This window comes from Seriola dumerili, unplaced genomic scaffold, assembly GCF_002260705.1.
Source record: "Seriola dumerili isolate Sdu_G_001 unplaced genomic scaffold, Sdu_1.0 BDQW01001222.1, whole genome shotgun sequence".
NCBI classification, from domain to species: Eukaryota; Metazoa; Chordata; class Actinopteri; order Carangiformes; family Carangidae; genus Seriola; species Seriola dumerili.
Window position 1 is genome coordinate 561882 of NW_019175477.1, and position 115010 is coordinate 676891.

Sequence of the window (115010 nt, forward strand, 5' to 3'; positions counted from 1 at the left end):
TTGTCCTTCTATAATGCACATGCTTTTAACCCCCGTCCACATCTGCTTCTTGTCTCGAACGGCTCGGACCGCCACACAAGATGTTTATTGCAAAGCGTTTTTTCAACAGAGTTTTTTAAAGACTCCAAATCTTTGAGTTTAGGAGTAAAGTTTATGAGTCAGCAGCAGATATTGCAAAGAGATCATGGATCACTCTGGCCTGATATTATGGTATTTTCTCTCTCTCTCTCTCTCTCTCTCTCTCTCTCTCTCTCTCTCTCTGATAAACACTTTCAGTCATCCACCTCTCATGTGCCACGTTTATCAGCTGCTGGCAGTGAATTATCTGTTTGTTCAGAGCAGAAACGGATCTGGATGGAGGTCTGGATAGATAGAAATTTTTATAGTGGCGACTCAGTTCACCCAGAGTATGCAGCGTATGACATTTACATCAGCACAAGGAAGCAGTAGACACATAAACTACACCCACCAGTGTAGTGCTAATTAACTATAGGCCCGTCTTTGAGGGAATATGAACTCTGAAAACACATATCTGAGTCAAATACAGCTAGAGAAAAAATATATACAACTTCTGTGAATGTAGCACAACATCCAGACCTCGTGGTGAAATGAAAACAAATTCACTTTGTGATCACAACGGGCAACTTGGCAGCCATGTGGGCTGGACTGGCCATAGCAAAAACCTGCCAGGACAGTCTGCTATCAGTTTGTTGTCAGAGGTCAGCCGTCCACCCGTCACACAGGAGATACTTAGCTTCCGATGTCATGATGTCATCTTTATACTGCAGGCATTTGTGTGGCAGCCGCCTATTCTAAAAGATTAACCGGGCTCACCGGGGAGGTTTGACCTGTGTGAACCCTGTCAGTGCAGTGATGGGGTGAAATATATCTCACTTCTGCATGCACTTTCTCCCTCTGGGACTTCGGGCCTCTGAACACGCTGTGATAATTCACTTGGAAGTTTTGCTTTTCCTTTCTGTTGTATCAAAATGGAAAACATTTCACCGCCAAGCCTCTGTTTGGTCTTATCAAACAAATAAATCTGGATCTATCCGCGAGAGAACATTTTTTAGACAGTGTTGTTCCCATGCTGTAATGCTGAGTGATGACGCTAACATGGCTTATTCTTTGTTTTTCAGCATGAAAGACTGTCAAGGTAAGGATTAGGCTTTGCTTTTTTCTCCTGTATCATACAGCTGCATTTCCTGAAATAAAGAAATAAATGCCCTAAATAACTAGAGCTGTGTACTGATCTGATCTGATCTGTGTTGCCTCTAGATATGACTCCAGTGGAGAGAGTGCAACGGACAAACCACTGGGCCGCACCAGCTCGTACACAAGGAGAGAGACGAGACTGGCTGCTCTGAATAGACAAGAACAAGACTCCACTACCAAAGACTATAAGAAGGTAGAAACTATTACCTCAGTTTAAACAAGCACATTCCCTTGTGATTAAAAGCTGCAGTCCTGGATACAGTATGACTATTGGATCACCATGCAGATTTATGGATCTATTTTTGTAATGTTCCAATAAGGGCAGCAGATGGATATTTAATTGGACTTTCAGATAATTAACAGTATCAGCATCTAGCTTTGTAATCTGTTAATAAAATCAGTATTAAAACATATTTTATGTAATATGAGGCTGCTGGACCACTAAATGAACAATATGACAGTTTGACAATATTTCTTCACAGACAGATTAGCTTTCTACTGCTACAGTATGTCTATAAATGCTAACATGAAATAACAGTTATTTTTACTAAACTAATATAAATAAACACCATGTCAAATGGCCATTTGGTAACATATTGTGTTTTAACATTATAAATGTATTTTATTGATAGTTCATTTTAATATGTCAAGTCATTTTAATGATGCTGAATAGTCATATCAAGTTATTGTGCACAAAATTAGACATTGGTCTGTTGTTGATATACTTGGATCATCATAAACATAACTAGGCGGGGACATTCTCAGCAGATTTTTCTTAATGTTCAAGATTTTGATGCATGAATGCATTGATTTCCTAATTATTTTTTATGTACACCCATAGGTTGGCTTCTATAATATATCACTCCTAGGCCTGGTGTCTCCATAATTGTATACATAATGTTACAAATCAAGACCATATGTCATCCATTCTCACAGTAGTACAGATGACTCATTGTTAGGGTGAAATTAGAAAAAAAAACTACAAAAAAACATGCTAGACTATTGCCCAAGCTGAGGGGGTCTTCAGACTGTGAGGTGAGCCTCCTCATGAGGACACAGAGGGAAAGACGATGCTGAGGTGAGAGGCATTTAAGGTACTTTAAAACCCTTCACGCCCGGTTGCTGCAACATGCTTTGAAAATGATTCTCGTCCTTGGAGTCATAACTCAGTCAAATTTGAACAAGCAGGCATGATACACATATTTATGGTTTAACAACGTCTCACAATTTATCTGTTCATTTACTTTTCCCATAACGTATTTATAATTATTTGTGGTATAACATATTTTTTTGCTGATGCTGATACTGAAAAATTTAGGGTTTCAAATATTTACCTGTTAACTTTTTATTAATCCTATTCCTTAATCCTCATTTTCTTCTTCCTTCAGATGTATGCAGAAGCTTTGCACGAGAATGAAAGGCTCAAGTCCAGGTTGCAGGACAGCAAACAAGAACTGGTCAAGATACGTTCCCAGCTGGAGAAAGTCACTCAGGTACAGAAACTGTCAGTTCATCTTTTCACTGCTACACCATCATCCGTCTCCCATGGGTGTGGTGATGAAAGGTCATGACTGATTACTGTATGAAATTATGTTTAACAATACATCCAACCCTTCCAAGATTTCCTCAAATGCTTCACCCTAACGGCACCATTCTAACTTCTAGAGGCACGACAGGATATCAGAGAGGTCTACAGTACTTGAATCGGAGAAAAGGGTAAGTGTCTTGTCAACATTTTGGCATTTATCAAGATGGATGAACATCCACATCTTTCTTGGTATTTTTCTTTCTAATTCTCCTGTCTACTTGAAATTATAGTCTAATGGCCTTTCACTCCTCAGGTTTCCAAGGTACCACAGGAGTATATTTATTTCAGTCCTTTCTTCTTTATTTACAGGAAAAACAAGCTCTTGAGAAAAGAGTGTCAGACATGGAGGAGGAGTTAAAGGTCAGTCCATGGAAAACTAAATTGTGCAGACTCAGCCTGGGTTTAAATGGCATCTACTTTGTCTCATATACAAGTTATGCTTCATTGATCTTTATAATATTTTTTATCCCAAAAACAATAACACTAACAGTCCTTGAATGCACACACCTCCAGCTAAGCCCCTCTCACTCATGCTAAATGTAGCACGCCTAAAGTGTTTTTACAAAGTAAAACATGCACATATAACACACTCCAGGGTTGTGTTTAGGCAGGTGGGTTGGGAGTCAAGGAGAGGGAAGGTTAATGCTTTAGGCTCATTACCCACAGTGTTCTGCTGGGCCACTTCCTGCCAGGCTAAGGAGGAGCCTGTGCTGCTGCTCCCCTGCTCCACTTATCCCACTGTTGGGGTGAACATTGTGACCTAGTTCCAGCTGAATACCAAACCCTATCCAAGAGCAAAAAGACCTGCTTTTGTGAGACATTCCTGCACTGCACTGTGTGTATTCTGCTTCACAAAGAAACACAGGACATAGCAGCAGAGAGATTTCAGGCCTGAGTAGACGCGGTCTGCGTTGGATTCTGTGTAGAAGCAGTCCCAAATTTCACCATAAAGGTTATGATTTGATTGTTACGGCAACATTGTTATATTCCTCAGGAGAAATGAAATCATTGCTCCGGTCTGAGAAAATATAATATGCAGACACTGACGAGAACATTACAAATAGGACACATGCAGCAGTGTGGTACGCCAGCAGCAGATGTTTGACCCCCCCGTGTTGTCGTGGTTCCCTCAGCAGGACGCCCCACTGCGCTTCCGCTGTGGGTACCAGCCCTGAGGGCAGGCTGTCTCAGGGGAGGGGGGATGGTGAGTGGTCGCTATGACACAGCGGAGTGATTGACACCTGCCTGTCACCTCACGTGATTCTGTTCTGTCAGAGACAGGGGCATGTTTACACGCGTGGACACACACACATCACACTGTAAGCTCAAATATACAAGTGTTTTATACTGTGAATGCCAGATAGGCACAGGCACATAATCATCCTCAGGGAGCTGGCTTGTCACTCACTCACAAAGTCACTCGTTCCTTTTTAGCAAGGTTGAGATTCTCCACAAGGGGAACCTCTTCAGTTGCTTAGTCCTACACGTGCCAACCCGCGCCACCTAGTGGAAGGGAAAAATAGCAGCAACACCTTAGACCTACTGATATAGATGTGATTTTGTCTTCTACAGGCAAAGTAACAGCTGCTGTCGTTTGAGCACATTTTTTACACCATTATGAGTGTTACAACTGCTGCTGCTTTTTTGTTTGTGTAGCTATTTAAAAAACTTCAGTGGTGACACTCATTTCTCACAGGTGACAAAAGTGTTAAAAATTGCAGAGGCTGTTACTCTACTTGGCTGTAGACGGCGCACATCGGCACCTGTTTGCTGCTGTTACTTTTCTTGCCCACAGGGGGTGCAGCTTGGGTTGGGGGTTACCTCCTCAGGTCTGAAACTACTGGCACTGCGGCTCTGTACTTGACTGGGCCTGGTTTTGGATGTTTCACATCAATTGCACTGTGTCCTTGTTTTCCTTTTTAAATTAGTGTCCATGTGTCCAAAGTGTCTTACTTTATCCCTTCTTACATTTCTTACAGAAAAGCTGAATTATTCCTAACAGCTTCTGAAACCTAATTAATAGCAGCTGTGTTGAATTATCGCCAGCACTCGAGAGTGTAGTCAGATCTGATTTGATATCAAAGAGCTCAATATTACAAGAGTGTAATAAAAGATACTGGTCATTATGTATTCTCACCTCACTCTATCCTTTTCTTTCCTCTCGCCAAGGGCACCTCTCCAGAAACTGTGCTGTTTTATTCTAATACCAAGAGAACATTATATGCATGAATTGTTCGGTCTCAAACACAGACTAGCTCCAAATTGCTTTTACAAATGTGTTTTGGTGTTGTAAGAAGAAGCTGGATGTCTGCCTTAATGTTATCCTCGGCCATATCCGTGTCTTCAAATTTGTTTTTGGACAGCCTGAAACTCTACAAGTGTGTGTATGTGCGTGTGTGTGCGTGCGCGTGCGCGTGTGTGTGTGTGTGTATTCTGTGGTTTCCCCTCAGGAATGGTGTCAAACCACATTGAGGTTTACCCTTAAAAAGTCGGGCCAGGACGAGGGGGAAATGAATCATTTCCATTCCTTTGACTAATAACTGACTAGGCTGTTGTGCAAAGTCTGAAATTGTAGAGTTTTACGTTATGTGAATTTCTATGAATTTTAATTCCCTCTCCTTCGCAAATCTACGCATATAATGTAACACTTCAGCACCTCACCACTTTCCCAAGGAGAACTATCATCATAATTTGCTTTGCTTGTGGCAGCTTTTTGCTATTTCTCCTCGAATCTCCCTGTTGAGTAAATATTTGTTTATGTAAGTCTTCTGATATGTCCATCAGATCTAGTGTTCTTTTCCCCTGTGTGTGTGTAGGTGTATGGGTGCATGCCTGTATGAGTGTACCACACACACATATATATATATATATATATACTATATTATATATATATATAAATATATATATATATATTTATAGAGTTTCTGTCTTCTTCTTTGCACATGGCCTGCCTCCCCGCATGCTTTCTCTGTCTGCCCCTCTCTGTATCTCTCTCCTCCTCTGTGCAGGCCTTCCCTGCTTTGGCTCAGGTCCAGACCTTACGGAGGGTGAACGAGTGTCTCCTGGCTGAGAATAGAGCCATGCTGCGCGCCCTCGCCCGCCTCTCTGAGACGGCCTCCATGCCGGAGACGGAGGACCTCTGATCCTCTGACATCACCTGTCCTCCTTTCCCCCTTGCTCTCCCCTTCCTTACAGCCACATACCTTCTACACTCCTACTCTCCTTCTGGTGCCTCTACAGCCCCCTCGTCCTCTGCTGTGTTCCTCTCAGGCAGGTCCTCTACCCTCCCAATGCTCACCCCTCCCCCACACTGCAATGCATCCTCCTCTGCACTCTTTTTTTTTTAACCCATTCTCCTTTACTGCCATCAGAGGGCAACCCTGTTGACCCTTTCTCCAGAAACATCTCTCATAATCCTCCTTTGAAGTGTATTTTTAGCTACATTCATGTAGCTTCACATGAAATAAGCACTACATTAGGAGTCGTTTTTTTCTGATTATTATGTAAATTACATCGATAGTAGATCTGCACCATAAAGAATAAATGCATTTTATAGGTATTGATCTTGAAACAGTGAAAAATATGCAGGTCCTGTGTAATGTAGTGTGTAATCAATACTAAGTTGTTTGCCAAGAAAATAGCCATTCTAGTCAATCTTCCAAAGAAAATGAAACGTGTGAGATCATTAGACTTCAAAATGAGCAAGTTCTGTGCCACTGGGTGAGAGACACACACATACTGTGACTGATGTTGTTTCTGTGTGTGCTTTTGTTCATGGACCCTCTCAGGGTAAGAACAGACAAGCACGTTGCTTTAAAGGGATAGTTCAACATTTGAGGAATACTAGTGCTCACTTTTTAGCCAAGAGTGAAATGACAAGATCAATACCAATCTGTGCACTAAATATGAAGCTAAAGCCAGCAGGTAGTAACCTTAGCTTAGTATAAAGCCTGGGGGAAACAAGTAGTCTGGCTCTGGTCATAGGTTAAAAAAAATAGACCTACCTCTAATTTAATTTAAATCTAGCAACCTCACAGTGATGACATGACTCTGGAAAGTACCCACACCCGACCAAGAAATAATTCCAGTATGTAACCTCCCATAAAACCATGATTTGTCACTTTTGCATTTTGGTTTTTGTACAGATCTACATATAACATGTTATTTAGTGGGCTTCAGAGGTACTAGAAGGCAGATTTTGTTAGCGCTGGACACAGCCAGGCTAGCTGTTTCTCCATTGTGTTCAGTCTTTATGCTAAGCTAAGCCAATCAGCTGCTGGCTGTTGCCTCATATTTAACATACAGACACAAGCATGGTACTAATCTTCTTATCTAACTCAGGGCAAGAAAGCGAATGAGCATATTTCCCGTAATGTCAAACTATTCCTTTAACTGCATTTAGAGCATAGCGTTAAAATTCTTTTGTACTGCCTTTGTGGATTATTGTAACAAAGAAAATAAGATGGTCTCCGAAAGGTTATGAACATGTTGACGCCAGGTGCCTTTGCTCATTCACCAGTTTTGGTAATGTGTCACAGCTAGAGCAGAGGGTTACTGTTTGTCTCTAGTAGAGGGGAAATACTTTGACAAAGAGGGTGGTTATTTTTAGCCGTTGCTCCTCATGAGAGACATGACCTAGATTTGGGAAACTGACCCTCTCTCAGTTTCTCTCTCTTTGACTTCATTCTCTTTCACTGTTCACATGCAGAACATACCGTCAAAGTCACTCATCACTGCATGATCAAGTACTGTAAAGCATGTCCTCATTGCCTGGCCTCAAACTTTACTGAGAAACAACTTTTAGCCCACTTGTTGTTAGTGGTGATTCAACATATTTGATCATTAATGGCCCTGGTAATTAGCGTCATTGTACCTGAAGCTATAAATTACAAATTGTCTATCCACAATCCACTTCAACTATACTCCAAAGAGTGTATAGTGTAACTATGATGCTGTGATGATTTTCTAATAGAATTTCTTTCCCTCTGCTGTCCCAGATCTTAACAGAGCTCAAGTCAGACAACCAGAGGCTAAAGGATGAGAACGGGGCGCTCATTCGAGTCATCAGCAAACTGTCCAAATGAAAAGATATCTGAACGGTCCTGTTCTGTGTCCATGGATGCTCCAACCCTGAAATGGCAGTTTATTTATCCATGATACCCCAAGTTGTGACTCCTCTCTGAGTAATGGTGATGGGCCGTTTGAGCTGCATTGCAAAAATAAATTCCCATTGGGACTGGTGAAGATCTAAAGAGAAGTGTTCCGAAGTTTGAGGCAAATTTTCACGGTGTATGACGGAGTTACAGTAATTGTTTCTACTTGATTAGTTATTCTTACTTTGTAATATAGAGTATTTCACATTAACCAAATAGGGACCAGTTGTACTGTTTGACTGGCATTTCAAGACCCAGTTCAAACAAACCCAGGGGTTTGCATGAAGATACTGATATAATACCCACACATCACATTGAGACATCACGTTTGTTGCTACATTGTGCACTGCATAAAAGTATTTTAATGTTGTCTTATTTATGAAAGATGAGAGAAGCCAATTATGGTATTGATTTTTTTAAACTACTGAAATAATCATGCCATATCTGGGTTAAACATGGGGAAAGTGGCTGGAGTCTCAAGGCCCCAAAAGCCAGTTTGGCATGGCTATACATTTGGAAAATCAATATGTTAATTTGAATATATGATCAAAGGGGTAAAATGAAGCCTTGCAAATTACAAACTAACAAAGGAGCTTCGGTTCCAGAGAAAATTATGTGAGCCTCCCATGAAGTGACAACAACCAGCAGAGAAGCGTTGCAAGATGCAATATTTGCGCAAAACTCAGGCGGCATTGAAATGAAGTATAAAATCTGTTCTATCATCTCTGAGAGAAGGTGTTTGAAATACGGTAGCTGCAAACTTTTCATTTCCTCCATAAAAACGATATTAAAGGTTCTGTAAACGACCGTCACTGCCACTAGATAAGGTACTACACCAGCAGCATCTCAGACCAAAACAAAACAAATGCTTCGTCGCCCACAACCCCCCCCCCCCCCTCCCTCACGTTCTCAGTCAGCAAGGTGTTACAGGTGAAAGCGGCACAACAACAACAACAACAAGCACAAGTGAATAAAGTTAACCTGCGTACATGACAGCCAAAAAAAAAAAATGGAGCTACAACCATTACCCTAGCCATTAGCCGTGATGCTACACAGGCTAGCCATAGCAATCGCCAAACACATTCATAATATCTGTAACAGATAAATTAGCTCACGTTGTCATGGCTACTGTAGCCGGTCACTAACGAAAACAGACATTTAACATTACGGAGTCATCAAATTACTTACATGTGGAGGAGAAGAAAACACAGGTCTGAGTCAAGCTGGATCCCTGAAGCTTGTAGGGCTCTCCATCTTGGTAAAGCCAGACCAGCAGTAGCTAGCCTAGGGGATAAATAAAGTATCTATCTATCATTAAAATCACTCATTAGAAAGCTGATAGGGCTTACTGGCACTGGAAACATTTGGAAACACATTTTATATAACACAGATTTAGCTACTGGAGGGAGTAGAGGCTGGTAAGTGATTGTAAAAGCCGGAGGGGGGGGGGGTCTTCTTATCAAGGTCCCTAATCGTGGGACCATAACAATAGAAATGTCACTGTTTTCTGTGTTTCTCATTTAAATTAACATTTTGGTGTAAATACAATGTACGTTTCCTCATATTCAATATCAGGTCTAAACATCTTGTTTTAAACATCTTTAATCTCTAATCTTAATATTTAATCTTATATCGCTAACACAAATTTTATCACCAGTTAACATTTTTTTAAATGCTCAAATTTTGTTATTAAAGTAAAGTATTGTTCAGAAATGACCAGTCTGTGGGTTACTATTGGCAGACTTACCAAAATAAGAGCAAAACAGTAAAAACACTTGCACAAAACACCTTAAAGTTTCCTTAAAATGCTCATTATTTAAGCTTTTCTCCTTATTTTGGTCTTATATTTAAGAAATCACTTAAAGTTAATTAAACCATTAAGTTAAGATTTCCCTCACAGGCTACATTTTGTGCTTTACTTCATTTTTCAGAGGAAAATATTGAACTTTTTCGCCACTATATTTTATTGATTTAAATGAGTTAAAATTTTCTTTGCAGATTAAGATTTAAAATAAGTTGCACTCATACTGTTTGATCAATATTCAACATGGAAAAATATATGTCATGTCATATTATTATATTTAACAAGAAGTTCATTCAGGATTCAAAAGTATAACTAATTGAATGTTTATTGTCCAAATTAGAGTTTGAATTAGAGTGTGGGAGGAAACTGGAGCACCCAGAGGAAACCCACACCAGGACAGGGAGGAACTGGGTCCAGTGGTGGTCTCGGCCTCAGTGACAAGGCTAGAACCATCACTGAGCCCAGTTCCCCCCTGTGTGGCCCAGTATAAACTTGTGATAGGAGACAGGCCTGTTTACGAGCATTAGCCCAACAGTGAGGCAACAGTGCTAGCTGCTGCCTACCGTGCCACCTTCAGAAGTTTATAATAAGATAATGGCCAAGATGGACCACAAGCCACAAATAGCGATGACACTCATGACGGGCCAGAAGTGTGTCTTTTTATTGTTTGCAGACATAGTCGAGTGCTCTGAGAGGTGGGCTTGTAAAGACTTGACGATGACCGCTCTCACACATGGTTGTTCTGACAGGATTACAAACCTAAGTGATCTCTTCCCGCCGAGCTTCTTGGTGAGATCTTTGATGACGGCCCTGCAGATCTGTTTGATGTCTTTGTCATTGGGGCAGTAACTGTCACTCACAGTGAGTCCCTGCAGTGTTTGGTCCACCAGTTGTTTGGCGTAGGCTGCCAATTGCTCCTCCGTGCAGATGTCCAGAACACGGGACTTAGTGAGCAGTCACACGGTGAGCAGGGTGACAAACAGCAGGGTCTTGTTGATGGTCTCTGCGATGGCTTCAAAGCCAGAGGAAGGAGAGTCAGCAGAGTCGGTGTTCTTCTCTGGTGTCTTCATGGAGATCTCGTTGTCCTCCTAGGTGAGCTCTATGGTCTCTATATCCTCTTCTGGGAGTCTTGGCTCTGCTGTCGCTTCACAGCTGGAGGCAAGGGAATCAAACTCTCTGCTTGGTGGCTCCACAATGATGGTAGAGGTGTTTGACTGGACAAGGATCCGTCTTACACCACGGGGAAAAGAAGTGAATCCACTGAAACGAGCAGTTGACATGCTGGGAATGGCGTCCCCCATTCCAGCTCCAATGCTGTTGTCCAAGAACTATGGTCGAGTCTGTGCTGCGTCGTGCAAGCCAGAGGATTGGAAAATTGCAGACACATTGGGACTCAGGGACCTGGTTTCAGGGTGAAAGTCAACAGCTCCAAGAACAGGAGCAGCTGAGACTTGAGGTGACTTGTTCTCCATCACAGAATAATTTGTGTCTTGAAACTCGATGCTCAGATAGGCGTGTGTATCTCTGGTGAGGTCTTCAGTACAATGATCAACAACCAGGGGAACTGTAAGTTTACTTCACATACATGTGTCTTTGATACACAGCTGATCAAGGCAAAATGAATGAGTAATCTAGAATCTGATGTAGCTACTTCACAGGATCTAAAAGCTGCTGCAACTTGCTCACGCACACGTGCATGCATATGCATATTGCAGCAATCCTACACTGGCGCATAGGCACGTACGCGTGCGACTCCCAGCGCTGTTTTCTCCGTTTTCATCATTTATGTAATTTAGTTTGAATGTTAATGTTGGATATATATGTATGATTTTCCATCAGACAGTTACTATAATAATAATGATGTGATTATATCGGGCCGACACTATTTTAGCATCATATACACTGAAATGATGCACTAGCAACAAGTGGCAGCACGTCCGCTTAGCGCTTAGTTTTTTGCAATATATTTTTATATATTGGTATATTTTTTGTTGAGTGAAGTTTTTTATTCTACGTCGTTGTTTCGTCTGACGATGGAGAAAATAATGTACACGAAGGAAAAACTTCTAGCTTTAAAGTGAACCAGATATGGCGTTAAGTATCCCATACTGGCTGAGCTGAAGAAGTACCGTGGATGCAGGGCTGGGGCTAAGCTAAAGGCTAGGAGATGGACATATAAGAAGTATGATGAACTGGAGGCACTTGTGAAGAACCAGCGAGTGTAGCGTGAGTGTAGTGTATGTGTTTCACGGAGACATGGTTGAACGACAACACTCCCGACCGTTGTGTAGATTTACCCAGCTTCAGTGCAGTATGAGCGGACAGAGACGCCAGAACAAGCGGGAAGAATAAAGGTGGAGGACTGGTTCTGCTTGTGAACAATAGATGGTTCAACCCCGGTCACATCACAGTTAAGGAGAAGATCTGCTGTCGGGATATTGGACTGTTGGTAGTCAGTCTTAGACCATACTATGTACCGAGGGAGTTCTATCACATCGTCGCCATTGTTGTTTACATTGAACCACGAGCGGAACCTGTAGTCGCGTGTGACGTCATTCACGAGACTGTGCGAGAGTACAACAATGAACTAATGGACACATAAATTTCCCCTAGGGCAGGGGTCTGCAACCTTTACTATTAAAAGAGCCATTTCTGGCCCCTCTCCCACAAATAAATATCATCTGAAGCCGCAAAACCTATACGACATACAAAGTTTTAATATAGTCATACTATATATACTACATATAAAAGAACTATAGTTTATTGCATTTATGAAATTATAGAACTACAAAAAAACTGTTGACATTTTATTGCTGTTTTTACCCGTTATAAAAAAAGAAAACACCAAACTCTCATGAATAGGAGAAAAAAACACTGGCATGTGTATGCCTTCTTTTAAATAAAACACAGAAATATGCAGGCCTATTTGAGTCCTTCTCTTATTTGTGAATGATTAAAAAAATAAAAAGTAACCCACTTTGAAATAAATAAAACATAAAAACACACACATAAAACACTTTTTTTGGATTTATCCATGGTTAGCTTATCGGGGATCCGAAACTCAAAATTAGCTACCTATTGGCGGCAGGAAGAGGCGATAGGCTGTAAACGTTGCTATGGAGACATTGTAAGATGTGATGTATATTTTAATCGATGAAATATTATCAGTATCAAAAGAAAAGAAAAGAAATTCATCCTTGGATTCATCTGCTGGCCATGAAAATGACACTGACAGAGCTGTAAAATCACTGATGAAGCTGGTAAAAACTTTAAAAGCTTTATGGATATTTTATAGGGTCAGCGGCCAACCAGATTTGACAACGGTTCTCCACATGGCCAGTTTGCCTGTGCTCTGGTGTCTTATCTCTTTCTTCCTCACAGGCCATTTTAGACAAAACCATAGTTTCTTCCATGGAGGAGATTCTGGAAGGTCACCAGAAGGCTGCACACTGCACCATGCCATCTCACTTGTGGGCAGTGCCTGTGTTTATAAATGTGGGAAGGACCAACAGTTTAACAAAGAGGGACATATGCACTTACATGTACATATACATATGCATACACTAACATAAGCGCTGTCAGACCAGATACCAAAACAAAGAAAACAAAGACGAGTGAAACTCCAATTACAACACACACAGAGGAGGTGTGACTTCATTCTCTGCTCAGGACGCTTTACTCCATTATATCTTTATAGGAGATAGAAATAGTTCTTTGCTGCTATATTATTGTTTAAAATCTCGTTTACAGAACCTTAAAGGTGTATGTTCTAGGGTGGACTTGCTTAGACTGAGTGGTGAACCCAAGACTTTGCTGTAGAAATCTGTCACTAACATCAGACAAACAACATCTGCATTTTTCTACAGTTTTCTAATGCAGCTTATGGTCCAGTGCATCATGTTGCATTACAACATCAAACCTGCAAACCATTTCCAATTGCTTCGATCATTTTTATGACATTTCAGTCAAATCTGTATCATTTTAAAAATGAAGTTATGCTTGTTTTGAATAAATTTTCATTTTTGTGATGATAAGGTCCCCACTGTACTTGGTAATTGGAGGGGACTGTACATTAGCCTGAAAGGCACAATACTTGGTATATGCACTTTGTACAGAAAGGACGGTGTTGGTCTTTACTTACTTGGGCATCACTAGCAGCACTGTATTGTCTTCAGAATGGTACAGTTTCCATAATGTAATTGAATGTTTTCCAGATTCTGTTGTGCAGTTTTTCATGTGCTCGCATTTTTTGTTTTGCACGTCCTTCATATCACATCCTTAAAACAGTAGAATGGCTACACAGAAGAGACAGACTGAGTGTGTGGGAAAGACAAAGTACTATATAATGTTTTGTAATAGAGATATATTTATTTATTTATGTGTTTCTTAGTTTTAATCTTTATACATTGTTTACTTGGTTTTCTTTCAAAGGATTGTAGCAGTTATTTTGCTTGTCCTGTTGGGCATCTTTGTTTTAGGTGATGAAAACACAAATGCCAAAATCATCCAATGGTAGATGTGCTGTAAATCATTGCTGACCTCTTAGCATCCACAATATTGTCTAATCTTAAACATCAAGCACAATCCAAAGTTTTAGGAATAAACCTTTCATTTGTGTGGTGTACTTACATTTTAACATTCTGTTAAATCATTGGCTGATTGAACGATACACTGAGTTGCCAGTTTATTAGGTAAACCTTGGTACTGATGCAATCCAATACAACAGCCCTGCTTTAATCAACAGTTATGAAGCTTAACAGCTTCTGTTTGGTCATTACAGAGGCCAGATTTACAGGAGCTACTGCATTGTAATGCATTATATCGAAGTGTTCTTCAATATCTGGGGTCCACAACACATCTGAAACATTAAAATGCTCATCAATGAGCATATTTTTAATCTGAAATTAAGATAAAACCAAGAAAGAGAAAGCCACTGTTTTGGAGTTGCACTATCACTTTCACTTCATTGTAAGGGTTTAGAGGAAAGGCAGATAAAGTCATAGGTCGAAACAGTGTGTCATCTATGTATCATATAACATATCCAATGCATAAAACTGCCAGACTAAGCTTCACATTTAAAAGTCCTTTAGCTGTAGAATCGCTATAAGTGGTGCGCTGGAGACGTGAATGATTTTGGTCTATGTCTTTTCTTCACTTAGTGGGTGAGTTGACCAAGTCCCCAGTGTTTGATGTATTCTTTTAACAATGTGATGATTTTTGAATCCAACCAGGGCAGCATGCTGTAACACCATTATTATCTTTGGTCACATCTAGTAAAATGATTTACTCAAAATGATAAATAAGGAACAGTATGTGTCAGCTTTTTCTACATGTGCTGCAGATATATTGAACTATGCAGAGTATTGTATTGAAAAGTTTGAAATGTGTTGATGATAGCTTAATATGCTCACATTGGTTTACTCACTTGCCTTAATAAACTGTACAGGGATGGAAATGTTCCTCTGTGTGACATTATTACAGTGCACATCAGAAGCAGAGAGTTTAATATTATTAGCAGCCAGCTGAGCTGAACACACTTTATATTAAACACAAACAAGTCATGGTAATTAAAAGGCCTTTATTTCCTATTTGTTTTTTACAGAACTGGTAACACATATGATAAATTTGTAATAAGTTATTTGGTTCCCTTGATAACTTTATAAGGATCCCCAACGTTTGTCCACATAAGGGTCAAGAGGAGTTTGTGAGCAACGTTTGTGTCCAGTCAAGGGCTAAAGCATGCGATCCACAGTAGGCACAAGTACTGACATGAACACGCGCACCACGACACTAGACACGAAGAAACACAGCTAGAGGACACAACCTGGCTGTCCTCCGATGCTTTAAAAGATGATGAAGAAGAGAAAGAGGTGGAAAAATAAAAAGAGTCTTCAGAATACAGTTGCACCAAGGATGAGGTGGAGGACTAAGCGCTCAAGAGGGGAGTTTGGTACGGTCCTGCATGTTTGGCAGTATACAGTATGTCCATGTTGTAAACATGAAGGCCGGCATTCTTTATGCTCAGCAAAAGCAGATTCAGTGGAGAACTCAATGAGCCTGCTTCCTATTCAGCATAATGATACTGATGGTACATATCTGGTAACATATAAACAGGACAAGGACACAAACAAAAAGCAAGAGAGAGTATGGCAACATGTTTCTGGCATTGATTCAAATACAGTCCTACATTGTACAATAGAAGTATACATCACGAAAACAAAAAAGACAGAAGGAGTGATTGCACATATGTACAAGAATACAAAGAAGAAATACAGCGAGTAATAGAGGAGACAAGACAACATGTTTCAAAGTGGTGTATTTACCTGCTGAGAGGCTTCTCAACACATTTTGACAAGGTGGTAAATGATCTTACTGAACTTTGGATGCTTTCCCTTTTTAAATCCCAGCGTTTGTTTTTTTAAAACAAACAAACAAGAAAGAAAAAAATAAAACACAACAAGCTGTGTGAACGGTGCTCTAAAACTGTCTCTGCACAGCTGGAGCAGCACAGTTTTAGATGCAATTGTGCATAAGGTATTGGACATCTACACAGCTATCAACAGAACAGATTAACCCCCCCATATTTAAAACATAACTAAGATTGTTTGAATATTACAGTCATACACACAAAGATGTACATTTAAGAATGAGTCATGTGTCCGGTGCATGCAGACCTATACTGTATATTGTAATTCTATATCCCGGTGCTTTGTTTTTGCACCATCTCTGCTAAAGGGCCTACACTTCATTGATTTAAGCTCCCCCATAGAACTTAGATGTCCGGTGGTCACATGACTGTGGTGAGTCAAGCAGTGAAAAGAAATAAAAACAAAAAATAAATCTCTTAAGTGTGCTATAAATTTACCTGTAACCACATTTGCCTCATCATTTGATGTGTTCTGTTTGCATGGAGTCAAACAGTGGTGAGGAATGCAGGCAACTGTAATCAGGTACTGGCAGTATTTTTGAAACGCACTGAAATCTTGTATTACTTGAATTACTCTCAGTGCATCATTTGGTCACAGTCAGTAGCATTAATGGGACGCTGAATAAATATAATATTGCATTAGATAATGTGCGGCATCACACAACACATTGGTTGTTGCCAGGACAGGTAGATGGCAGTTTCATGTTTATTTCAGAGAAAATTCAGAGACTGAGGTGAACTCAAATATATAGTTTGAAAAGTTGGGAAATTGCTAATTGACTTTCTTGCTGAGTTAGAAGACTGACATCACTTATTAGTCATTTAAGTATGAAGCTAGGGCCAGGACACAGTAAGTTTAGCTTTGCACATAGATTAGAAAGAGGATGAAACAGCTAGTCTGGCTCTGTAGAAGTGAAAAAATCTGCCTACCAGCACCTCTAAAGCTCATTAATTAACATGTTAAATCTCATTTGGTTAATCGGTAAACAATCTAAAATGTAAAAATGACAAGCTGCAGTTGTAAAGGGGATTATTTCCATCAGAAAGCAATGACTTCCTGGAGTCTTTTTGTCACTGTGAGGTTACAAGGCAACCATCGGAGACTGGTTTGAGCTCTATAGATGCTGATAGTCGGATTTTGGACAGAGGCAAGCTAGCTGTTTCCCCTTGTTTCCCCCTTGTTCCAGTGTTCCAGTCCAATGCTAAGCTAAGCCAATCGTCTCCTGGCTCCAGCTACATATTTAGCGTACGAGAGTGGTATTGATCTTCTCATGTAACTCTTTGCAAGGGAGCAAATTTCTCAAAATTTTGAACTATTCCTTATAATTTCATATCATGTGCATACCATAATATGTATTACTATATTTTTAAATATTTTTTTGTCATGTCCTTATGAAAATCATAACTTTATGCATAGTTCTATGGGAGGGATTCAGACCTAAAACTTGGCTGCCACTGTTTTAAGTCTCTCTCTGGTCGCTTTAATATTGTTGGAGCTCTAACTATACTGTTTTGCTGCTTCAGAAGTTTTCCAAAGGAACCAACAAAGACCATCAATTTGAGCTTTAGGTTGCCAGCAGTGTGTTATTGATTGTACATGTACCGGTAGTTACTAGTACATGCTCCTGCTAAAACTGGAAGAAGAGAAACTTGAAGAGAGACCCAGTTTGGTTCATAAATTGCACTCAGCCCAAGAATAGAACACACTCTCATATATATATATCTATATATAATTTTAGCAGTATTAGTGAGAACTTATTGTGATATTATATCTATTATTTATACTATCAAAACAAGGCATATACGTTACTAATCACAATACTGTAAAATCAACAACCTCTATTAAACAAGGACATCAACAGCTCTGAAAGTAGAAAAAGACACACGCACTCTACTAAACTCACAACTGTTCTCAATGCTCACATATACAGTTAAATGGATTTTGCCCTCTTGATGAACAAAGACCTCTGAACGGAATGTAAAAGAGAAACACTGGCCAAGGAAAATGAAGACGTCAGATTTTTTTTTTCTTCATAAATAAACTCTAGCTACTCAGCTGAGCTCTAAAGAGTTAGTGCTTGAGTTTTATGGCTTTAGTTTTATCTTATTCATTTATCTTCTTTACATGTACACGTAATTGTATAATAAACACAGTAAAAGAGACACAGCCGTGAAGGGTTTCAGGTCATTTAAATAGAAGTGAAAAATAAAAACTTCCAAGTGAAGAAAGAGAGAAGGGATTCCAAGTCATTTGTGTTCACTGGAATAGGATTATTCTTCTTTTGGCCCCTGGAAATGGATTTTATGTAAAGATATGATCCAACAGACTTTATTCTGGGTCAGTACTGGCACTAATAATGACTCCCACTCCCACCTACAGATTGCAGAATTATTCAATCTTCAAAGTTATTTCAGAAAAACACTGTGCCAAAATCTGCTGTTAGAAAATAGTCATCTTATAGACTTGGAGACCCCATCCCCATTCCAAACATTAAAATCAAAATCATATATCTATATATCTATCTATATATATCTATATATCTATATATATAGATATATATATAAAAAGAAACAAATGGCAATAAAATTCTGAAATAAGTCAAACATTGGCCTTCAGATAAGTGCTGAAACAAATGTATGGCAGATAAATGGCAACAAATAAAAATTTTGACCACAAGGAGTTAGATAGCAAGCATGCGGCTACATTTTCATCCTACATGAACTCACACACAGTACTGGACGACACACTTGCTTAAGAATTTTTCAGGCGTGGAAAGGTTCTTATTAGTAATAGTACTGTAATATTTGTATGACATTCTCTCCAATGACCCTCATGGAAAATAAATACGCATTTGTTTCATTTAGAAAATATACAGTGCATCTTTTTTTTTTTTCTCCCTTCATTGTGTTATTAAAATGACAAATGACACCCATTTACGTACACGAGATATTTTTGCTTCGTCTCTAAAACATGCTCTTATGTACAGTATTTTGTATAAACATGCAGTATCAACATGTATGAACTATGTATATAGGCAAAACTACACACCAATGGGTTGCTTGATTGCTTCCATGTTGCCTTTTCTTTAGTGTTGCTTCATCAAAAAAAGAAAAATGGTGATGTGAGGTGAAAAACAATGTGAGCATGGTCTATGTTGGTTATAAAAACATAAAGAGTTACAATTTCCAACAGAGAGAAAAATACAAGAGCCAGCATTCATTAAATTCCAAAATAAAGAAATAAATTGTCATCCTGTTTAAAATGTTGACTGCATTTCTTTCTTTCTTTTTTTTTGCACACAGTCAACGGGTAGTTTTTGCTGCTGGTGCTCACACACAGCACTGATTTGAATTAACTAGACTTACAACCAGGTATTCTGGAGTCGAGGCACCTGGCTAATATCAACATATTAATCAACAATTAATATTTCACCAATTTATTCAAGGCCTGATGAGTTTGGATTTTGTCAAAAGATAAAAGTTCATCCTGAAATTTTCTCTCCAACAGAATATTAATTTACAAATACACTGAAGTGTGAACTGATTACATTCTGTGAAGGAGCCAGGGAGCAACATTAAGTTGAACTGTGTCTCTTTTCCTATCAGAGGAGTTCATTTATATGAGGAGACCTGTCTGGTGTGCCACATGTGCCACAGAAAAATTCAATCTCACAACATTTTATCACAAAAAAATAAAAAATAAAAAATAAAAAATACACAGACCACAGAACAGAATAATACCCAGTAGTGCAATTAAATTCAACAGTTTGGTAAGCTGTGTATAAAATACACATGGATCAGTGCCTTCTTCCAGACCATATCCTTGCAATCAAGTGAGAAACGTAATGTCCAAACAATCTAAAGACTTACACAAAAAGGCAAAACAACAACAAAAAAAAAACCTAATATAATGCACTCCCTTGCTCTTTTTTTTTTTTTTTTAAACCAGCTATTCTTAACATAAATAATTAAAGCTCTGGTTTCTGAGGGTACTTAAACATAACATTTGGATTTAAAGTGCTTGAGGAATAAAAGTGTTTTAAGTTAAGTAAAATATAACTGGATAAATAAAAGGAGAAGGAAGAGAAGAAGAAAAGAGAAGAAAGAAAGAAATGAAGAGAACAACACCGCTAACTGGAAGGCGTCCCTGGTAGTTGAAAATTGCTTATTTTGTTACTTGGAAGGCTTGTCTCCTTTATGACTGTAAGACGGTTATAGGGATTCCTTTGAAGTAAAACCCTTGTGTCAAGTCCATGACTAATGGCAGTAGCACTGAACAAGTGAGATACAGAATCAGAGGCGTTAGGAGGGGAGGTGGTAGACTGCAGGCAGTAATCGACACTTTGTAAATATCATGTCATTGGTGGTTGGAATCAGTCTCTGTTGTACCCCACTCTGATATTTCCTCGCATTTTCGTTGTTCGGATGACAGACGCAGCCTTTTTGCACAGTCAAAAATACACAAATACCCCCCCCCCCCCCTTTTTTTTTTTTTTTACTTAAAATCCATCACTTCCTCCCTCTCCCCTGACGTACCATTTCATGGATAAACTAGCACTAGTCGCGAGCCTTACATCACCAAAAAAAACAAACAAGTGGTCAAGCTTTTGAATCCAACATTTCTTTCTCATCAAGTGGAGTATTAGAATAATAACAACCCGTTTAGAAAAAAAGGCATGGAGTTTCAGTTTCCTCTCAGTTTTCCTGAGACGAAGGGTGGAAGGTCAACTAATCAAAACGGCAGTGTGTTTGTGGGTAACCGGATATGTGCCTATCCCTACTCGCTACCCAACTCTAGGAATGTACTTCAAACTAACAGAATCTTCTAGTATGATAACTGGCAGGTGTGGAACATGGTGCACAATACACCTAAGGAATGAACCTGCTTGTGTTATTTCTCTATCTTATGGCAGTATAAAGCATTTTTATTATTAAGCACTATTCTAAGCAAACTGTGTCACTAAAGGGAAGGGGTGAGAAGTACAACATGAGTGAATGTATGTTTTATCCCCTCTATCACCAGATTCCCATATAGCACGCTTACTGTTCTTCATAGTCTACTCTGTATTCTTATTAATGGAACCACAACCCCAATACAAAAATAGATCTAAAGGAAATCAACGGAGTCTCTGTCCATCCTGTAACTTGTCTTATTTTCTCAATGACATGATTTAATATAACATGATGATTTTTAAACTATATTTCCCATCATGTTGAATGGTATTTGTGGATCTTTTGAAAGGTGGCAGTGGGAGAGGTAAGGGGGTGGAGTGGATGCACAGTCGGGGTGTTCTTCTGGAATATACACTGATATGCGGGCCTGATGGGAAATACATGGGTAGACAGGTGCAGGTGGGGGGCGATGTGGTCTGGTGGGAGTTTACTTCTTGGCATTCAGGGCTGCGAGGGAGGCATCCACCTCCTCCTCTGGCTGCAGTGGATGCCACTGGGCGATGGGACGACGGGGGTTGGCCAGCATGTCGGACCAGTGTTTCAGCCCGGCCCCTGTGGACTTGCTTCCCACCCAGATCTTCCCAATGGCATCGTTTTTTCCAATCTTGTCATAATCCAGCACTGTGATCACAGCTTGGATTTTCTGGGGAAAATGGGGGGAAAACATTACAACAAGGCTAATTCTAATTCTAAGTACTGTTGGTTTTGGTCACTTTTTAAAAACAGTCCAAAACCAATAATTCTGCTTTTATTTCAAAGTGAATTATCACTGAACTCTCATGCTCTAGGGAGCTTTAAAGCATCTTTCAGTGTACTGTCTTAGCTTTCTGGTCGCAACTTTACTGTGTTGGTTCATCATTGCGTCGTTTCCAGCCACAGCATGGAGCTTGTTTTCAGTGAAAAATTGACCAAAACCCACTGTACACTATCTTTCCAGGTCCAAAGAGCAGACAGACACTGTTAGCAACTAGTTGGTGAACATAGTGGAGCACTTGGCAGCTAAAGAGCCAGACAGAGCCCTCTGGATTTGGTGGTGGAGACCAAAACAGTGCTAAAAATGAGAGATAATTGGCCATGTGGTCAGAAATATGTCTAACAACTTCTGATATGTCAATGATGTGTTCACACCTTGTTTCTGCTGACCCCCAAGTGGCCGAAAAGGTCAGTTATTGAAGGCTTAAAGGACAGGATAGGATTTTAAAACAATTCAGATGTTCATTTAAAAACTTCTTTTTTTTTCTCTGTGATAATTCCTCATGTTCATACTGGCCTTCTGGATTTCTTCTTCATGTGATTTCAATGTAAGTGAGGGGGACAAAATTCACAGTCCTCATTTTGTCCAAAAATAAATTCAAATGTTAATGTTAATATGAGGCCTTAACTGTTTCCATCCAACATCTTTCCCATACTCTACATACTGCACTCATGCACACATCCACCCTCACCACCGACTTAACTGATGAACACATCCCATGATATCCTTAGTTCATTTTGTGTAAACTGCTCTATCTTAATTTAAGTAAACCACCATTTGCCTTCATTCTGCGTCTCCCTCACTTTTGTCATGGCATTAGATTCGGGTCGTGACAATGATCTGACACTTTGTGACAAATTGTCCACATATACAGGTCTGTTCACATCCTCATCTTTAACCTAAATAAGCCCATCTTTATTTGTCATATGCACATAGAAGAAAAAATGTCAACAATGTCAATATTTCTTTTGTCTTTCATGCCCATATATCAGTTTATGGATGTGTGTCTGCCTGATTATAGATTGCTTGGTAGGACAACTATTTACTATTTACATATTTGAGTTCTCACAGTAATTAGTAATGGGTACTTCTAAATCTGTAGGACAGTATGGTGCTCTCTCTAGCTCTGACAGATGTTTTAACAGATTAATGCATGTCCTTACCTGCATTTGCTCAAGAGGAATCTCAAAGCTGAAGGACTCATTGTAGTACGGATTCAAAGTGTTCTTCTTCACTGTCGTTTTCTTCTTCTTCAGCCTCTTTCCATTCTGCAGCAGGTTAATTTTCACGTAGGGAAATACCAACAGAAAAAAAAAAAAAAAAAAAAAAAAAAAAAGGCAAAATCATGATAAGCTGATATAAAAATGCTTTGGGCATGCATGTTTGGGTTGCAGTGCTGTAATGCACCAACAGATGGGGCCAATGCTGAAGCCAGAGGGAGTGAGAGCTGCTGCATGGTGTGTACTGCAGCGTCAGCACGTGAGCAGAGCAGGAACGACCTAATGGCTGTGCTCACAGGCACGTTCTTATATGCACTGCAGCTGACTAAAGCAGCTCATTTTGTCAGACTGTGAACACTGAAATAGTGTTATTTGTGATGATGTCATAATGAAATGCAATATCTGATGCTCGGGTCCGTGTATATACAGTACCTGACAGTCCACCCACGTCCATCTTCTTCAGGTTCTTAGCCTCCAGAATGCAGATGGTGAGTTTTCCAGCAGTGGGGACGTAACGCAGGGAGATGCAAATGTCACCCAGCTTCTCCGGCTGTGAGGATCAGGGAATGAGAGAGAAAGTTAAAGGAGATCCCTGATGTACAATACACAGATACACAAGCTGTTACATTTTAAATATACCCTGTCAATATCAATCTTTCCCTGCAGCCATTACTGCTGTAACAGCAGCAGGAATTATTTCTTAAGTACCTCGAGATGGTCTTTGTCAAAATGAATAAAATATCTGCACTGCAAAAAATGTAGAGTGTATGTCTTTTTAAGGTGGCTCTGGGGAGGCAGCCGAAGTGTCGACTGAAGTGTGTTATTCATATCCTCGTGTAGCATGATGGTAAAGGCATGAAATTACAGGCTGCATGGCTCCAGAGGAAGCAGTGCAGTTGGTCAGGAACCAAAAAGCATGTCCTTTATTCTCATTGGTACACACACAAAGTTGGTAACTTGTGCTCATGGTTATTTTTGGACTATGTCATCCGCTGTTTATGTTGATGAGATATTGATTCAATGAATTTCCGTATGTTAAAAATCTCTTCATCTGTTAAAGTGTCCCAACCAATAGTCTTAATAAGTCGTTCTAAACTGGCCTTACCTCTTCTTGGTCTGCGCTGTCCAGGTCTCTCCACTCCTCAATTGGCTTAGCCAGGTCAAGGGTGTTCATGGGTATTTTAATCTCTCCAATGATATCATGTTTAGAGAAGCGATCAAAGTCATAGACGGACATTACCAGAGTCTTCCCTCCCATCTCTGCGAATGGAATCTGTAAGACAGTAACCAGAACCCAGTTCACTCACTGGTATCATTCCTAGGAGGTGGATATCAGCACAATTCACACATTTCACAGTTTCTAAAAAAAAAAAAATGTTTAAAAATTCTGCCAGATCAGAAATACAAAGTAATATGGGTTGTGACTTTGGCCTATGGCTCAAAATTGCCTGACTTAATAAGATGCTGCTTCAGCAGCACTGCCCTGACTTTGACAAGGTAAAGCTGTTTGAATTGTTTTTTATAGAGCTTTGTCAGCAGGCAAGGTGCACCAGAGGTGGCCCTCTCCTTTAATGTGATTCTCTACCACACTCTCCTTGTCAGACACCTTCAATATGTTTGCTGCTTTTTATCACCGCTGGCTCGTAGTGTTAGTAAAAAAAAAGAAAATCAGAATCGAAGCAGCTGCTAAGCTCTAAAAGAAAGTGATAAAGAAAGGAGGAGCTGTTCACCTTTTACAAGACCTATCTACCCATCAAACAGACGGACGTACATGTTGTTTTAATAAGTAATAAGTGAGGGGTGAGCAGGAGGTGTTTCAGCTTACCTTGAAGGTGAAGGTCTCGTTGAAGACAGGATTGAGTGTTTTCTTGTGAACCTTTGTGTCGAACTTCTTCTTCTTGTCAGGGAGGACAAAGACCTTGACGTAGGGGTCAGAGGTGCCACCGCTGTCCATGGAGAGGAGATCAGCGGCTTGCAGGATTCCCACAGTCAGCTGGGGAGGGATGAGGGAGGACTTAGGTGATTCAAAGGGAGTATACTGTAGATCCTTCGCAAGCCCACACCAAAACTAAATCCTTCACAATGTCCCTGATCCCAAGTTTATTTTTGAGTAATCAACACAGCAGTACTAGGACAGAGGAAATGTCACACAAAGGAAACAGGTAGTGACTGTCCCTTCGTTTTGACATGAAAATGTAGAATGAACGATTCAAGTTCTTGCCTTGTTCTCCTGGAAGTCGTAATCAATGGAGTACTGCAGCTTCCCAAGCTTTTCTTTCTCCTTCACTTCCTCCTCTTTCTCGTCCCCAGTCAGTCCAGGTTCGACATCATCTTCTTCATCATCGTCATCCTGTTGTTTCTGCAAAGACAGAAAGGGGGGCAGGTGGCAAAAGAAGGAGTGAGAGGACGGTCCTGAGGCGGCGGCCGTGCTGAACACCAAACCTCCAGCATCAGCAGTCGGGTTAGTCACAGCACCTACCTGCCACTTACCCCCGCTCACCCCGGTGTTACAAGTGCAATCTGTTCATCGATGACCACGGTTGCAACCTGACTTGATTTCACTATTTCTTGGGTGACACCATTTGCTGTTTTCCTTTCTTTCTTTTTTTTTTTTCATGAGAATTACAGGTGTGTTAAAATCTGACAAAATCAGAGGCAGGGGATTTTCTCCTGGACTACATATTGTTGTAGAAATGCCATTTATATAGATGTATAGATATAGATTAAATAGAACTCTGTGTTATTGTGCGAAGAGTGGAGAGAGAGAAAGAGTGAGAAAAAGAGAGAAGACAGAAAAAACAGTCAATATACAGGAGGTGGACAGAAAAAAACAGGACCCCCCCCTTACATTAAAATGCAATCTAATACAACAGCCGTACAAAAAACCTCTGGAAGTTTTTTTTTTTTTTCCCCAGTTATAACAATGCTGATTATCCTTTATTAATGAGAATTGTTTTTTATTCTATTTACAAATTAATATGACTCACTTGTGTAGCTGCCATTAATTGTGACATTACGGGATGTGGACAAAATAACGGGAACATGACAACCAAGGGAAAGTTTGAGGGAATTCAAGGTTATAAAGGCAGCTACACAAATCCTATGTATGACTCATTCCAAATGAGTCATATTAAGTTTTCCACAAAGTCTCAAAAATCGTGACGACGTATCCCACACAGATGAACGCTGCATTGGCAGAGATGAGACAAAATCCTGAGTAAACAAACTGAAGGATATTACGGGATACTTTTTTTCAAAAGAACCACAAAGCTAAACCTTTTTGACACGTAAAGCTTTTTTTTGTTTGTTTGTTTTTTACAAATGTAGCATTTGTTGCAGAGCTGTAGCATTGCATTGCACTATAGTGACAGGTGTTGCTGTTATTTTGTCCACCCCGTGTACAGTATATTTCCAGTACAAGATGTCACAAGAAGCAGTGCGTCCTTACTGAAAGGAAGTGAAGGACAGATGTGATTTTTATCAAACCACTGACGCAGTGATTCCTGACACTTTTCTTGAAAAGCTCTTAAACTTGCTAAAACCGCAGGCAAATATCCTCGGATAACGCATGCTGTGCCAACTGACAGTGTAAGCTGTTTGACAAACAGGTTTACTTCAAGCCAAACAATATTACTGTTTGCCGTTTATCTCCTCCTGACATACCAAAGACTCATTAATGTGTTTACACTAGTGTTGTTGATAGCACTTTGCTGCTATTATTGTACTCTGGCCCGATTATTGCAACTACCTGAATTACTGAAAGATTTCACAATTTATTCCAAACAGTAATCTCCAGATTTTCCAGTTGATACGCTAATGTGAATTATTGTGACTCGTGATCATACGCTATAACAAAATTCAGCAGTTTACTGACAGTTAACTGCTCCTGAGATAATCTGGGTGTGATGAAGGAGATAAATCAAGTCCTCTTTTGTCGTCCATTTGCCTTAACATCACACCCAGCGACTCTTCAGTCTTTCATCTCCTTAGAGGCGGCCGCGGCTAATCGAGTGAGGGCAATTTGCTCTGATATCAATATTAAAGTAAACTTTCATTTTCGGACGCTGAATGAAGCTGGATAATATCTCAGTATGGCCTACTTTCCTATGGCTGTCTTCTTGACAAAACACTGATGTCTTCGTAAGACTGGAGGGTCCAGCTACTCACTGATGAGCTGGAAGAGGAACAGGGCAACACACACAGAAAATACACACACCATCACACACACTGCACACCACACTGTAGTGTCCACACCCCATGTACATACCCACACACACACACACACACACACACACACACACACACACACACACACACAACACATTTGCTTACATGCAGGCACTCATGCATGCTCAAAAACCCTCTCTCTCTCTTTCACACACACATTCTTACACAATATTCCTTATATGTGGCATTCTCTATCTTTATTGTGGTAAATGCTTTTCATTCAAGCATGCCAGGCCACACAATGCAGGATCCAAGTTTCTTTCCGATGGCAAATGTAAATGAATTACCTTATCATTTCTGAAAGTAAAACTTACGCTTTGATGTTTTTTTTAAAAACCCTCTGTGGCAAATTTTTGTCAGGCCCAAAAATTTCTGTACATATGTTCTGAGTGAAATGTACACATCCATGGAGGGATCATGCTACATTGAGAATTTCCAGTTGTTCTCAAACTTCCAGTGGGGGTTCAAAGACAAAGACATGGTATGTCTGAATGAATGCCCTTTGGTCAACTCCACGGGGTGAATTGCAAACTCAGCACGGAGGTTTTTACTGAATGAAATATGCGTTAACACAGTCAGTTGACTGTAGCGTGGACTTTCAATCGACTGAAATCAGGCCTCTGCAGTTGACTGCAAATGTGGGCAAACATTCTGGCCCACCATTTCTCCTCAGTGAGACCCGAGTGCTTCAGGGAGAGAGAGGAGGGGGGGGCATCAATGACTGTCACCTAGTATGTCAGCAGCATGGGTCATCCAGGAAAGTTACTCTCAAGTCAAGTTGTGGCCATTCAATGGTACCTACTGCAAGGGCATATGCTGGTCTTTGTCAAGCGATACCAACAGCTTTAACTGTTGCGGAGCTCGGAGCGTGTTTGCACAGTTGGGGCGCAGCCTGTGAATTTCAGACCCAGGTCAATGTATATCTGGAGGGTAGATCGTTTGAAAGGTTTCAGCTTTTGGTTGTGTTGCACAATCGAGGCCTGTCATGGTGGAAACATGCTCAGAGCTCTCAGTTAGGTAAAGTCTCAGCTATTATTTGACAAATATCCAGCTTACCCCTTGCACATGCATGTTAGTGATCTCTAGTGAGTTGCTGAGTGCACTCGTCATTCAAAGGCTCAACCATAGGATGAGTTTCATGTTCATTTCAAACCATAGACACTTAAACAGGTCTTTGTTCTGTTGTTTTTTGCCAAAAAATTGCAATCTCTGTTTAATCAAGACATAGCAGTTGGTGCGGCATATCAGTTCAGTGGATTTTGCGAAGCAGCTTAATCGCTCCCATAGATTCCTCAAGCACCCGCAGCACCTAAGCTTGCAAAAAACTAAGGAAGCCATAGCACTCATCGTCATCATCATTGCAATCCAAATCCCTCCAAGCCCAGCCCAGCCCACCCCCACCACAGCTCCCCCCCCTTGCCATGGTCTGTGCTTACACAGAGCGGCCAGAGAGGGGTGCCGCGTGCCATCAGACCTACCGTAGGCAGAGAAGTCCACCACAGTCAAGATACACGGAGCACACATAAGACACAAAGCAGGAAGGAGGAGAGCAGAGACAAAGGAAGAGATTGAACTCACAGCAGACACCAAAGAAGGGTAATCACAGCAAATGCAGTCAGCTACACTGTAGGGAGCGAGGAAAATGACAGATAGAGGAGCCTCCTCATTAGCACAATCGTATCTTTGCGCGGCAGGGCCGTTGGGTTTTAAAATAACTCCAGTTTTAGATGTATTCTTATTGTGCTTCGTGAAATCATCAATCATACGTGTGAAAAAATAATAATCACAGGCCCAAAACAACACCATTGTGGTAACTGCTAATTTTCATAATTACTCTCTAATGACTGAAGGAAAAAACAATGGTTGGGCTCAATAGATAAGGGTGCTGTCATTTTCCACTCAAATCCCAAAAGCACAAGTGAGAGAAAGAGCAACAATAACATTTACGACAAATACATTAAATAACGAAAAAAAGAAAGAGAGAAATAAAAAATAATCATGGTGCGTAAAGAATGTAATTAACACCTGCGGAGAATACACTGACTGGGTTAAAAAGCCATCAAAAAGTTACAGTCTGTGCCAGTGGTATTAATCTAATACATTTCGACCAGGAAAATATTTTTATTTTAATGTTAATTGGCTAAAATGTGAAACGTGATGGCTACTGGTCCAAATTGTTATAACTGAGTCAGACTTATCACTACATGCATGTTTTCTCTCTAGTCTGTTACAAAGCTAAACTCCAAGTTCCACAGCTGTTACATAATAGTCTCATATACAGGTTAGAGCTGGCTGTGGTTTGCCCTGCTTCGTACACAGTGTGGGTGTAAATTCCACCAAGCCGTGACACGACCTCCTGCGGTGAAACATACCTCTCCGCCTTTCAGGTTCTTCATGCCCATGTCACCCTTCCCCTTCTTGCCCTTCTTGTTCTTCTTCTTCTTGCAACAGCATTTCTTGATGATGCAGAAGCAGCACGTTAGAATGAGTAAAGCAGCGACCACGGCAATGGCAATGATGGCCCAGGGTGGCACTGAGGAGAATATACAGACCAATGTATAGATGGCACATCCACAACCAGAAAGAGGAGAAGCAAATACTTTGACATTTGACCAACCAATCACTTAGCCTACTCCCATGTCATGTCCTGGGCCAAATATATTTAGTAAGAGGTGCTAGGTTAGCAATTAGATTGGATGGAAATTAGATTTCTCAGCCATTAGGAGGGGCTGCCAGTGATCAATACTGAATGAAGACATTATGAGGCTGCCGATGCCTGCAGCAAAATAGAAAATCTAATTCCAAAATCATTGCTTAGAGTCACATCAATATGAGTTGGTTGATCGGGACAGGTCTGGGTTTTGTCTGGCACTCACGTGGGATCTTGTCGATTTCATTCAGGAACTTGTTCTTTATCTCGTCAAAGGCATCGTTCTTGTTGACTGGTTCGGTGGCGTTGTCATTAGAGACTAATGCGACAGGGGCTGGAGTCACAGTCAAGGCACTGGCCCCTGTTGGCTTAGCAGCGACCATGGGTGTTGTCTGATGCCTGAACAAGTTAAACTTCGTCATTTAGGCTGCACACACAGTCCCTGAAAAACAGCAAGAAAACATTTGTTCATTGTCTGATAAAGTTATCCAGCCACCAGTGACTTCTATTTAACCTGCACATTATAATCCCCTTGTGTGCCATCACACAGTCACAGGCAGATACTGACAGAAACTCATTAAAGGGTTGAGTCACTCATCCAATTTTAAGGTTTTAGGCGACGTCTGAAAAAGCAAAGTGGGGCCAAAACACGCCATGGATATACTTGGTGACACACAAGTCAGACATTTATAATAATGCATAAAGTTAGCAGAAAACAATCAAAAGAGGGAATGATTCAATCAACTCTGAGTTATCGAAAGATTCTGGCTGCAGCTCAGGTGGTAAAGAGGGACAGCTGTGAGAAGAATGGTGGTTTGATCCCAGGCTCCTTCTGCTCACATGTCCGACTGTCATTTAGCAAAACACTGAACCCCAAATTGCTCTTTGTAAGTGTGTGTGCATGGGAAAAAAATTGAGGTCACTTTGGACAAAAAACATCTGCTGCATAAATGTAATGTAATGAAGCACCACTATTAAATATGGGTCATATTGTACGGGAAACAAATCAGTCAATATATTTCCTGTTGAGAGAGTATGTATCTACAAAAGGCCCAGGACTGAGCCACTTGTCTTTTTCTTCTACATCTGCCACAAGAGCAAACACAGTCAGACAAACAAACAAACCGAAACAGGTTTTCCAAGATTTGCCGCAGATGTGAGTCCCATTAATTCAAATGCTGGCGAGTGTCATGGAGGTTTGTTTGCATCTGTAATCTGTATTAGTTAGTCAAGCTTTATCATTCAGGAAGTCTCAAAATCAAAATTAAGATTTCTTTTGCAAGAGAGATTTATAAAAGAGATCTTGATCAATTTGTTTTTAAGAGAGACTTGGGAGACTAATGAAAACATTCAATTAAATACTAATGAAATTAAAAACAACACTTTATAGTCCCCTAGAGGGATGAGTGTTTCTAACTTCAGTACAGTTTGTTCTGCAGTTCAATGCAGTTGTGAGGTGCATGGCACTGGAAACAAGTACTTCCCTGGTGTTAAACCACAGAGAAGAAAATGACACTATCTGTCAAACCAGTTTTTTTTATCCACAAGGTTTCCTGTTACTCCCAAAGGCTTCATTCAAATATTTTACATTGAAATTTTCATTTAAATTCAAAGTGTTTTCTTGACTGTGTAAACGTGCTTCATGAATATTTTACCTCGTCTGTTTGTTGAATAGTTACAGTATGACCAAACCAGTATATTGTGTAATACACCCACATCAATACCATGATCAGTTTCAAACAGTTGCTTTCTTTCTCCACCAACTTACATGTGTCCATGTAAAAAAAAAAAAGAAGAGAGAAACAACAAAGACAGCTGGAGGCACCTTGTTTGCAAAAAAACTGAAATATCTGTTGAAGCTTCTGAAAGGCAGGAGTCACTGTAAAGGCCACACACTGTGGCAAAAGATGAGCAGAAGTGATTGTAACATAACAAGCTGAAAAGTGATCACTTCAAAAGAAAAACTCCAGATGGCGTCTTAAAAACACTTCAGTGATGCTCAGCTAATTCTCTAACATCTTACCCTATAATTGTGCAGCAATATGACAGTATAATCATTTTAAAATCAAAAGATATTGATTCATATATATGTAGAGCTTCAATGATTAGTCGATGCTTCTCAACTGCGATCAGTGGGGGCTTTTCTTTGTCTGATGTGATAGTAAACAGAATATCTATAGGGTTTGAAGTGTTGGTCGAATGACACAAGAAACCTCAACTGTGGGGAATTATAACAGGCATTTTTGTCATTTTATAGACAAAACCTTAGTTGCAGGCCCTATATGGATGTGATGATTCACGAAGAAAGGATTATTATTAAAAGTTAATGCAGGTGACTAATAGTGCTACACTGAGTAAATTGAGTAAATTGATCCATTAGAGATATTGTCCACAGTATGTTTAAAAGTTTAACCTGCTTGGCCAATTCTTAAACATGACGCCACAGGAAGTGCAAAATAACTTTGACAAAGTGTCTGAAAACTTATGATTAAGCTGTTTTTTATAACTCAGCCAAGGCCTGAGCCCTTTGTCTGTGTGCCATTCAATCAATTTCCACTGAGGAGGTGCATAAGAATTTATTTCATAAAATGACTGATTGCGGCAGTCTACACCACAGTCTGCCATTTTATAGTGTTTCTAACATATTTCACAGGGTTGTGAGGTCAGTGGATAATGATTTGAGATCAGTTACCAACAATATTTATGAGAAATAACCATCAATCCTCAATTTATCACACCTTTGTTCTGTCTGGACGTTGCTCTGTACCTGAGCCAACACTGCCTGTCCAGGAAAAGGTGCTTAAGCGCCGCAAAAAAACAAAATGAACAACTGCAAGCCATTCTCCAGTGGTGTTTCCACAGGCCAAACAAATGTTCAATCAGAGCTCTTATCGGTTCCAGAAATCACACTGTGACAAGTGCAGCTGAAAGCAGCCTGCCAGCAGAGTGATGAGTGATTGGGTGAGACCTCAATTCAGAAAGCAGAGAAAGATGACAAGCATAACAAGAGGAGACTTCTGCTGTTGATTTTATTAAAGTCATGGCGATATGGGCAAAAATAGAGGAATTTCCTATTTCTGAAATGCCAGTTCTCCAAGTTGGTGCCAGAGATTCTGTTTCTATTTATTGCCACATATTAATTATTTACATTGAGACTGACAGCAGGAGGGATAAGCTTATATTATTCAGGGGCCAGAACCAGCTTGTACATCTTAAAATATATGTGTCTAAAATAACTTTATGCCGTTATGTAGGATGATGTTACCAAAATCCTGTGACAATATACTGAGATGGGAACTGAAATACTATCCATGCATTGTTTAGGTTTATTGATGAAATGACTCAGAAAGGTTGTTTTGTCCGTGTCTTGTTTTTATGTTCTTTGTGGACCCCAGGAAGCATCGCTAACGCTCTACATCAGCTAATGGCGATCCTAATAAAATCATAAAATCCTAGTATCGTTTTCCTCCATCTCACACATTTGAGAATGAATGTGTTGCTCAATAAAACACCAATCACAGGCCTCACTGTCTCTGCTCTGTATTATACATTACTGTACATATTGTTACAATGTTAAAAGCATCCACTTACATCTGAGGTTTATGTGCATTTCATCCTGTTTGTCCCTCACACCAGGCCAAGCCAGACCAATTAAATTAACATTCATGGATATGTGCTCAAGCATTTTATCTCCTCCACTCTGAGTGCGACAGTGAGGACGGCCAGAGAGGACACAGACTTACGGCATTGTTTTATTACAGCCATTAGTCCTGCTTCACAGCCAGTGTTTGCTTCAGACGAACCAACTATAACCTGCTTTTTCTTTGAAAAATGCAGTCTTACACCTTTCAAGCCATACCTTTAAATGAGGTATTTAGCAATGACAATTTGTGAGGAATTAGCTGTGAACTGACAATGACTGTCACTAGAAAGTCAAAGAAATCCTCAACAAGAAACCTAGCTGCTGAAAAAAGACTGGTCTACAGCCACGCAAGCAGCTCTGTGAGGCTGTACATGGGCACAGTGATGCTTTGACCTAAATGCTAACATCAACATGCTAACAGGTTCAGAATGAGAATGCTAACTTGCTGATGTTTAGCAGGTGTGATGTTTTTACCATCTGACTTTACCACATTAGCATGCTAACAAATTCTAATTAGCACTAAACACGAAGTGCAGCTGAGGCTAATGGGAATCTCATTGGTTGTGCTAGTATTTGCTCACAAAACAAAGTACTGGGTAAATTAAACTTCTGATGACTGTACTAGCTTAAATGCAAAGGGAACACCAGAATGATTACAATTCATCCCAAGGATGACATGAATGTCTGTGACAAAGCTGGAAATCTATCCAGTAGTTGTTGAGACATTTCACCCAAATCACAAAAGTCAACCTCGTGGTGGTGCTAGAGGAAAAGTCAGCAGATACGATACGTCATTTGGGAACCATGAACATTTGTACAAGCTTTTGTGCTTGTTGATGTTGAGCTATTTCACTGGATAAGTGAAAACCTTCACCTAATGGTGACGCTAGAGAAAAAAAATCAAGAAATCACGATCAAGTCATCAGTATTCATCCTCTTAGGACAATGAATGTCTGTACAGAATTTCATGGCAATCCATAGTTGTCGAGATATTTCAGTCTGGACCAAAGCTGTGGCCTGATCCGCCTGACTGAAAAGCCAACATCTACATCGCTTGAGTCATGCTTCTAACGTGGCTAAAGATCAAAGGGAACTTAACTATGCATACTCAGAAATAACTATATAGACACCACAGTTTCCGAAAACTGTGATTTTTACTGGGAGGTTAATGGTTCAGTCCCTTAACCAACAGATTAAATCTTGGAAAAATAGTAATAGAGCTGAGATGCCCTTGAGCAAGGCTCCAGACCTCCATCTACTCCAGTGGAGGTGCACAGTGGCTAATCGATCAGACTGTGGTCGTGCTGAGCAGCTTTCAGGTGTGAATGTGTGTAATTCTGTGGGTGTAAAGCAGGGCGTTGCTGAAACATGAGCATTCATGCTCAGGAAAACCTTCCCTGGACAAATTAAAGCTAAAAATAGACTTCTTATCCAATATTCATTTCATATAATACTCGATTACTGCGATCTGTGGGAGTTTTGAGCTCCATCTCCCAATGTGAGTCTCATTTCGATAACGTTTGAGTCATCACAATTCGTTAAAACAAAATGGCTTGGCTCCATGGCCCAGAGCAGCTCAGCTATGGGCATGATCGGCCCCTTATCACTAAACACACTGCTCCGAGTTGGATGGGGATCAAGCACTTTTATCTTTGCACAAACAGAATGCATATAGAAATCTCACGTACTAACAAGGCAGTTTTACTGAAAATTAACTGCAGTACATAAAGGTTAAACATGTCTACAACAGCCGAGAAGCATGAAGGTGAAGGAAGGCATCTTCAGTAGTAGTAAAAAAAAAAATCACTACTCTGGAGAAGAAATCATTTGAAAGTGAGAGAGGCTGTTTTGTATGTTTGTTGTTGTTTTTTTTACGAACACATCCAGTGTGTTCAAATGAATTAAACAAGTACTTCAAATTGTGTGATAGAAATAAACACACATCAAATTTTAATTGAATTTATATAAGCAGAATCAGAAAAAACTTCATTGCAAAACAATGGAAATGAAAAAATATCTTCTTCCCTAAGATAGCTACTTCTTATAATCTGCACCTTCTCCTTCACGCTTTCTGTTTAAGATTTTATAAATAAGACTAATAAGAGATGATGACTTTTATATTGATTCTATGTATATAACACATTTTCTTTTGTATTTTAGGGTAATTTTTGTGTTTTTATTACAGACCGTGGAGAATCATGGGGGAGGGAGATGCAACACAGGTCCCCAGCGAGGCTCGACCTGGGGATGCTGTTTGATGTTTTTGCCCCTTTAGCTCTGGGTGTGCTCTTTGCAGTATATTTAAGGGGCTGAACTGCATATGTTTTATGGAATATGTAAGTGTATTTGTAAAATATAAGTACACACACACACACACACACACTAATAGATTATCACATCATATGTTGTCTTTATCATCATTAGAGAGAAATATGAGTCATTTAGAAACACAAATATGCCTTGAGGCTAAGTGCTCTTACTTAATTATCCTACACCTGTCAAACTCTAATGATAGTTTCTACATCTCCTTGCTGTATCATGCCATACATGACTGAGAAATGCCACTTCCTTATCTGACGTCATGTGTGTTCTGACCCACTGACCACATGCGTGTGACACCCTCCCCAGTGATGGGAAACCCCAGCTTACAGAAAAGCTGTCTCCATGTGTGAGATTTTGTGTTTAATAAGGGCTTATTAGCACCCAGGTCAGATCCAACAGAAAACAACCTAAGGAGAGTGAGCTAAAGTCATGCAGCTGTTTCATTACACAACAACAAGTACCCTGAACAGCAATTAATTAACAATCTACATCCAGACGGCCAAGTCCTTTGTTTTTCCCCAGCCCTGACAACTTGCCTCTTTACTAGTTTGCACAGCTGTCTGCCAATGGCTGATCTATATATATATATATATATATATATATATATATATATGTGTGTGTGTGTGTGTGTGTGTGTGTGTGTGTGTGTGTGTGTGTGTTTGTGTGTGTGTGTGTGTGTGCGTGTGCGTATTCATGAACATGTGTGTGTGTTTAAATCTGAACATAAATTTTTGTCCATTTTGTCCTTAATTAAATGAAGCACATGGTTCAAAATCATGTAAAAGTCTTGTCACACACTTTCAAAATGGCTCCTGTAAAGGGAGAGAAAAACGAATATAAGGTCATGTGACGACAGCTCAGGGCAACAGTCAGGAGCAGTGGGGCGGCAAATTAAGTATTGAATATTAGGCATTGTGAAAGGTTGTTGTATTCAAAAAGAAACAACAGCCACGGCTGCTTGGTTGTCACAGGCCACCAGACCACCAGGGCCCTCAAAGATACAAAGCAATCTGAATAATGTGACCCCAGTGAAATCATTCAGCCCCCACTGAGGCCCCTACCATCTGTGACATTATGGGTTATGTGTGGGTGGGTGGAGTGCTTGGCCTCCAGCTGAACTAGCCGTGCAGCTTCATTTCCTCCAAGTCTCACTAATGTGATTGCTACAGTAAAATGGGTTGGGTTATTTAAAAAAATGAACAACAAGAACTAAAGGCACTCTTAATTTGATAATTTCAGATTTAGGCCCAAAAGCAAACTTTATGCAAAGTGATATTCCTTTCACCGGGGGACAGATTATCTCTTTTTGAGAGGTTGCATGTGCATGTGTGCTCTAATTTTGTATTTATACTTTTCATGGTGAGTGAGTCTTTCATTTCATCCAAATCTCATTGAGCTATTTTAGGTATGCGCCAAGTTGCGTAAGATATCGAGGGTATGATTTAAAGGATAATTGTTCAAAGGCATGACATGCATCTTGAATTTATGAAAAACACACTTGATCAGACGGGAAGAGAATACTGGCTCGGCTACCTCTGAGTCACAGCTGACCTCTGATCTGTCTGGACTCGATTTCAGCTGAAAATATGTACTGGAACATTTAGAGAACAAGGGGCATAGTATTTTATTAGATCCATCAGACAGAGCATTACTGTAGTCAGAAAGCTGAGCTGAGATGGTGGAGTTGTTTCAATTAGAGATAATGTGCAGCTTTGTTCCTGAACTCTTGCTACTCTATGGTAATTCACCCCTGCTGAAATGGACTTGGGGCTCCCACAGTCATAATGGTCTCATTTTGGCCAAGGTTTAATAGGATTACAGGGGGGATACTGATGGCTGCATTGCGTCTTATTTACCACAGAAGGATGAGATACTGTGTGGGACTTGGTCTGAGCTGAACCTAAGAGTATATTCAGCTGTATAAGCAGAATAATTCATTATCATTATTATTATAGAATGGCGGCAATTGTCATTCCTGCTATTATTCATTAAATGAGCTCATAACTGATAAAACTTTCACAAAACGCTGTGAGGTCTTTGTCTGAATGTAAATCAAAATATTGAACTAAGAGGTGCCAGTGACTATACAGCATCACTTCATTCACATTGTAGTCTTTACAGCTGCCTCTAGTTGCATCTTTCATTGCCGTTTTCTGAGCTACGTTGCATAAAGATATCCTGTGTGCAAGTAGCCCTGTATCTCTCCGTCATCATTTGCGCACATAGAGTCAGTGTACAGTCCTGCAGCTGAACAGATTTCAGCTGTCATGCACAGTCAGATAAATGCTAAGTACGTGGAAGAGACGGATTTCTGCAAGGTAGGCTACTGTAGTTGCAAAACACACCCTCCTTTTGTCATTTCATGGTAGAGAGCCAAGAGACTGACAAAAGCTCTGGCAAACCTGAAAATGAAGCGCACGCTGTGAAACATGTGCCAGAGCCAGATTCTGAAACTCTTGACCACGGACCTTTGAGTCTCCTGCCACAAGGCATCAGTGGGAGTGTGCCAAGCCACTGTCAGGTGGTGCAATTTTACTTGACAGTGATTAAAACAAGAAAGTCGACTTACAACGCACTGACTGCATGATGAAGATGTGTGCAGTACGCCCTCTTGTTTGGGTGTTGCACATACAGTCTAATGCAATAAGAGCCTACAGTTAATGTTGGCTTTGGACGAAGCTTACAACAACAAACAAAGTTTACTTCATGAACCACTATTTCTTTCTTCCTGAGGTGAACTGATAAAATCTTTTTCCAGGTCATCACTGCGTCGATAACCTTTACTCTGTACCAACAAACAACAGAGTGAATGACATTTACACATTCACTCAGATCTGACTCAGAACTGATCTGCAACGCAGTCAGCACAACTGCTTATGCAACTGTCCCAGACAGGACCTTTACAGAGGCATCAGAGCCCTGCGTTTAGCGTCGGGGCAGCAAATGCTCTGAATGCAAAGATAAATAATACAAGCATCCACAAGAAAAGACACTGACAATCAATCACAGACGTCAACATGTCAATTACACTTTTATGTCAACAAAATGCATCAGGAAATCCTGCTGGTGTCACTGCTGATCTGGGGGCAGCGACTGAGATAAGGATGTCAAAATCATCTCGCTGAGGAGAATTAGAGAAAAGCCTCTCCCTCATATATGTCATTGTGTGCTGACCCAAAGGGCGGTCCAGAGAGGCTCATTTACAAAACCTGCTTGTGTAGATAAAACAATGCTTATTCTCACCTGCAGCTGAATGTGACTCAGCTATTATCAGGAGGGGTCCTTGAAAAGGAGGTGGGAGGCGCTGGGGTTTGAATGCTGAGTGAGGAGCTGCAGGGATCATTTACAGCCAGTTGCCATACATCCTCCCTCTCCACCTCAGCACAACCCCTCTCCCTGTCCCCTGATAGGTCGATTAATCATTCTGTCACAGAGATAGTGACCCAATCTGCATGTAAGGCTGTGAGGAGAAAGAGGAGGGGGCTTCTGCAGAACTGCAGATAGGCCACAGACATTCTTGTTCTAAAAAGAAAATATGTAGCGAGTGAGAGACTATGAAATCACTTTTCAAGTTAGAAAATCACCCAGACCCATTCATCATGATTGTAATAAAGCAATAGTTTGACATTGGTGTAGCATAGATGAGAAAATCAATACTAATCTAATGTCTGTCTATTTAATTTAAGATAAACCAGCAGCCAGTTAGCTCAGCTTTAAAGCCGCAATGATAAGTCAATTAATCGATTAGTCGATCAAAAGAAAAATATTCAATGTTTCAGTTATTGAAATGAAAAAATGCCAAATATTTGCTGGTTCCAGCTTCTCATAAAATGAAGATTTGCTTCTTGTCTTCATCACACATAACAGTAAATGTAATTTGCTTCTGTTTTGGTTTTCAGCGAGTGGAACAAAACAAGCAATGTAAGATGGTCACTTTGGGCTCTGGGAAGTTGTCAAGTGCTTTTTTTCACTACTCTTTTTTTTTCTTTTAATTCCATTGACTAACCAATTAATGAAGAAAAATAATTAGTAGCTTAGCACAAAGAGTGGAAACAGTGGAAACAGCTAGCCTGGCTCTGACCGATGGAAACAAAGTCCACCTTACAGCACCTCTAAAGCTAACTAATTAACATGGTTCATCTCATTTGTATAATCCATACAAAAGCCAAAGTGTAAAAACAACAATTCATGGTTTTACAGGGACATAAGCCCACAGAAAATGGTGAATTGTTTTTACACTTTTTGTATGGATTAAAAAAAAAAGAGTTGTAATGTGTTAATTAGTGAGCTTTAGAGGTTCTGGTGAGCAGATTTTGTTACAACTGGACAGAGAAAGGCTAACTGCTTCCCCTTGTTGGCAGTCTTTATGCTAAGCTAACTGGCTGCTGGTTGTAGCTTCGTATTTACTGTACAGACATGAGGGTGGTGTCAATCTTCTCATCCAACCCCGTGTCAGAGGCTCTTTCCCAAAATGTCAAACTTTCCCTTTAAGCCAACTACTGACCTTATGTGTAACTTCCTATAAAGAAAATCACAGCGTAAACTCAAAGGTTTTTCTCCAGTATGATGAAACACACTGAAAATCATTTCACATTCTCCACAGCAAAGTGTTACCCTGCTCTATGTTATGCTCTCTGACCATCACAAATCCTCTCCTCCACAATAAAAACTGGCACGTTTTCCTCCTTCTAAAGATTAAAAAGTGAAGAACATGCCCCGTCAGCACAGCAAGGTGCTGAGTCTGGTGATAGCGTCTGACCGTTTAACACTGAAGCTCTCTGCTATCGTCTGCCAGCAACACACCATTGCATGGGCTGGGGCCAGGACTGGGAAAGCTCAGCTCTCACCTGGAGTGAGAAGCTGGCAGCAGCTGAGATAGTTAGTGCTAATGTGTCAGAGGGAAAATCACTGACTCATTCTCAGGGTCCAGTATGGGTTGGCTTTGTCATTTTGAACATACTTCTGCTTGTGGAATACATTGAAATATAAGCTGAAAGCAAATATTTCAACCTAATGAAGCAGCAGAAAGCAGGAAAACAAGGGTGATGTGGGTGCAAGAGGGCGCACCCACTCAGGAAATGCAATCTAGAAGACCACACACTGAGAATAAGCCCCTTTTTGTCTTCTTCTTCTTTGAGCAGTTCCAGCATTTGGGCACCAGCTGGCCTCTTGGAAGGAGGAAACAGGAAAAAGAAATAAGATTGGTGAACTTCAAAGCATCCTCTCATTTTTCTGGTTATGTATGAGAAACTCGGAGAGTATTTCTCAGTGTGAGAGCCACTGGGAGCGGCAGCCTGAGGTACAGACTTAATGAGCCTGTCTGAATGTTTTAGAGCCTGACAAAAAAAGAACCTTCAGAGCATGCTCAGTATCAAACAGTCCCCTGCTTCCCGGATATTGGAGAAGTAAACATGTACGCAGGTACAGTATATACCCAGCTGAACATACAGTACATATCATATGATCCCCTCACATCCTCAACACTGTGTTTGTTTACTATACTTCTGAAACCTGAGTGAACACATGACCTCTCCAAATAAAAGCCATTGACTGTCCCTGATAATTATCACACCAGAGACTCTGGGGAAAGAATAACCCTGGTTTGTATTTGAAGAAGTGACTTCAGGACACGTAGCTGAGTGAACTGATGATTTCTCTTTGTGTATAATTTTAAAATTGGGTTATATTTGGATTTGTTTTGAAACCACAGAGGTTCAGACGAGGCTAAAAATCTTCAGGCTCTCAATAACACTTAAAAAATAATACCCTAGTTTTATATAGTTAGTCTGTTATCATGATTTTGAATTAAATTTGATCTAATAAAAACTCTGCTGTACTAATGATGGGTCTGATTCAGAAGTGCAAGAGTCAGCATTAGGCGGTAAGAGGTAGCCAAAGATAGGTTTTGTCCTTGGTACTGTTACCTCAGTGCTGCCTGTGATATATGTCCCATGAGAGATAGCAGGGAAAAAAAGAGCATCCTGCAGCACTTTATAAAATCCCCACCCCTCTACTCTCCATACTCCTCAGCACAACTGTCAGCCTCTCTTTATGTCTGACCACTCTGTCTCAAAAGATAAAGAGCTTTGTGTCTTGTGTCTGTTTTGTTACATTGTGGATACAATACAGCAGACCTGAGGTATTTTAGTGTAGTGTGCTGTTTTTTTGGCTCCACTTGGCTGTTTCCTGGTGCTCAGGGAGGTTGTGAGAGATGCCGGTGTAGCTACAGGGGTAAGAAGAGCATCTGTCAGCAGGGCAGCCTCCTGGACATTCTCCAGGACAGAAGTGCTACACCCACCAGGCAAGCTAAATGAGGCATGATCAATGAGAATAATCTAGATACAGAGCTACACCACCACCAACCCCTCTTCTAAAAATCCATGCAACAGTCCCTGATGTGAAATCATAACAGATTGCATACAAACTGCGTGAAGACAAGGTCCATAGCTGAATCCGGGGGGAACATCAGGACCCGGAGGATGTGCAGTATTTCCTATCACGAAGCCTATGAATTAGCTTTGAGTAAAGTTTGGACCACATGCACCAGGAAGTAACATGCACACAGCACCTACACTGCATTGGGGTAAAAACCAACAAAAAAGGAAAGTCAGATGCAGTCTCTAAGAATCCTTAACTACAGCAACAACCACCACTGTACATGCCTACAACTGTATTCTTAATTCCTTAAAGGAAGTGTTCAAGCAATGCTGAGAGGAGAGTTGAAATACAACCTTACCAGCGCTACCGTAATTCCGTAATCCTGTTCTCCACAACAGGCTAACCCATTCACCAAAGAGGCACTTAGGGTTAATGTTACAGTGCCTTAATACCGTCCCTCGACCGCTCTCCCATCAGCAACAGAAACTGCAGTCCTCCTCGCACTGTTTCCACTGCAGCACTACTTGTTCTCCCATACACACACTCGCATACATACACACACGCTCACTCGTTCTCTCTGTGACTACCCCCACCTCTGTTTCTCTCAATCCCCTCCTCCTCTCCCTCTCTCCACTATTTCTGTCTCTTTCACTAGAAGGATCCCCCTCCCCTCCTTTCCCCTCTCCCTTCCCCTCGCTTTCTCTCCATCTTCCATCTCCATCCCCTCCGCTCCGGCACCCACTGCTCGGCCGGCTGATTTGCGACGCTGCTCACAAGGTGCTGCATGCAGCAATCTGTGCCCTAGTCCAACACATAAGGGCAAATCCAAAAGCATCCATATGCTCTAGTGTCCGACTGGCACCCGTGCCCTCGATCAAACATCACTGCTGCTTCCACAGGGCTCTGATATGTTCCTGAGCTTACAAGGCTGCAACTGCATGGAAAAAAGAGTGGATGTAAATAAGTAAAACGAAAATGACACACTGTAGATGAGACCTCTAGATAATAGGACAAAGAGAAGAAGAAGCATGTCATTTGCTGTGTGCTTACCGCAGCAGTAGTCTGCTGCTGAGTCTCCCTCTCTCTCTTGCCATCTCTATCCATTTATCTGAATTATGTCTTTGGACTTGCACCACTCCCACTGTCATCAAGGAAGATTTTAATCCTGTGACAACGGCACATATATCTGCAGGGTATATATCACTGTATCTATGTATAAATATATGAAGGTTTTTAGTGTGATTTAAGACCAACAAAGTTTCTCTTTTTCATGCTGCTTTATATAAGCTTCTGAGTGGGATACGGTCCTGTCACTAAAATCTCAAAATGGCTTAAAAAAAGAAAAAAAATTCATAGTATAAATACTTCAACTGCTAAATCATCAGCGATGCCACCCAGACCCCTTAGCTCATACTGCTTTTTTCCCCTCAAAGCAGGCACATTACTGTGTAAATCTGCTTGTTTAATGACATGACGTGACGCACTCTTTTGCTTAACACCAACGCTGAACCAGACAGTTTGGAGCCCTTCGGGTATTAGTGTGTGTCACCGAGAATTCTCATCGTCCCCTAAGTGAATCACCCTCCTTATTGGCTAGCAATGAGCACTTGAACCAGAAATCAATAAGGTCTCAATCAGTAAAAATGGAAGGGAGAAGAGAGAGAAGAGAGAGATGGCTTTTTGCAATTTCAAAACACACAACTGAAGAGAGAGGATTGCAATTTGTTCCCTGTCTGTAGCACTACCATTTCTCAGCATTGGGTCCAGGCAGTAATGTGTGGTTGCTGGTTCTGAATTAGAGGTGATCTGATAATTATGGGAGATGAAGTTGCCCTCGCAATACACACACATGAAGAAAAATGACACAAGCACAGCACTGTATATCTTGTTATACACTTTATATCTTCACATAAGGTTTGCTGTGTGGTTAAAGTGTACAAGGTCACAGAAAAGGTTAGGTGTTATTCTGTATTTTTCTTATTGTCAAAGAATCCCATGTAAAGACCAATATTGTGTTAGTCCACCTCTCAGCACCTTCTCAACTCCCTCACACGTCTGTGGCTCCCAGCCCCAAGCCTGTGACATAAAGCTTTAATAACTAGTCACAAATACATAGTTTCATATTCAAAAATGATTAAGTAAGATCCTAAAAAACAGGGCATTGAAGATTTTAACAAATGTTATTCAGACAGGAGTAAGTTATGTGTTTGTTGGGGACTACTTTAACCCGTGGATGGATACACATTTGATCCGTGTCAGTATTTACAGCAGCGGGAGAATGCAGTGCACAGGACAGTGGATTGATTCAAAATAGAGCAGAATACAGTTTGTCATAATGAGGGACCATGTCACCCGGTGAAACGGTGTGGCTCACTGATGTGTTTTTGTTTTTGGATAAAAACTGCACTCTAAGGCACAGAGGAATAAACTAAGCCAGGCTTTGGCTACACAGACAACACTTGTTTGCAGGATCAATTCATTGTTAGTTTTGGTCTTTTCACAGGATTTGTTAACAATAAGAAAAAAAAATACAGAACATCAGTTTAGGATCACAGAAGCAAATCCAAACCCAGAGGGTGGCTGTTTAATCTCTTCCTGTAGCTCTCTGCCTCCATATTGTTTTGTGTATAGGGTGAAAGTAAAATGGCAGCCCTCCACTGCAATTCGGACTAAATGAAGCACAATTTTTTCTATTTCCTCCTCATCGACATATAATGACATTTAGGCCTTGCTATTGAATCTATGAGAGCTAGTGAACCCTGTATTCCTTTGAGCACCCTTTTCCACGTTGTAAGAGATATCTTACAGCCCGGTGCCCTGAGACCCAGGCAGGACTGATTCACTGTCTGAGTGGGAACAGTATATTGATCCAGGATTCATAGCATGCTGGGGTAAACCATGGTGAGCAACACTGGCAACTGTCCCATGAGACATGAGACACAGTATGAATGCTCTCATCATGGTTTTGTACTGCTGACTATTGCTGCTACACCAGACACCACACACACACACACTAATAATCTCGTAATAATGAGCATAATAGTAAAAAGTAAGAAAAAAAAAAAAGCCCACTCCATCAGACCTTACTTTGAACTAAACAGGCCAAGGCTCCAGAGAGATTCAGTGCAACTTAGAATACATATTTAATAAGGCGTGCGTGTTGTGGAGACTAACTGCACGGAGCTCACAGACATGTGTTAAAGCCGTTCAGTCAATGACTATGGGAAGCCATTAAAATGCGTTGCCCTACCCAGCTTTTTCCACAAAAATCACATGTAATGCCACGTGTTTTTTCTGTGCAATGATTAAAGTCACACAGCTGTCTCAAACAGGGGTAACTGTGTTTCTGAGACAGCTGCGATTTTCAACAGAAGCTCAACAGGAAAAGAGGAAAATATGAAAATAGGAAGGATGACTAAGAAAAAAGACTGATGCTTTTTTTTCACTGCACAAGAACCAAAAAAAAAAAAACAACCTACATTTGCATAAAAAAGATACAGCACACACGCACAAACATATGACAGCATCTGGCGTTTCTCTGTATCAAGTGAAGTCTCAAGATTTATGTCTGCGATGGCTTTAAACATGAAGCAGTGAAGTGTTGTTGCTGCTCCCCCCCAATCTCAAATTCTCTTTGGTGACTGCTGCCTTCATGTATGTGGGGTAAATATACAATGCTGTGGCTGGCAGTCACGGATTAGATCTGGTTTTGTGTCTGTCTTGGGATGCAGTGTTGCAGATGTGAGGAGATGCAACAATGCACTACTTTGTGTTTTATTGTGTTGGCCCATTTTTAGATCTGGCAGAGCGAGAGGGGAACTTCTCTGCTAGGGCAATGTTTCCATAATGTTTCTTCATACTGCTGCTAAGAAAAGGCCAAAATCATGTTGTTGCAACTGATACTGCAATTTAATTTAATTTAATTTAAACCAACTGGCAAATTTTGAACCAATATCAATTTCAATAAAAAGTGTAGTTTCATTGTACAAATCAATACACTCAACTATTCATATTCTACATCATTATATCACCAGATGCAAACATGAAATAGATTCTTTCTGCACCAAGGAAGGTGATTTTCTTAAAATGATGTATAAGCATTGTGAAATATTTAGTCATGTAATCGACAGAAAAGTAATTTGATTATGGATTCATCGTTTCAGTCATCTCTGAAACAAACATGTCAAACATTTGATGGTTCCTGCTTTACAAATGTTAGAATGTGCTAATGATAGTAAACTGAATATCTTTGGTCGCTTGGTCTGTGGAGATATCCTAAATTACACTGTTTTCATGATTGATGAATTGATCATGAAAACAATGCTACCAGTTGTGTGTAAAGCCATCTCTCTCTCTCTCTCTCTCTCTCTCTCTGTGTTTTAAACAAAGCAGTTGATTTCTGTGATATTATTTTAAAATATTTCACATAAAATGTAAAGATTTTGAGATGTTTAAATATATGGAATATGCTGCTGTGTAGATCACAAATTAAAAAATCTTTCTCTCATTGCCATTATCTATTTAGTCTAGCGACTAGCAGGTGAACACAGCATGGCACACTAAAGCATGTAGAGACCAAAACAGAGCTAAAAGGAGAGTGAATATTGGGCTTACATTTGCCAGGTGAACAGAATCAGCACTAGTGTTACTTCATATCTGCTAGGTGTCTAAATAAGCAATCATTTACAACTAAGCAATCAATATGTTTGCCATATCAACTTGTGATAAAATGTCAGTTTATAACTGGTTTCCTTTGTTTCACAAGTTGCCTAAAATCTGTTAATGCTGGTTTCAAAATTTCTATAAATATATTAAGGTGTTTCAGTTCTTATTCATCATGTAAAGTTTTATCTTGATGGAATAGAAGGACTATTTTTTGTCTTATTCATCTGTGGTGCCTCACTCACCCAGAGATAAGGCTGAATTTATGTGGGTCTCTCCAGTTGCTCTGGAAAAAAAAAACATATTTCTACAATATATTATAGTAACATGTTACATTTAGTAAAAGCTACATTCTCTAATAGTGCTGCATATTCATACAACTAATTGTGCACCACTGGTCCCCGGGGTATGAATTCTCATTCAGTGATATTGAGCTGATCAATGTTAATAACGATAAGGCTGACACAGGGCAGCGAGGGCTGAATAATGGCAGATGGTTGTACTAACAGAGCCGGTATAAAAGCAGCAGCCAGAAACCGTCCTTCCAGGCGTGGCTGTTGTCCGCTGGGGTTTATTAGCTTTCGGTAGCCCCTGAAGCACTGGAGCTTCCATCACTCATGGAAATGACTCTGATTAATCAGCTGAGTGCTGGAGTGTACAGGGTATTCTGGAGACTGGCACACAAAGAGCCGATCCTACAGTAAATCATGCTCGCTCACAGTGGGCTGCACCTTCATCTTCACCACGCCTTTCCTGTTCACTACACACTGCAGTGGGCCCCCTCCTCCCCCCGGCACATGCAAGGCTTTTTTAAAAACAGATGGGGGAGCGGGGAAAACCCAACACACAATGTTTCATGCTGACATCTAGTGGAGTCTAAACATGTGATTACGCAAGGCTCAGATGTATTTACATAGACTGTAGGGTTAGACTACTGATTTATTTATTTGGAATCATGTGTAGTCTAAAAATATGAAATAATTTGGTATAAACAATAAATAACCCAATTCTAACCACACAATTAATGATAATCAACACTTTTCTTTTCAGGTCAAATAGTGCTTTACCCCACAGCTCATCAGAGTGCTATATTATGGGACAGTTTCAGAAAGCATCCAGCTATGGGCAGCCTGCCATCTGGGCCATGCCTTCAGTGGACAGCAAGGGCGCAGAGGAAGGCTCGATTTCTGAAATGACGAAGAATGGATGATATTTCTGAGAGGGGAGCTGCAGAGGATGGAGGCATGTAACAATGTGCAGTGATCTGTCTCCTTTTAAAAAGGACGGTCAGAGCAATGACACTGGACTGCTCTGATGAAGAATCTCCTGCTCCTCCTCCCCCCTTTTTTTCTCTCTCTCTATCTCAGAGTCTTTAAGTTCACAATAGCAGCCTCAGAGCCTCCATACACATACATACTTACAGCCAGAATCTTGAATCTTGAAAAGTGGCAGGAGGTAATCACAGTGGGAATGTTGTCAGTCAGAAACCCTGAAAGAGAAAGACATTACGTGAACTCAGAGACGGCTTAGTTCACTCTGCGAGTCAAAGAAACACCTGTATTGTATCTTCATCACTGATTTCACTGAAAACCCAGCGAGAAATTTGGTAAATTTAATGTTGATTTCAAACTTTTGCTGAACCTCAATCCCCTTAAATTATGTAAATGTACATAGTTTGACTGATTTGAAAGTAGTGAGCCTGGTGTGTGCATCATTTCAAGATAATCTATTGCACTCCTGAATTAAAAGTATTAATTATGGGTAAAAACAAATGAAAACTTTCGATTTGCACAATAAAGCAAAAATCATTTAGAGCCAGGGGAAGAATATTGATAGCTGTCTCCCTCTCACATAAACAAGCTGATATATGCCTGGAGCCAACTGTTTTGATCCACAAAGCTGCAGGACGAATGAATTATCACTGGCAGCTATCCGTTGCACATGATGGCTCACCAGTTATTGAATTAATTCATTGTCATTACCGTGTCCTAATGACTCTCTTTGAAAAATAGCTGTGAATCAACATGCAATACCTGAGACAGCTTTCTACACCGCCACGTAAAGTTCACACCTGGGTCAACCACTAAACAACAGTTGTTTCCAGGGTTAACCTCTAAAGATGAATTCATGAGTCATTTATAAATATTTTAGCAAAGAGGTGTTTTATTGATAAAAACAAGCAGGTTTTGACAAATCAACAACACCAAATAGATACCGTTGCACAAATATTAGACAGCGAACCAAGCAACACAGAATTTTAGGAAAACAAAATCAGCCAAATAAAGATTTGTGAAAGTCCTCTCATAGCAAGATATTAGGTGCAGTGCTCAACTGACCTTGACCTTGACCCTGACTTAACTGATCTTAGTCAGCCTGACATGTACTCCAACACAAATACCAACTAATGTTAATGGTATGGTTAATGGCATGGTTTGACATTTTGGGATATATGCTTAGTCACTTTCTTGCCAGGAATTTCAAGAGCAGATTGATACACTATTATGTCTGTACGCTAAATATGAAGCTATAGCCAGATGCCGCTTATCTTAGCTTAGCACACAGACTGTAGAAAGGGGGAAACAGCTAGCCTTGCTAGCCTGGCCCTTCCTGTACTTCTAAAGCTCATCATTCATTCATTCATTAGCCGTACCACTTATCCTGGGCGAGGGCGAGGTATACCCTGGACAGGTCGCCAGTCTATTACAAGGCTGACATATAGAAATAAACAACCTTTCACATTCACATTCATAGCTTTGGGCAATTTAGAGTTGCTAATTAACCTAACCTGCATGTCTGGAAGCTGGAGGAAACCCACGCAGGCACGAGGAGAACATGCAAACTTCGAACCCTGAACCATCTTGCTGTGAGGCGACAGTGCTAAAACATTTTTATCTTGGCTGTAGCTTCATATTTATAGGACAAACTTCAGAGACTTCAATTCTAACTCTCAACAAGAGAGCAAAGAAGAGTGTTTCCCCATATGTCTACCTTTTCCTTTAAGCTACAACAACCAGATCTGAGTCACTTTCGTAGCACCACGCTTGCGGATCACAATTTGCCGATGAGAGACTTGAAGAACTTTTATGATCAGTCAAATTCCATCTGGGCTCTTCTACAGACCTTTGAGGATATTCTATTTGTGGCCCAATTTCCTTCGACTATTTTGGCAAAACAATCAATTTCATGACTCACTGGACTTAATTGCTTTATTGTAATTGTATCATGAATGACATCCACAGGGAGAGATAACTATCTTCAATTTGTGCACTTCAGTGAAGGAAAACTGTTTAAATCTGCCATCACCAGAACAGCTTTTCTTCTGTGAATTATGTGTATTATACATAGATTTTACTTTTCTAAACATGGTCAAAGACTTCAATTTCTCACTGAAATAGCTTTTTAAGTAACACCCAAGAGATCAATCCATCATTTTGACCCGCGGGTACCATAAAATCTATGCTGAAAACAAACATTGTTATTACTAAGATACTAAGAGAAATCATTTTCTATACCTTGTGCTGGTGACCTTTTAATGTGAACACACCCAACTCAAAAGATTTCTAGACAACAAGACGGCTGATGAAAAATATCAGCACTACACCAAGGAATAATTTCATGGTACACAGAGGAGACTAGACCGGGGAACTCTTTAGGTTATTACACAATGAAGTACCTGCAGTCCTCATAGAAACACTATGAAACTGTCAAAGTGAGTTGTTTGCAGCTAGCTGAAGGCCTGCAGTGACAGGGAGGAGAAAAGCTTCAACACTGCTTCACATTGTAGCACTCCAAAAATACACGTGGCATTTTCTTTGTTTCACATAGAAAGGTCAAATGACAAGGGCTGATTTCAAAATCTGAAAACAAAAACACTCAATCAAGCCTGATTTGAATCTCAAACCCTAATGTAAAGGAGAATTGTCTATTACATGCTTTTATAACGCCATAATCTTAAAGTGGAAATAAACGTTATCCCATGAGGACAAATATAAGGTCATATCTCAATCAAAAAAAAAAAGAGAAAATCTTGAAAGATCACAAATTGGCTGGCTGACAGTAGCGACGGGCCCTGATGTGCAGATTCTTAGATACAATCACGTTAAAGGGAATTGCCTCTTGGTGAACATAATTGGATCTTTCCCACACCTATTTATGTCCCCGAGGGACCAGACTATGCAGAGGTAAAAAGAATCTAATGAAGACTCTGTCCTTTGGTTTCCATTACAAGTCAGCATCAGTGAACCATGCTGGCAGTGGAGTCATATCAAATTGAACTTTGATAAGCCAGATCACTAAAGGTCAGGTTGAAGGTGTTACTGGAGGGGAAAGAATTCAGACTTTTAGGATGATTTTCACATTTACTGCAGGTCTAACAGGTTGAAATAAGTAATTGTTTTTAATTACGCTCCAACATGCCTCTGAAAACACTGCAACAGCTCATCAGCATCACAAGCTTGAACCTTGTTTGACATATTGCTAGAGATATATTGAAATTATGTCTTGTTGTGATATAAGATTATATCTTGCACAGTTTTCAGCAGACCAACAAAATCTTTTTGGCTGTCCGCTAGTAGTTATCTTAGCCTGATCTTTAAAAGCCCTTAAAACGTATTTTCTCAATCAACTTTATTATAAGTAATGGGATCCTATATGAAAACACTTTTCTGGTGAAGTTTGAGCTATTTTGGTGATTTCACATGACAGATTTCTGTCTTTCATACTGTTTCTAAGCTCTTCTTACATTGGTTTGATGTGGGTGCGACTCAGTTGGAAAAGGATGATGCATGCGCACTTTCTATGCACCATTCAGGCTTCAGCTACATTTGATGGCAGATAGTGTCATTGTTGCCAAATTGGTAATTTTCTTGTAGATCTGGCGACTTTTATGAGCCTTTAGCAAAAATTTTTTTCCAAAAAAGCAGCTAGTGACAAATCTAGTGGCTAATATTTTTCAGGGAATGTGCTCTTGTGTGGCTGTGGCTCCTGGGCTGACTGTGTTCAGTGAGTGGGTGGGAGCAGCAGCACATTCAGTCCTAAATGTGCTTAAACAACCAAAGATCAACCCCCACTGTTTGTCCAGCTTTCACTGACATCTAGTGACTTTTCAAGCAGGCTTTAGCTACCTTTCTTTGAAAATACATAGTTGGCAGCGCTGTATGATAGTTTATCAAATCTGGTCAAAACACACCAACACGAGTTGGAAAAAAAAACCCACAAATTTGAACCATTAAAATATCTATTTTTGCGGATTATGTCCATAAGAGGGCAAACTAATACAACTACTACTTGCATAGGCGCTCATTTGGGTGCATATTTTTCAGATGTGCCCCCAGGCTGCTAGTGCTGGAATGGCGGGGTAGGATAACTACAGCTTACACAGCTCGCATACACCTTTTATGTTGAAGTTCCACAATTTTGCTATCTACTGACCAAAATCCAAATTATGTCCAAATGGGGCTTTTTAGTCTGCTAGGAGTGAAACTCACTCTCTCTGCGGCCGAGTTGGGTTGTGAACTCTCTGCCATCATTACCACACGGTTGTTGTTGAATTATTCACCCATTTCAGCTTGATCCGCAGTTCATTTTCAATCAGTGAACGTGACGTTGTGTGCCTCCTGTCCATCATGCAGTGCAATTCAGTGCAGCAGCCCAGGCCCATGCGAGAAGCAATGAGGCACACAGCCGTCAGATATAAATTTTCACAATCGAATGCCTGGATTTTTTTCACAATATGATTATATAATCGATTGCTGACATTCCTAACCCACACAGTGCTGACAAAGAAGATTTCTGAGTGTTAAACTGTGCTAAATAAAGCTACAGTAGAAGGTGTTTTTTGACACTGATCGCTGTTTCTTTAATCATAAATACATAATGTTATAAAGATTTGAAGCTTTCAGGGTCTTTCAAGCTGCATTACAATCAAGTTATACAATTTTCTGACCTGACTGGCCATGACATAGGCTACACACCAAGAATAATAGCTGCGCAATATTCCCTTGTGAGTTAATATCTTCTGAAATCAATAATAGTCATGTCAAAAATATGATCACAATCACTGTCACAAATGGAACAAATTCCTCATCTTTTTCATTTGTCAGTGTTCCAAGACGTTGAAATGTTTCCCAGCATTTGAAGTGACAAAAAAAATTCCTGGAGCACTGCTCTAGCTGTGCAGGCTGTTGGTTTTTAATGATTCTTTTCACGACTGTGAGCTTGTCTCATTGATTAAATGAGTCCGCGGCGAGAGACCTGAAATAAAGCTTTCTTCTAATATTCCAAACTGCTAAAAATCACACTGCTGTCCAAAAGAAAGAGCATTCTCTGATTTATGCTGCCTCTTATTCCCCAATTGATCTCTGTTTGATGAAGAGGACCATGTACTCCAAACAACTGGAAAAGTCACTCAGCACCAAACTACAGAGCCCTTCCATTCTTTAACAAGATTACCGTGCAGCTTCTCAGACAGCACTGAGCCCCCAAGGATCCCATGTTTTCTTTTGCTCTCTCTCTCTCTCTCTGTCTCCTTCTCTGTCTGTGTCTGTCTCTAAGACACGTGGCTCTCCATGATTGTTGCTCCCACTCAGACAGGGGAGGGTGGTGGATTCATGTGGGGCAAAAGGAGCCTACAGGAGACTTTTGGAGGCTCTCAGCTGCCCTGCGCTCTCTGGAGCGTAGCGTATGAACACTGGAAGATGTGCATGTGTGAGCGAGGAGCTTTCCACGCAGGAGGGATCTGGCCCAAATTTAATCTCTCTATTGTGAGGATGGAGGGTTACAGAAAAAAAAAAAAAAAAAAGGGCAGTGCCTGCTGAAATCCCACTGGCAGTGCTGCAATGCAGGGGTTTAACATGGAGCCAGAAGGCAGGCAAACACATTAAAGAAGTGGCCTTCAGATGACAACACAACACACACAAGTTTTCACACAAACACAAGACACAGATGGATGAATGTACGCATGCAAACCCACAAAGGACTGTTTGATGTGAGATAGCTGCGTGAAGAATGTTTGACAGGCAGGAAAGAGTGACTTCAACATCACAAAATGCTGTGAGTGCTTGCGAATTAATAGCTTTGTTTTGCTGCTCATACCTGGTTTTATGTTGCTTCCCTTTCCCAAACGAGCTGTTACAAGTATCATAGAAATGTATAAAGCAGCTTCTTCAAGCTAGGGAACATGTAATATCTTGGTGCTCAGGTATTTTTGTGTAGCACTGTGAAGGACAGTCAAGCCAAATACCTAATGACAAAAGACTGAAAAGATAAATTAAATATAGAACCTATAAAAAATTCAATTGAGAACATCCAAATTGTAAATTGAAACAACGTGAGGTGGCAAATTGCAACCAACTGAATACCCCTCCCCTCCCCCTTCCCTTTCCAAGCGTGTAGGAGAACCTACAGCAGCCTTCAGGAAACGTACAAATGCAAAAGCCCTCTCTAGAGCCAGCGTTTGGTTTGAGTGTTCTGGGGCTACTGGAGAAACATGGAGGTGCAACATGGTGGGCTCTGTGGAAGACGACCAGCTCCCTATGTAGATATGAAGGGCTCATTCAGGTGATTATACACTAATGAAAACCTAATTATGAATGTTATATTCCTTTTCCCCCTAAATCCCCCGAAGTCCTTCATGCTGGTCCTTTAAAGCCCCTATTATTTTTTTATCATCAGAAATATCAATGGCTAAATAGGGAACAATTAACATCAATTTAAGTTAAAAAACATATTTAGGTATTATTTATTGTGTTTAACCCCTTAGAAAACTGTGTTGAAAGAGGTACCAACAGCTTGAAGTGGGTGATGTTGACAAAATGAGAAAGATAAGAAATTCCTGTGACAGAGATTTTTATATCAATGTGATGGTATTTTGGATATCACTATGACATCATGGGACATCACCTTTGAGCCCTGTCTAGTTCAATCCAGTGAGAAATGCACACAGAAAAAAAAACTGAAATCTAGTGAAAAAAAAAGAAAGAAATACATGTGCCAGAAAACAGTGATTAACACACTGTTTCTGTACAGCCCAATTACTTGTAGCAAGTAAAGAAAATATGTTTTTAGGGCCATTAAAGGTTATTGAAATGGATTTTTGTGTTGAAAGTTTTCATCTCTGAGCATATCGCACCTGAATATGAATGAAGGTAGAGGCTACTGTGGGCTTTACTGTTGGTCCATACAGTTTCCAGAGTGTGAGATGAAGAGCGGGATGGGTGGTTGCTTACATGACAGATTGCTGACTGTGGGAGTCTTTTACAGTCAGCAGAAACAAGCAATTGATGACACTCTGGCCTCTTCACGCTCTAATACAGCCAGTAGAGAAAGAAGAGAGAGAAACCGTGTTGTCCATCAAGCTGTTTCTACATTTAACTGTTTCACTTGAATTTGGATCAAACTGGTGTGTATGGTGTACTAGTGTATGGTGATTTGAGGAGTACTTTACATTAAATAATATTCTGTGAAGATGTAACAAACTACTAGAATAGGTGAATTTGTCATGGCTGACACTGTTGTCTCTTATCTATTTTAAAATGTTAATGATTGAAAATGGCTCCAGCATTGCTCTCAGTTGAACATCTTTTTGCTAGCAGCAACTACTGCTGGTACAACTGCAAAGCAGTTTGACTGACATTGTTACATCCGCCATTTTGACAGATCTGTGATCAAGCAAATACTGACAGGCATCTTTTACGGGCGCTCCGTTACCACTGCAGGCATGTTTTCAATATGTTTTGTTTATTTCATTAAAGAATAAAAAAGATTTCTTGTTTTAAGAAGCGTGAATTTATTTGTGAGGCAGGACTAGAGTTACAGCAGCTTATGTTAATAATGATTTGACAAAAAATGACTCATATGTTTTATGTTGATCTACGAGACAGGAGATGTAATAAACTGGTATGCACACAATAAACAGTGGTTCGGTATGGTCAGATAGGACAAGGTGTTGAGTTATTTCATTTCAATGACGTGGATGATATTATTTATCGATTTCATTCTTCTTATTAGAGTTCATTCCAGCTACATGTGTTTTTATAACAGCTCAATGCAGAACAAGGTACCGTGCATCACTTTCTCTGCATGTGGGGGCAGTGCAAGATGTTACAAGGTGATATTCCATATATGCCACTTTATTCTGACACAGCCTACATACAACCTAATTTTCATTTTCTAGATCAAAATACTGATAAACTGCACTGGTTTTGTGAGATATCACCTCTCCCATTTTCCAGCTTGCTTGTTTGAAACATTTAGGCATCAGCATTGGGAGAAGGGGGCTATTAGCATCAGTTCACTGGCATTATACATTAATAAGATATTAAAAATGTGTTTAACTGACAAGTATTACTGGTGCCGACTATCGATGGTAGCAATGTTTCATCATTTAGTCGACTAATTCACACACATCCCTAACATGTAAACTATGAAAATTGAAAACTTCAGCCAGTGATTTTTGCTTGAGGGCCAGGTGTGGCCCATGGGCAGCTATTTGCCTACCAATCAGATATTACACTGGCGATACTTTGTTTCTTCCTGACATGAAGCACAGTGTAGCTAATTTGACAGCTAGTCTGTACTTTTGTGAACCCAGTTTCCTTGTTGCTTTACTATCAATCTGGAATCTCATTGTTTTCTGATTTGTGATCACTATCAATGAATGTGTTCCAATACTGTCTTCGTGGTTTCCAGTAAATACCTAAAAGGTCAACTCCTGTCTTCAACCTGTTTTGGAAATGTGTTTAACTGCCTGCATAGCTGTGCACCTACAGGCGCAGTGAGGACAGAGCAACTACAAAGCACTGTGATCCAAAACCCTCCAGCCCTGATGATTCAGGACCATTCTACATTAAGCCCAACAGGGAGGCACAGAGGTTAAAAACAACTATGCTGGGCAACAGATCTATCTCAGCTAAATTTGAAATGGCTGCATCAAATGAATTTCACTGTCCTGCCCGGCAGCAGTTAAAAACTTATTGCTCCATCAGCCACATGACACAGCGTAAACACCAACAAGAAGGATTTACCTTTTGCGCAATATTTTTTTCCGTCCTCACCGCTTTTAGGAAAACGATGATCTTACTTCACTTATTTGAAGCAAGTGCTATTTTTCACAAAGCTACTGTCCATAAATCCAGGTGGAGAGCGCCTACTTTCCTGCGGCTACTTGCTTCACTGGGAGACAAGACCTGTGTTTATGTGCAGAAATAAAACAATTCATCATCCAGTCCCAGAGAAATGGTCAACAGCAGGGACCAAACAGCGCACAATTCCAGATTAATTGCTTCCCTCCGTGCCTGCCTGGTGAATGAAACATAACACTACAAACCACTACAGACGAAAAGAGAGATTAAATATTATTAAGGAAATAATGAAATGTATCTATTTACTTTCTGCTTACAAGCATTGACGTCGCAAAGATCTAAAAGATATGTTGACAGCTCTAACTATGCAATGCTTTGTTGGGGTTCATTATCTCACTGGAGATAATTGGTTGGCCATTATGGCAGAGGACAATATGTGCAAAGACAAATGGAAAAGGGAGGAAACACTCAAAAGCCTCCAGACCTCAGTGTCTCTGAATTACATGCTCCCAGAGAGCAGTGTGGTGCAAGGAAAACATCAAATTCCCCAGGGGACCAACATACTCTTATAAATGTCAAATAGGTTTTAGTAATGAGCTCTGCAAGCAGCTATTTCTTTTGGACAGGGCCTCTCAACATAATAAACCATATTACCAACCAAGGTCTGTCTATAGCTGGAGGAGCGATCTATCCTCATACTGTTCAGTGAGCGCCACCTTTCTGTTCAAATCCAACACAGCAATTAATCTCAGTGTTACACATCCTTTACGTTACGGTTATATTTTATGATTTGAACATCTGAAACGGCTGAGAACGAAGGGTGCAGTCTTGTTACGAAACTACAGGAGTGATAAGCTTGTCAGAGGAGGGCGGATGCTCTTTTTTCGCTCCTTGTAATGCGGTCAAAGGTATTGTAGGACAAACGATAGACAAGCCGCAAGTGGCTGCTCATGGGGATCATTCACCTTCACATCGTCAGTGAACTCCATTACGAGGCAGGCCCAAATCTTGGAAACCACTGCGCCATTAGTCAAACGCAGATTGAGTCTGACAGCTAACCTCTCGTGATGATCTCCTTGCACCACATAAAAACTGACTTTTGCTGCTGCATAATCGTGGTGCTGCAATCAAGTCAGTCTCACTGTTCAGTTGTAGCCTATAGCAAAAAGCAGAGACACCGCTTCACAATAATATCTTTTATATTGAATTGACAGAGACATTTAAACTGTCTAATGAACTGATTAAATATAAAAATCTTTAAATGTTGTCCGTCCGGTGTGACTGCAACATACAGTGAAAAAGGAACTGCTCTCTATTAAACTGTGCATACAGCCGAGCAATGGCATGCTGAATTTAATTACAAATATCAGGGCTTTAATGAGCTTAATGCAGGTTGTTGCTTCCCACCATGATGATCTTTCATTTAAAGTCTTTAACGTGCACGCCTTTAATCAACAGCTTCTTTGTGGGTGAAAAATGCTGCGGTTTTAGCAGTTTATTGCATCCTTACTCTCCTTTCATGATTTATTCAGTTGTGTATAAAAGAGGGAGTGTTAAATGAATGGCTTTACCTTTCAGCACATCTCTCATGTGTTCACACAGTCACTGTATCCAGTTGAGTGATGGAAAGATTTGACCTAAGAACACTGCAATATTTAACTGAGATCATCTGTAAAGTAGACGGAGAGCTTTTTTCAATTAAGCACTCATTAAAAACTAAATTAGGTACTGACCTTTGAAACATACCAGCACAGGGAAGAGGAGAGAAAGGTAGACACCTACTTTAACACGTACACCTCTGATTAAAATGAGAACTCTCAGCGGTACGTTTCGAGGGTTTCTTATATTTCATTCTATTAAGAAATTCCTACCAAACAACAAAGCAAGTCTTAATCATAGGAGCAGCAGGATTTTCATAGATACAGTTTCAGTTGTCACCAGCTGTGTACTGCAAAAATATTTGTTGACAATGGAATGAAAAGTAGTGCTATTAGCTGAAAGATGTGCTTCAGTTCAATTATTGATAATATAAGATATTATTAAATATCTTAAAGTGATCAAAAGCGCAGTAGCTCACATTTATGAACAGCTACTCCTTCTTATGAATTAATGCATTCATTCATGAAACATTTCTAAACAAATAACACGTTCTGTCGAAACAAAATATGTTTGACTTTCATAAACACAGACACAAGCAGAGAGACAAGAGGACGTATATTAGGGACGTTCCCGCAGCCAGACAGTAGTGTATTATCACCTGCCCTCACATTGCCTTGTAATCTGAGAGCGGCATCAACAATCAATGGAAGGAGGGCAAGAGAAGACAGGACCAATCGATGCCTGTTAGAAACACTACCGTAATTGTGCACTTATCAGTTTGGGGCAGCTAACTGTTCTGAACTTTAAGGAGCTGGAATTAGATAACCACTCCAAAGATAACACTGAAGTTTTTCAAGACCACACGGCCAAACAGGCAAAGATTTCATAACATTTTTGTGCAGTTACAATATCTTATTGCACTCTATTGAGTATAAACACAACATCTGATTTCTTCTCGGGTTGGAAGTGAGATTTGATTATTATGATCTACAGCTGTTTCCCAAAAACACTTACAGAGATTATAGCAATTTCTTTACTGTGTAAAACAAGGTGTAGCATTCAGTGTAACACGAGTAGTTAACAGAATAGGACAATTAAAAGATCATTATTGCAAGGGTCAGCTGAATCAATAGCAACATAAATCTATATTTGGACAGTTGACCTACATAAATACATACATATATATGTGTGTGTGTGTATGTATAAGCCTGCTGAGCATAGGTTTCATAGAAGTACAGGAAAGCTTGTTAAAAGGACTAAATTTAAATGCATTATAGCACCTCCAGGTGTATCACCATGTGCAAGTGATTAAATCTTACATTCATAGAAAATGTAAACTCCCAAATTGCCACAGCATTTGTTCCCAAGGTCATAATCAACAAGAGTAAAAGCCTGCAGCCACGCTGGTGGCTCTCTGAGGCTGCAGCAGCACTTTGAGCTAAATGCTAATATCAGCATGCAAACTTACTCACAATGACAATGCAAACATGCAGATGTTTAACATGTTTAAAGTTTATCACGCTCAACACCTTATTTCCTATGGTAAATATATAGTCCCTAGATCACTAAAGTGATCACAGTTTATTCTGAGGGCGACGTGAATGCTTCTAACAGTTACTTGTACTGTAGTTGTTGAGATATTTCAGTCCCAAACTGGCTACAAATGTACTCAAATCTTTATATGAGATGACATGTAACATCCTTTGTGCACTGTGGCAAAGAGTAAGTGAAAAAGTTGGACTTTAGTTTGCTTCACAGGTACTTAAATACTCTGCTGCAGTGGAATCATCACACATTTCTGGCAGCCAGTGTCAGTTGGCTAGAAAACACAAACAGTTTTGGGGCTTGGCTGGTACATGTCACCAGAACTTGCCTTACTTCTTGGCCAAAATGCACACTGACTTCTCCAAAACGGCCGCACTCTCTAACATGGGTCTGTTTTATGAGCCCATCAAATTATCCCAGCAGGATGTCGCATTGCTAACAAGGGAAGCTAAACAATTTGGAAAAGGGGGTTATTAAATGTCACTTCTGCAACTGCAAACAATAACTGCAGCATCCAATGATGTAGTTACTCCTCCAACAGAATCAGGGACTGAACAAAACAATAATTTCAACACATTTATTGCCTTTTCTACAACAGAAAACTGAGGTTTGACTATGTTAATGATTGTATGATGTAGTGTAATAAACCCTGAAGTGATTCATAATGTCACTCAGTTCCCTTTATACAAGTTAAACCCTGTCTTTGTTCATCATTTTTATTGCTGCTAGACAATCCTAGGTTTTACCATAAAAGTAACTACAATCTCCATCTCTCACTGCATCCCCAACAGATGTGAGTTAATGCCCTAACAATTAAAAGCCAGAAAGCCTTGAAGAAACACATAACACACCAAATCTTTCCACTCAACTGACAGTATGTGAAATCCTACACAGCCGACTGACAGTATTCTATCAATTATTCAGGAGGAGAAAGGCTCGCAAAAAGTACTGCAACCCCAGCTATGCAGCGGTAAATCACTGTACGGCGCACCATCTGCTGCTTGTCAGAGCTCACGGCTGCTGTGTGCACAGGAGTGCAGAACAACATTGATCCTTAAGTCTCTGTCGATTTCCATTGTCGATCATAAACCAGAAAGTGCAGGTAACATGTGTGGGTCATGTCTCATTTACAAAGCCTCAAGTGAATTTCACCCTGTGCACAATGTGGGCTGTGGGATATTTCTGTATCCATCTTATGTGTTTCACCTGGGCTAAAGACTGTTACTGTGGAAAGAGTATTATAAAAAAAATTTTAAAAAACGCTTATTAAATATTGAGCATCCACACGATGGGATGCGAGGGTGATTCTCCCTCTTGTCTTTGGTGTTTCAAAGCTGAACCACCTCCAGAGAAAAAATGTCCCATATTCAGACTTCAACAATGCAATGCCTTCATTCACAGGGCTAAGGGGCTAGCTTGTCTGACATGTGACTAATTGCTGACAAAGCCATGAATTCTGTTTGTAGACTTACTGTGTAGCCTACTGACTGTTTCTGGGCAAATAAACAACAGAATCATCCGCAATAAAATAAAATGAAACCATTTTATAACAACAGAAGTGAATATAATTAAATAAAGTACAAACTGAACCATTCAAACTGCAAGGTTTTCATGACAGTTTTGATTAACTGACTGTCTTTATTATTGGTGTCACTTCCATTAGGTGTCTCGCGAAGGTGTTATGGCTTTGTCCAACAGTTATCCGCCACTTAGTGTGTGTGTTAGAAAATATACAATAGTCACAACAGCATCCAGGAAGCTGCATTTTGTCCCAAACTGCCAATATGTCATGAGAACCAAGTCACTGTAAATTCTCATTATGATGTTGATTATCAGTTATTCTGTACGTCAAGCTCAATACTGTGTCTTGTCATTCACCCAGTCAAAGAATGACCAGTCTAATTATTTGCTGTGTTTACATTTCCCAGTGTCTGTGTGAGTTTTTTTTTTCATCTCTCTCTCCATCTTTCTGCTGTAAAATGTTAACTGAAGCAAAACTGCCCTACTTGTTACAATTAAACATGTTTCAAAGGTTTGACAGGTGTACACAACACTGTATTGTCCAATGTTTTCACTCTGATTCAGTTACACTTCCCTTCCTTAGTAAAAATGAATGGATAATTCTTTATTCTTCAGTTGCGCAGACCTAGAGAAATTTCTGTCATATTCAATAAGAGCAATTTAAAACAGCGCTGTACCTTCAAACGGCAGCACTTGATTATTAGCTGCATCTAATTTTACACACTACATCATTACGAGCCCCGCTGCTGGCGTATGCAGGGTGTTAATGTCGTCCAATATTGTCATTAAATAAATACCAACATATCTGTGAGTTATTTTTAGTTTCACAGAGTTGGAGGTAAAATTGTAGTAAATCATGCTTGTCTAACAACAACCATTTTAATAAGCTCATTTAAAACGGATTTTTGCTGCTAGGGGACAAACAAACAAAAACTGCATTCTAAAAAATGCTGCCAATTCTACACAGTGAAAATGCTTCATAAATCAGGGTCTCAGTTTTGCATCTGCTAATTGCTGCAACATTATATTCTAAAAACCCCATGAGGAGTGGCAGCTGAGCTTAGCTGGCAGCGCAAGCTGTTTAAAATGCACCAACGTATAATGCACAGTTGGTTTAAGTTCTATTGAAGCTTAACTTTCCAATTTGGATTCATTTCTTCTGAATCTGAAAATGGTGAGGCTGCAAAAATGAAAAGAATGTTTGTAAAGAGATTCTTAAACTTTTAATCCCCATGCCTGGAACTAGATAAGGAGAAAATGTCAATTTCAATGTATGTATGAATTACTCCGTAAGGGCACTATGCAGTTTCACTCTGCTTTTAGACCAAGAGCACCACAATCAGCTAGTAGCTATAAGACCATTCATTTCTCATAGAGCTAAGGCGCTGGGGAAACCCGGCCAACATGGGGTCAGACAACAAGCTTGCCAGCTGAGATAGAGCCCAGCTGAGACATTTCCCCTTTCCCAAACAACAGATTTCCACAGGGCCTTTTTTTCCAACCTATTTCTTTCATTTCATAAATCATATATCGTTTTATAATAATAGTTCTGCCTGGAAAGTGCAAAACAGGGAAGAAGAAGTGATGAGTCTCTGATGAAAATCTGATTAATCTGATTGGCATTCTAGCATTGGAATTCAACAAATCATAAAATATTCTAGCTCATTTCTTTTAGGGTTGTGTTGGTATGTTGAAAAAATAAGTATTAGAATGACAAAATCAAATTGCCATTGTTAGATAGCATAGATGACAGAGAAGATATAAAATAATTCAGCCGTGTCAAATCCAAAAACAATGATCACAGCTCTCAGTTGCATCACCCACTCAAACTCATCTCAAGGGTAAAAACTTTTTCAGAGAGCTGATTCGTGGTGCACACTGACACATACACAACGATCAGACGGCATGAAAAATCAACAGAGAAAATGATGGTGGATGTAATAAAGATATCCATATGAAGTGGGGATGTCTTTGAACGCAACTTTTCAAAAAGCTTTCAAGTATAAAAAGTAGTTGAAATTAATTCCACCTCCATCAGCTACAGCAGCAAAATGCTACGCATGAAATGAGTATTAACAATATAATACTGTAATGCATAATAATATGTCATTCACAGGAGGCTTTTTTTATTGCAGGTTGAGTGCTTTCACTTAGTTTCTTTTACAGCACATTTTCCTGATAATACCTTTGCACTTCTACTTAAGTAGGATTTTGTATAAATTGCTTGGATAATTGAGCATTTTTAAATTATACTATTGGCACTTTTACTGAAGGAATCCCAAGATTAAATATGTATCTGACACAGGTGTAGCTACTAAATCTGACCCACCTTATTTTTCACAAGCTTCTTGATCCAATAACTGAAGACACTGGTTTAAAACTTTCAAGTTAATGAGCTGAAATTATAGATACAATATGAATGTTTATAGGTTGTTTTGCCAGGGAAGATGTAGCCCTCTGTTAGAGTTGTGGGAACCACAAAAATACTCCACTCAGTCCACTCAGCAAGGCCAGGGACTTGAGTCAGAAGGTAGGCTGTTATAAAAAAAAAAAGGAAAAAAAAAAAGAATGGTGCTGCAATACTAGCCAGATAATGTGTAAAACAAAATGTAGAGTAGTGAAATGAAATTTGATCATTTGTTTTAACTGATACAATCCAATTAGACCTGGATCGAACAAATCTGTAGGATTCACCCTGGTCGTCTCTAATCTGAATATTACATCTTCCTCCGATAACAACTATTAATCAACTAATAATAACATTATCACTTCTATTCCCATATAGTCTTCTTTTTCTTCGATTCCCCCTCTTTTTCTCCCTAGCTAGGAATAGCCAGTGAAATGTCTCTACACACTGTGCTCCTTGTCAGTGCTGACTCCACTGTTGTCTTAGGGAGGGTTTAGACAGCAACGTGCCTCCTCCATGACACATGCTGCAACATGTGTAAAGGTCAATGGTATCCTCCAGCTCCCAAAACCCTCCATCCAGGCACCCCAGCTAACCAGTAGGAGTCGCTAGTGCAGTGACAAGGACACGATCCCTTACTGGCTTCCCACCCACCAACATAACCAGTGGTGTTTGATTGAACTCACGGCCAAGCTGGAGCTAGTAGTGGAAGAGTGTTCTGTCCCTGCACCACCCGTGTATTTCTCAGGGCAGAACAGTTAACTCAATTATTACACCACCGTGTCAAGGACATTTTCATAAGAAAGTCTATGAGAGAGAAAAAAACCACTAAACATCACACTGCCTTTCACATCCGCTTTGATGCATTTCAGTGAGGGGGCACAAACCAGCCATGTCCTAGATAAACGGTACCCTGCACTGCACTGAAAGACTACAGCAGTCAGGTTTACATAACAGCAGACAATGCACGGGGATGCACATCACTTCCAGAGCTCCGTAAGGAAAAACACAGGCTTAAATGCTGCCTGTCCATTATTTTTTAAACCACAGAAGATCTTCTCTGCAAAGATATGGATTTTGAGATGTCTCACAGCCTCACATTAGGAGTCATTTTGTAGAACTTTAGAGAAGTCGTTGTAGACTGCTGTAATTTATTTTGGTGGATTTTAATTATCTGGTAAGGACTTTGCACTATTCCTTAGTCTCAAATTTTACATACATTTTCTATTTTTGTTTTTGTGATATTTGTTGAGTAAACACTCAAATGTGATCAGAACTGGCAATAGTTTGTAGGTTTAGAATAAGCATATTTATTCAACAAAGTGCTGCTTCCTTTGTCATGAACACTGCCATGTTCAGACTGTTGGCTAAAGCTGTTTAGTTTTGTGTGTCTGTGTGCGTCCCCAGTGTCGGCTGGCTAAAACGTCAAGTGCAAACAGACCACTGCTTGTAACTGGCAGACATGAAAGGAGCATCTGAGAGGGGCTCTGGCCTAAAATGAGTAAAGGAAAGACAACAGAGAATAAGGGTGAACACGGGTGATTCGGCCTTTTAGAGATGAAGAATGACAGGATTCTTGAGTGACACAGAGGTGTGCGTGTTTCCTGAATTGCTAACAGAATTTCATTAATCATTGAAGTCTATAAACAGGATCAGCTGTTTGAGGCAGCAGGGAAAGGAATTGGGTAATAGTGGGCAAAATAATGCATAGACCAAAATGCAAAGAATTGATGTTGTTGACTCATTAAAAAACATGGACAGAATAATTACTCTCCAGAGTCATGATTCACTAATGCTTCGAATTAGTGCATGGTACCCTCCAGCACAGAGCAGGATACAAGGCCACTGCAGCAGCATCTTGATGCCCCCCCCCCCCTATTTTTTTTTTTTTTTTTACCTATTTGTCCTCCTGAGCTGTCAGATATTATACAACCACTCTCATGCAAGCTTTTGGCAATTAACACAGCCATGCTTCAGCTAGCAAAGAATTCTTATTTAACACAGTTCGTAGGACAATGCGCAGTGTGGATCTCTGTGTCATGACGCTTTGAGTAATGATTGAGGAAAACTATCCAGATGAGAATGAAGATTGCAAAAGAAAATTATTTACTCCCAGCTCTCCAGATAACACTGCTGTGAGAGGGTTTACAGAACTGGACAAAAGGATGGGAGTAATTATTTTGATCAATATAGTACAATGAATGTCATGTTCTTCTTGCAAGGCCCAACTATTACCAGCCTTATCATTGGAGGAAATCAATTCAGCGACCCTTCATAATGCTCGTGGAGACGCCATCCAATTTGCTGTCAAGTCAATAATCTGTTCGGGAGAGATCGAACCTGCAAGATTTCTCCAACTTGGCTGGCACACGCAGCCAAAGCACAAAAGCACTCAGATATTTCACTTCACTCTTTTTAAAATCCAAAAGAAGTTAGGTTAGTACACGTTTGTTTCTCTCTGTTACTGACACTTCTTTGCAGTGCAGTCAGGCTTAAAACAGGTTTGCTGAATACAAATGAACACCAGGAATCTTTTATCCTGGGAATGGCAGCAGCTCAATGACCTGAGTAGACAATGAGTCAGGAGGATGCCTCAGCACCTTTCGCTACAAAGCAACATAAGTGACCTGCCACTCGCCCAACTTGAGTTGCTCATTTGAGCCACAGTACCACACTGGAGGTCAAAGCTTTGTGAAGAATCTAACTCCTTATCTTCATTTACTTTCACTTAGTCCTTAATATTCTTCATCCAAAAGCTGCAATTATATTTGCTTTGTTATGGATAGAATCCGTAAAGGTGCTATTTGTCAGTTTGGTCTGCCGTTGAACGTGGTTTCTTGCCAGGAGCAGGTGGTGGTGACTGTCGCTTGACAAGAGCTTCGGCCATCGTTGTCTTTATAAGACCTGTGAGCAGCAGAGTCTTCAGGGCAGACAGTGAGTCTGTATCGGAAAGCGAAAAGACGGGCTGGAATGGGCCAAGGCTAGCTGGTTAGCATGCTAAGCCCAGGAGATAAAAATAAATGATAGAAACAAGAGTTAACATTGGCATTGCTTTCCACCACGGGAGACAGCTCTTGGCGAGTAAAGGAATGATGTTTGATGCTGGACTCGCAGCATTTCTTTCTTTCTAGACTGGTGTGTAAACAGCTGTCAATGCTAACGTGGGCCATGTAGCAATAGCAAAACTCACAAATTGCTCCTTTAAATACTTGTCTTAAAGCTACAAGCACAAAAGCGTCCTATCCATCATGTCCAATGCACATTTAAATGTACCCGTACCTCTGTGGACAACATAAGTCATCATTTCATGAGTTTATTTTTGATTCTTTTTTTTTTGGTATCTCTCAGTCCTACCACAGGGAATGTGGTGGCACAACTGCTAAAACCCACAGGGATTTTTTAAAATTCTGTATGCTGTGTCCTTCGCCTGCACACTGGCCTCAAAAAACTCAAAGAGAAAAGAAGCGGCCTTCATACTGAGCACCTACTCACACAACTAAAGTATTCTCCATCCTCTCTTCTATCCCCTCCCCTTATTTCTCTCTCTGGCTGATACTTTGCACAGTGTTCCTCTAATGAAAAACTTAAGTCCTCTGATGTATAAACCAAAAAAAAAAAAAGGCACAGATCACAGAAGCTTGCAGGTTGCATGGAACAACAAAATTATAAAATTCCTCACAACAGCAGCCCGCAGTTTAAAGTAATTTCATGAATTTCACAGTATGACATGCACTCAGAACAATTTCAAAGCCCGAGTTGATTTTAAAGCAGAAAAAAACATTCTTTTTTTTCAAGGTTTCTGTTGATGTTTGCACCGCTCCAAGCGTTCTGAATGTCAGATGGGCAGATTCTCACTTGGCAACACTAAGAAATGGCAACTCAGCTCTCCCACTGCAAAACCCCATGGGAATGGAGAGAAAAAGAAAAGAGAAAATGTCTCTTCATTTCTAAGATTTCAAGGGACAGAAAAAATATATTTAATGAGGCTCTGTGTTGTTTCTCCAAGCAGAAAAAAAAGCCTTCAGATTCTGCTGCCAGATGCCTGTTAGAATAGGCTAGGAAGAAGAAAAATGGAGAGGAAAATACATACAAAGCCCATGAACTACATTTTAAACACAGAGACCCTGCAGGCATGCTTTTGAAGACAACTGTTGGCAGGCTATCATAAAATCCATCATTATTTAGACAGATTAAATCACTACATCCAAACAAGCTTGATATTGCAGCTATATGGTGCTCCATGCACCCTTCCACATTCAAGGTTCAATTGTCTCAGCCTTTACTTGCACCTAATATTGTCGAGGTTGTAATTTAAGTGTGATTTTGTGGCTCTTGGGGGACTGAAATGAAACTGCCGTCATTACCAGCTCCCTCACTGTGTACAGAAAGGCTTGCAGCTGACACAGGATGCATTTCAAATGCCTCTGTGCAATCCCTCAGTCTTTTTGACAAGGACAGATCCCCACAGTGGCTTTTGGCTGACACATCTAAAGAAAGAGTGGCGTCGCTTTGAGTAAAAAGTAAAAAGAAAATAAAACATATTAAATACAACAGCATTTTGGAACACTAAAAAACACATAATGTCTTCATTTCACATGCATGCAAAGCTTTACTGTGAAGCGGGCTGGGCATGTTGCAGGAGAATCGATGTAAAGAACTGAGAACGGCTACAGTGATGATGAGGTTAGGTGACAGGGGTGCAGGAGGAGCAGTGCGATATAGATGTGTGGTCACCGGCCAGGCAATATCGCCCTGGAGACAGAGGAGCTACACAGGTTCCCGAGCTCTGACAGCACTGAAGACTAACAGGCTCACACATACAAAACCCTGAATGCATTCAAAACATGTCTCCATAAACACGCATACTCATCCAAGAGGGATCTGCATCTCATGTGCATGCATGTGCACAACTAAACGTAACTGCAGATTGCTTGTATGTGTGAGCTGAATAAACGGCTGAACAGGAAGACATCTCTAATGCAGGAAAACTGTGTATAAAAATAAAACTGAGGAGGGAGAATAATAGAGATTGTCTCCAGTGACAAAGAGCCTAAAAACAGCAGGTCTCCTGTAAGATTGTGTACCCTCTTGCACAATCACACCACATAGACGACAACAACCTAGAATCTGTAAAGATGACTAAATATAACACCATCCTGCAGATTAAAAGCCACTCCTCCTCCTTCCTCATGGTCCAATTCAGGCAGACTAGATGAGAGTTACACCAGATGTGTCATATAGGAAGGTGTTTTGCTACAAATTGGATGATTAACAGAGCTGTGGAGCCAGCAGTGAGGCATTTGGCTGTGGTACGGAGCTCAGTGAAGAGTGATTGGCTTTGAGGGCCGAGGGAGCAGATGGGACAGAGACACAGAGCTGGACCGAACGACTGAGCGCGCCTCCCTGGGTTTGCATCAAAATATCACTTCCATACGGGTCTGTGCTCAGTCTACCTCCTGAAGAGTGATTCCACATGGGAAAAAAAAAGAAAAAAAAAAAGCAAAGAGCTAGCTCTGCTTCTAGCAATATTGCAGCGGCTTGTTCTTCATAGCAAGTTATCTCCGCCTTTAGCTCCACCCTCTTAACATTAATTATGCAGCTCAATGCAGCACTCCGAATCCCTACTGCAGCTCACCCACACTACAATACTCTGTCGCTTTCTCCCACTCTCTCTGTCTCTGTCACACACACAAACCACCGGGTCTCTCTTTTTTTCCTTTCATATACAATCTGAGCTGCCCACAACCAGAGACAGCATTTTCCTCCGAGCACTGCCTTGTCAGTAGTGTGCTGTTGCAAGGAGATGTGACTGTAGCTATGCTTTTTCTTTTTTTTAAGAGATTTTGCAAGGTTAAATGTTCAAACGTGTTTATTGAAGGTAAAAGAAAATCACTACACATGTGAAATGCAGCTTAATAAAATATTAAATCTGTTATTTATCTATTATTTATGGATCACTGTTTTGATGCACCTGATGTCCTACAGAAAAAATGCTACTTTTTTTCAGAAACCTTTTAATTCACAACATCTGATATGATTGATATGAATGAATACACTTACAATGATTATCAGTTGGATTACTATCTTTAGTTGCAGCGTGACTCACTTTCTGCACATATTTTTGCTGTATAATTTTCAAAACCTGGTGCTGATTTCATTGCAAATCAGAGGCAAACACAGTCTGATGTGCCGAGGCAAACACACTTTGCAGCTCAAACACCTGTCTGGCGAGGTGTAATTGACTCAACGCCTTCTGAACACGGCGAGAGACACAATCAGACCTTGTCACAGGAAGCAAAGAGAGTCCACGCTACGCAATCTGAATCAGCTACATCAGCAAAGTGGAGGGAAACCAGAGAACACACAACGAGGGAAGCTCTCACGCTTCAGCCGTCCACCCCCCACCCACCCACCACCCCCCCAGGCAGGCAGTGGGACGGAAACGTAGCAACTGTTTATGGAAGCAGAAACAAGCTTCTCCTTCGTTTCCTAGAGCTTTCACATGATTAAGATTCATTTCACATCTGCATGCATGTGTTTGTGTGCTTGCTTGCGTGTGTGTGTTTGTGTGTGACACAGAGAGAGCATTGCTTGCCACGGCCAAAAGCTGTATAATTAATCCAACACAACTTAAGTGTGAGGCTACCCTGCGTGAATCATTCATGCACACTGTACACTGCCTGACTTTAAACTGAATAAATTGTGGTTTTTGTCTTTCATGTGAGCCGACATCAGACGGAGGTCTTAGCGGTTATTCATGGGATCATTATTTCTCATTCGCCACACACATTATCATCAACAAAATGTCAAACCAAGGGCACACAAACACAAGCTATTTAAGAGTACATGCTGTTTGCCTCCCTATTGTTGCCATTTCAATAAGTTCAATAAAGTATATGTCCATGTTTGCAGAGATACTACCTCTGGAACAAAAGCAAACAGCGCGGCAGATGTTCCTAATGAGGAAAACATAGCTGGGGAAGGTGGGATCACTCAGCTGGTATTGGGTAAAGTGAATGTGTTATGTGCTTACATAATCCAGGGGGAGTGTGAACTGACTACTCCCTCTCTCTACATGACAATGTGCTGGCAGGCGCAGGTCGGCTGTTTTTGTCATGAGCGCCGTGTTGCCATCACTACTTAAAAATCTGTGCATCATCAGATGTCCAGAATTCACGTCGGCGGGTCAAAAGCCATTTGTAAGGTTGCTGTTCATCAGCAGGCAGCCCTCTGTGCTGTGCAGCTCTGCTGCTGCAGGGGTCTTTTCAGTGCATGGAACCGGATGGTGAGCAGAGAACACAGCGGGGGCTGGGCACTGCAATGTACTGCAGTGCTCGTAGCTCAGCTATGCACACCCACTCTCTTCCATTCTTGCTCTGACAATCTCTCAATCTCTCGCTCTATCTCTCACCCTCTCTTGCCCATACTTGTATCATTTGTCTTGCCTTCCTCTCTTCACTTTCTCCTCATTGCTTTTGTCCTTTTCATGCCATTTTTTCTCCATACTCTTAAAGCTGACTGTAATGCATGTGTCAAAGGCTGTCTCTTATAGTCTTCATTTAAACTACACTTCTACCCTCTGTCACTGACATGCACAGAAAAAACATTTACACAAATACATACATAAATACATCCTGTAACCTTTTCCTGGGGAATATGAAGAAGTGCCCTCCTTCTTCCTGGTTATGGAGAAGGCACACACACGCACACTGTTCTTCTGACACTTAAGTGTATTTATCAAGGTGTCATTTTAGTATCCCAAAGAGGGTCTGCTCACTTTAAACATCTGCAGTGTCCTCTATTTTCATCTGTACAACATAAACAACACAGCAACACTATTTCTGCCTGTGGGTGAGTTTTTCAGCACCTGTCCTCGTCCCGACATGGAGAGTTTTGGGATTGTTGCTAACTGTACTATGTCACAGTGACAGCCGTTGCTGCTCCGCTATGTTTCCTACACCATCATTTACAGGGGACACTTAACACTCATGTCGCACAGCCTGGGACAGAGGGTGTTGTATATGGAGGATGAGCAATGACAAGCCCAACAGCTGCTCACTTCCTCCAAAAACCCCACGACTCTTGGAAAGAGTTACAGTATAGGACCTATATGTACATCGGAACAGACATCACAATAATAATAATAAAAATAAAAACCTTGACAGGGAACTTGCTTTCCCAGCATTTAGCAGTAAATTCTTGCAGATGGTCAGAATTGTTTATGTTGTAATGAAGTAGCTGCTAAATCACTGAATAGGCTTAGGTTTTATTAAATCACAGGATACAGGCACTTTAAGACAGAAACAGTGTGCAAGAGATGGAGGTGGTTTAACCACTTCTCATTAGATAGAATGGCTGGTTCTCATTAGATAGAATGGCCAGCCATTCTATCTAATGAGAAGTGGTTAAACCACCTCCATCCCTTGCACTCTCTTTCAATCTTAAAGAGTGATACTGGCTAATTCTTGGCAACAGCAGGGAGTCCCATTTCTGTTCCCCATTAAATAGCTGAGGTTTCTGATCATCACTATGTGAATGAGTTTCTCAGTATGCTGGCTGCATCCTGCAGAGACACTTTCCTGGTCGCTCTCAACCATGACATGAAACAAAGCTTTGTGTCACAGTAGGTGTCAGAAATGTATGGGCTGCAAGTCATTAAATGTTTTACATGTTCTTTTGAACATAACATGTCTGTCTTTTAACACCTCCTCAATGGTTCAGTAATTGATTTATGGGAAACATAATTAGTTACTCGCCATTACTAGCATACATAAAGTATAATTTCTCCTCTTTTAATAATGTTATCAAATACTTCAGTGTAATAAGCAGATGTCAAACCTGAGTGATTTTGCTGCTACAGTCAGTGACATTACACAGTGATGTGTTATTCTGAGCTTTGAAGTTAAAAGAAAAGCAGAACCCCGACCTGGAAAATGCAGTCATAATACAGGTAGGTAGATGAGGACACAGAGAGCTTTTTAACATGACACAGCTAGGGGCTGAGCTTTCAGTGTCTCTGCAAAAAACATAGTTCTCTTTAAGATGGACAGTGTTTGAGACAGGGAGAGGTGCATGAATAATGAAGTGTTTTCTTCATGTTTTCAACTGGAGAACAGATGTGCACAGCCTAACTGCAATATCAAATAAGGACTTGGAAATATGTACAGGCGGGTAGTTTATGAGGTCAGCTGACTAGACATAGTTAGAATTACTTTTGCCTTAAACTGCCCTCTAACCCTCATTATTTAACACTGATTTGCTTGAAGCTATTTGAGGGAAGCACTTATCAACAGTCTTCGCTTAGTGCTCTGTCCATGGTGCTGAAATGGGTTACATTTCCTTCCCTGGCCTCTCCTCTCCTAATCCCTGTATAAAACTCAGTCTTGAATAATTAACACATTATTTAAAACCAGTCACTGGTTTCAACAATTCTGGCCAGGTTCATGCATGTCTTGTGCTTATATCTAGTATATGAGGGTGAAAGGTGTTACTGTTACTTCCAAGTAATATGACAACACCAGTACATACTGTACTCTTCATCCTGTCTAGCTTCGCTTATCAGCGTGCCCACACAAAACACACTAAGTCCATCCGTTATTTCCTCCCATTCTGCAGCAGGCCAGTGTTCACACACGTTTTCATCAGAGAAAACACACAGTGCCCACTGCTGGACAGTATGAAATCTTCATTCACAAATGATGAAGGTCAGACTTCCAAAAAAGACAGTGGGATGTAATAAATAAACTGTGAATGTCCCTAAAGAAAGCTGATAATGAATGCATAGTGGAAAAATGTTAGTATGAATCAACTGCCTTTTCCTTTAAACAAACAAAGCGTCACTTTACTTTGTTGTTTGAGCTCATTTTAAAATCATGATGAACCGTATCTTCAGTGTATAAATACCCCAGACATGAGAACACTACTTTTCTGTTTCTTTGGTACACTGTCAGTAAGTGACCAGTACTAACCAGTACGCCCAGTTCACCCAATCAGAGAGCCTACTTTTGCGGCAGGCTCAAACTGAAGTAAGTCCCAGAACAGATAAACAAAACAAAAACTCTTCACCAGGCTCAAACGAAGCCAGTTCAGTCTGTTATCTAAGCAACCCCACTGATACTCAGAATACACAATGAGAACATGCACGGCAAAACTAGAATGAGCTGCAGCCGTCTCTGAGTTCATCAGATTACCTTGAATTTAGAGAATTAAGGACAAAACTTTACTCTTATCCCAACCAAGGATAATAAATAAGCTGAAATGGTGACAGTTATTTTATAAAGCTAGTAGCTGGTTTGAGTCGCTCTGCCTGGCACTGGCTGCATGCTGAGGCAGCTCCACTCAGGGATGTAATGGGATACTGCAGCACTAGAGAACCGTGTGCACAGAAACTTGCCTAGAAGCATCAGGGAGTCCCGCACTAACCTTCCCCCTCCTTCTCTCTTTGCGCCTGCCTCTCCCTCTGCTTTTCTGTCAAGTCCTTATCATTTAAGAAACCATTAAAGTAGATATCCATAAATGTAATTACACATGAAAGACTGACAGAGAGCAGATACTGTGGCTGAACACATTCTAACAAAAATAAACAAAAAAACAACTTCAGAAGTGTAAAAAGCCAGCATGCCTGTAGTAGGAGGAGAACATAGCCGCTTACCCCTTATGCAGGTTGCTCTCTCCTGGACGCCGAGCTCTTCCCCTTCTCCACAGGCTCAGAGACACTTTGAGATAGAGAGAAAAATAATCAATCTCCTCTTACTTTCTCTTATTTCCAGTTTCAGAATGAATAAGTCAGGAGTGTTAACACAGCCCTCTAGACACACCTTTACTCTGTCCTCCTGTAAACTCTGCCACATATACACAAACAGACACCCATTCAAATGCACCCCAAGACTGGAGTACCCAAATTGATAAAGATCTGCTCAGGGGAGGGATAAAAACTACACACACTCACACACTGCAGTTTTTTTTTCTCTTCCTCTTGCCCACTCGCTCTGCTGCTTTTTTTTTTTCCTCCTGTCTTTGCCTGCACTGTCTCCTGATTGGCTAAGCTGCTCTTCAATAACATAAGCTCTCTTCTTTAATTGGAAGGGGGCCAGTTATGTGGTGCACCAGAAACCCTCCCGCCCAGCTCATCTCTCTTCTTTTTTTTTCCCTTTTTTTCCCTAAGTGCCTGTGGAGAAGAATGCTGAGCTCTGCAATTTCATACACACATCCTGAGCAAAGAAAAAAAAAAAGCGGAATGAGGAGGACAGAGGAAGGGGGGGGAGGGTGAGAGCCGGAGAGGGAGGGGTGCTGCGGGGTATGTGGGAGAGAAAAGGAGTGAGAATGGGAATGGAGGGGGGGAGCATTGGAGGCGAATCAGTGGACCGCAGTGGGACAAGCTGAAGCTGCATGGGGAACAAAGAGACTGGGGCTATTAGGTGGAGAGAGGGCATATCTGAATGCACAGTCCTCCAGCTGCAGCATGTTGAGGTGTGACAACGGGTGAGATGAAGGAAGATTATTTCCCTCCACTCGCTGCAGCGCAGCTAGGTGGCTCTACTGCAGTGTGGAGTCTAATTGCCAGGCATGAAGGGGGATGGGAAGGCAGGAGGATGAGGAATGGGAAAAGCTGAGCGGGGGTTGGTAGCAGTGATGCCAAAGTACAGTCTTCCAGCCAGCCTGGATATATGGGGGGGGGGGGACGGGGGGGGGGAGCGGGGGCGGGGCGAGGGAGGGTGGGGGGGGGTGAGGGGGGGGGGGGGGGGAGCTGCAGGCAGCCACAGCGGTTAATGCCTTTTCTCCATGAATTATTGAAAGTGGCCCAAAGGAGAGCGGAAGGGTCACAGGCAGCAAACCAGTAAGCCAGTTCAGACAGTCTCATTGCCACTGAGGTTTATGTTAATTACTTGCACTTGAAGTACATGCTGCCAAATAGTTAAATGGATGCCCCTTTAGTAAGATTTTTACCCTTCTTATTTAATAAAACACCTTGAACGGATATTGTGTAGTATTAGCTTGCTGCTTTTCACTTCAGTTTCATGATGTGTTAAAAGGCTTTCTGATCCTGTAGAAAATGGATGTCGAGATTGACTTTGAGGTGTCAGACTCCCCGCCCCTGTCTTTAACTCACATCTGGTACAGCCATCCTGTGTCCCAGCTGCATTAAAGCACAATACCCAATTAGATCAATAGTGGACCATATGATACCTAAAACCATCTGCAGAGGCTTTAATGAACACTACAGAAGTTATATGATGCCCAGAGAGAAATGCAAATACACTGTTTGCTCAATCAACAACATAACTGCCTGGTGGGTGAATGGGCAAATAAAGAGATACCTGATATTTTAGGCTCATTGTCCAGGTGGAAAGTACCATTCATGATGTTAAACCAGACGGGACAGGTGAACAAATTCAAGAAATATCAATAATAACAGATAAATGTAGATGAGCATGTTTTGGAGGCTGTTCTCATCTTTTTCAAAAATCGGAAAATACTACCTTAAAAAAATGAATAAGTAAAATAGATAGCCGATAGAATTATGTCCTGCGTGTGATCTACTTGCAGAAGTTCATGAGGGTTCAGCTGACTTTGCTGTACAAAGAAGAATATTTATTTCCAGATAATCTGTAAGATAACATTTTCTTGCTGAAAAAAAAAAAAAAATCATCAGGGCCACAAACTGTGCAAATAATACAGAAAAGTACATAAACTAAATATTACAATAAATAATCATTTCCAGTAATCATCTGCGCATGTTTTCCTTCATCACTGTGGTCTCTGCTTTCACTGGAAGGCTGTAGACTGTGATGGAGATGTTTGTGTGTTTGAAGACCTGTTCCAGTATCTCCGACACTCTTGCCCACTCCAGTCGATCCAGGCCACAGCCAATACTGTTGGTGAGAGATAAAACACTGTTTAATTGCAACAGTAACAGAACAAACACAACTTAGTCACATTACAAATAATTTAATTAAGGAAGTGAATATTTCTCTCTCGATAAAGTACAACTTAATGACCGGAAATGATACCAACCGAGGCATTGATATTTTTGTTACTCCGTTCTTTTCACAGTGAAACTTCATGTCCTCCAGGCTCAGTCTCAGGCTCTCATAGGTGGGTTTTTGGCTCGCCTTTTTCTTTGTGATCTGCAATAAAACAACAGGAAAGCAGCAATATTTACTGCAATCTCTTTTAAATAAGTTATCTTAATTTTACCTAAGGCTCTACATCTGTATCCTCAAAAGTTTTAATTAACTGTTATATCTTTACCAGATAGTAGATGAAACGTCTGTCTCTTCTCAGCACAGCACATTGTCCTGTCAGCTTGTCTGTTTGGATGTGAAAAAGAATAATATCTACATCAGAACAACACACAATACGAACCTGTAGCATAATGGGTTTTAAAATCCCATTCAACCTCACCGCCCTGCTGCTGAACAAGCCATTACAAACTAATACTGTGCAGCAAAAAACCCACAGATGTTTATTTTAAGCTCTAGTGACAATTTGTCAGAATGAATGTTAGATGAACATTTACAAAATGAAGCATAAGACATCAAGAATATTTTCATGTTGTCACAGCTGGTAGTAGGCACAAAGGCAGGCAGGACCCAAGAGTAGACACACAGACGAGCTGATATAGTGGAGTTAATAGAAAAATTATGAAGACCAGGCTTATAGGTAGAAAGGTGGACAAGAAAGCTGGTGGGCAGGGAGCAGACAAGAGGCAGCAAAACACCAGGCAAGGTAACAAGAATGAGAGCACAATGACAGACACACCAAAAGAAGTGAAACAATCTGGCAGCTGACTGATGGAAGAGGGCAGGTATAAATACAGGGGAGCAAATGAGGAAAATAAGGAACAGGTGTGTAGGTAGGCGGGGAAGTTCCAGTGATTAGGAATGGGAAACAGGTGAGCAGGTGGATCTGGGAACAGGAGGAAAGTCCAAGGACATCTGGTGGGCAGATGGAGTATGACAAGAGACAGAAACAGAACGGCCAACATAAATGGCTGAAAAATGAATAATGACACATGTGATGAGATACAGGATATACAGAACACATAAATATACTTTATGCACATATTCATACAGAATATGTACAATATGAATTTGGGACCAATCAGGCACCTCCCTGATGGCACTGCATGATAGATAAGACACCTAAACACCTAAATATCTAAAGTACCTATCTTTGTACAGTACTGAATGTGATCTTTCCAACTGTAAAGCTAAGTATTTATGTTATTTCATGTGAAAACCAAGCCAGTTTTTCTGTGCTGAACAAAATGATCGCCTGGGAATCAGTGCCCCTAAAACAAGACATTTTTACTCCTGATGAATTTTTAATGAGAGGGCTGACTCACTCTGTTCCTTTAACTCCGCTACCCCTCTGAACCTCTGCTTGAACGTCACTGCTATGCCTGCCCCCATGCGGCAGTCCTCACTGATGCAATGGGCCAGAGCCTCGTCCTTAGGGCAGGCGAACAGGTTCCCAGTGACATAGTCGAGTCTCCAGCTGTCCTCTGCAGACTGGCCAGGAGGGGGCAGCGTTACACCGTGTGATGAAACATGATGGCATCAGGAAATAAACAACCAAACTAGAAATAAACTTTTCTTTTTGAGTGTAAGCTTTACCTTAATTTTGTCAGGGCTGAGTGGTTTCTCAAGTTCAGACGACATTGACTACGGAGAGTCGAGGACTTGTGCAGTGAGTTGTGAGTCGGTTTGTGTACGGTCGTCGACCCACATAAACACAACGCAGGATTATCGGCATTCAACTTCTGCTAGAAGATGGGTTAACTAACTCATTATGCGACAGTAAAAGGGCTCATATACCTTACAAGTAGCTGACAGCAGCTGGCCGTGTTAAAGCTGAATAAGGGGACTAGGATGCTATTTCTCTTTGGTAGCGCGGTAAGCTAATCAATTTGCAGGAGCAGGAAAAGGAGCAGCCACGGTATTTGTGTATACTCTCGCGAGAAAAAGCTGCTTTAGCGTTGATTGCAAATAAAATCAATGTCACATTTATTCTTAAGACACCTCTGGAACTTTCCTAAATATAGGAGAATTTTTAAGTCAAAAGAAGTTTGATAATATATTATTTATTCTTATTCTTAAGTTTGTACATAGGAGAAAAGAGACCATCTTTCTTAGTGTTTGAAATAGATTGCAAGCAGTACATCCAAATGGTACTCTAAAAACAAGAATGCTAGTAAAATGCTAGATTTATGTCATTTGTTTTGTATTCTTATGTAATACTCTACATTGTGATACTGTGAGGTCATTGTATTAATTCTGTCTCAACCCATTTGTTTGCTGTTACTGTTATTCAATACAATAAAAAAAATAAAAAAATTGAAAATGCTGAAAGTTTTAAGGGTGATATTCTGTAAATTACGCACAGTATACAGTATATTAACACCAAAATCCATAATTTGACTACATATTTGTACAAAACATTTGCATAAGAATGTTTACAAAAAAATGAAACTACAGCACCTAATCTTGATATTTGTTGTTAAGATTTAATTTTCAAAAATAATGTAATGTCTGAAAAAACAAACCAAGCAGTGTGAAATTGGTATTTATTTATTCGTTTAGGGGTGAGACTCTGCAAACTTTCAGGTGTTTTCTATTTTTTCTGGTTTATTAGATTTCTATTCAGGTTAAAGTAAGACTGAGCTATGATGGAAATGAAGATTAGGTCATTAAATTGAGCACACCAATAATATATAAAGATATAGACTGTCCGACCTTGACTAGTGCAACAAAACAGAAATAAATCTCAGTCTGACCATGCACACAAAGTCCCAAGAAGAGGTCCAATCATCCTACTAATGTGAAAACACAAGGGAGGACCATGAGTGTGTATGTTTATTACATAACTTTTATGCTCATTTAATACACAAAACAATAAAGAGAATATAGTCTGTGCCTTATGACTGCAGCATCTATGAAATGCAGACACATACCTACAACACCAGTGATAAATAAACTGTTGCTCAGTTGCTACATAACTTGATGTGAAACCTGAACCAAAATGAATGAACAGAACAAACTCCATTACAAGCGAAATATAGCATTGCTGTGGAGATGCATCTAAATCTTAAATGACAACATATAGTACAATGCCAGGATGACTGCTGTGTCGTTTTCTTTTACATACAAATAAACTGTAATTGGTAAAAAAAAAAATCACAAAATAATTGCATAATCACATGTGTGAGGGATGTGTGCGGGTGACAGACTGACAGTTCATGTTACAGCCTTAGAAGTCAGCACTGCGCCTTCGCTCATTGATCCAGTCCCCAGGGTTGACGTCCATCTGCAGCATCTTCATCACCCATTTGTCCCTCCGTGCTCCGTCAATGAACTCATCCAGCGAGAGCTCCCCTACATGATAAGGGACAGTTATTCTCTGGGCTTATTTTGCTATACATTTCTTTGTTCCTGAATTCACAATTTTGATAGGAGGAGGACCATTGTACAGCTGATGCCCACATTCCTCTTCGATATGCACAAACAAAAATGAGCTCATGCACACTTTTACATTAACACCCCCACAAAACCATTACAGCAGCCTGACACTGCCCTTTTAAATCATCCACGAAGCTTTTTAAGCTGTCAGAAAACTATTACAAACACTCACCATCTCCATTTTCATCAACCAGCTCAAATATCCGGTCAACCACTTGATCTGGGGTCAGCAGATTGCATTCCTCATCCAGCTCTCCATGGCAGGCTTTCTTCAGTCGATAAATAGACTGAGATTGACAGGAAAGGATATTTCAATGAACCTTGCATTGATGACAGCTCACCAGAGCCTACTGATTTATCTTGAAATATCCTTTAAAGATCAATAGTGTGCTACATTTAGTTAATGTAAAATAGTTAATATTACCTCCACAATTTCAAGAAGCTCTGTTTTATCAATGCATCCACTTCCATCTTTATCATACATTTTGAATGTCCATTTAAGCTTATGTTCCAGTTTACCCCTCAGGACTAAGTTCAAGGCCGCCACGTACTCCAGAAAATCAATGGTGTTGTCCTGTGTACGTAAGGGGAAAGAGTTAAAATGTTATGAAGGGACACTTTGACTTGATTTAGGATAAAAAATATATATTTATTTTGACAGGCAAAATGTCTGTATTATAAAATACTAGATAGAATATTTTTTAAAAATCGTCTTATTAGAAACACCAATAAAAAATATGTGGGACTGCAACTAATAGTCATTGTCATTGTTAATTAATTGTCCAACAATGTTCATGGTTAATCAGTTAATTGCTTGGTCTATTACCTGTCAAAAATATGTTATATAATTATTGTAAATATATAATTTCTCAGTGCCCAAGTTTACATTTTCGCATTGCTTGTTTTGTCTGATATCAATATATCAGATTCAGATTATTTTCATAGAAGACTAAGAAAACCAGAAAATGTTTATGTTTCAGAAGCCTGCACATTTATGGCACGACCGCAATTAATCAACTATCAAAATTGGTACTTAATTTTAAAAAGCATTAATTTTCTGCCTATTGGGTAATTGGGTGAGCAACTAATTGTTTGAGCTCTAAAAGAATATGTGCTCAATAACTGGCATTAGTTGCAGCTGTCACAAATCTTTTGTTACTCTGGTAAGTGTAGTGTCAATGCTAAAACGAGACAAATGACTATGCACACGTCTTGTATTACCACAAAACAGAAGTCTGTACTTACGCCATTCTTGTCAAAGGCTCGAAACATGTTTTCAATGTAGTCTGCAGCCTCTTTGTTGTCAGTGACGCCGAAAAAGCTCTTGAACTCGTGCATGAAGAGAGTTCCACTTGGGCATTCCACAACAAATTTTTTGTACCATTCCTGCAGCTCTGCCACATCAATTTCCTTGTCTGGGTCACTGTCCTCACTCAGGCGCTGACCCATTGTGGAAATAATTTGTCTGACACCCTACAGACTGAAATTATTTCTCACATTACATGAAACTGTATGACTTGGTTAACTCTTTTTAAAGCGTTCCTCTACATTACAAAATCTATAAATCTCAGTCCTCAGTAAGTGCTGCAACTAAACTTTGTGCAAATTGGTAAAAACCAAAATGATTAAAGTAAATGGCATTTAAGTCCATACGAGCTGACTTGTTTTTGGCTCTCTATTGTGACAAATCCCATCTGAAAGTGAGGATGAGACACGGACTGTTATGGATCACATGATAAGGGATTAGAAATGGACACTTGTCAAAATCAATTAGCTCACAGACACTTCATGAAAGGATTTCCTTGTGCCCCTGCTTCTCTATGTTATACTGAATCAGTGTTTGGATAGGATAACTTAAACTACATATGTGTAAGTGTAAAGGTAAAACCCGCTATGGTAAACTGAAGGTAGTCTGTATGGCAAATGATAATATCAGATGGGATAAAATATGAGGTCAAGCACACTGTCATCAGGCTTTCTTAATTCAGACTACACATGGTCAGGCTACCACACAGTTACTTGTTACTTGATATACTAAAACTGAGGATATGTCAGGGACTGCTGCTTAGATTTTTTTTTCAGTTCTTTTAAAATTTGTCTCTTATATGTCACCATGTTTTATGGAGGTGGATTGCTAACTTGCTGGTGTACTCCTTTAGGTAATCTTTCCTGGTGTAGGAAGTTCCTGACCAGTCTGATGAATCACACAGGCCAGGTGTTTAGTTATCTCTGGAAGCTCTGACCTTCAGTTGCCTGGTTATTTATGGCTAACCTAATTACTGTTTACATGCCTGCTTCAGTCTCAGTGAAATCTATAATAACTGGTGTTGTTGTTAAATTTACAAATGGTTGACATTAAATTACACCTTAACCACTGAGAGGGCAAAATATATTTGATAAATGGGAGGAGACGCTTTCTAGTAAGGCTATGGTGGTGGTAAAATATCAAGCAATGAAGTAGTCAGTTGACATATGGAAATAACTACATGTTTTCAGTAGAATAACAGTGTCACCGTTAGTGGTAACATAGCCATTGTTTTCAGGTGAAAGCGTGGCCTGGCCCAATACCCTCCTCGCCCATGATATCTGCTGACAACAGGGAGAGTGATAATCTCTAAGCTTAGAAGTGTCAAGGCCATCTGAGCAGTCACTGGATGTTATCCTCACATGATTAAAATGATTCACACCATCTGCTCTTACACAAGAGATATTTTAAATCTCACCCATATTTCTCCTGCACCCAGTGCCAGTGAATGATCCTCCACTTTTTTTGTACCCATGGCTGGTAACTTTCACCCCTGTGTCATCTATGTATCACTGTTACAAACAAGACTATTAATGCTAATACGCTAATACTTAGGATGACGTGAATGTTATAACTTATAATAACATGCTCTCTCGGCCGGTAAGGGGGTGGGGGGCAAGTTGGGAACACAGCACTGACATATAATCACCTTTTAAATTCATATGATACACTTGTTAACCAATAATTGCGCATTTATACATCTAGAAGTTACGAAGAAACATTGGCTTTCATTTGTAGTCATGTTTTGGTCACCTGGTGAACTTAAGTCCAGTATTCACTCTCTTTTAGCTTTTGGTCTTTGTGGGTCTTTATCAACTCCGGAGGGAAGTATCTGGCTCTTCAGCTGCTAAATGCTCCACTATGTTCGCCAGCTGGTCTATAACTGTGTTTATCTACTCTTTGGTGTAGAGTAGGCGCAGTTTTTTGCTGGAAACAGCTACATGCTGTGGCTGGAAACAAAACTAAGCAAGGGGTGAGAGTGAACCAAAAAACAGTAAATTTACAGACCAGTGCTCCAAAGCTCTGTAAAGCCAAGGGGAGCTATAGATTCATGTGATAATTCTCTGGAGGTTCATCACCACGAACGACCACTTCAGTATTTTCACAGTCGTTTTATACATTGTTAGTGTAAAATATCGGTTGTAGCTGCTTTAAAAAATACAGTCATGATTTTTAGAGGTGTACTGTCATTAGCTTAGTGTTAGACAGGGAATTACTTTCAGCATGGACTGGGAGTCAGCTTTAGAACTTTGGTCTATTTCTATACCACATTTCAAATATATTTCACTCTAGGCTAAAATTCTGGGCCGACAATCCAACCAACCAACCAACCAACCAACCAACCAACCAGAGTTGCCATTTGTAGAGTCACACCTCAAGCATGGCTAAAAGGTAATTCCCAGAATTTACTGTGCACATCGTTCTGCAGGTATGAAACATAACTGGATTTGCAACTCAAAAGTACAACTCCCTTTACATCAATTGAGCATATTACACTTTAAGTTTTAGCATTTATTGCTTTCCATGAATACTATGATACAAGCTCAAGCATTCAATTTCCAGCGATTATCAGTTTTACGAAGGCAGTGGACACGTATTACAAGTCTACAAAAACTGCTTTACAGATATGTACTGTAAAAATCCTAGCTATCAAAAGGGACAGCTGTACAACTAAGGTATGACATACAGAAAGTGTAAAAGTACCTTGTGTTCTGTTGACAGAGTTTGATGCAGAAATGGCTTCCCTTAAGCCAAACCAATTAACTATCTAACCAAAGTGGTTACTACTGGCAATATTGTGTGTAAATATTGGCTTCATACAGTGACAAAGCAAAACTGTGATATTTTCCACATCCTTCAAAGGGTCAATGCTAACAAATGCAACATAATGCTAATAAAATACATTTCATGGTATGTGCTTCATAGAAAAAGCAAACAGACATCTGTGAAATTTTGCTTAATGGCAGGTTTCCTCATTCACCAGGAGAAAGACATTCATTTGAGAGATAGTCAGTATAACTATGCTTAGGCCAAAACTCAACTCAGACTATCAAATATATCCTCTTGGAAATACATGCCGAATGATGAATGAATAATGAAATTTTGGAATAGATCGGTTAACAAGGTTAAATTAAATCGCTCAGATATAAAAATCAGGGAAAAAAAAGATTAGAAAAACTTTTAGTCAACAGTTAAAAAGCTGAGTCTCCATAATCTTCTTTGAATAATTTCCTTCTAGTTTAAAGACCAGGTGATGTGTAGCCGTGAGTAGTTGAAACTGAAGAGGAAAAAAAAGACCCTTCTGTGAGGAATCTCAGGGTCCACATCGCTCCTGGTCCTGAAGTCTAAAGGTCCACAGTGCTACAGATATACCCTTGGTGTGGTATCATACAGTGTAAAAAAAAAAAGTCAGTTGGCAGGCTGGGCTTCAAGTTAGTCATGTTCTCCTGGCTCTATTGCAGTCTCTGTGCTGTTTGAACTGTCAGCATCGCCCTCTGTTGACAAGTCAGGTGAACTACTAGAAGAAGAGGGTGCCTGCTTGTCGCTGGGCAGGCCTTCTCCATCACTGATGCCGCTGCTGCTGCTGCTGCTGCTCTCCCCACTGTCCTGCTCAAAGCTTGCACTCTTCTCTGACGGAGCAGGCAGCTCAGGTTGGTCCACAACACCGTCATTCTTCTGAATGTGGACATCCCCCGTCTCAGATGAGTCTCCTTCCCTTTCAGAGGTTTCTGTCTGCGTGTTACTGGCCTCTGAGGAGCAAAGTGGTCAGCGTTTTACTGTTACAGTCTGAGAAACAAACAGTCTGTGGCTGTTATCTAATCAATTCAAAACTGAAACATCATTATTATGAAACGAAGCTAACATTTAAGACTGGCATGTGAATTATGAGTGAAATAATTCTGACAAAGCTACATATTTTGCCGGGGTAGTACAATATTACACAAAGCGATATCTGAAACAATTAAAGCTTAGAAGAGTCAGAGTAGGTGACATTTTGATCTGATGTGGTTACATTTTTTGAGGAGGCACATGTCAGCTATGTCGTCCACAGCATAGCCTAGGAGCCAATACGTGTAGGTGCGATAGGTACGGTATAACCCCTTAATGACACTTAGTGACCTCCATCACTTTCAGTTTGTACATCATGAACGCCCTCGAGCAGATACTGTCCAAACTGAGCCCCTCTATCCCCATTTGTACAATTCACAGTGTCGAGACAACAAAGACACTCAAAGGACACAGAATTCTTGGAGAGTGATCAAGAACACAGCGGGATGTGGCCTGCAGGAGGCTTCGCCAACAGGCTTTTCACGCTACATTTAAGTGTGTGTGTGTGTGTGTGTGTGTGTGTGTGATGTTTACTCGTTTCATATTCACTTTGTACTTCAGAACATTAATAATTAAATTTAATAATAATTTTAATTTCATTTGTGCTGGAAAGATTTATTTTGACTGTTTGGTATCTGTGCAGCCACCTCTGAATTTACAGGGTGCACCTAAACTACAACGTGGTCATCAGCCCATAAAGACACTACAAATGCCCACCGTGTTGGTACTGTAACACTTTAATACCAGTGTGTAGGATTTAGTGACATCTAGTGGTGAGGTTGCAGATAGCAATAAATTGAATGCTTCTCCCTCTCATCCCTCCCTTTCCAAGCGGGAAGGAGAAGCTACAGTGGCCTTCAGGTAACGTAAAAAAAAACATGAAAGTCCCCCTTTTAGAGTGTTTGGATTGGCTGTTCTGAGCTACTGTAGAAATATGGCGGCGCAATATGGCGGGCTCCATGGAGGAGGCTCCCTGTGTAGATATGGAGGGCTCATTCTAAGCTAACAAAAACACAAAGCTTCTTAGTTTCATGTATTTATACAATAATGAAAACATAATCATGAATTTCATATTCCACTTTTTCCAATACATCCCCCCAAATCCTACACACTGATCCTTTAACACATACAAATACATCAGTGAGCACGATTTCACTTACCATGTTCCTCTGAAATAGACGGTGTGTCACAAGATGTTCCACTTCTGAAATCTTGACCACAGGAGTCTTTTGAAGACTCCAGTTTCTCTGACAAGCCCTCTGACACTTTATGACAAGAAGACTCCTTTTCTTCACTTTCTGTTTCATCCTCTTCCTTTTCATCAAACTTGAGCCTTTTGACCTCTTGCTTGTCAGCATCAGAATCCTCCTCCTCCTCTTCCTCGTCCTCGGGGTGTTTGTTCTTTATCCCGCTGTTTGGTGTTAATTCACCTTCTGATAGTGAGGGATCACTGCAGTAATGACAGAAATTCAGGGAACTGTGTTCATCGACGTTTAAATCAATGTGTAGTTAATATATTTTTCTTTCTAAAGGATGGGGTCCTGGGAAGATCTGCTCATGGTGGAAATGTCTGGGCTTGGCAGCTATCATCAGTGCCCCTACATTTTAAATAAAAATGACTGAGTAGACTCACTCAGTACACTACACACTAGAAAACTATATGCAACTCACCCTAAAGGTGGGTACAAACTCACTTTGCAATTTTGGGCTGTCACAGATGAAAGATGATCAACATGAAAGAAATGTGGTTCTAAAACTGTGGTCCTATACTGCACTGTGAGAGAGGTTCAAAGACGGCCGTTGTCTTGCGACCAAAGATAGCCTTGGACAAAATTCTGACAGCATCAGAAATTTAGGACGACCGTTTCACAATGTGGCTGCTGCTTTCTCTTATGTCCACTAAACAACCAACAGGAATTTAGCATGAACTGACGGCTATGTGCGTTTTTGTGCTTTGGCATCCCGAGTTTGCCTCTTTTCCTTAGCCACGACCGGGTCCACATTCTCCTCCTCCTCTTCGGATTTTTTTCCATACACATAAAAATATCACTATTGCAAGGACTCGATTCTTGCTTCGTTTAATTGTTTACCACTATAGCGGCGTGGGTGGATGACGCATGTTGATGACGTTTCATTCTTGTATACTGACTTGCGTCGTAGCCTACAATTCATTTGTTAATCATCCTACAGTCTGCATACATCAACCTTGATGTCGTACCCAAGATTATTAGATCCATGGTGCACAGTGTGGCCTACATTAAAAGTTATAATATTGCTGGAATCTCAAAACCATACAGTCAAGTTGCTGTTGTACAACATATCAACAGTGTACATAATTACTTTACCTGATATGGTGCTCCTCAACCTCCTCTGCAGCTGGCTCTGGCTCTTTACTGCCTGGACAGTCAGGGAGCCCGTTGGTGGAAAGTGAAGTTGACAATGACAACTTTGGTCTGGTGAGTGGTTTTGGCGTGCCTGGTCCATTTACATTTCGACTGCAAGAGAGGAATATTACATTTTCTTATGAAAGTCATCTCACAAATCAGCAGAACTTCTAAGACCCTCTCTGACGGGCAAGACAGATCCGTCCTTACTATACCCTGGTTGTCCTTCGCTTATTTTACTCTACATTAATTCAACTTTCCTGTGTATGAGGAATTTCAATTTGTGGATGTCAATCACTGACAAGTATGTTGCTCCCACCTGTCTGAATATAGAGAGGAGTTACCAGGAAACATCACTCCATTCATTCTGTTTACACTGGATGCCCCATTTTTCCTTTGAAAGAAGTAGAAAGGGACAAAAACAACTGTCTGTTAATTGTCTGTAAGTGTGACTATATAAGCAAGTTGAAGGGAGCTATCAATGTACATGAGAAGCAGAAATACTATAGTCATCAGAGCGAGGGGAAAAGGGTTTAACAGCATTTAGGATGTACTCACTCTGATGTGGGATACACGCAGCTGACCACCATTACATTCTGCAATACAAAAACAGTAATATACATTTTGGAATTCATTTTAAAGCCATGGGAAGTACATTTAATCAGTATCGATAAATATCGCTAACCTTGAGTATAAATACGTTGTATTAATGTGTGTGGACTTTTAAAAAAAGCAGTGTCGTGTAATGCTCACCTTCTCCAAACCCCTGAGAAACTTGTCTGTCCCTGTGTAGTTACGCTTGGGGTCCACAAGCAGTTCACATAGACGTTGGATGGTAAAGGGGATTCTAGAAAAATTATCAAGAAATATATTTAGGATTAGCCACACAGCCATCACACAGACAGGTACAACACTGTCTTTGAAAACTTGCCAAAGCTGGCAGCACCGAAGCTGAATGAGGTTAAAAAAAAAAAAAAAAAGAGAGAGACGCATCAGTCTGGACCGATCTATGACTGCTTTGCGATAATGCCATTTAGAATGCAAATCATTGGATGTGGAAATTCATTAAGAAATTTCCAGGCTTGAGGATGAAAGTTGTTCATGCAATTTTGGGAAAGTTGCAATCAAAAGATTAAATTGAGTAGCTTTCTGTCTTGTCAGCGGAAAACTAGCAGAGTGCAGAAAGAGACTATTGACACTGAAGCTCAGTTCATAATGTTTTTCACAAATACATTTTTAAATATAACTGAATAAATTACACCACATGACAGATGTGACTTTTAGCTCATTTGGGTTTTAGCTTAATGCCCTAGTATACTAACATTTTTTTTTTTCTACTTTTAATGCACACTTGAATATCTCTCTTTGTGGCAATGCTTTTATTCTGGTTACATGCAAGAAGAACATTAATAAAGTAGTGGACAAGAATTTATGGATTAATGTGACTGAACTGCTGCATTATTTGGGTTGGTATATGGAGTTGTGAGGAAGGATTTGTTTGCAATTTGCAAAGTGGTCTAACTCACCCATTGTAACCATCCACTATTTTTAAGATCCTCGTCTTCATCTCTTCAAAGGGAACATACTCTACATTGGGATTATGTGGTCCTCTCTGTTCTGGTGTTGAAGCGTGAAAATCATCCATGACTTTTTCCAACTTAAACATGAAGTAAGTTTTGAACTGGGACCACGGGATCCTGGAATACATTGGAAATGCGAGTCTGTATGTCATCCACACAAAAGAATGAAAAGTCTTGAAACAAGTTTTTGACAAAACTGATGTAGAGAGACAAAAAGTTCAACAAGCAGATTTCATTAGTTGTTACTCACAGTGGCTGCCCTGTCTTGGCAACATGGCACAGGAATTGCTCTAGTACAGGACAGGTCTCTTTCTTCCCTTTCTTCTCAAAATCTGCAAATACCCACATAAAGAACAGAAGATCAGTTTTTTTTTTCCTTTTTTGATAATAAACCAAACGGCACACAAAACTAGTTCAAACCGAACCAAAAAAATATTTGTATTGGCAAAAACCAACCAAAAAAAGGTTGGACTTTTTCAGAAGGATATAACCATTAGAGAATGATTAATTGTGAAAATAATTCTGGAAAAATGTTAAACCCTTTTTAGTTTAAGGCAGCTCCTGGCACATTAGTTATACATTTGCATTGAATAAATAATCATAGTACCATTTATCAACTCTGCCAACAATTATTTACTAAAAACTTTTTTTTTTTTTTTACACTTATGTCTCATTTTTGTCTGTACTTTCCAAATGTATATAACAATGAATACTAATATAGCTAATTAATTCACATGACCTAGACACAGTTAAGCAACAAAAAAGGATTTAAACATTAACCAATGATTGAAGCTAGCTGTAGTGACAGTGTTTGCTACAGGTCGGATAGTGCTAAATGAAGCTCCAAAAAAGAAAATTTCTCCCAACAGCACTGCAATCAGCAAGGTTTCTGTGTTCATCAAATTAAATTTAAGATTTTTTAAGGCCCTTTAATCAAATTAGAGAAGATTCTCTGGAATAGAGCACAGCACAGAATGACTATCAAAGAATGACAGAAGACCAGTGGGGACAAAAAGGCCGCAAATATTTATTACGTAGAATCGTTTAGGTTTTGTCAGTACTTTCCAGCTGTAGTGGGGTTATTCCTTGTGATAAATAATACTTCCTACAATAATTACTAGTAACATATTTAATCAATTAATCTAACCTAGACTCATATATGGATTACTGAACAGGTTTACAGGGCACAGGCCCATAATATTTCTTGTTTTAAAGAGCACGTAGCACAGGCAGAACTGTCCCAAAGAGACACAAGACGTCCACATAGAGAACCAAAACAACCACAAAGAGATATGAAATTACATCAGAGACAGAAAACATCTGCAGAGAAACAGAACATCCACAAAGAGGCACAAAACGACCGCAAAGAGATGCAAAACGCCTTAACAGAAACAGAAAACGACAACAAATGATGCGGCAGTGGCTCCAATCAGGGTTGGGGGGGCTTTTACTTGTCTATGCCAAGGGGCCGGTTCTCTCATAATCCGTCCATGCCTAGACGCAGATAATCGGTGGTTCGGTTAACCAGTTAAAAAAAAAAAAGTAACTAATTTGTTAAATTGTTATCGATAAAATTGTCCCTTGTCCAATATGCATGTATGGGCATCTTTGCAACAGTCTGCCGACAGCCTAAAGTTATAACTAATCTTACCTTCTACTGCAAGCAAAACAAATATTTGACCTTTGCACATTAAATTTAAGACTCTGATTTTAGATCTTCTATGGCATTTTTTGAGGGAACTGAATTCAGTACTTTAACGACTTTTCAAGACATGCAGACACCATGTCAAACACCAATTTCAGTTAACTGCATGGAAAGTTATCGTAAAAGTTGGCAAGTTAGCATGCTTATTGTGACGTTACCGCGTTAGCTGTTTACATAATCGCACCAGTTTCAGTAAGGGAATAAATGGGCCAGAAGAGAAAAATGTGACCAACTTCTTTCTCGTAGAGAATAACATTAAGCTAGCTAACGTTAGGCCAGGCAGAAAATTAGACCAGTGTCCCTAGGTGCCTCTTCTAAACGCTAATCGATGTTGGTAAGCTAAGTTACAGTACCGTACGTAACGTAGTTAGCAAACATTACAGATTTTACCGATGACATCAAAACAAATGTAAGACCCACTCGCTAATAACGAATCACGTATTTGAATAACTGTAAATATTGCCTTGAAACGCTTCCAACAGCACGTCGATGTCCATATCGGTGTCCAGTCACTGGCAGGAAATGCTTGCTAGTTAGCAGTAGCAGATAGCAACCCAACAAAGCTGGTGGCAGTGACAACTGCGCATGTCTACGTTTACGTATTCACATTTGCGGAAGATGCGTTCCAGTTTAACCTGAGATCAACAAAGCGCTTGAATAGCCCCGTAGCACCGGGTGAAGTAGCCAGGATTGAAATATTGTGTATTCTCACAGCTCAAATTTTTAGTGTGTGCAGACTTCAGCGACAGGAACTTCTGGAAGCTCTGGGCTGTAGGTGCCGCAGGCAGTCAGAGGGCGTCATCGTTTTTTTCTGTTGTTGTGACGGCGCAAACCGGTGAGGCGACCAATGAGTCAGCAGCTGATCTGGGTTAATTTTACCTAACCAGCCTATATATAAATATAAGGATAACAGCCCCGGTGAAAACATCTGCACTAGAGATCTGCTCGTTTTTACTAAGTCATTCGGTTTTCAGAGGTAACCTAACAATGGCAGTTCCAGTAGCTGCATTACAACTGAGCACATCATCCAACCCGGGTCTGCTGGAGCACAACATTCACATCAGCGACAGAGATTTGGGAAGGATTTCAAGTAACAATGAAAATGACACGCTGCCTTTACATTCTCCGTGGACTTTCTGGCTTGACAGGTAAGGCTTTTTTTTACCCTTTTCCTTCCATCTTTATGTTACTAGTCTTTAATCAGTGTGAAATAGGTGAACTGTTTGTAGCTGATCAAAGAAGAACAAAGAAAGGAAAGGACGAATTTATCAGGCCTGGTTTAAGTGAGTCATTGCAACCTAGATAATAGTGTTTAATAGTGAATAACGTGACACGGGGATTGTCTGTCATAATAAATCACAGAAAAGCAACAAACAGTGCTTTTTATGGTCTCGATTCTGTTTTGCTGCCAACATGGTTTCTCAACGACCTACATACCCAAGTCCTTTACTTAGTAGGCTCTTAAAATAAACAGGACGTAATTATGACTAACTGGCTAAACATAACTCATAATAATAAGATGAGTTCAGATTGAGGTCATCCTTAGCCTTTGTACTTTGCACAGGTGTTATTGTTAAAAAAAAAAAAAAAAAAAAAAAAAAAAACTTGTTGAGTCATTGGTCATGTGTCTGTCAGTGGTTTTGAAAATCACAATTTTCTGTTATTTCAACTTAATGCTGCTCAAATGCAATTATCATACACAACGTTCCCAGTGTAAACCTTTGCATAAGAGAAGTTTCAAAATTATTGTTAAGTAATCACAACAGAGTTGAACAGAAGAGACACTCGGTTACAAATCAGATGGTGCTTTGCTCAAATGGGGTCAGTGTTGTTTACTGTTTACTGGCTTATTTGTCATCAGATCCACCCCCACCCCCCTCCAACCAACCCTCCAACCTCTCTGCTCAGAGGGCAGTTCTGTGAAATATGTTTGAGTAATGTAGGAACTGAAAGAAATGTATTTAGAACATGTGAAGTGAAATTTAATTAAATGTCTGTATGTGTTTTTTTTTTTTTGTCAGATCTCTACCAGGAACAACAGCTGCTGAATGTGAGTCAAACTTGAAGAAAATCTACACAGTTGAGACCGTCCAGGTAAGATGCCTCACAGTCTTCCAACACGAGCATGGCTCCAGCAGACAGAGTTTCTACATTCTGCCAGACTAGGAGTTGAGCTATGGCACATTTCAGTAGTAAATTTCCTGATTTACACTCAATTCAAGAGTCAGTGCAAAGAAGTTTATCTTCACACAGCTGCTGGAGTTGTTTCTTTTTCTCCCAAATGCACCAAGGCCACAGTCAAATTAACATAGTGTCTGAAGCCTTAAGTGACACTCTTATCATGGGGACACTGACTGTTTTGTGTTTCACTGATGTCTCTGTCCTTCAAAGTAAGCACAGTATGCAGGATTTACACACTTACACTAGTAGCACCCCTACATGATTTAAAGCTGTTTTAAGTGTATGCTTGTTTAGATCAATGTTGATCAACATGTTAATATGTATAATTACTAATGGCCTAATTAGCATGTCAGGTTATTTTTAATCTATTATAGTGATTATAGCAGGACGTTAATAGAGCTCCAATACCCTATTATGAACCCCAAACCAGAACTGTGTTGGGTAAGGATTCATGAATGAGGGGGATTTTTGTGCGGTGAAGAGCAATGAGGAAAAGACCTTTGGTTGTGATTTTCTACACCACATGAAATGTGAAATATTAACAAGGCCAGCTGTCTGTACTCCCTGTGCCAGTAAATGGCTCAATAATATAACCTGTTTCCTCTGTTCACCTTGGCACCGGAGTAGAACTTTTGGCGAGTTTACAACAACATACCCGGCGTCTCCAGTTTACCACTGAGATGTAGCTATCATCTGATGAGAGGAGAAAGGAAACCACTCTGGTGAGTTTAACTTGAAGATTAATGCACATGTTCACATTAATTGAAGTTAGTTCAAATGTGTAATGTTGCCTGCTGGTTTTTCAAACAGGGAAGAAGAAAGCAATGCTAAAGGTGGTGTTTGGAAAATGAAAGTACCCAAAGAGTGCACTGTAAGTGATATAGAGCATTTATTATGTACTATTTATATATTAATCATTTGCTTTTTTCATGACTCTTTAACAACTTTGTCTTCATATTTACAGTCTGTTGTATGGAAGGAGTTGCTCTTGGCTACTATTGGAGAACAGTTCAGTGATTATTGTCCCTCAGGTAAATTTCTTGATTGAGTTATGGGAAAAATAAATTCTAGCAAATAGATGATCCCATTTTTTTAAATTTAAAATGGCATCAGTATGAAATGAGTTAAACTTGTTCTCTGTTGCTGTTCTTGCAGAGGATGAAGTCGTCGGTGTCAGTGTCAGTGTAAGAGACAGGGAAGATGTGTTTCAGGTCTGGAATGGAAATGCTTCTTGTGCTAACGAGTCAAACATCTTAGGGAGGATCTATGAGCTCCTCCCACAGATACCTTTTAAAGCAGTGTTTTACAAACGTGAGTATTTGCTTTGAATGTGAAGTGATATACCAAGGTCTTCAAACTGAATTAGAAATAACACCATAAAATGTAACATCATAAAAGTAACATATCTAGTTGTTCTCCTTTTGCTTATATTTCAGCACATGAGGAGCACCACGCTTTTGAAGGAGGCCGATCAAGACATTAGCGCATTTTGCACATCAGAACACCTTGAGATAAACAATATTTTTCTTTGCTTATGAACGTGTTTCGGATCATAATATACGGGCAGATTTTGAAGCAGTTGAGTTCATAGTTGTTTAATGGATCATCTTAGTTACCTCAAAATTATAGCCCATGTATTATGAAACTCAATCGATGCAGTTTCCCATCTTCTGGGCACTACTGTCATTCATAATGATATCCAAAATTATTTTAGCCAAAAGCAAAAACCACTTTAGTTTAATTTTATCTTTGGCAGTGTTTGTATGTTTTTATACTGCAGAGTTTTGCATAAAAAACCTTAACTAAAACAGCAGATCATGTACAGTCAGATTTTTTTAGATGTATTATAGCATATTTTGTGCAGTTTCCTGAGCACAGGCAGAGCCACGTCTTTGAATTAAATCTCATTTTTGAATCTAAGAGCAGGCCTAGTTCCGCAAAGCAAACCTTTATCCTAACAATACATTACAAAGCTTTTTTTAGTCAGCTCTTTTCTCTGTTTTGTATGTTACAGCCAGAATACTTTTGCCTATACTAGAGAACATAAATATTTAGTATGCTGTAATGCTTACATATGAACAGAAAATTGCACATTCTTTTTTTTATTTTCTTCTTTTGGATACGAGTGAATAATGAAAGTAATATGTTCTTGTTACAGTAAAAGGACCTCAGTACACAAAACATCGTAAGTAGATGCTGATAAAATATATGCAATCATTTTTATTCTGTAGAGTTTGTGGCAAACGTGCAGTGTCCTGGTTGTCCTAAATCAAGCACTTTGTTTCTTACTGTAAATGTAAAACATCAGATGGTCCCTCCAGGATTATATGGAGTTGTGATAACTGAGACCAAATACACTTTGGCTTTGTGTCACCTTTTCTGATGAAGTGTAAAGCTGTTTTTGCTCATTTTGTTATGAGTTTCTTCTCCTTTTAATACTAACTGAGTATTGTGGATAACAAAGTTGAAATTCTGTTTTTATGTATTCATATGACCTGTGTTATAATAAATTTGTGAAACCTACCCTTTGTAAAGCAAATAATACTGGCCCCAGGAAAAATGAACTATAATCATATGACACAGAAATCTGTCACAGGGGTGCAAAAAGTAAAGATGTTGCTCTTTCGGGGCTATTTTAATGAATTTTTACAAATCACTGGTGTTTGTTGAAGTGATGTAATCAGTGCAGCAGTGTTAAATCTGTATGAAACAATCGGACATGATTTTCTGATGCTGTACCAAAACAATTTTAGTGTCTCTACAATCCATAGCTTTAAATGTTTTTGTTTTTTTTTCTGTGGTCTTATATGCAATAGGTTGCATTTGTGTTTTTTGAAATTTGGGAAGCTGAACCATTCTACATCTCACCAAAGGCGCCTTTCTTGTGTGTTTGGGAGAAAGATTGTGAGTGAGGGAGTGAGATTGTCTATTCTAGGTTGCATAGAACAGAGCGGATTCTCTTGTGTGCCAGTACTATAATACTGAGACATTTGAGGTAATCTCCAGAGATTTGGAGTATGCATTGAAATCCACAAAAAGAATGCTGCTAGGATTCATCAGTCAAATCAAGTGTTTATAATGCCGGTGTCTCTGCTGAAGTCAAGAGTAGTCACAGAGTTAGTTTTCAGACCACCGACTTTGGCAAGCTTGCTTTGACTTAGCTGTATTGTTGTTGTTTTTTTCATGTGATGATTTTAAAAGCACATAGTGTATGATAAGAGGAAAAACATACTGTCCCCCAGCACATATACAGTTGACCACTCACTTCAGAGCTTAGACATTGTAACTGATTGTTGATCTTGGATGGTGCCTTGTGTTTACCAGCAGTTCAGAATGTTACCGTCATCCGTGTTCAGCTTGTTGAACTTGTATCTAGTCATGTTTCTCTGTTAGTTTTACAAGTGTTTGAAAAATAAAGTCACCTAAACTTCCACCCTTTGCTATTTTGAATGCTTACTGTATATGTAATAAGGATATCAATTTTATAAAAAGAAAAAAAAAAGCATTTTGAATTGGACCCTGTTTTTCTAGAAAAGATGTCAGGTCATGTTGCGCATGGATTTGTTCATGTTTTATTTCCACTTGTAAGTGGATATTTGCAGTCAATCAAATATTAGATATTGTAATGTGTCAACAAATGCAAAGCATTTCATGGCCATGGTAATAACATTGACCATAGATTTTTAACTGAGCCACTGAGAAGCCTTAATTTCACATTGAATCAAATACCAGGCTAATTAAGCTGAAATTTCATAACAACCAGAAGGACAATGTCTCCCTCCTGTGGTCGCCTCAAAGCATAGATGCAAAAAATTAGGACGTGCAAGGATTGAAAATACAAAATACAAATTAAAAGGATTTCATCGGACTGCAGTGACTTTAACGGACTATATGACTATTGACTAAAATTGCATGTCGGAATGTAATTATGTTTGGTTTCCATCATTCTGTATGCAGCACCAATGTGCCATGGCTCCAGTTGTACATTCTGATCAGCCTATATACCACATGTGCACAGATGCAAAGAAACATTGCAAACCTGCCTTTGCACTGGACTGAGAAGCCTGCCTAGATGCTGTTTACTGAAAAACTTTATAGGTCAGGGTTCCTCAAAGACTTAAAAAAATAATACTTAATTTTTTGTTAACAAAATCAATGAGCCCATCATTTCACTTTCCAGGGGATTTGCCTTTCTTCGTGGAGTCAATGGTAGATGTAATTCACAGTTACAGTGTCACATAGTATTTTAAGATATGATGAGTAGGAGATTTAATGTTTTACGGGAGGCACTGAGCTTAAACTTCATTCAGTTGTGACATATGTAGATTTGTGAAAAGAGTAGATACAAAAAGAAATTGTTGATGGAACTTTTTAAATATCATTGTCAATTTTTAATGCTGTGACATTTTTCTCTTTAGCCTTTGTTCTTCAGGAGCAAAGGAATAATTAATATTTTTCTCTCATTGTTACAGCCATTTGCCCTTGGTCTAGTAGAGGTCCCTTTGCAAAATCCATGTAGGAAATGTCAATTTCATTTCTCGTTCAATCTCATTCAATTTTATCTGCTCTTCTAAAGATAATGTTGTTTTACCTCATAGACAGTAGTTAACTTAATTTTTGTCTGAATTAGACTTTTGTGATTTCTTTGCTTCTTATATTGCCATTTCCCTCAATTAAAAATGGAAATAATTCAGTTTTACATATAACTCATTGTGGAGTTCCTTAGCATAAAAGTTGTTAATTTACCTCTACTACCAAAAGGATAATGTTACTTTTTTGGGAAACAAACAGTATAAGCAGTGAAAATCAGTCAAATGGTGAGAGAAAAGACAGAGATATATACATGTAAGGCAAAATTCAAATAAAGCATACTAGTAAATTAGTCATTCATGGAAAAACAAAGCTATATGAGTCCAGTAATTTTATGGATTTCCTATTTTTAAGCAATTCAACATAATTGTGTCAAGAATTTATTTGAGCTAGGAAATTAAGAATATTTGGTACATCTTTTAGTGCTCTTTGCTTGTGTAGAAAGAATATTGCCACTAGAACATAGACATTAGCTACAAATCCAAGTGTTTGATGCGGTGTTTCAAAATATCAGAAAATATCTTTTAGGTTAAAGAAGTACGTGGAGTTGACTTTGGCAAACAAATAAAGAAAAACATCCCAAAGTGGGATCCCAAAAGGTTTTTTCCCCAGGTAAAAAACAAGTGAATAGGGGTTTCCTCACATTTTCCACAGAACATGCAAGAGTTGTCAGTATCTGTAAAGTTACCTATAAAAATGAGTGAGAGGGATAGAAATTGTTTACAGGTCTTATTTACTTTACTATTGGAGATGCAGTATTTGTGACGTAAAAGCCAAGTCTTCTCCAAGCAAGTACATCCTGTTGGCAGTTTATTAGACACGCCTAAACTATTGCTATCTAAAACGGTCCTGCAATTAATCCTTCCTTCATGAAAGTTACAATGTCAACTGTCAACTGCCAGCGGAGTGCATTATCAATGGATAACCTCCAAAATAATTCAGCTTTAGGTCTAACTTTGTTGTTTTTATTTGTGAATTCAATTTCATTCAATATCAAAGGAGGGGAAATAGTTTCCATGTCTCTATTTATCAAATGACATTTAATCAAGTCAAATTCTCTGAATGGCAAAGGAAAAACATAACATTAAACTGTTCGTATGATAAAATGCCACCATTGTTATCAAAAAGGTCAAGAACCAAAATTCAAGATGATCTGAAACAGTCCCGCGTGTCGACATGACGTCACCATTGTTTACTTTTACCTAAGCCACGCCCTCTGCTAGCAACTTGTAGCTAGCTCGGTTCCAAGGAAGGCACTGCTCCGAGATCCCTTCTTCAGACACCACCCCGAGTCAAACACTGTCCGTCCGCACATAATTCGGTGAGTAAACATTAATCCAACAGCGCGCTGACACTCATTGAATTCATATTCGCTTGGCATATTGGATTCACAGTGATATTGCCGCGTGATAAAAACGAAGAGGAGAGAGAAACGTTTCTTACACAAGCTAGCGTCCGGGCAGGCTGCTAGCTTTTGTTGTACTGTTAACGTAAAAGCTACCCGCAAGGTTCGTCCAAAAAACAGTTTCCAGTGTAGTTAATGTAGGTTTTTAAACACCGTGAACAGACAAGACTAGGTAATCTATAAAGTTAACATACCAAACTCCAACACCTCCTGTTTTCACCGGATATATGCTTAGCTAAAGGCTCAAGTCCTCAACGAAAACCTCAGACTGCAATGGTTGGTGTCAACGGATATTGATTCCATTCATATTGCGTTAAGCTAACTTAGTGATAAATCGCGTTGCTACAATCATCAAAACTTGGTTTGGACCACATACCGTTGATTCAGAATTTCAAGTGTGTCGTTTTATGTGTCGACTGTCGGGTGAATTGTGAGTTGATTGCTGTATGAACTGTGTTCTGGAGGTACATGAGCTAAGCTGACTTAGAACAACATGAACCCAGCTTCCAAAACGTTCTCCGATTATATTATTGAAATAGAGTTTAACATAGACTTTTATGATTGTTTCTTTGATATTAAATACACACGGACCGACAAATGGTCGCACTGACGAGGATCACTCGGTTACCAGTGACGAAAGCAATGCAGGGTGAAACCTCGATAAAATAACTGGTTGAGTGCCTCATAAACTAAGCATGCAAGGTTTTAAATCCAGACAAGCGGGGAGTTCTTGGTTTGTAATATAAAGTAAAACCAGGCTAACTTTAGTTGGTTAAGAGAAATGTGTGATATGTGTCTACATTTAAAAATGGTAATGCACTGCAACAAAAAAAAAAAAAAAAACAGTAGGGTCCAAAAGTCTGAGACTACTTTCCCAGAATACATGTAGTGTAATATGCAACTAAATATATTGTTTACGCTGGTCAGTTGTGGAGAATCTTGTGGATGAGTCTTTCGCTTCAGATTTTCACATTTAAGCATTACACATTTCACAGATTTCACAGTGCATTGTTTTTCTTTTTTTTGTAGTGCATGTGTAAAGCCAGTTGTTAAGGTATTTGTGAAGTCTGCTTTTAAGGGAGGAGGTGGATGTTGTTTGCTCTTTCTTAAGGAAAGGTCGCTTTGCAGCATTTCCTTTATTTCCTTTACATTCTTTGAAGAGTGGTGACCCCCACTGCTTGAGAGTTGCCCCTGTGGTGAGAATGCTTTAAATATAGTAAAAATTCATCTTGAGCTTATTATTCAGCCCATTCTGAAGATAGATGCACTGCACCACAACTATTCAATTATCATAATCCTACAGTATTTTAAGATAATATCATATTTCATTCTAGTGTAATGCATAATGGAACTGATGTGGAATGAACCCAATATTCAGCCTGGTTCTTAGAACCAAAATCACCCCCGACATCTTCAGAAATGTCCACAGGAAACACTGCCCTTTGTCTTCAGCACTAATCCTCATCCTGAAAGCAAAAGTAAACAGAGTGGAAACCTTACCAACAATTGAATGTTTTGATTAGATAAGTTTTACTTTTAGATGGTAGGAATCCCCTCAGTTTAAACCATATAAGTTTTAGCTTGTCTGTGAATGACACATCACTGGCGCTAACCATAAATTACTATTCAGTTGTCATCCATTAGTCATTTTGCAGGAAACACTGAAGGTTTTTTTCAGCTAACTGTTGGTACATTTTGGTCATGAGTTCATCAGAGTGTATGAAGCCTAATCTGATCATCTGTCAGATGAATGCCAATATGTTGATGTTGGTTGTCGGTGGTACCTAACTGATTGATTGATGAACAGATTTGATTTCAGTATGTGAATTTGCCAATAGGGTAACCCTGAAAATAATATTACCCTTGAGGCTATGTGGTCTGTTTCATTTGAGGCTTTGTGTGTAGGTTTCCATCTGTGCACATTATTTGTTTGCCAACTTTATTTACCTTTGTTTATGCTGCTTAGCTTTTGACTCAAACCCTCCCAAGCTGTATACATAAAAGCCTACTTGTGCATTGTACTACCTGCCACAGCCGTTTATCACACCACCTGGTTAATGGTAAATTGTTCCAGAAGGAAGATATGTTTGCACATAAACACGGACCCAGGGCCCCTGTGTTTACAGTAGTCATGGCAGCACTCGGTTATTCAACAAATAGACGTAGCATGTACCTCTCTCACTTGTAGAGGAGAATGTTTGTCTTGGTGGGTAGAGCGATAACAGTGTAGTTCTTAACTTTCAGTGCTATGGCTTTTTACATTGAGCACAATTATTTTGACATGGTGAATGACTACATTAATGAGTCGTTACAGAGACTGTTGTATACTGTTAAATTTTGCTCAGAAAACGGACCTTTAATTACTTTTTGAAGTGATAGTTTTGTGAGAAGCACTTAGAAAGTAGTTTTCTGTTTGTGTTTTTCCTGTATTTCATGATATTGTTCTGCTTTATCCAGTTGTTTTCATTTACACCCATTTCCTTTCTCAGGTCAGTGAAGTCCAGATGCATGAGTCTGGGTCAGAACCAACAAGCCACGCCATTCCAGCAAGACAGACAGAGAACGGGAGTCATACTGAGAATGAGAGTCGACTGAGTAACAGCCAGACTCCTCCTCCAGAGGCACCAAAGGTCAGTCTTCGCCATCTGTATCTGTTCAACACATCAGCATTGTTTTTTTAAAAACACAAATCTTTACAAATGTAATAATACACAGTCATACATGAGAGTCCTTGTACGTTCCACAAAAATACAACATAATGGCGGTAATCTGTACAGATGAAATGGATAGTAGCTGATTTGACTAATTGTTCAACCTAAAATTAATCTGCAACTATTTTGAAAGTTGATCAATTGTTTTTCCAAACAAAATTCTTGGTCCAATTTGGTTCATTTAAAGATTGAAGACTTTGGGCTAAGAAAATTGTAATGGAAACTTTTTTTCTTTTCTATGATATTTTATAAACAAAACAATTAGTTTATTAATTAAAAAACAATCAGCAGATAAATCAGCAATGAAAATAGTTTAGATGCAGCCCTGCGCAAATGTATTCGATTTGAGATGTTTACTCAGTGTAGTATTATGGCATAGTACTGATATTCTCAATAGAAACATTTCCTCAAAACATTTTCTTCTTCGTATGTTTGTGGTAACTCAAAAGTCAAAGTCTTGGTCTTGGACAGCTAAATCTTGATGTCTGACTCTCTGTGATTTAAAAACAAGTGTGCCATTGGAGACTACCAGCTTTTCAGTTGTGAAGATTTTCTCTATTCTTTTAAATTTTAGCTGTGAATATTTTTGGGTTTTTGACTGCTGTTTTTGGACAAAGAAAGCAATTTAAGATGTCACTTCGGAGGTTAGGGTTAGGGTTTAGAACGCTTTAGGAAAACGTGATGGACATTTTATTGAGCGGATGATTAATTGAAATAATGTTTGCCTGAATCTTGGATATTAAATCAGCTTTTTGCAGCTGTAAAGCAAATGATTGTCCTCAAAAAAGCGTTGACATTTTTTTTTGCTAAGCGCAGTTACTTTATTACAACACAGTTCAGCTGCATCGTGGTATATGCAAATGTTTGCTCTCACTGTTGCAAATATTTGTTGCAACTGATCCATCTGCTTTCACTTCACTAAACTTTTGAATCGCAATTAGTTATGCTACATTTGAATTTGTGTTCAAATGGTGTGGTCTCCAAACAATTCACAATTTCTTGTCAGTATTTTTACACATACCATGTAGATGATAATACCAAACTTAGGGCAGACAGATAACTAGTATATGACAATTTAAGGTACTTTATTTTGTTGTTTTTTTATACATGTAAAGGTATCCCTGAACCTCTTACTTTGCCTGCCTGAGTTTCTCCAAACTGCAGTGTTTTATATTTATGCTGGAGGGGAGCACAGGGATGGGGGGAGGTTGTACCGAGGTTTGGAGGGGGAGGGAGAGCACAACTCCTGCTGGGCAGAGTTAGTTAGTTTTGTTCATGCTCACATCATGTAGCTTAGTGAGGCTCTGTTGGATGTTCAGGCAGAACATTATTGCTGAGCAGCATTTAGTTTTTAGGTGCCTGGGCAAACGTTCAATGGAGACTATCAGGTTTGTCAAACCATTCTTTATTCATCTTGTTAGATTATATTTTTATTTATATGATATATATTTTTTGATGATTGTTTAATTTAATATTTTTCAATCTCATAGTATTAAATCTTCAGTTGAGTTTATAAAGTGTGTGTTTTTGTAAATGTCACTGTTTTTTGGGCCACACCCGTCAGGACATATTAGTTAGTATTAAATCTCATAAGAGAAAACATTGTGTTTGTTTTTCCGTAAGTTTTCAGCGCTTCTATTTGCTGTCAGTCATCTCAGAGTTCACAAGACCAGTCTTGCGGGAACAGATCTGTGTTTACACTCAGTTGCTCACTGGTATGACTTTCAACAATAACAACAACAGAAGATGTTTGGACTTGCTGGCTACCATGGCAACAGGGATTAGGCAAAGGCTGTTGTTGTGTTGATGGTGTCCACAGAAAAATAGAGGGGCCAACTGGCTCTGTCTGTGGGATAGACCTATTTTCATTGCTTTGGTGGCCACCTCTGCAGCATTGAATTTCATAAGAAAGGACAAACTAGGAGGCAGTCATCTGTTATTGTTAGCCCAAAGCCTGTGTGAAATTCACTGTCAGTTTGTTTACCCGATTCAAAACAGACTCTGCCTTGGAGAGAAATGTTTGTTTGTGGTTCAGACCTTAATTAAAATACGAATCTCAAGTTCTGTTTTCGTAAACAGGCTCTGTATGCTTTTTTATTCATTATTTATATCTCCGTGCAATTTTGATTACTCTGTTTATGTTTACTGTAAACATCCCTTGAGCTGTGAGGCTTGACAGTGAGGGGGAGGGTGTGGTAATTGCTGCATGCCTAGCAGAGGATGTTGTTGTTGTTTTTGTGGTACTAGTTGTTGTTGTTTTGATGGAGTTCCAATTCCCCTAAGCCATCCAATGTTGTTGTTGTTGTTGTTGTTATTTTTGTTCAGTTCATTTTTAGCTGAAATGGCAGTAGGGCCAAGCTCAGCCGGCTAGACTGACCAGTGAAGTGGAAATAATAAATAAGCAGTATTGTGAATGACTATAAATCACTTAATTATTATTGGTAATTATTATATTTTTATTTATGTTGTGTTGTTAATAAAGTTAAAAATGGACAGTGGGTCCGGATGGGCTGTGTGGAGTAAAATTATAACAGATATTTTCCCCTGTTTTCTGACATTTCATAGACAAAAGAATAATTGATTAATCGAGAAAATGATGAATAATGATGAATAATGAAAAAAATGTTAGTTGCAGCCCTACATAGTGTTAGGTTAAATAGATTACTATTGCTGTGAGCTTACTATGTTTAAGTGATCACAGTTAAATGGAAAAATTTCAATAATCAATAATTATAATAATAGTAATAACAATAAAAAAAAATCTGTTTACATACACTGATATAACCTGAGTACTGCATATTTTATGTACAACAAATATTTGCATTTATTATAGTACCATTTTTAGATACCTTTCATTTGCTATTTTCATGTTTTTTTATGTTTGTAAAGTGTATGGACACACCTGTGACCATATCTCTTAACCTAGGCTGACATGATATTAAGTGTATAATATTTGTGATGCTGCATCCTGAAGAGTTTTATTCTTTTATATCAGGGTGACGTTGCAGAACAGACTGTAGTGAGAGAGCACAGAATTTTTCACATGTGTGTATGTGTTTAAATTTCACAAATAACCTACTGTTCAGCTGTGGAAATTCATTTAGACTTGTTTATTTCAGTTTCAGTTCTAGTCTGATTTTGGATTTAATTATTTTGGGTACAAGAAGGCACCACTGCAAGTAATGCTTCTTTTTATCCTGCCACACTGCTGTCTCAGTGAAACACTTCTGTTCTACAATCTTTGTTTTGTTCATGTAATTTTAAAAAAAAGGTGTTATGAACTCTGCTAAATGTATATATGAGCAAGCAAACAGGTTACAGCTGAACTGTAGCTGTGTCTAATCCCCTACCGTGACTGAGGAGATATGGTTTCTTGTTTACATGTAAACAAACTGATTGTTTTTACCGGAAGGGAATAGTTTGGATGAAAGTGGCATGTGCACACATACACATGCCCCGAACAGCCTACATATGTTGTTTTTGTTTTTTGTCACTGGGTTGTTTGTGTCCATTGAGTTTCCCCTCTCAAATGTTCTGTCACAGATGTGGCATCCACAGTGTTTTCTTTTTCTGTGTTTTTCCTTCTCTTGTTTTTGTGGTATATAGATTTTAACTCACTGTCATTCTGTTATGTCTTTTTGGATGATGCAGGTTCCAGTGTCATTGTCGATGATGACCCCACCAGCAGAGGCCCCACAGCAACTGCAGCAGACACCACAGCAGCAGATCCTCAGTCCTCAGCAGCTCCAAGCCCTGCTCCAGCAGCAGAAAGCACTCATGTTACACCAGGTAATGTATGCTTATAATAGTTATGTGTTCACCTTTGTTCACAGTGAACATTGGTTTCGATTTACTGAACTCAAATTTCACCAACATTTCTGCAGCAACAAATTCAAGAGGTCTTCAAGAATCAGCAGGAGCAGCTAAACATGCAGCTGCTGCAACAGAAGAATGCTGGGATTGTTAGCCAAGAGGTAACCTTTATTTGTTATAGCATTATTTTTATCACTTCATGAATATTTGATCACTGTAGCAATATTTAATATGCAGCAAGGATAATCAATTCCTGAATTACAAACAAGTCTTATTCAGTTCAGTAGAACTAAAGGTTAATTCATGGAATACACAAAAATTACTGTTATTATTATAATCAGTTATTCATGCTGCACAGAATGTCTGCTCTAAGTGACAACAAGGAGTAGCATGTTCCAGGCTCTACATAGTGTCTATGTAATACAGAAATAGCATTTGAGGGTGAAGCTGGAGCAGTAACAGACCTAGATAACATAGGAGGTGTTTGTAATTCTAGACGGCACCTCTTTGTAATGATTTCCAAGTTTATTCTTTTAAGGTGCATCACATGTTTAGAACCTACGTGTTGCTCTGTCCCAGCACCCACACTTGCCGTCTCGTGGATTTGAGTTTATATTCAAGTTCCAGCAAATGTGTGTGTCATAAAAAAGACCCAATACACAGTACACTTAACTCACGCTTCGGCTTGTGTGCATGTATTTGCGTGGCAGCATGATGTCACCAGTCTTGGCTGTCTCACTCTGTGTTCTGAAATCCTCCATCCACTTGCAGTTTTAACATGTCAGAACTTGGCTGAGTGCACGAGGCAGCAGCATGATTTGTGTACTATGTAGTGTTTGTTCATTTAGATGAAAACAGAAAAGGGCCTTTCTTTGTACAGTTTGTACACAAGTGAAAATGAAGGAAAAAATGTGTGAAATCAGAGTTAAGAATTGTTTTTCTTCTCTAAATCGCTAACAGCATTGGCTGATTTCTTTACTTTTGTAAACACATTGATTGACAGCACCTGACTTTGTGGTTGCCTGTTGATAGCCAAAAGTACCTCCGCCAGTAGGTCCCATTGTCACATTTTCTAGCCTGACATGTCCAATGTGATGTATAGTGATCCTATACATTTTCTATTCTCTCATTGTGCTATATTTTGTAAGGGAAATGGAAAAAGGAATTTACTGATTCATGTTCTGTCTTTTCTTCTGTCACAGCTGACAGCTCAGCAAATTGCCATCCAGCAACAGCTCCTTCAGATGCAGCAGCAGCATCTCCTCAACCTGCAGAGGCAAGGACTGTTGTCTGTCCTGCCCACCAGCCCCAGCACAGCTCCAGGTGTGCATCTCTGTGGAATTTTGATATTCAGGGAAAATACTTTCTGATACATGGCATATCGGGGGGGGGGGATTGAAATGAAAAAAAAATTACAAAGCCACAGGAGTTGGCCAATATTCCCAGATTAGAGTCATAAATTTACAAGAAAAAACTCACAAATTTACAAGGAAAGAATTAGATTACAAAATCATATATTTGCACAAAAAAAACTTGAAAAATTAGTTTTTGTGTCAAGGATTGGATCAAATTGTGTATTATAGCTACAATGGGTGACCTAATGAATTTATACTTTAAGCGATTTTATTATCATAAGCATCTGAACTTTTTTTTTCCTCCAATGGTTCTAATACACCCTCATAGGTTGGCGTTCACCAGTGTCCTTTTTCTGTTTTGGGTCAGTGCTTTTAACTTAACACTGTGAATGTGCAATTTCAGGCTGTGAGAATGGTAGCATCATGTCTGCTGGTGGAGACACCAGAGAGTCTTCCAGTCATCAATCTACCACCAACGGTCATCACACTCTGCTGAGGAGGAAAGAAAGGTACTTTATAAATGTAGTAATAGGAAATTTAAACATTATTTACCTTTATTTTGTTAAGAAATGTTTACTGTTCTGTCCAAACTTTATTTGCTAAATCATGTTTTTGTTGTGCCTGAGCTGTACGAACATGTTGAGTCTGGGATGCATCATTAATGGTTTATTGTTGTTTTTTTCTTGTCAGTGGGTCAGTGGATGAAAACACACAAAATAGCCATCCTCTGTATGGAAATGGCATGTGTAAATGGCCTGGCTGTGAGACTGTTTTCGGAGACTTTCAGGCATTTCTCAAGTGAGTGGTGAAAGTTTGCTCACCTCTAAAGCTGATGTAATGGTTATTCACATTTATCAGGATCTGCAGTGGCACAGATACAGTAAATATGCAACAAAGAAATGTACATATGTTCTGTGTTCTGTACAGGAGCTTTAAATATCACATTTTAAATTAAAGGTTATTAAAATTATTAAAATAGTTGCTATAGTAGTAGTAGTAGTATAGTTGTTATTTCCTCCTCTTTACTTTAATGTATTTCTTATTTCTTTTGTGGCATGGATCAAATTTTCTAAGGATTAAAATGATATTAGTGAAGGTTTTTCAAGTTGAAATGGAATGACTCTTGAAGTGTATTTTTTTGTTTATTTTGATACTTGAAAGAAAACCTTTTAGTAATTTATTGCATTAGAGCATTTTGCCTTCAGCCACAGCTGTTGCCTGCACAACAAATGGTTTCCCTAAAGCATGCCATGATTTTGATTTGGTTGTTCGCAGACATTTGAACAGTGAGCATACACTGGATGACAAGAGTACAGCACAGTGTCGTGTGCAGATGCAAGTGGTTCAGCAGTTGGAACTGCAGGTAAGCATTTGGTTTATTTTCTGTGAGCTAACCCCTTTATATATTATATATATNGTTCGCAGACATTTGAACAGTGAGCATACACTGGATGACAAGAGTACAGCACAGTGTCGTGTGCAGATGCAAGTGGTTCAGCAGTTGGAACTGCAGGTAAGCATTTGGTTTATTTTCTGTGAGCTAACCCCTTTATATATTATATATATTTTTTTTTTTTTTTTTTCAAATCAAATAACAAAAGGGACGACACATCTTTGTCAGCAGTTTAATTTTACAAATATAACGTAACCATCCAATATTCAGTCCTTTTCTTAAAACTACTGAAAAAGAAATGGAAGTTTTTGGGAAACTCTGAAGTGAATGTCTTAATGTTTCCAGTGGTGGTGTGTTTTCACACCAGCCCTGGAAACAGAAGTGATGTCTTCAGATAATTACACTTCTCACGATGCCAGAAAAAAAGTGATTCCCACACTGAATGTCATTTCATGCTTTAACACAAGCTGTGAATTCACGAACTCTCAACTTCTATTTTGGTCCTCTCATCTAACACAGTTGAAGAAGGACAAAGAGCGACTGCAAGCTATGATGGCTCATCTCAAGTCCTCTGAACCAAAACCCGCAGCACAGCCTGTAAGTACCTGCTCTGACTGTGTCCTTCAATTAAAATAAATATCGTTTTGCTTGTAGTTAAACTGACGTTTTCCTGACTTAACTGCTTTATTTTTCAGGTGAATCTGGTGTCTAACGTACCCTTCTCCCAGGCAACATTGCCCAAAGGCCCTCCTCCTATGAGCTTGTCCCAGAGTGCCACGGCACCATCCACGCCCCTGACGCCGCTCTCTGAATCCCCTTCAGTCCTCACTCCCAATAGCATGTTCACTGGAACCCCTGTGCGGAGGCGGTATAGCCGCTCTGTCAGCCAAGGTAACGGTGAGATGATGAAGAACAACTTAATTTTTTTCATGACTGGTTTGAGCTGAAACATACTCCTGCAAACAAACACATGAACGTAATTTCATAGGGACACAAAGGGGTTTATTTTCTCATTTATAATTAATTAAATTCTATTATTTATTGTATGTCACTTTTTTCCATAATTAGAAATGTTTCTTCTTTGTTTCAAGTCCATTCTGTCTCATTCATTTATTCAATCTTTACACAATCTTTACACAATGTGTATATGTGTATGTATAAATAATGCTTGTTAATGTCTTTCCACAGATATAATTGATAACAAGGAGTTCTACCTGAGCACAGAAGTTAGACCTCCATTTACGTATGCCTCTCTCATAAGACAGGTAATCAGCTCTTTTCTCGTTCAACACAGCCACAGAAATATTAGAACACTCTTGGAAATAAAAATTCACATTTTTGCAGGACAGTGTTTCCAAGCCTCCCAAACATAAATGAGGCAGATCCACATACTGTTTCCACTAAATCTCACTCCTCATCTCTTTCAGGCAATATTTGAATCACCCCGCAATCAGCTGACATTAAATGAAATCTACAACTGGTTCACAAGAAACTTTGCATATTTCAGGCGGAATGCAGCTACTTGGAAGGTACTGACTCTGTCACACGTTAAATGTGATTGGATATTAATATATGAAACAGTAAAATGTATTGTAAACACATGGTTGTATTTACATTTAGTTGCTCATTCAGTATTTCAGGTGTGTACAGCTCCTCATTTTATTTCTTTTCTTTCATCATCTTCTAGAATGCTGTCAGACATAACCTCAGCCTCCACAAATGCTTTGTACGTCTGGAGAACGTGAAGGGAGCTGTGTGGACGGTAGATGAGATCGAGTTCCACAGAAGACGGCCCCAGAAGACTGCTGGTAATGGGTACGTGTACAGTGGACATGAACCCTGTGTCTTTTCAGATATTACTAGAAGTCACATGCCCCACAGTGTTTGACCTTGTAGCTCTGCCTCCTAAGTACACACAATATTTACTGTAAACAAGTCTTTAAGTTTCAAAGGCTGGGAGTGTGCTACGAAGGTGATAAATTATGGCTTGTTTGTACAGGGGAGTTCATTAATTCATTCATTCATTCAACCAACCTTTATTGATACACATTTGTCCCATAACAGCAATGTACTCACTTTTCATGGGTGCCCTGTGGACACACGGGACACTAAAAGCAAAAGCAAAAACATTGGACAAACACTAAAACCTCCAAAAGTAATTGAAGGATAAAGAAAAGCATCTGACAAGCATTTAATACAATTTGAACATGGCAACAAGGGGCAAAGGCCTAGATAAACTTGAAGATTTACAACACACTTCGCTCAGATCTAACCATCGTGGGTACATAGATAGTGGTGGAATCTCAGAAGACATCAGGTGATCCAATTTGTGAGACAGACGATTTTGGGAATGAAATAGAGCCACATATGTAGCTGTTTGCACAAGCCTGCGAGCCAAATTTAGACTCTCATAAAACTTTGACCCCTCCCCTTGATTAAGCTCAATCGGAAATTAATCAAAAAATCAAGGTGAATCATCTTCGTCTATGACTCAAACTCTTGTGTGGATTTCATTAAACAAACAGACCTCACAGGATGTATGTTGGCAGTAACTCACAGTGCACAGCCATGGGGCTAGTATCTTTTGTTCTTTAGGTGTTGATACAAAAATAAAATATAATTTGCTGATGTGTTTGTGTACCAACAGATCTTTGCTGAAGAACTCTCAGAACCGTCAGAGCTTAGCTGGATCTGCTCCTCAGGTAAAAGAATGTTTCATTTTTAATATGTTGAATTATAAATTCATATAATTTATATAATTTGAGGCTGTTGCAGAGGGCAGACATGTGTGAAAGGTGGCAGTAACATGTCGGATAGCAGTGTGCTCCTGCTACAGCTCTATCTGATACATGTTGATGCAGAATTAGAAATGTGAGAACTGAGGATGTTACCTTTTTTTCAGAGTGGTGGTCTAGATGGACACAACTCTTTCTACAACCCAGCCTCTATGGGCAGCATCCCACTGCACTCGCTGCCTCATGTTCTCCAAGAGCAGATGAATGGAGCCCTTGCTAATGGATCTGGATACCAAAGTGACAGCAGTGCGACACAGTCCCCTCCACAAGCTTTGTAAGCGTCACCTCCAGAACTGCGTATATACACCTTTAGTGTCATTTACTCAGTTTTGATTTGATATGTAATTATGCGTTCACAAATCCTGATTGCATTTTTTTTTTTCTCTCTCTCTCTACATGTTCATCAAACCAGCATTAAAGAGGAGCAGGAGGATGAGGAGATATGTGAAAATTATCCCTATGAATCTCCAGAGAGCACAGACGAGCACGGTCACAGCCCAGAGATGAACCATGATGAAGAAAACGGCAGCCCAGAAAGGCGCAACCTTCATCTCGATCGCGTGCCTTCTCTCTGACCATGAGGTCCGAGATCTCCAGTGCGAGGCCGCCTCACTCACAGCCTGCGTGACTTTGTATTCCAAAAACAACAGCTTCATCCACATAACCAAACCACTCTGTTTTTGGGGAATTTTTTTTTTTTTTCATATTTATCAGCCTTACTCTTATTTTTTTGTTCTTAATCTAGTTCTTAATTCTTTCTGTACAGTAGAGTGATACCACAAAAACACATTTGTGAAACTGTCTGTTCATGATTTTTCTTCTTTTATATCTGTACACAAAAGGACCATGATGAGCAGAGAAGCCAAAGGCAAGGGAACATTGATAGCTAGCACTTCACAATGAAATATTTCCCCCCTTTTTATAGCTGCTTTCTGCTATGTTGGGGCCACACTACCTGATTTTATTTTAGTAGTCATAATATATTAAAAAAAAAAAAAGATTGTAGAGGAAGTAAAGAAAAATGTTTCTTTAAAAATGAAAATGTTCACTGCCAACATGATCTGATATATTTGTATTTAAGGTATAATCAACTGATCAAAAGAATACGTAGCTTCTTTATACTTGTTGGTCTTTTTCACCCCTTCCATGAACATTGTTGAATTTTGCTCTAACTGAGCTTGTAAGAGTAGATACTATAGATTTACCATTATTGTAAACCAATGCATCTCTATGAATAATAAATTCCTCATGATAAATGTGAATACTCTATCTTTTATTTACCTTTATGATTGCCTTGGTGGTAAGTTTTCATCAGCGTTTTAACATGATGAAATAGTTTTGTTTTTTTTTACCTGATACAGCGCCACTTCTCTCAGTCAATGGTAATGACTTCTTAATGGAAGGTAATGGAAGAAAGACAATGGTGTGGGTGGAGAACTTTCCACTATGGTATTGTGGTATGTCCATGTTATCGTCCTATAAATTCACCTCTATACAGTGAGAAAGTGTGGATTACATAACTGCTGTGGTGTTAGAATCACTGGTTAAGATGAGATGATAAATAACAATATGATTTTATCGAAGTCTTATCTGTTAGTACTTTTAAAATCCAGGTGTTTGATAAATGGCTTTGCTGGGCTTTCTGTTGATAAGATGCCATAATTGAGTGGATCATCTCGGCATTTTGCCATCACAGATCTGTAGTTGTGCTTCCTGACTGGTGAGTATTGATCGATGTGGAGTGTGCTCACAAAGTGGGTGTGTGCATGATGATGGGATGTACTTGAGCTCAACCTCAGAGGCGTTGCAGTTGCAGATGCTACAGTCTACACTGTTGGATTGTTAACCCATACAGACAGGTAATCTTTAAAGCTAATTATTGTGCCAAATTTGATTTCATTATTTTTTCAACCATTGTAATTTTGTTTCTCTCAAGTCTCAAGTAAAACATTTCTTGCATGATTCTTATACTAACTCAAAAACAAGATGCTGCAGTAATGCTTTATTGTCTGAGATAAGTTAGTCTTTAGCTTTGAGGCTACTAAGGCCGTTATGTTGCTGTTAATCAAGTGTTTTGCATGTGTGTCTCACTGCATATCTATTCTCTCCACTTTGCCCTGCACAAGATGACAACTCCCTCAAAGCCTCCTGTGAATGATCAGGACTGTATCAAGCTTGAGAAACTAGGGGACCATGTTTCTGATGGTATGTTGTTCAGTCTGACTCGATGTGGTGCATGCCAAGTGTTAATGGGAGAGTGTATTTTCACGCAGTATATATTTTCAACCCAGGAAACTAGATCCAAATAAACATTTGCTAATCAATACTCTCTCACTGCCGAAGTTTTATAGAGCAAGCCTCCTCCATTATACATTTCACATCTCACCTTCCTGACATGCTTCATGTTAATGGTCTCCTGAATAATTAAAACTGCCTCATATAAAGATTTGAGTGACTAACTTGTCCAACAGTAACTGGACTGGGTGTAAGACCAGCCCTGCATTTTATACTGTCAGTAACTAAATAACAATTTGTGCGTCTAAAATCATTTCCTCTATTTCTTGCATCATCCTTTTTAAAGGAAACACCCCCAAGCCAGTGACTTGCAGTCCACCTAGTAAGATGATGGGCAAGTTCAGTGGGGTACGCAGACTCAGTACCATCTCAGAGCAAGAACCAGACAAGCTGGACACTGATCCCAGTTCCCATGAAGCCCAGGGGGGCAGTGAATGGGGTGGCTCCAGTTTTTCTATGTGTTCTGACAAGTTCAAGAACAGCAGCAGTCATTTCTCATCTGATGATTCATACCTGCCTGGCACTGGAGGTACTGTTTAACTCCTCTGAGGTAGAACAGCTGATGCAATTAAATAGGAAAACCCTGAAACTGTGGTGCTAATCATTAGCAACAGTGTAATTCTGATGCTGATTTGTGGTTAGAGGTGCACTAGGTCCATACTAAGCAATTAACGTCCTTGTTTTGATCTTTTTTTCTTCTATTCTTCCTTTGCACCAGACGACTGTGCAGCACTTCTGCTCGCCTGCCTGTATTGTCGTTTCCATGAGTTAATAGTCCTGCTGCCGGATACTTGTGAGAGGGCTGTGAGCCATTGTTTTCCCTCCTACAACTACATCACAGCGTCCAGTGAGAGGGACCAGCATGGAAAGGACTGCTGCAATTACAAGCTGGAGCTGGACTGTAATTTCTGCGGCTCCTGTCAGGACGCAGGAGAACTTCTGGAGCTGGCTATGGAAATATCAGAGATGTGCTATCACTGAGGCATTTCCTTTTTTTGTCTTTCACCTCTGACCTGTACGTGTAACACGCTGAGCTCACTTCAAACAAAATCACCAACATCA

At 39.7% G+C, this 115010-nt stretch overlaps 7 protein-coding genes across 7 annotated transcripts in view; 3 read left to right on the top strand and 4 right to left on the bottom strand.

Moving 5' to 3' along the window:
- Positions 1-8784, top strand: part of LOC111238191 (protein phosphatase 1 regulatory subunit 12B-like) — a 12501-nt gene extending 3717 nt beyond the window's left edge. The window contains exons 2-7 of the mRNA XM_022767594.1: positions 1140-1156; positions 1279-1408; positions 2604-2708; positions 2881-2931; positions 3113-3163; positions 7801-8784. Coding sequence (XP_022623315.1) covers positions 1140-1156; positions 1279-1408; positions 2604-2708; positions 2881-2931; positions 3113-3163; positions 7801-7887 — 441 coding nt within the window. The 3' untranslated portion in view covers positions 7888-8784. The remainder of the gene's footprint in view (positions 1-1139; positions 1157-1278; positions 1409-2603; positions 2709-2880; positions 2932-3112; positions 3164-7800) is intronic.
- Positions 8785-20698: 11914 nt separating this feature from the next.
- Positions 20699-75079, bottom strand: LOC111238192 (synaptotagmin-2-like). Its single transcript, XM_022767595.1, has 11 exons — positions 74965-75079; positions 74799-74862; positions 48418-48485; positions 30218-30433; positions 29714-29874; positions 25336-25473; positions 24940-25107; positions 24220-24387; positions 23546-23664; positions 23058-23190; positions 20699-21783 (listed from the first exon to the last, which is right to left on the bottom strand). The coding sequence occupies exons 4-11, from the start codon at positions 30411-30413 to the stop codon at positions 21568-21570; spliced, it is 1299 nt and encodes a 432-aa protein (XP_022623316.1). The 5' UTR covers positions 30414-30433; positions 48418-48485; positions 74799-74862; positions 74965-75079; the 3' UTR covers positions 20699-21567.
- A 1311-nt stretch (positions 75080-76390) lies between these two features.
- On the bottom strand, positions 76391-79076 carry oard1 (O-acyl-ADP-ribose deacylase 1). The gene is made up of 5 exons (XM_022767605.1): positions 78766-79076; positions 78495-78660; positions 77399-77457; positions 77162-77274; positions 76391-77019 (listed from the first exon to the last, which is right to left on the bottom strand). Exons 1-5 carry the CDS (start codon positions 78808-78810, stop codon positions 76872-76874), a joined length of 531 nt encoding a protein of 176 aa, XP_022623326.1. The 5' UTR covers positions 78811-79076; the 3' UTR covers positions 76391-76871.
- Positions 79077-79703: 627 nt separating this feature from the next.
- On the bottom strand, positions 79704-82294 carry guca1b (guanylate cyclase activator 1B). The gene is made up of 4 exons (XM_022767589.1): positions 81853-82294; positions 81032-81181; positions 80780-80894; positions 79704-80523 (listed from the first exon to the last, which is right to left on the bottom strand). Exons 1-4 carry the CDS (start codon positions 82054-82056, stop codon positions 80399-80401), a joined length of 594 nt encoding a protein of 197 aa, XP_022623310.1. The 5' UTR covers positions 82057-82294; the 3' UTR covers positions 79704-80398.
- Positions 82295-84025: 1731 nt separating this feature from the next.
- LOC111238179 (serine/threonine-protein phosphatase 4 regulatory subunit 2-like) lies at positions 84026-92004 on the bottom strand. The gene is made up of 9 exons (XM_022767579.1): positions 91874-92004; positions 89956-90037; positions 89652-89822; positions 88879-88972; positions 88684-88721; positions 88445-88519; positions 88087-88236; positions 86902-87191; positions 84026-85662 (listed from the first exon to the last, which is right to left on the bottom strand). The coding sequence occupies exons 1-9, from the start codon at positions 91905-91907 to the stop codon at positions 85346-85348; spliced, it is 1251 nt and encodes a 416-aa protein (XP_022623300.1). The 5' UTR covers positions 91908-92004; the 3' UTR covers positions 84026-85345.
- A 59-nt stretch (positions 92005-92063) lies between these two features.
- Positions 92064-96498, top strand: LOC111238182 (eukaryotic translation initiation factor 4E type 3-like). The gene is made up of 7 exons (XM_022767580.1): positions 92064-92558; positions 93432-93504; positions 94219-94313; positions 94402-94462; positions 94556-94622; positions 94747-94902; positions 95028-96498. The coding sequence occupies exons 1-7, from the start codon at positions 92398-92400 to the stop codon at positions 95072-95074; spliced, it is 660 nt and encodes a 219-aa protein (XP_022623301.1). The 5' UTR covers positions 92064-92397; the 3' UTR covers positions 95075-96498.
- A 2930-nt stretch (positions 96499-99428) lies between these two features.
- On the top strand, positions 99429-112893 carry LOC111238183 (forkhead box protein P1-B-like). Its single transcript, XM_022767581.1, has 16 exons — positions 99429-99502; positions 102076-102216; positions 105949-106086; positions 106182-106271; positions 107313-107433; positions 107869-107974; positions 108156-108263; positions 108741-108828; positions 109378-109455; positions 109554-109755; positions 110047-110123; positions 110286-110387; positions 110546-110673; positions 111506-111560; positions 111761-111927; positions 112066-112893. Exons 2-16 carry the CDS (start codon positions 102091-102093, stop codon positions 112226-112228), a joined length of 1749 nt encoding a protein of 582 aa, XP_022623302.1. The 5' UTR covers positions 99429-99502; positions 102076-102090; the 3' UTR covers positions 112229-112893.
- The last annotated feature ends 2117 nt before the right edge of the window (positions 112894-115010 follow it).

Bases quoted from the DNA above. Each gene is read 5' to 3' on its own strand.
- LOC111238183 (XM_022767581.1), top strand. From the start codon at position 102,091: ATGCATGAGTCTGGGTCAGAACCAACAAGCCACGCCATTCCAGCAAGA. The intron at 109,756-110,046 runs GTGAGATGATGA...GTCTTTCCACAG, and splicing joins CTCTGTCAGCCAAGGTAACG to ATATAATTGATAACAAGGAG. The intron at 111,928-112,065 runs GTAAGCGTCACC...TCATCAAACCAG, and splicing joins CAGTCCCCTCCACAAGCTTT to CATTAAAGAGGAGCAGGAGG.
- LOC111238192 (XM_022767595.1), bottom strand. From the start codon at position 30,413: ATGACGAAGTTTAACTTGTTCAGGCATCAGACAACACCCATGGTCGCT. The intron at 24,388-24,939 runs GTAAGCTGAAAC...ACTGTCTTACAG, and splicing joins ACGAGACCTTCACCTTCAAG to ATTCCATTCGCAGAGATGGG. The intron at 23,665-24,219 runs GTAAGGCCAGTT...TGATCCTCACAG, and splicing joins ACAGCGCAGACCAAGAAGAG to CCGGAGAAGCTGGGTGACAT.
- guca1b (XM_022767589.1), bottom strand. From the start codon at position 82,056: ATGGGTCAGCGCCTGAGTGAGGACAGTGACCCAGACAAGGAAATTGAT. The intron at 81,182-81,852 runs GTAAGTACAGAC...TTACGTACACAG, and splicing joins GAGCCTTTGACAAGAATGGC to GACAACACCATTGATTTTCT. The intron at 80,524-80,779 runs GTGAGTGTTTGT...CTTATCATGTAG, and splicing joins GGTTGATGAAAATGGAGATG to GGGAGCTCTCGCTGGATGAG.
- oard1 (XM_022767605.1), bottom strand. From the start codon at position 78,810: ATGTCGTCTGAACTTGAGAAACCACTCAGCCCTGACAAAATTAAG. The intron at 78,661-78,765 runs GTAAAGCTTACA...CCTCCTGGCCAG, and splicing joins TCAGCCCTGACAAAATTAAG to TCTGCAGAGGACAGCTGGAG. The intron at 77,275-77,398 runs GTAAAGATATAA...GTTTTATTGCAG, and splicing joins GACGTTTCATCTACTATCTG to ATCACAAAGAAAAAGGCGAG.
- LOC111238182 (XM_022767580.1), top strand. From the start codon at position 92,398: ATGGCAGTTCCAGTAGCTGCATTACAACTGAGCACATCATCCAACCCG. The intron at 93,505-94,218 runs GTAAGATGCCTC...GCACCGGAGTAG, and splicing joins ACACAGTTGAGACCGTCCAG to AACTTTTGGCGAGTTTACAA. The intron at 94,314-94,401 runs GTGAGTTTAACT...TTTTTCAAACAG, and splicing joins GGAGAAAGGAAACCACTCTG to GGAAGAAGAAAGCAATGCTA.
- LOC111238179 (XM_022767579.1), bottom strand. From the start codon at position 91,907: ATGGACATCGACGTGCTGTTGGAAGCGTTTCAAG. The intron at 88,973-89,651 runs GTGAGTTAGACC...TAATTTTTCTAG, and splicing joins ATAGTGGATGGTTACAATGG to AATCCCCTTTACCATCCAAC. The intron at 88,520-88,683 runs GTGAGTACATCC...CTTCTTTCAAAG, and splicing joins TGCGTGTATCCCACATCAGA to GAAAAATGGGGCATCCAGTG.